The 144,179-nt window shown below is 41.9% G+C and overlaps 1 protein-coding gene and 2 pseudogenes across 1 annotated transcript; 2 read left to right on the top strand and 1 right to left on the bottom strand.

Annotated features, from left to right (window-relative positions):
• Positions 1–61,568: 61,568 nt before the first annotated feature.
• On the bottom strand, positions 61,569–62,706 carry LOC128572591 (ubiquitin carboxyl-terminal hydrolase CYLD-like; annotated as a pseudogene).
• A 346-nt stretch (positions 62,707–63,052) lies between these two features.
• LOC128572590 (ubiquitin carboxyl-terminal hydrolase CYLD-like) lies at positions 63,053–63,824 on the top strand (annotated as a pseudogene).
• Positions 63,825–65,708: 1,884 nt separating this feature from the next.
• Positions 65,709–105,777, top strand: LOC128573039 (zinc finger protein 595-like). Its single transcript, XM_053573256.1, has 3 exons — positions 65,709–65,850; positions 90,403–90,529; positions 102,580–105,777. Exons 1-3 carry the CDS (start codon positions 65,848–65,850, stop codon positions 104,061–104,063), a joined length of 1,614 nt encoding a protein of 537 aa, XP_053429231.1. The 5' UTR covers positions 65,709–65,847; the 3' UTR covers positions 104,064–105,777.
• The last annotated feature ends 38,402 nt before the right edge of the window (positions 105,778–144,179 follow it).

Below are 144,179 nucleotides of genomic sequence, written 5' to 3'. Positions count from 1 at the left end.
ATCATATATTTTCATATAAACATTATGACTGAAGGTATAGCATATACTAATTTGAGAATTGAATTACGTCAATATTTGTTTCTGAAAATTTTCAAATATTATTCAGCATATCCATGGAGCATAGTGTGTCCCTGAAGTCATTAACACATAGGGAAAATGTAGGTAAATATATCTCAATTTACAAAATATTCATTACAACATATTTTCTACATGTTGGCTACCTCTTTACAAAATTTGTTTTGTTTTATTCTGTTTTTTTTTTTTTAGACAGTGTCACTCTGTTGCCCCAGAGGCATCATAGCTCAAGCTCACAGCAACATCAAACTCTTGGGTTCAGGTGATCCTTCTGGCTCAGCCTCCTGAGTAGCTAGGATTACAGATGCCTGCCACAAGACACCCAGCTAATTTTTCTATTTTTAGTAGAGAGGGTGTCTTTCTCTTGCTTGGGTTGGTCTCAAACTCCTGAGTTCCATCAAACCACAGGACTTGGCCTCCAAGACTGGAAGGATTATAGGGGTGAGCCACTGCACTTGGCTCTTGAGAAAATTTAAAACTTAAGTTTTGATTAAATGCTTCTGCTAATTTCTAATATAGGATAAGATCCTCAAATGTATTACATATATAGGGTTTCTGTAGTACAAATTTTTTTACATTGAGTAAAGTGTGAACTATGGTTAGATTTTGTCATATTCCTCACATTTGTAAGAACTGTCTCTATGGGCAGTATCTGTGGCTCAGCGGGTAGGGCACAGGCCCCATATACCAAGGGTGGCAGGTTCAAACCTGGCCTCAGCCAAACTGCAACAAAATATAGCCAAGTGTTGTGGAGGGTGCCTGTGGTCCCAGGTGCTTGGGAGGCTGAGGCAAGAGAATCGCCTAGGCCCAGGAGTTGGAGGTTGCTATGAGCTATGATGCCACGGAACTCTACTGAAGGTGATAAAGTGAGACTCTGTCTCTGAAAAAAAAAAAAAAAGTAAAAACAAAAAAAGAAAAGAACTGTCTCTAGGATAGGCTTGGCCCTCATAGCACAGTCTCTACAGTGCCGATGGTGGCGGGTTTGAACCCAGTGCTGGGCCAACTAGACAACAATGACAGCTGCAACAAAAAACAGCTGGGCATTGTGGCAGGCACCTGTAGTCCCAGCTACTTGGGAGGCTGAAGCAAGAGAATTGCTTAAGAGTGGGAGGTTGCTGTGAACTGTGATGCCACAGCACTCTCAAAAAAAAAAAAAATGAATTGCCTCTAGTATGAATTGGTCAAAATATGTTGCATTCTTTACATTTGTAGAGTTTTTCATTCACTATGAGTTCTCTCATGTTTAATAAGGCTTGAATGACAGCTAAAAGCTTTGCCACACTCTTCACATTTGTAAGGTTTCTCTTCGGTATGAATTCTTTTATGTTCAGTAAGGTATGAAGTTATGTTAAAGACTTTGCCACATTCTTTACATTTGTAGGGTTTCTTGCCAGTATGAATTCTCTTATGCCTAGCAAAATAGGAGTGCCAGGTAAAAACTTTGCCACATTCTTCACATTTGTAGGGTTTCTCTGCTGTATGAATTCTCTCGTGTTCAATCAGGAGTGAGTGTGAGCTAAATGCTTTGCAACATTCTTTACATTTGTAGGTTTTCTCTCCAGTGTGAATTTGCTGATGCTTGCTAAGACTTCCTGACTGGGTAAAGGATATTCCACATTCTTCACATTTGTAGGGTTTCCCCTGCCCCCCCAAGATGAATTCTCCCATGTTTCGTAAGGCTTGCTTAACTGGGTAAAGGATCACATTCCTTACATTTGTATGGTTTCTCACAAGCATGAATTTTCTGATATGGAATAAGGCTTGAACAATACTCAAAGGCTTTGCCACATTCTTCACATTTGTATGGGTTTTCTGCAGGATGAATCCTCTGATGTTGAATAAAGAATAAACTATAGATAAAGGCTTTGCCACATTTTCACATTTGTAAACTTTCTCTCCAGTATGAATTTTCTGATGAGGAATAAGGCATGATCTATGGTTAAAGAATTTGCCATATTTGTCACATTCATAGGGTCCTCCTTTAGGATGAATTCCCTGATGTTAAATATGGTATGAACTATTGTTGAAGGTATTGCCACATTCTTTATGTTTGCAAAGGTTTTCTTTAGTGTGGATTATGTTATGTCTTCTTAGATCGGATGACTGACTAAAGAGTTTCTCACACTTACGTCTGTATGAGATATCATTTAAATAACATGAGATTTCAGTGAGAACAAAGATGAATAACTATTACCACAAAAGAGAGATGGGAGAATATATATAAATCATGAAAGGTAAAGATCAAGATTAAGGGGTTTTAACAAGAAATAGGCAAAATGGAGCAGCACCTGTGGCTCAGTGAGTAGGGCGCTTGTCCCATATACCTAGGGTGGGGGATTTGAACCAGCCCGGGCTAAACTGAAACAAAAAAATAGCCGGGCATTGTGGCTGGTGCCTGTAGTCCCAGCTACTCTGGACGCTGAGGCAAGAGACTCGTCTAAGCTCAAGAGTTGGAGGTTGCTGTGAGCTGTGACACCACAGCTCTCTACTGAGGACGACAAACTGAGACTCCGTCCCCCCCAAAAAAAAATAAATAAAAAAATTAAACCATGATTTCTACAAAAGGCTCGCTTTAGATGTAAGGACATGCACAAACTAAAAATAGAAGAATTGAAAATGATATTTATTTTGTTTTTTTTTCTGTGTCCTTTTGTGACAATTTTTTTGTTTTGTTTTGTTTTGTTTTTTAGAGACAGAGTCTCACCTTGTCACCCTCGGTAGAGTGCTGTGGAATCAGAGCTCACAGCAACCTCCAGCTCTTGGGCTTAGATGATTCTCTTGCCTCAGCCTCCCGAGTAGCTGGGACTATAGGCGCTCGCCACAATGCCTGGCTAGACATATTTTTTAAATTAAATCATAGCTGTGTACATTAATGCAATTATGGGATACAATGTGGTGTTTATTTTTAATTTTTTGTAGAGACAGGGTCTTACTTTATCACCCTCGGTAGAGTGCTGTGGCATCACACAGCTCACAGCAACCTCCAACTGCTGGGCTTAGGCGATTCTGTTGCCTCAGCCTCCCAAGTAGTTGGGACTATAGGCCCCTGCCACAATGCCCAGCTACTTTTTTGTTGCAGTTGTTATTGTTGTTGAGCTGGGCCTGGTCTGGGTTCAATCCTGCCAGCCTCAGCGTATGTGGCTGGCACCATAACCACTGTGCTACGGGTGCTAAACCTGAAAATACTATTGAATGTAATGTCAAATACTCTCACATTTGTGGATGGAAATGGGAACTGAGACAGTGGGGAATGCCTTCTTGATGTGCCTTTACAAAATGAGTTTTACTAAGTTCCAAGTTTTAATGAGATTACATAAACCAAAGTTTAACAATTTTAAGATCTGATTGATTATCACAGGCAGGTAAAGGTCAAAGAAATAGAGAGTGGAGATGTGGATATTAAAGAGAGTATGTACGTGGTTACACCACAATGCTTATCAGGAAAAAGTCTGCTGAACAAGCAGCATCAGAGGCGTAGTAGTGAAGACAAAGAAATGGCCCTTGTGTAAAGGTCACTGAGCACTAACAGAGAGGTTTGGCTAAGGCTGGACATTTCTCTCCGTAGAGTGTGTGCAGGGGTCTGTGAAAGTAAGGAGTAGGGTGCTGGGAACAGTGCAAGCACGAAGATCTCCATAAGAGGCTCGACCTTATGCAACTAAGGTGCCAGCCACATACACCAGAGCTGGCGGGTTCGAATCCAGCCTGGGCCTGCCAAACAACAATGACAACTACAACCAAAAATAGCTGGATGTTGTGGTAGGTGCCTATAGTCCCAGCTACTTGGGAGACTGAGGCAAGAGAATTGCTTAAGCCCAGGAGTTGGAGGTTGCTGTGAGCAGTGACGCCACGGCACTCTACCCAGGGTGGCAGCTTGAGGCTCTGTCTCAAAAAAAAAGAAAAAAAAAAAGATATCCATAAGTGAGAAGCATTCTTTCAGGGAGGTCAGAGGAAAAGGCCTCTCTCTCCAGCCCTCAATTTGATGTGGCCTTAGCCTGTCCGCCCACAAGTTTCCAAGAGACTTACCTGCCTCTGTTGGGAAGCTGTGTGCATGGTCAAACTAGGGTCTACTCTCACATCCTGCTTCTGAGCTTTGTTCCTTATTTCATGAGCTGCATCTGCTTTTTAAGTTTATAAGCAACATACAATGAAAGAGAAGTAATTATAAGAGTTAGTTAATAGGGCCTGGCGTTGTGGCTCACACCTATAATCCCAGCAAATATGAGGCCAAGGCAGGTGGATTGCCTGAGTTCATAAGTTCGAGACTAGCCTGAGCAAGAATGAAATCCCATCTCTTAAAAATAGCCAGGAGTTGTGGCAGGTGCCTGTCATCCCAGCTATATGGGAGGCTGAGGCAAGACAACTGCTTAAGCCCAAGAGTTCAAAGTTGCAGTGATGTAAGTCGCCATGGCACTCTACCAAGAGTGACCAAGTGAGACTCTGTCTCCAAAAAAAAAAAAAAAATTAGTTAAAAAGTAGCTTAGCTGGCAGTGTGTGAACCTCAAGAATGATGACACACTCTGCAAGGTCTGATTTAACTAATCAATTCATTTGCTGATTAAGCGATAATGTATACAATAAAAACAAGAGTCAGCTCAAAATAAAAGGGCCTTTACCAGCCCTCATGTTAGGTGGTGTAAGGTCCCCTGGACCCTTTCTTCTTAAATCTACACTTTGTCTATTGTTTTTTTATTTTGGAGACAGAGTCTTAAGCTGTTGCCCTGGGTAGAGTGCTGTGGTGTCGCAGCTCATAGCAACCTCCAACTCTTGGACTTAACTGATTCTCTTGCCTCAGGCTCCCAAGTAGCTGGGACTACAGGCGCCTGCCACAATGCCCGGCTATTTTTTGATTGTAGTTGTCATTGTTGTTTGGCAGGCCCAGTCTGGATTCGAACCCACCAGCTCTGGCTCGCTAGCCGCTTGAGCTACAGGCACCAAGCCTTGTTTTTATTTTTCATTCTCTCATCACCGCCAAGCACTGAGAAAGAACCATGGTATAGTTTGGGGCTGGTCCCCAACACACATTGGCAAAATATATGTTACACTAGGGGTCCTCAAACTATGGCCTGCGGGCCACATGAGACCGTACGATTGTATTTGTTCCCATTTTGTTTTTACTTCAAAATAAGATACGTGCAGTGTGCATAGGAATTTGTTCATAGTTTTGTTTGTTTGTTTTTTTTTTTTTTGTAGAGACAGAGTCTTACTTTACCACCTTCAGTAGAGTGCCATGATGTCACAGGACTCACAGCAACCTCTAGCTCTTGGGCTTCCGCGATTCTCCTGCCTCAGCCTCCAGAGCAGCTGGGATTACAGGCGCCTGCCACAATGCCCGGCTACATTGTTGTTTTTTTTTAAAACTATAGTCTGGCCCTCCAACAGTCTGAGGGAAAGTGAACTGGCCCCCTGTTTAAAAAGTTTGAGGACCTCTGTGTTGCACCAATAATTATCAAAGGGGGCTCCGCACCCTTAGCATGGTGCCAGCCACATACACAGAGGCTGGCAGGTTTGAACCAGCCTGGGCCAGCTAAACAACAATGACAACTGCAACAAAAAATAGCCAGGCATTGTGATAGGCACCTGTAGTCCCAGCTACTTGGGAGGCTGAGGCAACAGAATTGCTTGAGACCAAGAGGCTGAGTTTGCTGTGAGCTGTGATATCATAGCACTCTACCAAGGGTGACAAAGCGAAACACTGTCTCAAAAAAGAAAAAGGAAACAGAAAACTTAAACAACCCTGTAGATCAATTACACCTAAAAATCTTATACTGCACTCAGTGACAGTAGAATACAAACTATTCTCAAGCACACACAGCACATTATGCCAGATAGGCAACTTGTAAGCCACAAAATAAGCCTTAACAAATATTAGGATGAGCATTCAAAGCTCAGTAGTTAGGGCACTGGCCACATGTTCTGGGGCTCATGAATTCAAACCCAGCCCAGGCCTGCTAAACAAACAAATGAACAAACAAAAACTAGCCAGGCATTGTGGCAGGTGCCTATAGTTCCAGGTACTAGGGAGCGTGAGGCAAGAGAATTGCTTGAGCCCAAGAGTTCGAGGTTTTTATGAGCTATGATGCCACAGCACTTTACCAGGGTGACAAAGTGAGACTCTGCCTCAATTAAAAAAAAAAAAAGTTTAGCACAGGGTTTCACTTTTGCTGAGGTTGGTCCCAAACTCGTGAACTCAGGGAATCCACCTCCATCAGCCTCCCAAATGCTGGGATTACAGGTGTGAACCACCGTGCCCAGTCCCAAAATAATTTTAAGAATCCACAATTTGGCGGTGCCTGTGGCTCAGTGAGTAGGGTGCCAGCCCCATATACTGAGGGTTATGGGTTCAAACCCAGCCCTGGCCAAACTGCAACAAAAAAATAGCTGGGCATTGTGGCAGGCGCCTATAGTCCCAGCTATTCGGGAGGCTGAGGCAAGAGAATCGCCTAAGCCCAGGAGTTGGAGGTTGCTGTGAGCTGTGACATCACAGCGCTCTACCGAGGAGAACAAAGTGAGACTGTCTCCAAAGAAAAAAAAGAATCCGCAGGTTTTTTTTTTTTTTTTTGAGGCACAGTCTAGTGCGCTATGGCTACAGTGCTGTGGCAACATAGCTCACAGCACCCTCAAACTCCTGGGTTCAAGCAATCTTCTGCCTCAACCTCCTAAGTTGCTAGGGGTATAGGCATCTGCCACAACACCCAGCCAATTTTTCCTGTTAGCATCTCTTGCTCTTGTTCGGGCTGGTCTTGAACTCCTGAGCTCAAGTGGTCCTCTTGCCTTGGCCTCCAGCCTAATCTTTTTTGTTTTTTTGTGACAGAGTCTTCCCACTCTATTGTTCCAGGCTAGAGTCCCATGAGCCTAACTCACATCATCTTCAAACTCCTGGGTTCAAGCAACCTCCTACAATAGCTTCCTGAATAATTGTGACTACAGGTGCCCAACAAGTTGCCCAGCTAATTCTTCTTCTTCTATTTTTTTTTTTCTTTGAGACAGTCTCAGTTAGTGATCCTGGGTAGAATGCTATGGCACCATAATAGCTCACAGCATCCTCAAACTTTGGGGCTAAAACGATCCTCTTGCCTCGGCCTCCTGAGTAGCTGGAAAAACAAGCACCCACCATAACACCTGGTTAATTTTTCTATTTTTACTAGAGATGGCGTCTTATTCTTGCTCAGGCTGGTCTCAAACTCTTGAGCTCAAGAGATCTGCCGACCTCAGGCTCTCAGAGTGCTAGGATTACAGGCAAGAAGCACTGTACCCAGCCCAATCTTTTTTTCTTAAACAAGAATCTGAAACTCATTCATACAGAAAATAATCCTAGCACTCTGGGAGGCCGAGGTGAGTTGATTGCCTGAGCTCACAGGTTCGAGATCAGCCTCAGCCAGAGCAAGACCCTGTCTCTAAAAATAGCCAAGTATTGTGTCAGATGCCTGTAGTCCCAGCTACTTGGGAGCTGAGGCAAGAGAATCACTTACGCCCAAGAGTTAGAGTTTGTTGTGAGCTGTGCTACCATGGCACTCTACCCAGGGTGACAGCTTGTGACTCTGTCTCAAAACAAACAAACAAACAAACAAGCAAACAAAAAACCCTGAGGTATATTATAGATATTGGAGGTAAGTTATTGTCACCCACAGAGAGCAGGTGTGTGGAAATCTCTAACATCACATTCTTATACAAATTTTCCTGAGCAGACTCTAAGTACTTCCACTCCCCTGGAGAGAATTCTATGGCTACATCCTTGAATATCAACAGTTCCTGAAATAGAAATAAATAAATAACACATTGTCATGGCCAAAGATCTTAGGGTCTAATTATCTCACTATTCCAAAAAGAATTCTATGGCCACATAACTAAATGTCTAAAGTCCCTAAAAGAATAAAAAAGAAGGCTCAGCGCCCATGCTCAGTACTTGATAGTATTGAAATAGTATTATACAAAATCTCCCAAAAAAGAAAAGCCCCGGACCGGATGGTTTCACACCAGAATTCTATCAAACTTTCAAAGAACTAGTTCCTATCATGCATAAACTTTTGTAAAATGTAGAGAAAGAAGGAATCCTCCCCAACACATTCTATGAAGCAAATATCACCCTGATCCCCAAACCAGGAAAGGACCCAACAAAAAAAGAAAACTATAGACCAATATCATTAATGAATATTGATGTAAAAATATTCAACAACATATTAGCAAACAGAATACAACAACACATTTAAAAGGTTATACACCATGATCAAGTGGGTTTTATCGCAGAGACACAGGATGGTTCAACATACACAAATCTATAAATATAATACACCACATAAATAGAATCAAAAACAAAGACCATATGATTCTTTCAATTGACGCAGAAAAGGCTTTGACAATATCCAGCATACTTTCATGATAAAAATACTCAAGAAAATAGGCTTAGAAGGAACATAACATTCCTTAAGCAGATAGAGGCTATCTACAGCAAACCCACAGCCAATATCACATTGAATATAGTAAACCTGAAAGCATTCCAAATCAAATCTGGAACCAGACAAGTATGCCCACTGTCTCCACTGCTTTTTAACACAGTGTTATAAGTCTTACTTATCGTAATAAGGCAAGAGAAAGAGATAAAAGGAATTCAAATGGGGGCAGAGGAGGTCAAACTCTCCCTCTTCACAGATGATATGATCTTATTACCTGGAAACCCACAGGGACTCAACTACAAAGCTTTTACAAGTGAATCAAGGAATATAGCAGCACCTCAGATTACAAAATCAATACCCACAAATCAGTAGCCTTCATATATGCCAACAATTGTCAAGCTGAGAAGAAAATAAAAGATTCTATTCCTTTTACAATAGCACCAAAGAAGATGAAATACCTGGGAATACATCTAACAAAAGAAGCGAAGGATCTCTATAAAGGGAATTATGAAACTCTGAGAAAGGAAATAGCAGATGTCAACAAATGGAAGAACATACCATGCTCGTGGGTGGGAACAATCAACATCATTGGTGGTGCCCATAGCTCAATGGGTAGGGTGTCGACCACATACACCAAGGCTGGCGGGTTCAAACCCAGCCTGGGCCAGCTAAACAACAATGACAGCTGCAAAAAAAAAAAAAAAATAGCCAGGAGTTGTGGTGGGTGCCTGTCATCCCAGCTACATGGGAAGCTGAGACAAAAGAATCACTTAAGCCTAAGACTTTGAGGTTGCTGTGAGCTGTGATGCAGCAGTACTCTACCCAGGGCCACATAGTGAGACTCTGTCTCAAAAAAAAAAAAAAAAAAACAACATCATTAAAATGTCCATACTACCCAGAGCAATCTATAGATTTAATGCAATCTTCATTAAAGCACCAATGATATACTTTAGAGATCTTGAAATAATAGTACTTTGATTCACATGGAACCAGAAAAAACCCAAATAGCAAATATAGTTCTTAAAAATAAAAACAATTCCCAGCTTGGTGCCTGTATCTCAGTGGTTAGGGTGCAGGCCACGTACACTGGGGCTGGCAGGTTCAAACCCGGCCTGGGCCTGCTAAACAACAATGACAACTGCAACAATAAAAACAGCAGTGCCAGCTACTTGGGAGGCTGAGGCAATAGAATCACTTAAGCGCAAGAGTTTGAAGTTGCTGTGAGCTGTGACACCACAGCACTCTACTGAGGGCGGCATAGTGAGGTTTTTTCTCAAAAAAAAAAAAAAGAAAAGAAAAGAAAAACAATTCTAGAGGCATCACGTTGCCAGACTTTGGGTTATAATACAAGGCTATAGTGATCAAAACAGCATGGTACTGGCACAAAAATAGAAATACAGATCTATGGAATAGGATAGAGAATCTAGAGATGAACCCAGCCACATATCGTCATTTACTTATTTATTTATTTTGAGACAGAGCCTCAAGCTGTCACCCTGGGTAGAGTGCCATGGTATCACACCTCACAGCAACCTCCAACTCCTAGGCTTAAGCAATTCTCTTGCCTCAGCCTCCCAAGTAGCTGGGACTACAGGCGCCTGCCACAATGCCCAGCTATTGTTTGGTTGCAGTTGTCATTGTGGTTTGGCAGGACCAGGCTGGATTCGAACCCACCAGCTCTGGTGTACGTGGCTGGCACCTTAGCCACTTGAGCTATAGGCACTGAGCCAACACATATTGTCATTTAATCTTTGATAAGCCTTACAAAACCATGCAATGGGGAAAAGAATCCTTATTTAACAAATGGTGCTGGGAAAACTGGTTATCTACATGCAGAAGACTGAAACTGGACCCGCACCTCTCACCATAGACAAAAATTGATTCTTGTTGGACAAAAGATTTAAATTTAAGACATGAAACAATAAAAATTCTAGAAGAGAGTGTCGGGAAAACACTTGAAGATATATGCCTGGGAAAAAACTTTATGAGGAAGACTGCCCCCTGGCAATTGCAGCAACACCAAAAACAAATAACTGGAACTTGATCAAGCTAAAAAGGTTTTGCACAGCTAAGAGTATCACAAAGCAAAGAGACAGCCCTCAGAATGGGAGAAGATTTTTGCATGTTATTAATTTGTCAAAGGCCTGACAACTAGAATCTACAGAGAACTCAAATTAAATAATAAGAAAAGTCCAAACAGGCTCGGCGCCTGTAGCTCAAGGCACCAGCCACATACACCTGAGCTGGTGGGTTTGAATCCAGCCCGGGCCCGCCAAACAACAATGATGCCTGCAACCAAAAAATAGCGGGTGTTGTGACAGGCACGTGTGGTCCCAGCCACTTGGGAGGTGGAGGCAGGAGAATCGCTTGAGCCCAGGAATTGGAGGTTGCTGTGAGCTGTGATGTCACAGTACTCTACCCAGGGGGACAGCTTGAGGCTCTGTCTCAAAAAAGAAAAGAAAAGTGCAAACAACCCCCTCTATAAGTGGGCAAATGATTTGAACAGAAATTTCTCTGAGGATGACAGATGAATGGCCAGTAAACACATGAAAAAATGCTCATCATCTTTAACCATCAGAGAAATGCTATTCAAAACCACTCTAAGGGGAGGTGCCTGTGGCTCAAAGGAGTAGGGTGCCGGCCGAATATACCAGAGGTGGCGGGTTCAAACCCAGCCCGGCCGAAAACTGCGCAAAAAAAAAAAAAAAAAATTCTAAGATATTACCTAACCCCAGCAAGATTAGCTGGGGTTAGGTAATATCACAAAGTCCCAAAACACCAGATACTGGCGTGGATATGGAAAGAAGGGATCACTTCTACATTACTGGTGGGATTGCAAACTAAAACAGGAAATTATTAACTTCCTTGAGCATAACAACAATGAAGACACAAGCTACCAAAACCTATGAGATACTGCAAAAGCAGTTTTGAGAGGAAAATTTATCACTTTAGATGCCTACATTCAAAAAACAGAAAGAGAGCACATCAACAATCTCACAAGAGATCTTATGGAATTGGAAAAAGAAGAACAATCTAAGCCTAAACTCAGTAGAAGAAAAGAAATCTCCAAAATCAAATCAGAGATCAATGAAATTGAAAACAAAAGAATCATTCAGAAAATTAATGAAACAAGGAGTTGGTTTTTTGAAAAAATTAATAAAATAGATAAACCATTGGCCAGACTAATGAGGAATAGAAAAGTAAAATCTCTAGTAACCTCAATCAGAAATGATAAAGGAGAAATAACAACTGATCCCACAGAGATACAAGAGATCATCTCTGAATACTACCAGAAACTCTATGCCCAGAAATTGGACAATGTGAAGGAAATGGATCAATATTTGGAATCATATCCTCTCCCTAGACTTAGCCAGGAAGAAATAGAGTTCCTGAACAGACCAATTTCAAGCACTGAGATTAAAGAAACAATAAAAAATCTTCCAACCAAAAAATGCCCTGGTCCAGATGGCTTCACACCAGAATTCTATCAAACCTTCAAGGAAGAGCTTCAGAAAGCTGCAGAAATTATTCTAAAAAATTGAGGAAGAAGGAATCTTCCCCAACAAATTCTATGAAGCAAACATCACCCTGATACCAAAACCAGGAAAAGACCCAACCAAAAAGGAGAATTTCAGACCAATCTCACTCATGAATATAGATGGAAAAATTCTCAACAAAATCCTAACCAACAGATTACAGCTTATCATCAAAAAAGTCATACATCATGATTACTAGGTTTCATCCCAGGGATGCAAGGCTGGTTTGACATATGCAAGTCCATAAACAGTATCCACCATATTAACAGAGGCAAAAATAAAAATCATATGACCCTCTCAATAGATGCAGGAAAAACATTTGATAAAATTCAGCATCCTTTTCTAATTAGAACACTGAAGAGTATAGGCATAGGTGGCACATTTCTAAAACTGATTGAAGCTATCTATGACAAACCCACACCTAATATTTTACTGAATGGAGTAAAACTGAAAGCTTTTCCCCTTAGAACTAGAACCAGACAAGGTTGTCCTCTGTCACCTTTACTATTCAACATAGTGCTGGAAGTTCTAGCCAATACATTTGGGCAAGACAAGGAAATAAAGGGAATCCAAATGGGAGCAGAGGAGGACAAACTCTCCCTCTTTGCTGATGACATGCTCTTATACTTAGAGAATCCCAAAGACTCAACCAGAAGACTCCTAGAAGTCATCAAAAAATACAGTAATGTTTCAGGTTATAAAATCAATGTCCACAAGTCAGTAGCCTTTGTATACACCAATAACAGTGAAGATGAGAAGCTAATTAAGGACACAACTCCCTTCACCATAGTTTTAAAGAAAATGAAATACTTAGGAATATACCTAACGAAGGAGGTGAAGGACCTCTAGAAAGAAAATTATGAAATCCTCAGAAAGGAAATAGACGAGGATTTTAACAATGGAAGAACACACCATGCTCATGGATGGGCAGAATCAACATTGTTAAAATGTCTATACTTCCCAAAGCAATCTGTCTATTCAGTGCCATTCCTATCAAAAATACCAACATTGTACTTTCAAGATTTGGAAAAAATGATTCTGCATTTTGTATGGAACCAGAAAAAACCCCGTATAGCTAAGGCAGTTCTTAGTAATAAAAATAAAGCTGGAGGCATCAGCATACCAGATTTTAGTCTGTACTACAAAGCCATAGTGATCAAGACAGCATGGTACCAGCACAAAAATAGATATAGACACTTGGAAACAAATAGAAAACCAAGAAATGAAACTAACATCTTACAGCCACCTAATCTTCAATAAACCAAATAAGAACATACCTTAGGGGAAAGACTCCCTATTTAATAAATGGTGTTGGGAGAACGGGATATCCACATGTAAAATACTGAAACTGGACCCACACCTTTCCCCACTCACAAAAATTGATTCAAGATGGATAAAGGACTTAAATTTAAGGCATGAAACAATAAAAATTCTCAAAGAAAGCATAGGAAAAACACTGGAAGATATTGGCCTGGGGAAAGACTTCATGAAGAAGACTGCCATGGCAATTGCAACAACAAAAATAAACAAATGGGACTTCATTAAACTGAAAAGCTTCCGTACAGCCAAGGAGACAACAACCAAAGCAAAGAGACAACCTACACAATGGGAAAGGATTTGCATATTTTCAATCAGACAAAAGCTTGATAACTAGAATCTGTAGAGAACTCAAATTAATCCACATGAAAAAAGCCAACAATCCCATATATCAATGGGCAAGAGACCTGAATAGAACCTTCTCTAAAGAAGACAGACAAATGGCTAACAAACATATGAAAAAATGTTCATCATCCCTATATATTAGAGAAATGCAGATCAAAACCACCCTGAGATACCATCTAACCCCATTGAGAATAGCCCACATCACAAAATCTCAAAACTACAGATGCTGGCGTGGATGTGGAGAGAAGGGAACACCTTTACACTGCTGGTGGGACTGCAAACTAGTACAACCTTTCTGGAAGGAAGTATGGAGAAACCTCAAAGCACTCAAGCTAGACCTCCCATTTGATCCTGCAATCCCATTACTGGGCATCTACCCAGAAGGAAAAAAATCCTTTTACTATAAGGGTACTTGTACTAGACTGTTTATTGCAACTCAATTTACAATCGCCAAAATGTAGAAATAGCCTAAATGCCCACCAACCTAGGAATGGATTCACAAGCTGTGGGATATATATACCATGGAATACTATTCAGCTATTAAAAAAAATGGAGACTTTACATCCTTCGTATTAACCTGGATGGAAGTGGAAGACATTATTCTTAGTAAAGCATCACAAGAATGGAGAAGCATGAATCCTATGTACTCAATTTTGATATGAGGACAATTAATGACAATTAAGGTTATGGGGGGGAGGAAAAGCAGAAAGAGGAACGGAGGGAGGGGGGTGGGGCCTTGGTGTGTGTCACACTTTATGGGGCAAGACATGATTGCAAGAGGGACTTTACCTAACAATTGCAATCAGTGTAACCTGGCTTATTGTACCCTCAATGAATCCCCAACAATAAAAATAAATTAATTAATTAATTGAAAAAATAATATAAAAATAGCTGCGTGTTGTGGCAGGCACCTGTACTCCCAGCTATTCAGGAGGCTGAGGCAAGAGAATCACTTGATCCCAAGAGTTTGAGGTTGCTGTGATGCCACGACACTACCAAGGGTAAGAAAGTGAGACTCTGTCTCAAGAAAATAATAAGAATAATATAAAAAATTAATTGATTAAAAAATTATAATATCACCCAGGGCAACAGCTTGAGGCTCTGTCTAAAAAAAAAATCTCCAACTATTATAGTGCAGGAAGATATCAAGTTATTCATATCCATTAGGGTCTGCTTTATGAATTGAGCATTCTGGTAGGGTGCATAAATGTTAATTATGAAAATCTCTTCACGTTGGGTGTTTCCCTTGACAAATATGTAGTGACCTTCCTTATCTTTCTTTATCTTTGTTGATTTAAAGCCAATTGTGTCTGCTACTAAAATTGCAACCCCTGTTTTTTTCTGGTTTCCATTTGCCTGTAATATACAAGTCCATCCCTTCACCCTGAGTGTATTTTTAATCTTTAGGGTAAGGTGAGATTCTTCTATATAGCAGATATCCTCTCTGAGTTTATGTATGCGGTCAGCCAGCCTGTGCCTCCTTAGAGGACAATTTAAACTATTCATATTAATTGAGAGAATTGATAAGCCTGGTTGTATTTTGAGTGTCACGCTTTTCAGATGTGCAGTGGACATTTTTAATCCTTTCACCACTGTGAAAATTGGTTTTCTTCAAAAATTTCTGGGTGAGTTTACATTGGAGGTAGAGAATTGTGCTGGTCATTGTGGAGGATGGGTCTGAGAATATCCTGGATAGCTGGTTTAGTTTTGGCAAATTTCTTCAACTTGTCTATGTCATTAAAGTATTTGATTTCTCCATTACAAGTGAAACTCAGTTTAGCTGGATACAGGATCCTGGGCTGGAAGTTGTTTTGTTTTACAAGATTGAAGGTTGATGACCATCTTCTTCTGGCTTGAAACATTTTAGCTGAGAGATCTGCAGTTATTCTGATATTTCTCCCTTTGTTGGTGATTCTTTCCTTACATCTGGCTGCTTACAGAATTTTCTCCTTCGTCGTACCTTTGACAAAGTTAATTACAATGTGTCTAGTAGATGCTTTATTTGGATTGAGTCTTGCTGGGGTTCTGAATCTCTGTATCTCTTGCAATGCTTGGGAAATTCTCCTCCAAAGTCTCTTGGAGTAGAACATGTGTACTTTTAGGACCATCCTCTTCTCCTTCAGGAATTCCCATAAGACAAATGTTTGATCTTTTGGAGAGATCCCACAACTCTCTCAGGGAATGATCATTTTTTGCTCTCCATTTGTCTGCCTCTTTGAGTGTTTGAGAACATTCAAAAGCTTTGTCTTCAGTTTCAGAGATCCTTTCTTCTGCCTGGTCAACTCTATTACTGAGGGATTCTATTGTGTTTTGGAGCTCCTCAACTAACTTTTTTGTTTCCTTTAGTTCTGTTATCTCTTTTCTCATTATGTTCATATCTTTTTTTTTTTTTTTGTAGAGATGGAGTTTCACTTTATTGCCCTTGGTAGAGTGCCGTGGCATCACACAACTCACAGCAACCTCCAACTCCTGGGCTTAGGAGATTCTCCTGCCTCAGCCTCCCGAGTAGCTGGGACTACAGGCGCCCGCCACAACGCCCGGCTATTTTTTGGTTGCAGTTTGGCCGGGGCTGGGTTTGAAGCCGCCACCCTCGGCATATGGGGCCGGCGCCCTACTCACTGAGCCACAGGCGCCGCCCTATGTTCATATCTTTTGTGACTTGGGCTTTAAATTCATTAATTTCTTGAGACAACTTTAGAACTTCTCTTTGGAATTCAATTTCTATCTTTTCTTCCATTCTATTTATCTTATTTGCAATCCATATTCTGAATTCGATTTCTGACATTGCTGCCATTTGTTTATGCATGGCATCTTCAGTTGTATCTCCTTTGTCATTTCTTGGTGGTGGGGGGGTTGATCTACTCTGGTTATTCATGTTGCCAGAGTTCTTACATTGGTTTTGCACTATGTTTATTTTCCACTGTTTGGTTATTAGAACTGGTAGGGTAAGATTCAATTGAGGTTCCCAGCTAGTAGAGATAGCCCCTTACCAAAGCGCTAGGCTCTGTAAAGGTGGCTTGTCTCCTACAACCTTACGAAGGCCTCTTTCATAGTTTCAGCCAGAGACTCTGAGGACGTACTTGGTGAGATAGTGCAAGCTAGCTCTGTTTGATATCTGCCAACCTCTACCCTATCAAAGAAACCACAGTATTAGGTTTAAATCTCGACTGTGAAGAGATACAAATAGCTGCAGCGCCCAGCCCCCACCCTTCAGTTCTTTTCCGCTACAGAACTTCAAAAGTCAACCTCAGAATGTCCCCAAGTGAGGGCACTGACCCCATATACCGAGGGTGGTGGGTTCAGACCTGGCCCTGGCCAAACTGCAACAGAAAATGGCCGGATGTTGTGGTGGGTGCCTATAGTCCCAACTACTGGGGAGGCTGAGGCAAGAGAATCACCTAGGCCCAGGAGCTGGAGGTTGCTATGAGCTGTGATGCCACGACACTCTACCAAGGGCAATAAAGTGAGACTCTGTCTCTACAAAAATAAATAAATAAATAAGTAAATAAATAAAGAATGTCCCTGAGTGGACAGTCCCAGACACGGGTTCCAACCAAATTGTCTCAGGCTGTGCAAACCTTGCCCAGCAGTGAGGGATTCAAGAGTCTCCAACAGCACAATTGGAGCCAGAAATCCCCACTTCTGCCCGCCAGACTCAGTCCACACTGTTGTCTGCTTCTCTGCTCACAGGGCCAGCTGGAGCTAGGGGCCATGCCCCCACCCACCAGTCTCAGTCCACATCCAATTAGCCTCTGCTTGCCAGACCAGTCGGAGTCAGGGGACCACGCTCCCACCTGCCAGTCTCAGTCCACTGCCTGGCAAGCCTCTGTTCATAGGCTCTGTTAGAGTCAGGGCACCACACTCAGCCTGCAGGTCTCAGTCCTCACCAGCTAAGCCTCTGCTCACCAGCCCCACTGGAGACAGTGGGCCACACCCTAGCCCTCAGGTCTTGGTTCACACCCAGTAAGCCACTGCTCAAGGGTTCCATTGGAATCAGGGGATCACACCCTGGCTCTCAGGTTTTGGTTCACACCCAGTAAGCCACTGTTCAAGGGTTCTGTTGGAATCAGGGGATCATGCCCTGGCTCTCAAGTTGCAGTCCATGCCTATCAAGCCTCTGCTTGGAGGTTCACCAGGGGCTGGGGACCAGCCCTGTCTGCCGAACTCAGTCCACATAGAGCAAACACTCTCCCACTGTGGGTGCCATCAGAGCTGGGGGTTCTGTACCCCATTCCGCCAGACATAGCCTGAAATGAGAGTCAACACTACCACTGGCTGGGCATAGTCATAACCAGGGGACTTCTCCTCTTGCCTAGTGTCCCTTTCTTCCCACACCCTCTTTCTTCCCTGTTAGTCCCAGATTCCATTCTGATGGTTGGCTGTTCACACTCTGCCCTGTTCTCTCTCTGGAACAAGACCAAACACTCTGTGCTCTGCAGGGGGCAGAAGTTCAGACTGCCATGTGAGGGTGAAAGGGTGGTCTGGGAGTTTGGACTTGTGGGGGAAAATATCTGTTCAATTTTATGCCTGGCAGGGTGGTGTCTAGGTTGATAAGTGGGACCTCTGAGGAGAAAGAGACCTGGAGTTTAGTGACTCTCTCCAGCCAGGTAAAATGAGAGGTCTTTTATTCCCTGCTTGTTCACAGATAGCCTGTGGCAGGCCCTGCTTGGGGGAGGGGTCTCCCTGTCCTCTAGTAGATAGGCTTTGTACCTGTAATTTGATTTTTTGAATGCTCTTCCTTGGAGTTACAGCTTGCCGAACTTCTTTCTTGGCTCAGCTCCCTGTCTTTGGCTTCATAGAGTCCGATTCCATCCAGTTTTTCTTCTTCTGCTTAGGTGTCTTTGCCGAGGGTTGCTACCAGTTGGCCATCTTCCCAGAATTCCAGCAAAACTTTTTAATGTAATAAATGTTTGAAAGTCTTCAGAAAATGGTCAAATCTAAATATAAACAAGACAATTCATATTGGAGAGAAAAGTTACAAATATAGATGTAGCAAAGTCTTTAATTCTTGCTCGGGCCTTTCTAATCATAAGGGAATTCATACTGGAGGAAATTCTCCAAAGGTGAAAGTTATGGCAAATGTTTTAACCACAGCTCAAAATTGTCTAACTATAAGAGAATTTATAATGGAGAAACACCCTACAAATGTCAAGAACATGGCAAAGCCTCTTCCTGTTGCTCATACCTTACTAAACATAACAAAATTCATGCTAAAGAGAAACCCTACAAAGGCCAAGAACATGATAAAGCCTTGAACAATAGGGCAACCCTTGCTCAACATCAAATAATTCATCCTGGAGAGAAATCCTACAAATGTCAAGAATATGGCAAAGCCTTTAAGCAGTACATTCATTTGTCTTTCCATACTTGAAAGAATTCATAGTGGAGAAAAACCGTACAGATGTCAGGAATGTGGCAAAGCCTTTAATCAGTCCTCACCCCTTTCTATACATCAAAGAATTCATAGTGGAGAGAAAGCCCACAAATGTCAAGAATGTGGCAAAGGGTTTAACCAGTATTCACAACTTTCTGCACATAAAATAATTTATACTGAAGAGAAACCTCAGAAATGTGAACACTGTGGAAAAGCCTGTAACTCACGTTCATACCTAACTATACATAAAAGAATATATATAGGAGAGAAATCCTCAAATGTAAAAAGTGTGGCACAGCCTTTAACTCACACTCATATCTCACTGTACATAAACGATTTCATGCAGGAAAGAAATCCTACAAATGTGAAGAATGTGCAATGGCCTTCACTACATGCTCAGAAGTTGCAATACATAAGAGAATTCATACTGGAGAGAAACCCCACAAATGTGGAGAATGTGGTAAAGCCTTTAACCGGAGCTCAAACCTTAATTCACATAAGAAAATTCATATTGGAGAAAAATTTTACAAATGTGAAGAATGTGGCAAAGCTTTTAACTGGTCCTCAGCTCTTAGAAAACATAAGAGAGGGCAGCGCCTGTGGCTCAAGGAGTAGGGTGCCGGCCCCACATACCAGATTATTCAAACCCAGCCCCAGGCCCCCCGCCAAAAACTGCAACAACAACAACAACAACAAAAATAAGAGAAATCATACCAAAGAAAAATTGTAACAATGTAAGGGATGTGGCAAAGCCTATGTCAGTAGTCACAGTTTTCTTCTGTACATAATAGAATTCATGTTGAAGAGAAACTCTACAAATGTGAAGATCGTGACAAGCTTTGCCTTGTGCTCAAACCTTTCTACATAAAAAATTCTACATAATAGGGCCGGGCATGGTGGCTTACATCTGTAAGCCTAGCACTCTGGGAGGCCAAGGCAGGTGGATTGCCTGAGTTCACAAGTTCCAGAACAGCCTAAGCAAGACTGAGACCCCACCTGTAAAAATAGCCAGGCCTGTGACAGGCACCTGTAGTCCCAGCTACTCAGGAGGCTGAGGCAAGAGAGTCGTCTAAGCCCAAGAGCTGGAGGTTGCTGTGAGCTATGAAGCCACAGCAATCTACTGAGGGCAACAAAGTGAGACTGCCTCAAAAAAAAAAAAAAATTCATAACAGAATACCTAAACGAATGAGAACAAAGTGGCAAATCCTTTAACCAGTGCTCACACCTTTCAGTTTGTAAAAGAATTCATGGAGAAATTCTACAAATGTGAAAAGTGTGACAAAATATTTAAACGTTACTTTTTTTTTTTTTTTTTTTTTTAAGAGACAGAGTCTCAGGTGCCCGCCACAGTGCTGGCTGTTTTTTTGTTGCATTTTGGCTGTGGCCGGGTTCAAACCTGCCACCTTGGTATATGGGGATGGCGCCCTACTCACTGAGCCACAGGTGCCGCCCAATATTTAAATATTTTTCACACTTTTCCAATAATAATTCATAGAAGAGAAATATTCTCTAAATGTCAATAATGTCTCAAAGCCTTAAATTTGTATTTATCCTGTGCGGTAGGGATAACAAAGACAGGAGCAGATGGTACTAAAATATGCTTTGTCCCTAATAAGAGTAACAAATTGACCAGTGAGAGGCTTCCGAGAAGAAAGATAGCATTTTAAGAAGGCTTCCAAATACTGAACAGGTAAGATGTTCTGCAAAAATGAGTCTCTGTGTTACAGGGGCCAGAAAATGGACGTATAGCTAAGGCTATAAAAGGGGGTCTTTGGAGCATGCATACAAGTAAGGTGACAGTATCCTCAAGTGATCTATTTTCATTAACCATGGTAAAAATTATGCACACCAGTTCTGTGCCACTTTACAAATACCATAACAACCTCTGAAAATTGCCTTACAGAGGTAGAAAAGTGGAAAACACTCTATTCTGGAAATTTTTCCCCTTTCCAGGAAAAATCATGAGTATGTCACCAGCACTCCCCCTTAATGTAGAATTGGGAAATTAACATAAAGGGGGAAATCTTATTAAATCTGGATCTTCTCTACTTCAGGGGTAGAATTATTCCTTCTCTGGAGTTTGAATGCTTTAATAAACTGTGGCATTTTACAGCTTGGCACCCATACCTTAGTGTTTAGGGCGCCGGCCACACACACCGGAACTGATGGGTTCGAATCTGGCCTGGGCCTGCTAACCAATAATGACAACAACAACAAAAAATAGCCGGGTGTTGTGGCAGGTACCTGTAGTCCCAGCTACTTGGGAGGCTGAAGCAAGAGATTACTTAAGCCCAAGAGTTGGAGGTTGCTGTGAGCTGTGATGCCATGGCACTCTACCGAGGGCGATATAATAAGACTCTGTCTCAAAAAAACAAACAATAAAAAAAACTTTTGCATTTTATATACTTGCATCTAGTTGGTCTGCTCATTTGTTCTAATGTCTTGGTTCTAGTAACCATTCTTTCGCCCTTGGAACAAAAAATCAGGGAACACAGGCCTGATATGTGGTCCTCACATGTGACATTTTAGTGCCAAATTCTGGGAGGAAAATATACATCTTCATCAAGATAAGGTAACAGGCCAGGCCCAGTGGCTCAGGACTGTCATCCCAGCACTTGGGAGGCTGAGGTGGGTGATTGCCTGAGTTCACAGGTTTGAGACCGGCCTGAGCCAGAGGAAGACCTTGTCTCTAAAAAATAGCTGGATGTTGTGGCAGGTGCCTGTAGTTGCAGCTACTTGGGAGGCTGAGGCAAGAGAATGCTTTAAGTCCAAGAATGTGAGGTCTCTGTGAGCTGTAACACTCCGGCACTCTACCGAAGGTGACAAAGTTAGACTCTGCCTCAAAAAAAAAAAAAAAAGTTGGGCAGCGCCTGTGGTTCAGTGAGTAGGGCGCCGGCCCCATATACTGAGGGTGGCGGGTTTGGACCCGGCTTCAGCCAAACTGCAACAACAGCAACAAAAATAAAATAGCCAGGTGTTGTGGCACGCACCTGTAGCCCCAGCCACTAGGGAGGCTGAGGCAAGAGATCTCTTAAGCCCAAGAGTTTGAGGTTCCTGTGAGGTGTAACACCATGGCACTCTACTGAGGACGACATAATAAGACTGTCTCAAAAAAAAAAAAAAATTCTGTCCTAAAATAAGTCATGGTTTAAGAAAAATTTGGGACAGAGCACATTAGCATGTCAAAGATGGTTAAGTCATTTAGGAAAAAATTTTGTATGTGAAAAAGTTGGCTAAAATGAAAAGGGAATCTTTAGTTAAAACAGCAAAGTTGCCTGTAATCCCAGCAGTCTGGGAGGCCAAGGCAGGTGGGTCACCTGAGTTCAAGATCAGCCTGAGCAAGAGCAAAACCCCACATCTACTAAAAATAGAAAAACTAGTCTGGCATTGTGGCTGCCTCAGCTCCTCTGGGGGCTGAGGCAAGAGTATAGATCACTTAAGCCCAAGAGTTTGAAGTTTCTGTGAGCAAAGATGCCAGGGAATAGCATGAGACTCTGTCTCAAAAAAACTAAAAGCCAGGCACAGTGGCTCATACCTGTAAGCCTAGCCACCTGGGCGGCCAAGGCTGGTGGATGGTCTGAGATCAGGAATTTGAGACCAGCCTCAGCAAGAGGGAGACCCTGTCTCTATTTAAAAAAAAAAAAAAAAAGACAGCGCGGTGCCTGTGGCTCAGGGGGTAGGGTGCCGGGCCCCATATACAAAGGTGGTGGGTTCAAACCCTGCTCCAGCCAAACTGCAACAAAAAAATGCTGGGTGTTGTGGCGGGCGCCTGTAGTCCCAGCTACTCAGGAAGCTGAGGCAAGAGAATTGCCTAAGCCCAGGAGTTGGAGGTTGCTGTAAGCTGTGTGATGCCACAGCACTCTACCAAGGGCGATTAAGTGAGACTTTGTCTCTATAAAAAACAAACAAACAAACAAAACAACAACAAAAAAAACAACTGGGTGTTGCCTCTGCCCCAGTAGCACAGTGGTTATGGGGCAAGCCACATATACCAAGGCTCGTGGGTTTGAATACGGCTCAGGCCAGCTAAAACAACAAGGACAACTGCAACAAAAAATAGTCCGGTTTTGTGGCAGGCACCTGTAGTCCCAGCTACTGGGAGGCTGAGGCAAGAGAATGGCTTAAACCCAAGAGTTTGAGGTTGCTGTGAGCTGTGACATCACAGCACTTTACCGAGGGCAACATAGTAAGACTGTCTCCAAAAAAAAAGCAACAAAACAAAACAAAACAAACAAACAAAAAAACTGGGTGTTGTATCCCCTGTCTGTAGTCCCAGCTACTCAGGCAGCGGAGATAGGCAGATCACTTGAGCCCAAGAGTTTGAGGTTGCTGTGAGCTATGATGATACCACAGCACTCAACCCCACGGTGACAGGGTTTCAAAAGAAAACAAAGCAAACAAAACACAACATCGAAGTGTTCTTTTCTCTATCATGGGACTTAAATTTGAGACCTCTTTAGACTTCTTGTGTGTATGTTTAAACTAATCAACAAATTACATCAAATATTCCGCATCTATCTGCCACTATAGAGTTAAAATAAAACTGTCTCTCTGTATTTTCTTCTGCCTGCCTGAAGCTGTATTTGCTTCCTTGATGGGTGTTGAGATCATCACTAAGCTGAAAAAAGCAAATCGCTACAAACTGCCAGCGCTACTTAAAGTCATCAGTTACTCCTTTGAAACTGAATTAAAGGAAAAAGAAAAAGCCATTTTAATCCTTTGAAACACCATTCTCTTTTCCTCAATTGCCTGACATTTTCACTCCTTCCTCTGTGTCTTGTATCCACTCCCTACGCCTCTTGGCTTTTGTTGCTAAGGTAAGATGACAGAACATGTATGTTTAACTACTATGGAACTTTTTTTTTTTTTTTTTTTTTTTTTTGTGGTTTTTGGCCAGGGCTGGGTTTGAATCTGCCACCTCCGGCATATGGGACTGGCACCCTACTCCTTGAGCCACAGGCGCCGCCCTAATATGGAACTTTTTTCTTTCATAAGTGTGGCCTTTGGACACACTGCACAATTTCTGGTTGTGGGACAAACTAGGGACTGAATGCCCTTCTTGCTGCCCTTTTTGAGTAAAGACTTTCTTGAGCAAACGAGGGTTTTGCTCTTGATTTATCCATCTTTAGGGATATTGGTGCTCTTTAAAAAAAACCCATGGCCTTGCTCTGCTCTTGGCTTTTAAGCAAGCTCTGGTTGCCCTCAGGCAACAGGAGGCATTTGGGCTGTTTTAAACCTCTTCATAGACTCCTTGAAAAACCCAGGGAAAGAATCCAGACTCCTCTCAGGATGAGTCAATGAGCAGCTTTCACTGTGGTCACTGGTAAAAATCAGGGCATAGTGAGATGTCATCTGGGCAGGACGACTTGGTGAGGAAGAGGCTATAAAGTGGTACTCAGGCACTGGGAAACATCAAACCCAGGAACTGAGGTAGGAGGTGGGGGCACACGATTTATAAATGATGCCTCCTGCCACTGGGATCTGACTTAGTGTTTCTGGGTGGGAAAATGCAGGGAGCAGAGAACTTTGACCACCTGAGATGGGCACAGCATTGTCCATAGGAAATACTTAGTCCATGACAGGGATGTCTTTATGAACAATAATTTTGCCCCATGGTACTAGAGATGCCCCGTCCAGTCGGTAGTCTATTCTCTTTTCTCTCCCCATAGAAAGCCATGAGACATAAAAATTCAGTCTCCACAAATTCACCTTGGGGTGTCTGGTAAGGAGTAGGAGGGCCCTTGGATTTGACAGCCTTCAGAAAAATACTATTTCTTTACAACACAGTCTGGACCCAATACCAGGCATGGAAAAGAGTGTCCTGGCCTTGTGAATGGTAGTCTTAACAATCTTTTTTTTATTTTTTATTTTTGTTAGTCTTAACAATCTTATAGACCTTTTTTGCACAGATGAAGGGAAGTGGATAGATGTCCCCTACATCTACGCCTTTATGTACTTGACAGATAACCCCTGGCACTGTGAGTCTTGTGTTGTGTGGTATAACATAGAAAGGGGAAGGAGTCAGATGGCAGGGAAGGAACTGTGGCTTTACCCTCAGCCGAAACTGAGCATCAGACTCCACCTAAAATTTCTCTTCGCCTCCCATGTGTTTATACTAGAAGGTATTGGGATCAAGTGGCAACCTGAGAGGTTACATGTCCCATTTTTATGGGAGATCTGAAAATTGCAAAGAGAAACTAGGGAGCTTCTCAGCAGTACCCCTGGATGTTCCTAGAGGAATTTAAACACTTAGCATTAGTTCTTGATTTCCTTTGGAAGGATATGTCAGTCCTCTTCTATTGACTTGTTCAATAGATAAAAAGAGTAAAATATGGGTTGCTAGACAAGTGTGTGGACATCAACGTCACACTCTAAATCTGGATTTTCCCCCAGGTGATTGGGCTGTTCCCATAAGGGACTCTGGGTAGAATGATCAATGAGATCAACCTGGGGACTTACTCCAAAACAGCATGATTATGAGTTTAACAGGCAGAATGAAAGCCATGTAGGTAAAGACAGTCAACTTTAATAAATTGGCAGTGGGGTTTCCGGGAAAGGAGAAAAGCCCAGCAGTGTTTAGTGAAAGGCTTACTGAGGCTGTTAGAAAGTATACCAACATGCACCCCAACTCAGTGGAAACTCTAATAGTGATAAATACCATTTTATTAGCCAATATCAATTTTTTTTTTATATCCAAAGGAAACTTCAGAAAGTTAACAATATGCCCCCAAACAGCTACTGTCAGTGGCCCCAACTCTGTACAACCAGATTCTGGAGGTAACACAAAGGGAGCAACAAAAGCCTGAATTGTTGCGGGTGGCAATGGCTGCACATGCTGTCTAGTCACTAGGGAGGGTCTGGGAAGTGTAGTCAAAATCTTGTTAGTGGTGTGGGAAACCTGGCCACTACCACAGTGTGTGTAAAGTTCCCATGAAAAAGATTTGAGGCAGAACAGGGAAAGCTGTGATGCCCAGAATGCTCTGTCCAAAATGAGGCCAATCAGACTATTGGGCATGGAATTGCTTCTTGACTCTCACGGGGTCAGGGCGGATGTGAAGCCTAGATGACCAGGCCTAAAGGTACACAGGTTTTGCAAAGACTCATGCCCATACCATCAGTATCATTCATGAAGAACTTCAGGTAATCTTGATGTGGCCAGTAAGCAAATGCTTTTTTTGGTTGACACAGGAGGCACCTATTCGGTCATGACAACCTTTGGCATACCTCTCTTGTCCTTTTCCTGGGTGGTGGTGGGTAAAGAAGAATGCCCCACTTATACCCCTATCTTAGCATGTAGTTGGGAATGAGATCGTGGCCTGGTGGGCCAGGGGCCCAGCTCCCCCATTCCACTTCCCCAGGAAACAGGGATGGGAGGGGAGGCTGAGCAGGGGACACACAGGATGAGGCCTTGAAGAATACACACAAGATAAGTCTTTGCTGATTTCATGGTATGCACACAGGCAGGATAAGGTCATGCTGACTGCCATTGATGTTAAAAATGTTTTTGTATCTAGCTATTATTTTGCTTAACCAAATAACCACAAGTGCCATACGTGCTGGTTGTGGAGTCCCGTGGCTTGCTTGCTGCATCATCCAACCTATAATAACCTGTGCATTAACTCTGGTCAGTGCTGCTCTCCCCTGATCTCTCAGGGGCTTGTGGAGATAGCCGGCCGGTCTAAATAAAGGCTCCTTATTGGTATTTTGAAGATTATTTGTCTGGTGGTCTTTTCTCGCCCCATAACAGGAAGAGATAGTGTCACTCACCATTTTCTGCTTATCCCTGAAGTTCCAATTTCTTTATTAGGAAGAGACTTCTTTTTTTTTTTTATTTGAGACAGAGTCTCACTTTGTCACCCTCGGTAGAGTACCAAGGCATCACAGCTTACAACAACCTCAAACTCTGCTCAAGCCATTCTCTTGCCTCAGCCTCTCTAGTAGCTGGGACTACAGGTGCTTGCCACAACACCCGGGTATTTGTTTGTTTTGTTTTTTTGTAGTAGGTCCTGGCTGGGTTCAAACCCACCAACCTCAGAGCATGAGGCCAGCCTCCTAACCCCTTAGCTATGGCGGGCAGTGGGAAGAGACTTTTTAATCAGTTTGTTGTCCAATTACAACATCTCCACTCACCACAATATTTTTTTTTTTGTGGGAATGCAAAAATTTTTTTTTTTTTATTAAATCATAGCTGTGTACATTGATATGATCACGGGGCATCATATGCTAGCTTCATAGACCGTTTGACGTATTTTCATCACACTGGTTAACATAGCCTTCCTGGCATTTTCTTAGTTATTGTGCTAAGACATTTACATTCCACATTTATTAAGTTTCCCATACACCCTTGTAAGATGCACCGCAGGTGTAATCCCACCAATGCCCCCTCCCTCAACCAACCTCTACCCTCCCTCCCCTCCCTTTCCCCCTTCCCCCTATTCTTAGGTTGTAAGTGGGTTATAGCTTTCATGTGAAAGCCCTAAATTAGTTTCATAGTAGGGGTGAGTACATTGGGTACTTTCATTCTTGAGATAATTTACTAAGAAGAATATGTTCCAGCTCCATCCATGTAAACATGAAAGAGGTAAAGTCTCTATCTTTTTTTAAGGCTGCATAATATTCCATGGTGTACATATACCACAATGTATGAATCCATTCGTGGATTGACGGACACTTGGGCTTTTTACATGACTTAGCAATTGTGAATAGGGCTGCAGTAAACATTCTGGTACAAATATCTTTGTTATGATGTAATTTTTGGTCTTCTGGGTATATGCCCAGTAGAGGAATTACAGGATTGAATGGCAGATCTATTTTTAGATCTCTAGGTGTTCTTCATATCTCTTTCCAAAAGGAATGTATTAATTTGCATTCCCACCAGCAGTGCAAAAGTGTTCCCTTTTCTCCACATCCTCGCCAACATCTCTGGTCTTGGGATTTTGTGACATAGGCTAGTCTCACTGGAGTTAGATGATATCTCAAAGTAGTTTTGATTTGCATTTCTCTGATGATTAAAGATGATGAGCATTTTTTCATATGTCTGAAAGCCATGCACCTGTCTTCTTCAGAGACATTTCTCTTCAAATCCCTTGCCCAACCTGCGATGGGATCCCTTGTTCTTTTCTTGCTAATGCATTTGAGTTCTCTGTGGATTCTGGTTATTAAACCTTTGTTGGAGACATAACCTGCAAATATCTTTTCCCATTCTGAGGGCTGTTTGCTTGCTTTACTTACTGTGTTCTTGGCTGTGCAGAAGCTTTTTAGTTTGATCAAGTTCCAGTAGTGTATTTTTGAAGCTGCTTCAATTGCCCGGGGGGTCCTCCTCATAAAATACTCGCCCAGACCAATTTCCTCAAGGGTTTTCCCTGCACTCTCTAGTATTTTTATAGTTTCATGTCTTTTTTTTTTTTTTTTTTTTTGGCCGGGGCTGGGTTTGAACCCGCCACCTCTGGCATATGGGACCAGTGCCCTACTCCTTGAGCCACAGGCGCCGCCCATAGTTTCATGTCTTAAGTTTAAATCTTTAATCCAGTGAGAGTCTATCTTAGTTAATGGTAAAAGGTGTGGGTCCAGTTTCAGTCTTCTGCAGGTGTCCAGCCAGTTCACCCAGCACCATTTGTTAAATAGGGAATATTTTCCCCACTGAATGTTTTTAATTGGCTTCTCGAAGATTAAATAATGGTAAGTAGCTGGATTCATCTCTTGGTTCTCTATTCTGTTCCAGACATCTACTTCTCTGTTTTTGTGCCAATACCGTGCTGTTTTGATCACTATCAATTTGTAGTATAGTCTGAGGTCTGGTAAGTGTGATTCCTCCTGCTTTGTTTTTATTTCTGAGTAATGTCTTAGCTATTCGAGGTTTTTTCTGATTCCATATAAAACGAAGTATTGTTTTTTCAAGATCTTTAAAGTATGACAGTGGAGCTTTAATGGGGATTGCGTTGAAATTATATATTGCTTTTGGGTAGTATGGACATTTTAATAATGTTGATTCTTCCCAGCCATGAGCATGGTATGTTTTTCCATTTGTTAACATTTTCAGCTATTTCTTTTCTTAGATGTTCATAGTTGTCTTTATAGAGATCTTTCACATCCTTTGTTAGATAAATTCCCAAATATTTCATCTTTGGTGCTACTGTGAATGGGATAGAGTCCTTAACTATTTTTTCAACTTGACTATTGTTGGTATATATAAAGGCTACCGATTTATGAATGTTGAATTTGTAACCTGAGGCACTGCTGTATTCCTTGATCACTTCTAAGAGTTTTGTAGTAGAGTCCCTAGTGTTTTCCAGATATACAATCATATCATCTGCAAAGAGCGAAAGTTTGATCTCTTCTGACCCTATATGGATACCCTTGATCACCTTTTTTTCCCTAATTGCAATGGCTAAAACTGCCATTACAATGTTAAAAAGCAATGGAGACGGGGCGGCGCCTGTGGCTCAGTCAGTAAGGTGCTGGCCCCATATACCAAGGGTGGCAGGTTCAAACCCGGCCCTGGCCAAGTTGCAACCAAAAAAAAAAAAAAATAGCCGGACGTTGTGGCGGGCTCCTGTAGTCTCAGCTACTCGGGAGGCTGAGGCAAGAGAATTGCTTGGGCCCAGGAGTTGGAGGGTGCTGTGAGCTGTGTGAGGCCACGGCACTCTACCGAGGGCCATAAAGTGAGACTCTGTCTCTACAAAAAAAAAAAAAAAAAAAGCAATGGAGACAATGGACAGCCTTGTCTGGTTCCTGATTTGAGTGGAAATGATTCAAATTTAACTCCATTCAATATGATATTGGCTGTGGATTTGCTGTAGATGGTCTCTATCAGTTTAAGAAATGTCCCTTCTATATCAATTTTCTTAAGTGTTCTGATTATGAAGGGATGCTGGATATTATCAAAAGCTATTTCTGCATCCATTGAGAGAATGATATGGTCTTTGTTTTTTATTTATTTATTTTTTTTATTAAATCATAACTGTATACAATGATATGATTATGGGGCATCATACACTCACTTCATAAACCATTTGACACATTTTTATCACACTGGTTAACATAGCCTTTCCGGCGTTATCTCAGTTACTGTGCCAAAACATTTACATTCTACATTTACCAAGTTTCGCAAATACCCCTGTAATATGCACCACAGGTGTGATCCCACCGATTCCCCCCACCCTTTCCCACTTCCCCCTATTGTTAAGTTGTAGCTGGGTTATAGCTTTCATGTGAGAGTCCCAAATTAGTTTCATAGTAGGGCTGTGTACATTGGGTATTTTTTCTTCCATTCTTGGGATACTTTACTAAGAAGAATATGTTCCAGCTCCATCCATGTAAACATGAAAGAGGTAAAGTCTCCATCTTTCTTTAAGGCTGCATAGTATTCCATGGTATACATATACCACAATTTATTAATCCATTCGTGGATCGATGGGCACTTGGTCTTTTTCCATGACTTAGCTATTATGAATTGGGCTGCAATAAAAATTCTGGTACAAATATCTTTGTTATGGTGTGATTTTGGTCTTCTGGGTATATGCCCAGCAGAGGAATTACAGGATTGAATGGCAGATCTATTTTTAGATCTCTGAAGTGTTCTCCATATATCTTTCCAAAAGGAATGTATTAATTTGCATTCCCACCAGCAGTGCAGAAGTGTTCCCTTTTCTCCGCATCCACGCCAACATCTCTGGTCTTGAGATTTTGTGATATAGGCTAGTCTCATTGGAGTTAGCTGATATCTCAAAGTAGTTTTGATTTGCATTTCTCTGATGATTAAAGATGATGAGCATTTTTTCATATGTCTGAAGGCCGTGCGCCTGTCTTCTTCAGAGAAGTTTCTCTTCAAATCCCTTGCCCAGCCTGCGATGGGATCCCTTGATTTTTTCTTGCTGATGCGTTTGAGTTCTCTGTGGATTCTGGTTATTAAACCTTTGTCAGAGATATACCCTGCAAATATCTTCTCCCATTCTGAGGGCTGTCTGCTTGCTCTGCTTACTGTGTTCTTAGCTGTGCAGAAGCTTTTTAGTTTGATCAAGTCCCAGTAGTGTATTTTTGAAGCTGCTTCAATTGCCCGGGGGGGTTCTCCTCATGCAATACTCACCCAGACCAATTTCTTCAAGGGTTTTCCCCTCCCCCCCCCTCCCCCTGCATTCTCCTCTAGTATTTTTATAGTTTCATGTCTTAAGTTTAAATCTTTGATCCAATGAGAGTCTATCTTAGTTAATGGTGAAAGGTGTGGGTCCAATTTCAGTCTTCTGCAGGTTGCCAGCCAGTTCACCCAGCACCATTTATTAAATAGGGAATCTTTTCCCCACTGAATGTTTTTAATTGGCTTGTCAAAAATCAAATAGCGGTAAGTAGCTGAATTCATCTCTTGGTTCTCTATTCTGTTCCAGATATCTACTTCTCTGTTTTTGTGCCAATACCATGCTGTTTTGATCACTATCGATTTGTAGTAAAGTCTGAGGTCTGGTAGTGTGATTCCTCCTGTTTTGTTTTTATTTCTGAGTAATGTCTTGGCTATTCGAGTTTTTGTCTGATTCCATATAAAACGAAGTAATGTTTTTTCAAGATCTTTAAAATATGACAGTGGAGCTTTAATAGGGAGTGCGTTGAAATTATATATTGCTTTGGGTAGTATAGACATTTTGATAATGTTGATTCTTCCTAGCCATGAGCATGGTATGTTTTTCCATTTGTTAACATTTTCAGCTATTTCTTTTCTTAGAGTTTCATAGTTCTCTTTATAGAGATCTTTCACGTCTTTTGTTAGGTAAATTCCCAAATATTTCATCTTCTTTGGCACTACTGTGAATGGGATAGAGTCCTTAACTGCTTTTTCAATTTGACTGTTGTTGGTGTATATAAAGGCTACCGATTTATGAATGTTGATTTTGTAACCTGAGACGCTGCTGTATTCCTTGATCACTTCTAGGAGTTTTGTAGTAGAGTCCCTAGTGTTTTCCAGATACACAATCATATCATCTGCGAAGAGCGAGAGTTTGATTTCTTCTGACCCTATATGGATACCCTTGATCGCCTTTTCTTCCCTAATTGTGGTGGCTAAAACTTCCATTACAATGTTGAAAAGCAATGGAGACAATGGGCAGCCTTGTCTGGTTCCTGATCTGAGTGGAAATGATTCCAATTTAACTCCATTCAATATGATATTGGCTGTGGGTTTGCTGTAGATAGCCTCTATCAGTTTAAGAAAAGTCCCTTCTAGACCAATTTTCTTGAGTGTTCTGATCATGAAGGGATGCTGGATATTATCAAAAGCTTTTTCTGCATCAATTGAGAGAATCATATGGTCTTTGTTTTTTAATTTGTTTATGTGCTGAATTACATTTATAGATTTACGTATATTGAACCAGCCTTGAGACCCTGGGATAAAACCAACTTGGTCATGATGTATAATTTGTTTGATGTGTTGCTGGATTCTGTTTGTTAGGATCTTGTTGAATATTTTTGCATCTATATTCATTAGTGATATTGGTCTATAATTTTCTTTTCTTGTTGGGTCTTTTCCTGGTTTGGGGATCAGGGTGATGTTTGCTTAATAGAACGTGTTGGGTAGTCTTCCTTCTTTTTCTACATTTTGGAACAGGTTGAGTAATATAGGTACTAATTCCTCTTTAAAGGTTTGGTAGAATTCTGACGTGAAACCATCTGGTCCCGGGCTTTTCTTTTTAGGGAGGTTTTGTATAGTTGATGCTATTTCTGAACTTGATATGGGTCTGTTCAACATTTCCACTTGATTCTGGTTAAGTCTTGGAAGGTGGCGTGCTTCCAAGTATCGGTCTATTTCCTTCAGATTTTCATATTTCTGAGAATAAAGTTTCTTGTAATATTCATTAAGGATTTTTTGGATTTCTGATGAGTCTGTGGTTATTTCATCTTTGTTGTTTCTGATTGATGATATTAGAGATTTTACTCTTTTTTTCCTGATTAGGTTGGCCAGAGGTTTATCTATTTTATTGACCTTTTCAAAAAACCAGCTTTTTGATTTATTGATCTGTTGTATTATTCTTTTGTTTTCAATTTCATTTAATTCTGCTCTAATTTTGGTTATTTCTTTTCTTCTACTGAGTTTGGGGTTGGAATGTTTTTCCTTTTCCAGTTGCGTGAGATGTCCCATTAAGTTGTTAACTTCCTCTCTTTCCGTTCTCTTGAGGAAGGCTTGCAGTGCTACAAATTTCCCTCTTAGAACTGCCTTTGCAGTGTCCCAGAGGTTCTGATAGTTTGTGTCTTCATTGTCGTTTTGTTCCAAAAAATTGGTGATTTCTTTCTTAATCTCATCTCTGACCCAGCTATCATTCAGCATAAGGTTATTTAACTTCCATGTTTTTGTATGGGTATGCAGATTCCTGTTGTTACTCAATTCAAGTTTTATTCCATGATGGTCCGAGAAGATGCATGGAATAATTTCTATTGCTTTAAATTTACTGAGGTTAGACTTGTGACCTAAAATGTGATCAATTTTGGAGTAAGTTCCGTGGGCTGATGAGAAGTATGTGTATTCAGTTTTGTTGGGATGAAATGTTCTGTAGATGTCTGCTAAATCTAAATATTGGATGGTTAGGTTTAAATCTAAGATTTCTTTGCTCAGCTTCTTTCTGGAGGATCGATCCAACACTGCCAAGGGAGTGTTGAAATCTCCAATGATTATGGAGCTGGAGGAAATCAAGTTACTCATGTCTGTTAGAGTTTCTCTTATAAATTGAGGTGCATTCTGGTTGGGTGCATAGATATTAATAATTGAGATCTCGTCATATTGAGTATTACCCTTAACAAATATGAAGTGACCATTCTTGTCCTTCCTTACTTTTGATGGTTTAAAGCCTACTGTATCTGCAAATAAAATTGCAACACCTGCTTTTTTCTGATTACCATTTGCCTGAAATATGGATGACCATCCTTTCACCCTGAGTCTGTATTTGTCTTTTAAGTTGAGATGTGACTCTTGTATGCAACAAATATCTGGCTTGAGTTTTTGTATCCAGTCAGCTAATCTATGCCTCTTTAGAGGACAGTTTAAGCCATTCACATTGATGGAGAGTATTGATAAGTCTGGTGGAATTTTGGGTATCGAGTTTTTCAAAGGTCCAGTGGACATTTTTAATCCTTTCACCAGTGTGGAAGTTGGAGTTTGATCCGAAGTTTCTGAGTGAGTTTACTTTTGTGGTATAGGATTGGGTTGGTCATTGTGGAGGATAGGTCTGAGAACATCCTGAAGAGGTGGTTTACTTATGGGAAATTTTTTCAACATATGAATGTCATTGAAGTATTTAATTTCTCCATCATAGATGAAACTCAGTTTAGCTGGATACAAGATCCTGGGTTGAAAGTTTTTTTGCTTTAGGAGATTAAAAGTTGATGACCAGCCTCTTCTTGCTTGAAAAGTTTCAGCAGAGAGATCTGCAGTTATTCTAATATTCTTACCTTTGTACGTTATAGTTTTCTTTCGCCGGGCTGCTTTGAGAATCTTCTCTTTCATGTTAACTTTAGTGAAGCTAATTATGATATGTCTGGGAGATGGCTTATTGGGGTTGAATCATGCTGGGGTTCTGAAGCTGTCTGCTATCTGAATTTCAGATTCTCTAGGCATGTCTGGAAAATTTTCTTTCATAATTTCATGTAGAAGGGCCTCTGTGCCCTTGGCAGCCACTTCATCGTTCTCCAAAATTCCTATAACCCTTATGTTGTTTTTTTTCGAATTATCTGAGAGTTCTCTGAGTGAGTGATCCGTTTTTGCTCTCCATTTCTCTTCCTCTTTGAGAGATTGGGAGCGTTCGAAGACTTTATCTTCAATGTCAGAAATCCTTTCTTCTGCTTGCTCCATTCTGTTACTGAGGGATTCTACTGTATTTTTCATATCTTTGAGGGCTGTAAGTTCTTGTTTCAGTGTGTCTAAGTCTTTGGTGGTTTTGTCTTTAAATTCATTAAATTCTTGAGACAATTTTTGAATTTCTCCTCGAATTCCTAATTCCATTTTATTAATCTTGTCTGCAAACCAAATTCTGAATTCGACTTCTGACATCTCAGCCAGTTGTTTATGAATGGGATCTTCAATCACATCTGCCGTATCTTTTCTTGGGGGGGTTAATCTATTCTGGTTATTCATGTTACCAGAGTTTTTCCGCTGATTCCGCCCCATGGTTTACTCCCTTTGGTTTTTCCCCTGGGGTTTTATCGAGGGCCCGTACAGTGTTGTGGCCTGAGAAACTGGGGCCCTGTCTGGTGTGGTGGAGCAAAGTGGTTCTGTCTTGCTTTCAGCTGGTTTCTGTTTGATCCTATTGCAACTTCTACTCTGGCTTGAAGTCTCAGCTGTGTGGAAAAATTAGCAATTAAGTCACCCCGCCTGCCCACCTCTGGCCCCAGTTGGAAAAGGAGAATCAAACCTTCCTACAATCGCACACCCAGGGCACCGCCTGAAAAGTCCTCAGTCTATTAGCCCAGTTCAAAAGGTCCGGATCAACTGTCTCAATCGGCACTTGTCTCGGGTGAAAGGGTTCAAGAGGTCTCTGGGAACTGGATCACAGGGGCCTGGTGACTCCTCTGACACAGCTCACCCCAGTGCAGCGTGGAGTCAGGAGGAGCCACCCAGCAAACAGAGCAGTCTGGGAAGGTTGACGTCTCCTTCCCCACTTTGCCCCTCCTTCGGACCCAGTCACTGGTATCTCTGCAGATGGCTAACCCAGTTGCCTGCAGTGAAAAGACACTCCAGGGGTTTGCACCTGCCTGAATCGCAAGGAAGTCTGCCAGGCCCCCGCAGACTGCCGCTATCTAGTAGGAGGAGATGGGGCCTGACATCTTTGAGTGTTTGATGCAGGTGATGGGAAGGAGGTGTTCACTCAGGCTTAGCCCCGTCCCTGATGGATGCTGCTAACAGAACAGAACAGAACAGACAACTTTGTGAGGTTCTGTCTCTGTTCCTGTCGAAATCGCCTACAGAAGACAGGCTGTTTTGAGTTCAAACATCTTTGCTGCTGGAGAATTGCGTCTGAACACCTCTCTGGGTTGGCCCTGCCTGGAAGCTTCCCAGGTTTGTGAGCCGTGTCACCGGTGGCCTCCTCTGGTTGCCCAGGGAGACAGGGGGTGTGGCCTCAGAATATCCAGAAGTGAGCGTTCTGCCGTTAAAGAAAAAAACGGCTGTTGATCTAACCTCCAGGGGAACTGCTGCTCTGGTGTGGGCACTCAGGCGACCCTTTTCTCCTCTGTCCCGCGTCCCAGAGTCAGCACTGAGCGGCCGCAGTTTGTGCTGGGTCCACACCCCTTAAGAGATCCCCCAAGAATCAGAACTCTTGGGGGATGGGGCCCCCAAGACCCCTATTGGGAGTGGGAGGGGGGAAGCTAGAGTTTCATTCAGTTTTACGCAATACTACGGTCCGGGGAGGGCTCCTGCACTGCACCGCAGGGAAGTGCCACCAAAGGCTTGATTTCCCTCTCAGCAGAGTGCCCTCTCCTCGCTCACATATCCCAGAGTCAGCGCTGACCTGACGCAGCTCAGGCACTGTGCACTCCCCTCGAGAAATCACCCAAGGAGCCGAACTCCTGGGGGATAGGCCCCTCAGACCCCGAGTGAGAGTAGGGGTTCTCAGCTCTCAGTGGGGAGGCCAGAGTCTTATTCAGTCTTGGGCCCCGTATGCCCGGGGAGGGTTGCTGCACTGCACCGCAGGGAAGAGCCACGAGGCGTGACTCCCCCTCAGGCCCGGTGCCCTCTCCTCACTTGCGTGCCTCAGAGTCAATGCTGACCAGTCGCAACTCGGGGACTGTCCACTCCCCCTTGAGAAATCACCTCAAGGATCCGAAGTCCTGGGGAACAGGCCTCCAGACCTCAGTGGGGCGGGAGGGGAGCGCCGGGGATTCAGGGTTGCCGGCAAAGGATTTCCAAAGTTTTATTCAGCCCTATGTCCGGCAGGAGAACGCCACAGCACCCCAGTAGGGGAGGTAGGTCCAGTTTTTAGAAGGTCTCTCCCGTGGAGTGTAGTGGGAGGGCCTTTAATTTCTGCCCACTTGTTTAATTGTGGGGCTCTTGAGCCGGTCTCATGGGGGAGGGGGACTCCCGTCTGCTTGGTGGTGGATTTTGTACCTTTTGTTTGCGTCCTTGTGATCACAACTTGCCTCAGCGGTGTTGATGTGCGTTCTTCAGCCTTCTGTCTTGGTGAGGCTGAAGTCCACCAGGATACTTACTAAATTCCTGTCCCTTAACTCTCCTTCTGGACAGGAGCCTTTGTTGAAAGCTGGCTTCAGTCCGCCATCTTGTCCTGCAGGCTTTTATGGTCTTTGTTTTTTAATTTGTTTATGTGCTGAATTACATTTATAGATTTACGTATATTGAACCAGCCTTGAGACCCTGGGATAAAACCGACTTGTTCATGATGTATTGTTTGTTTGATGTGTTGCTGGATTCTGTTTGTTAGGATCTTGTTGAATATGTTTGCATCTATATTCATTAGTGATATTGGTCTATAATTTTCTTGTCTTGTTGGGTCTTTTCCTGGTTTGGGGATCAGGGTGATGTTTGCTTCATAGAATGTGTTGGGTAGTCTTCCTTCTTTTTCTACCTTTTGGAACATGTTGAGTAATATAGGTACTAATTCCTCTTTAAAGGTTTGGTAGAATTCTGACCTGAAACCATCTGGTCCTGGGCTTTTCTTTTTAGGGAGGTTTTCTATGGTTGATGCTATTTCTGAACTTGATATGGGCCTGTTCAACATTTCCACTTGATTCTGGCTAAGTCTTGGAAGGTGATGTGCTTCCAAGTATGGGTCAATTTCCTTCAGATTTTCATATTTCTGAGAATAAAGTTTCTTGTAATATTCATTAAGGATTTTTTGGATTTCTGAGGAGTCTGTTGTTATTTCATCTTTGTTGTTTCTGATTGATGAGATTAGAGATTTTACTCTTTTTTCCCTGATTAGGTTGTCCAAAGGTTTATCTATTTTATTGACCTTTTCAAAAAACCAGCTTTTTGATTTATTGATCTGTTGTATTATTCTTTTGTTTTCAATTTCATTTAATTCTGCTCTAATTTTGGTTATTTCTTTTCTTCTACTGGGTTTGGGGTTGGAATGTTCTTCCTTTTCCAGTTGCTTGAGATGTCCCATTAAGTTGTTAACTTCCTCTTTCCGTTCTCTTGAAGAAGGCTTGGAGTGCTATAAATTTCCCTCTTAGAACTGCCTGTGCGGTGTCCCAGAGGTTCTGATAATTCGTGTCTTCATTGTTGTTTTGTTCCAAAAAATTGGCAATTTCTTCTTAATCTTATCTCTGACCCAGCTATCATTCAGCATAAGGTTATTTAACTCCCATGTTTTTGTATGAGTATGCAGATTCCTGTTGTTACTCAGCTCAAGTTTTATCCCAGGGTGGTCCGAGAAGATGCATGGAATAATTTCTTTTCTTTTTTTTTTTTTTAAATTTTTTTTTTTTTTTTTGTAGAGACAGAGTCTCACTGTACCACCCTCGGGTAGAGTGCCGTGGCGTCACACAGCTCACAGCAACCTCCAGCTCTTGGGCTTACGCGATTGTCCTGCCTCAGCCTCCCGAGGAGCTGGAACTACAGGCACCCGCCACAACGCCCGGCTATTTTTTTGTTGCAGTTTGGCCGGGGCTGGGTCCAAACCCGCCACCCTCGGCATATGGGGCCAGCGCCCTACTCAATGAGCCACAGGCGCCGCCCCGCATGGAATAATTTCTATTCCTTTAAATTTTCTGAGGTTAGACATGTGACTTAAGATGTGATCGATTTTGGAGTAAGTTCCATGGGCTGATGAGAAGTATGTGTATTCAGTTTTGTTGGGATGAAATGTTCTGTAGATGTCTGCTAAATCCAAATGGTGGGTGGTTAGGTTTAAATCTAAAATTTCTTTGCTCAGCTTCTTGTTGGAGGATCGACCAACACTGCCAAAGAAGTGTTGAAATCTCCGACTATTATGGAGCTGGAGGAAATCAAATTGCTTATGTCTGGTAGAGTTTCTCTTATAAATTGAGGTGCATTCTGGTTGGGTGCATAGATATTAATAATTGAAATCTCATCATATTGCGTATTACCCTTAACAAATAAGAAGTGACCATTCTTGTCCTTTTTACTTTTGTTGGTTTAAAGCCTATTGTATCTGCAAATAAAATTGTGACCCCTACTTTTTTCTGATTACCATTTGCCTAAAACTTTCACCCTGAGTCTGTATTTGTCTTTTAAATTAAGATGTGACTCTTGTATGCAAGAAATATCTGGCCTGAGTTTTTGTATCCAGTCAGCTAACCTGTGCCTCTTTAGAGGATAGTTTAAGCCATTCACATTAATGGAGAATATTGATAATTCTGGTGAAATTTTGGGTATCGAGTTTTTCAAAAGTCCAGTGGACATGTATAGTCCTTTCGCCAATGTGGAAGTTGGAGTGTGATCTGAAGTTTCTGAGTGAGTTTACTTTTGTCGTATAGGATTGGGTTGGTCATTATGGAGGATAGGTCTGAGAATATCCTGAAAAGCTGGTTTGGTTATGGCAAATTTCTTCAACATATGAATGTCATTAAAGTATTTAATTTCTCCATCATAAATGAAGCTCATTTTAGCTGGACAAGATCCAGGGTTGAAAGTTGTTTTGCTTTAGGAGATTAAATGTCGATGACCACCCTCTTCTGGCTTGAAAAGTTTCAGCAGGGAGATCTGCAGTCATTCTAATATTATTCCCTTTGTATGTAATGGCTTTCTTTCGCCTGGCAGCTTTAAGAATTTTCTCCTTCACATTAACTTTAGTGAAGTTAATTATGATATGCCTGGGGGTGTCTTATTGGGGTTGAGTCGTGCTGGTGTTCTGAAGCTGTCCACTATCTGAATTTCAGAATCTGTAGGCCTGTCTGGAATGTTCTTTTTCATAATTTCATGCAGAAGGGCCTCTGTGCCCAGTGAGGCAACTTCATCAGTTTCAGGAATTCCAATTATTCGAATATTGCCCTTCTTCGAATTATCCCAGAGCTCTCTGAGAGAATGATCCATTTTTGCTCTCCATTTCTCTTCCTCTTTGAGAGTTTGGGAGCGTTCAAAGGCTTTATCTTCGATGCCAGAAATCCTTTCTTCTGCTTGCTCCATTCTGTTGCTGAGGGATTCTACTGTATGTTTCATATCTTTGAGGGCTGCAAATTGCTTCAGTGTATCTAAGTCTTTGGTGGTTTTGTCTTTAAATTCGTTAAATTATTGAGACGACTTTTGAATTTCTCCTCAAATTCCTAATTCCATTTTATTAATCTTGTCTGCAATCCAAATTCTGAATTCAATTTCTGATATCTCAGCCAGTTGTTTATGAATGGGATCTTCAATTACCTCTGCCATATCTTTCCTTGGGAGGGGGGTTGATCTATTCTGGTTATTCATGTTACCAGAATTTTTCCACTGATTCTGCCCCATGGTTGTTTTATTCCCTTTGATTTTTCCCCTGGGGCTTTGTCCAGGGCCCATACAGTGTTGTGGCCTGAGAAACTGGGGCCCTGTCTGGTGTGGTGGGGCTAGGTGGTTCTGTCTTATTTTTAGCTGGTTTCTGTTTGACCCTAGTGAAACATTTACTCTGGGTTGAAGTCTCGGCTGTGGAGAAAAACCAGCAATTAATTTACCCCACCCCCCACTGGCAACAATTGGAAAAGGAAAATCAAACCTTCCTACAACCGCACACCCAGGGAACCACCTGAAAAGTCCTCGGTCTATTGGTTTAGTTGAAAAGGTCCAAATCAATTGTCTCAGTTGGCAGCTGTCTTGGGTGGGAGAGTTCAAAATGTCTCTGGGAAGTGGATCACAGGGGTCTGGTGACTACTCTGATATGGCTCCAGTACTGTGTGGAGTCAGGAGGAGCCACCCAGCAAATAGATCAGTCTGGGAAGGTTGATGCCTCCTTCCCCACCTTGCCCCTCTGTCGGACCCAGTCACTGATATCCCTGCAGATGGCTGACCCAGTTGCCTGTAGTGAACAGATACTCCAGGGGTTTGCACCTGCCTGAATTGCAAGGAAATCTGTCAGGCCTCTGCACTCTGCTGCTATCTAGCAGGAGGAGGTGAGGCCTGACATCTTCAGGCACTTGATGAAGGTCGGGGTGTGTTCACTCAGGCCAAGCCCCACCCCTGATTGATGCTACTGACAGAACAGAAGAAAACAGAACAGAACAGAGCAGAACAACTTTGCGGGATTCTGTCTCTGTTCCTGCTAAATTCGCCTGCAGAAGAGAAGCTGTTCTGAGTTCCAATGTCCTGTCTTTGCTGCTGGAGGTTTGTGTTCAGTTACCTCTCTGAGTCGGCCCCACCCTGGAAGCTTCCTGGGTTTGTGAGTCACCTTAGGCAAATCCTTTACTCACGGGTGGCCTCTAATGGTTGCCCAGGGAGACAAGGGGTGTGGCTTCAGAATATCCAGGAGTGAGCCATTTTGCAGCCGCAGTTCAGGCACTGCCCACACCCCTCAAGAGATCACCCAAAAAACTGGACTCCTGGCGGACAGACCTCCAGATCTCAGAGTGAGGGTGGAGTAGAATGCTTGGAGCCCAGAGCTGTAGGCAGCAAGCACACACAGTTCCACACAGTTTTATGCCTGGCCGCACCACTGCCAGAAGACAGCTGGTGCTCCGCGTCCCAGGGAACTGCCGCTCTGGAGCAGTTCCCTCCCAGCCTACCATCCTCTCCTAGCTCCCGCGCCCCAGAGTCAATGCAGCTCAGGCACTGTCCACACCCCACAAGAAATCACCCAAGAAACCAGACTCCTGGGGACAAGGTCTCCAGATCTCAGAGTGAGGATGGAGTAGAGTGCTGGGAGCCCAGAGCTGCAGGTAGCAAGCACACACAGTTCCACACAGTTTTATGCCTGGCTGCACCACTGCCAGAAGACAGCCGCTGCTCTACATCCCAGGGAACTGTAGCTCTGGAGCAGTTCCCTCCTTGCCCACTGTCTTCTCCTAGCTCCCATGCCCCAGAGTCAGTGCAGCTCAGGCACTGTCCACACCCCATGAGAAATCACCCAAGAATCTGGACTCCTTGGGGGACAGGCCTCCAGACCCCAGAGTGAGAGTGGAGGGGAGTGCTGGGAGCTCAGCGTTGCAAGCGGGGAAGATACACAGTTTCACACAGTTTTATGCCTGGCCGTATTGCTGCCCAAGTAGGGCTGCTGCACTACACCTCAGGGAAGTGCCGCCCTGGCGTGGCTCCCTGTCAGCCGACTGTCTCTCCTCGCTCCCGTGCCCCAGAGTCAGCACTGACCAGCCGCATCTCGGGCACTGTCCACACCCCTCGAGAAATCACCCAAGGATCCGAACTCCTGGGGGACAGGACTCCAGACCTCAGTGTGAGTGGAGGGGAGTGCTGGGGAGTCCTGGGAGTTCAGAGTTGCAGGCAAAGGATATTTACAGTTTTATGCCTGGCAGGAGAACGCCATGGCACCCTAGTAGGGGAGGTAGGTCCAGTTTTTAGAAGGTCTCTCCTGTGGAGTGTAGTGGGAGGGCCTTTGATTTCTGCCCGTTTGTTTGTTTGTGGGGCTCTTGAGCCAGTCTCATGGGGGAGGGGGGAACTCCCATCCACTTGGTGATGGATTTTGTACTTTTTGTTTGTGTCCTTGTGGTCGCAGCTCACCTCAGCGAGGTTGATGTGTGTTCTTCAACCTTCTCTCTTGGTGCAGCTCAAATCCACCAGGTTACTTGCTAAATTTTCATCCCTTAACTCTCCTTCTGGACGGGAGCCTCTGCGGAAAGCTGGCTTCAGTCCACCATCTTGTCTCTGCCCCCTCACCACAATATTATGTGGATGGACAACACTCAACATAACTTTAGTGAGGTTGCCGTGAGCTGTGAAGCCACAGCACTCTACTGAAGGTGACATAGTGAGACTGTCTCAAAAAAAATATATATATGTACATATATATGTATATATAAATTGTTAATATTTGTTTCCATGAGTAGAAAATATGTATTTACTGTGTGTGTATACATAAACACATATGTATATGTATATAATTAAAATTGATAAAAGGATATAATTTAAATCCAGGGCTAACTATAAATATCCCTCAGTCAGAGCTGCATGGCAGAGAAGGCACAAAGCCCTGTGTAAGAAGAGCTATGAGTTTGTTAGGTAAAGTCCACATTGTAGTTGTACCATGTACCTCTATGTCGTTCCTGTGAGTTGGGAGCTTAAATACTGCCTCCTGCATGAAGCCTTCTGCAATGCCAACCCCCTCATTGGAGACTAGATGCATAATTTCACCAGTCTCTGAATGGCCTCAGCCTTTGCTTATAATTCCCAATGTCCTTCAGCTGTCTATCAGGTTACTATGTTCTTCATTTGTTATTGTTGTTGGAGACAGAGTCTCACTTTGTAGTCCTTGGTAGAGTGTTGTGCTGTCATACTTCACAGCAACCTCAAACTTAAGCGATTCTCTTACCTCAGCCTCCCAAGTAGCTGGGACTACTGGCTTCTGTCACCAGGCCCAGCTATTTTTAGAGTCGAGGCCTTGCTCTGGCTCAGGTTGGTCTTTTTTTTTTCAGACAGAGTCTCAAGCTGTCACCCTGGGTAGAGTGCAGTGGCATCACAGCTCACAGCAACCTCAAATTCTTGGGCTTAAGGGCTTCTGTTGCCTCAGCCTCCCAAGTAGCTGGGACTACAGGCACCTGCCACAATGCCTGGCTATTTTTTGGTTGTAGTTATCACTGTTGTTTGGCAGGCCCGGGCTGGATTTGAACCGGCCAGCTCTGGTGTATGTGGCTGGTGCCTTAGCCACTTGAGCTACAGGCGTGGAGCCTCAGAGTGGTCTTGAACCTGTGAGCACAGGCAATCCATCAGCCTTGGCCTCCCAAGTGCTGAGATTGCAGGTGTGAGCCACTGCCCCCCGCCGAGTTACAAAATTCATTAAGTGCATGTTTTTATCTAGACATAGTGATATATATGAAAGGGTGGCACTAGACCAGCAGAGATCTCACAGACCACCAAGGCTTGTACAAAAGGTCTTTACTGGTAAGGGAGGGATGCTGCAGAGCAGCACCAAGGAGGAGAGAAAAGAGAGAGAGAGAAGAGAGAGGGAGAGAGAAGAGAAAAGAAAAGTACACCTTTATATAAGTTCGTTTAGGGGAAGTCTTAGAATGGTGACGGATTGTAGAATAGCCAATAAGGAGTTACTGTTCTGGGGAAGAGCCATTAAGGGCAGGCCATAAGTTTGAAATTTTTGGTGGGTAATTGGGACAGGGAGATAAGCAGGAAGGGGCTTTCTGGGGCAATTACCTAAAAATGTATGTTTTTTTTTCTTTTTTAGAGACAGAGTCTCACTTTGTTGCCCTCAGTAGAGTGCCCTGCATCACAGCTGACAGCAACCTCCAGCTCTTGTGCTTAGGCGATTCTCTTGGCTCAGCCTCCTGAGTAGCTGGGACTACAGGCGCCTGACACAACGCCGGCTACTTCCTGATAGATATTGAAAACGCCTTAAAAGCAGAGTCTAATTCCTATTTAAATAATATATCATAAAGCCTAGGACAGACTGAAGACTCAGGAAATAGATTTTCATTCCTTTAGTCAAAATTTGTTAAACACCTACTCTATGGCAAGCTCAGTGGCTCTGGAATATCGAGATGTATAAAATCAAGGTCCCTGCCCTTAATTAGAAAAAAAGAAAAAGAGGGGCGGCGCCTGTGGCTCAGTCGGTAGGGTGCCGGCCCCATATACCGAGGGTGGTGGGTTCAAACCCGGCCCGGCCAAACGGCAACCAAAAAATAGCCGGGCGTTGTGGCGGGCACCTGTAGTCCCAGCTACTCGGGAGGCTGAGGCAAGAGAATCGCTTAAGCCCAGGAGTCGGAGGTTGCTGTGAGCTGTGTGAGGCCACGGCACTCTACCGAGGGCCATAAAGTGAGACTCTGTCTCTACAAAAAAAATAAATAAATAAATAAATAAAAAGAAAAAAAGAGCTGCAGTCAAGAAAATTAACGTTCAGGCCTCCTTCAGCCTCCTGGCTGACTTCATTTCTGTCACTCAAGGTCAGAGAGGTGGGGCCTGAGGACCTATCCAATCAGGGATGACATAATATGAACTGTCCAATCATATGCACAGCCAGAGAGGAGGGGGCTGGGGCAACCTGAGCGCTCTCCTCTGTTGGCTCTGGCCACTGAGCTGCGGTCCCTTCTTCCGCTGTTGAATGTCCTGGAGGATCCAGGTGTGTCTGCTGCAGCCTCTGTCACCCTGTGACCTGTAGGTACTCTGAGATCTGTAGAGAGGACACCGGGACATTCTGGAAGCTGGGAAATGGTGAGTGTAGGAGACTGGGAGTCCTGAGAGTGGGAGGGGCGTGGTTGCGGCCATAAGTGGCTGTGGCCTGACCAGGCAATTTCACTTCAGTTTCAGAGACTTCAGAGCATAGTTTGGCACTGGCGCCCCTTGGCTCTTAGACACCTGTGGGCAAAAGGTGGCATGGGGAGGAGGTTGGGACTCTTTTCTCTGGCCCTTTCCTGGAGCGGTTACTTGGACCAGGGCCCAGAGCTTTCTTTGAGCAGCTGTGTGCCTGCAGCGCATGGTGTCCCTCCCACGTGGTGACAATGGAAAGGTCCTCAGGGAAGAATCGTGACGGAGTGTGTGGGGCTTGTTCCTGGAAGGAGCTGTAGTCGGTGGGGCCCCAGTCCCTGCATTCTCCTGTTGAAGGTAAACTTAGGGCCAGGCGCGGTGGCTCACGGTGTTGGTGAACAGAAAGAGGCTCTGTTGTCTCTCGTTGTAGTTAAACACGGAGACAGGGAGATGATTTGTGGAAAGACTTTACTATCGGGAAGACTAGTAATTCCGGAGTCACGGTCAGTAGAACATCTTCTGGACTAGTCTACTTTTCCTTCAGCTGTTTTTCTCCAACCCATCTTTCCATGGTTGGCCTGGACTTGGTTACCAGGATAAAAGGGATGTAAATTTTCTATAGGGGTTGACTGGGGTTTGGGAAGAGAGAACTTGTGAATAAGATATAACACTTGCTGCAGTTTTTATTTATTTGTTTGTTTGGGTTTTTTTTGAGACAGAGTGTCACTTTGTCGCCCTCGGCGATGTCATAGCTGTGACGTCATAGCTCACAGCAACCTTCAGCTCTTGGGCTCCAGCCATTCTCTCGCCTCAGCCTCCCTTGTAGCTGGAACTACAGGCACCGGCCACAATGCCCAGCTTATTGATTTTTTTTGTTGCTGTTGTTTGTTTGTTTGTTCAGCAAGCTGGGGCTGGGTTTGAACCCACCAGCCCCGGTGCACGTGGCCGGCACCCTAACCACTGACCTATGGGCGCTGAGCCTATAACTAACTTTCTAAAGATTTAATTTGAGCCTGCCTTTAGGGACTATTTTTATTCACAGTAATGGATGGGGCAATACCTGGTTTTAATATAAATGGATCTCTTGGCATAGTTTGGCAGTGTTATTTTTAGTGTGTGATTTTTCCTTTTCTTTTGCTGAGGATTGAGGTCTCTAGGCTATGTGCAATTTCTAGTGAATTTTCAAAAATTTGCTTACCTGCTGTGTAACTTCTGCCATAAAAGATGGACATCTTGAGATTGCTGTGAGCTGTGACACCATGGCACTCTACCAAGGGTTACAAACTGAGACTCTGTCTCAAAAAAAAAAAAAAAAAAAGCAGTGTGACTCAGTGACAATCTATAACATTTACAATTCAAAAGTTAGTTTCCAGAGCCAGGCCCTATAGCTCAGGCCTGTAATCCCAGCACTTTGGGAGGCCTAGGCTGGTGGATCTCCTGAGCTCAGGAGTTTGAGACCAGCCTGAGAAAGAGCCAGACCCTGTCTCTAAAAAATGGATGGGCATTGTGGCAAGCATCTGTAGTCCTACCTCCTGGGAGGTGACAGAGGCAAGAGGATCACTTGAGGCCAAGAGTTTGATGTTGCTGTGAGCTCTGATGCCAGGGCACTCTACCCAACTAAGTGAGACTCTTATCTCCCAAAACACAAAACAAAAGTTAATTTCCCAAATGATTCAAGATGAGCTTCTTTAAGGTGGGAGCTAAATTTACAAAAAACAATAAGGAGAGAGAGGTGGTGGAAAGGTCACCTGGGATCTAAAACCACCCGACCAGCAGTGTCCTGTAGGCCCTGGCCCGACATGTGAAAAAGCTCAAGTTACTTGGTTCCTGCACATAGGGTGAGAAAAGAATTTCTTTAGGGGCTTGGCACCTGTGGCTTAAGCGGCTAAGGCACCAGCCACATACACCTGAGCTGGCGGGTTTGAATCCAGCCTGGGCCCGCCAAAACAACAATGATGGCTGCAACCAAAAAATAGCTGGATGTTGTGGCAGGTGCCTATAGTCCCAGCTACTTGGGAGGCAGAGGCAGGAGAATCGCTTGAGCCCTGGGGTTGGAGGTTGCTGTGAGCTGTAATGCCACAGCACTCTACCCAGGGTGACAGCTTGAGCCTCTGTCTCAAAAAAAAAAAGAAAAAGAATTTCTTTAGGTCAAAATTAGGATATAAAAGTTTGTAAGTTTATTTTATATTAGATAGTGGGAGGAGAGGTCAAATGGGTAGCTGAATTTAAGGGGAGAGGGAAGTAATTGCAGGTGAATTCACAAGGTATTGTAAATGTGAATGGTGTGTCCATTTTTCCTCTGAAAATGTGAGAAGTATTGAATTTCTAGGTGTTCCCAATCCTTAGCCCTGATTATTTATACTGTGTTGTTCCACATGGGACTTTCACAGAATTACTGGATGCTTAAAAGAAATATATTCAAAAGACAAAATATCCAAGGAAATGTAAAGAGAAATAATTTACATTTTCTTTTGGTTTGTTGGTTTGTTTTTGTTTTTATTATTAGTATTTTTTTTTTTTTAGAGACAGAGTCTCACTTTGTCACCCTCAGTAGAGTGCTGTGGCATCACAGCTCACAGCAACCTCCAGCTCTTGGGCTGAGGTGATTCTCTTGCCTTAGCCTCTCGAGTAGCTGGGACTACAGGTGCCCACCACAACACCCAGAAATTTTTTTGTTTTAGTTTGGCCAGGGCCGGGTTTGAACCCACCATCCTCTGTCTATGGGGCCAGCGCCCTGCTCTCTGAGCCACAGGTGCCACCCAGTTTGTTGGTTTTTTAATGGTTTATAAAAATAGAAATCCACAGGGGTGAGGGAGTAGGAGCCAAGAGAAAGGGGTCAGGCTGAGAGATTTTAGTCCTTACTGAAAAACTATGAATTTATGTGTGTGTGTGTATTTATATATATTTTTTATTTTTATTATTATTTTTTTTTGAGAATTGAAAATGATGGTTTAATGTATTCAAAGAGTCCAAGTGCCAAGGCTCATGCCTACAATCCTAGCATATTGGGAGGCTGAGGTGGGTGGATTGCTTGAGCTCAGGAGTTGGAGATCAGCCTGAGCAAGAGCAAGATCCTGTCTCTACTGAGAATGGAAAAATTAGCAAGGGATTGTGGTGGTGTTGGGGTGGGCCTGTAGTCCCAGCTACTTGGGAGGCTGAAGGATGAGGATTGCTTGAGCCCAGGAGTTTGAGGTTGCTGTGAGCTATGACATTTCTGCACTCTAACCTGGGGCAATAGAGTAAGATACTGTCTCTAAAATATATATTAATTAATTTTTTTTTTTTCTGTAGAGACAGAGTCTCACTTTATGGCCCTCGGTAGAGTGCCGTGGCCTCACACAGCTCACAGCAACTTCCAACTCCTGGTCTTCAGCGATTCTCTTGCCTCAGCCTCCCGAGTAGCTGGGACTACAGGTGCCCGCCACAACGCCCGGCTATTTTTTGGTTGCATTTCAGCCGGGGCTGGGCTTGAACCCGCTACCCTCAGTATATGGGGCCAGCGCCTTACCGACTGAGCCACAGGTGCCGCCCTTTTTTTCTGTTTTGAGACAAGAGTCTTAAGCTGTCGCCTTCTGTAGAGTTCTGTAGGGTCACAGCTCACAGCAACCTCAAAGTCTTGGGCTTAAGCAATTCTCTTGCCTCAGCTTCCCAAGTAGCTGGGACTACAGGCACCCTCCCACAGTGCCCGGCTATTTTTTGTTGTTGTTTCAGTTGTCATTGTTGTTTAGCTGGTCCTGGCCAGGTTTGAACCTGTCAGCCTCCGTGTATGTGGCTTGCCCCGTAACCATTGTGCTACAGGTGCCGTGCCAAATATATATGTATATATTTAAACAATGAAAATACTTAAAAGTTGGTGGCACCTGTAGCTCAGTGGGTAGGGCACTGGCCACATACACCGAGGCTGGCGGTCTTAACCCGGCCCAAGCCAGCTAAAAAACAACAATGACAACTGTAATAACAATAACAAATAGCCAGGCATTGTGGTGTGTGCCTCTAGTCCCAGCTACTTGGGAGACTGAGGCAAGAGAATCACTTGAGCCCGAGTTGGAGGTTGCTGTGAGCTATGAAAATTGCAACAAAAGAAAAGGCTGGATATTGTGGCGGGTGCCTGTAGTCCCAGCTACTTGTGAGGCTGAGGCAAGAGAATCACTTAAGCCCAAGAGTTTGGGATTGCTGTGAGCTGCGATGCTATGACACTCTACCGGGGAGACAAAGTGAGACTCTATCTCAAAAAAAAAAGTTGTTTTTAACCTGTTTTTATTTGAGTGAGTGTTGTAAGGTTTTGAGATATGTTATTGTTCAAGGGTGATTTTAAATGGACACTCAGAGCTTAGCTTTGCAATGATACTACAAAGAAGAAAGAGACAGAGTGTGGATTGCTTTATGGTTGCATAAAAATGAATCCATTTCCACATGAAAGTGTGGTTGGTAAATTGGTGGATTGTTTCCTTTTTCCATGAAGTGGAGAATCTGTGACAGTAGGTAACTTTGTTCTGTTTTCTACCATCTGGAAGTTGGAGTTTAATGCTAAATGCTATGGAAGGGGACTTGCAAACTTCCAAAGATGTTCTCCTGTGATTGTTTACTAAATGATTTGTTTTCATGAAATTGATAATTAAATGACTTCCCTGTTGTCTCACAAAATAGATAATTTTGCTTTTCATGTTGACATAAGAAATGTAAAATGTCTTACAATTTCCACCTATCATATAAACATCAACACTGAGTTTGCAGAATGTTGCTGGATCTCTCAAATACTTGATATTTACTCATCTAAAAGTGAATGAATAACCTTGACTGGGAACCAAAGGTCTCAATCTAGTGAGTAAGACAAGGTCAACATTGGTCCTCTAACAGATGGTCATTGAGGGCCCAGGAATCCTTTCCTGCAGGTTTTTATCCTGTTCACACCAGCTTTGGGAAGAGCCCTTTATGTGGACAGAAGGTGTAGAGCCCTGGAAAGCTGGGGACACACAGGTAGATGTTGTTGATGGAAGTGGACGGTGATGAGACCCCCTTCCCGAGGGTATAATTGCCATTGTTCTGGGGTTATTTCTGGATATTGGTCCAATAGAATAAATTTGGAATTCTATGGTTTTTTTTTTTTTTTTAAGACAGAGCCTCAAGCTATCGCCCTAGGGAGACTGCCATGGCACAACTCACAGCAACCTCCAACTCCTGGCTTTAAGCGATTCTCTTGCTGCAGCCTCCCAAGTAGCTGGGACTACAGGCACCCGCCACAATGCCTGGCTATTTTTTGGTTGTAGTTGTCATTGTTGTTTGGCAGCCCCAGGCTGGATTCGAACCTGCCAGCTCTGGTGTATGTGGCGGGCGCCTTAGCTGCTTGAGGTACAGGCACCAAGCGTGGAATTCCATCTGATTGTTCAATAAAATGAATTCGTCATTATTGTAGGAAGTATTGTTTGGGGAAAGCATGAAGTATATGATGTGCAAATCACACACACCAATTTCTTTCATAGAGAGCGGCACACAAGTGTAGAAACAAGGTGGGAGATGAGCACAGAATGGAAGGTGGAGAAATAATCTGCCAGGTCAGGAGATGTTTCGTCCTGCAGTCAGACAGCAAAATTTGATGAAGTATTTTGCAGTTTTTGGCTGGGGCTGGGCTTGAACCCACTACCTCCGGCATAGGGGGTCAGTGCCCTACTCTGTTGAGCTACAGGTGCCACTGGCGTGATGAAGTATTTTGTTTTGACTACTAAAAAAAGAACTGTTCAGGTAATTGTTTATGAGCAAGAAATGGGAATTTGCAGAGCCTGTGTCTGGCCTTATCATAGGTAAAATAGGGAGTATCACCTAAGTCAGTATGGGAAGGTTTGTTTTTTTGCAGTGAGCTGCTCTTGAGAACAGAGAGCATGGGCAATTTTTATAATCAGAGCTCCTTCCCAGGATGAATTACACACCCCAACATATCCCACTACTATCTTCTTGCCCTGTACATGTCTTCTTTCTGGCTTTTTTTTTTTGAGACAGAGTTTCACTTTGTTATCCTCGGTAGAGTGCTATGGCATCATAGCTCACAGCAACCTCGAACTCTTGGGCTGAAGGGATTCTCTTGCCTCAGCCTCCTGAGTAGCTGGGATTATAGGCACCCTCCACAACACCCTGATATGTATAGAGACGAGGTTTTCATTTTGCTCAGGCTGGTCTTGTACTCTTGAGCTCAGGCAATCCTCTGCCTTGGCATCCCAGAGTGCTAGGATTACAGGTGTGAGCTACCACAAGGCCCTAAAAGTCTTCTTGTAAGTAGTGTTAGATGTTGGACAACATGGTAGAGATCTGTACCTTCACCTTCAAAAAAAACTTTTTTTTAAACTAGTTTTTATCAGATTATTATTAAGTAATTTGGGGACAGTATTAATAATGTGCATAACCCAAAACATTTATAAAAGTAGCACCCCCTTAACCAGGCGTTGTGGCTGGCGCCTGTAGTCCTAGCTGCTTGGGAGGCTGAGGCAAGAGAATCGCGTAAGCCCAAGAGTTAGAGGTTGCTGTGAGCCGTGTGACGTCAGGGCACTCTACCCGAGAGCGGTACCGTGAGACTCTGTCTCTACAAAAAAAAAAAAAAAAAAAAGTACCACCCCCTTCTTCTTAGAGTCTCTTTTTATATCTGAAATGGAAAAATAAATGCTGTCATTTATTGTTTACTGGGTCATAATTTAACTGGGATAAATCTGGCCTCTATCACTTATTGCATGTGTGGCAAAACATCATCATGGGGCAGAAGCATTGCCGTCCCTGTTGAGCTTGTTGAAAAATCAGAAATAAAGCTTAACCCTGTATCTTCTGAGTAAAAAATCTGCATTTGGACAAGACCTCTAGTTCATTGTATGCATGTTAAAATTTTTTTTGTCACCCTCAGTAGAGTACTGTGATGTCACAGCTCACAGCAACCTCCAGCTCTTGGGCTTAGGCAATTCTCTTGCCTCAGCCTCTTGAGTAGCTGGGACTATAGGTGCCCGCCACAATGCCCGGATATTTTTCTTTTTGTTGTTGCAGTTTGTCCTGGGGCTGGGTTTGTTTGAACCTGCCACCCTCGGTATATGGGGCTGGCACCCTACTCATTGAGCCACAGGCACCGCCCCTGGCTGTTTTTTTGTTGTAGTTGTAGTTGTTTGGCAGGCCCAGGCTGGGTTCAAACCTGCCAGCCCCGGTGTATGTGGCTGGTGCCCTAGCTGCTGAGCTACAGGGGCCAAGCTTCAATTGAGGGAATGTATCTCTTGTACTTATTACCATGTAATTCCATTCAGTCATATAAGTCAAAAACAGTTGTCACCCACTCATTTAAGTAAAAATGAAATTAAAACCCCATGGTTTCATGTTCTTGGGAAATATGTTTTTTTGTTTGTTTTTTTTCAGGGACTGTTGACATTCACAGATGTGTCTGTAGAATTCTCTATGGATGAATGGGCCTGCCTAGATCCTGCTGAGCAGAATTTGTATCAGGACGTCATGTTAGAGAACTACAGACACCTGGCCTTCCTAGGTGAGAATAACTTCAATACAGTTCCTCATTTATACTAAGCATTTCATATTGTTTCTTTGTGGAGTTTCTTCTTTGTAGACAGGTTTGGCATGAGTTTCAGATTCTTGTTTCTAAGAAAAACTTAATTTGTTGATACAGAAAAGAAAATATTTAAGATGTTTACCTAGGCATTAATCTTACCCTTTTTTGAGCTGATATATATTCTTCACTACATTGATGGTAATTTCAAAAATATAGAGGCATAAAATTGTTGCCCATACCTTTAAGTCTAAATTCTAGCACCAAATTTTGTTTCAGTAGTACTGGGTAGTGGATTTTAGAATCCTCAAATTCTAAATATTTTAAAGATTCTAAAGTTTCTGTAAGGAACCTCTATTTTTATATTATTCTTTCCAGATCTTCTAAAATGTTCTTTAGCAAGGTGATAGCTTGCCACTTGAAGAATCCCAACAAGTGTCGTGTTCCTTTTTTCTAATAAAACAGGGCTTGCTGTCTCTAAGCCAGACCTCATCGCCCATCTGGAGCAAAGCAAGGAACCCTGGAAGGTGAAGACACATCAGACAGTGGTCAATCACCCAGGTAGGTTGGAGGGAATGCAGCAGATAACACTGGTTAGAGGTCCAAAGTTCAAGGAGGAAACTACACAATAAAATGTAATTAGGGAAGCTCAGCTTAATTGGAAATGACTTATGAGAAGCCTGGGTTTCATTCTCTTGTGCTTACATAAGGGCATCTGTGTTCTTGTTTTCATTTCTTATGTTTGTTTTCTCACTGAGACAAAGTCTCATTGTATTGCCTTCAGACTAGTGTGGCCATGGCATTAGCCTGGCATGGAGTGACCTTAAACGTCTTGGTTCAAGTTATTTTTCAGTCTCAGCCTCCCAAGTAGTTGGGATTATGGGTTTCTCCACAAGGCCTGGCTAATGTTTTTACTCTTTTTAGTGGAATCATAGTCTTTTTTTTTTTTTTTTTTTGAGACAGAGTCTCAAGCTGTCGCCCTAGGTAGAGTGCTGTGATGTCACAGCTCACAGCAACCTCAAATTCTTGGGCTTAAGCGATTCTCTTGCCTCCCACGTAGCTGAGACTACAGACACCCACCACAACGCCTGGCTAGTTTTTGTTGCAGTTGTCATTGTTGTTTTAGCTGACCTGGGCCAGGTTTGAACCCACCAGCCTGGGTATACACCGGTGCTCTACCCATTGAGCCATGTGAACCGCCTGGAATCAGAGTCTTGCTGTTGCTCAGGCTTGTCTCAAACTCTGGCACTAAAGTAAACCTGTCACCTCAGCCTGTCAAAGTGCTAGGCTTACATGTGTCAGCTACCATGCCTGGCCCAATTCTTGTTTCTATTTTTTAGAAGGAATTTAGTTTTCAGTGATATTCTTTCTAGTTTACAGTGAGAATCAAGAAGTTTCTTTCTTTATTTTATTTTATTTTTTTGTAAGACAGGGTTTCACTTTGTCACACTTGGTAGAGTGCTATTGTATCACAGATCACAGCAACCTCAAACTCTTGGGCTTAAGCAATTGCCACAGCCTTCCAAGTAGCTGGGACTATAGGCTCCCGCCACAACACCTGGCTATTTTTTGGGTGCAGTTGTCATTGTTGTTTGGTAGGCCTGGGCTGGATTCGAACTCGCCAGCTCAGGTGTATTGGCTGATGCCCTAGCCGCTGAGCTACAGGCACCAAGCCAGAATCAAGAACTTTCTATAGCTTACATAGGACTGCTAAATCTGACAGCTATTTCATTGCTTTTGAGGATGTAAACATATTTGTTTATTTTTGAGGATCTCTGAAACCTTTTTTTATCAATTTTCTTTAAGCCATGCATGGTGGCTCACTTCTACAGTCCTTGCACTCTGGGAGAGTGAAGTGGATGGATCACTTGAGCTGAGGAGTATGAGACCAACCCGAACAAGAGTGAGACCCGGCGGTGCCCATGGCTCAGTGGGTAGGGTGCTCGCCACATACACAAAGGGTGGTGGGTTCGAACCCAGCCTAGGCCAGCTAAAACAACAATGACAACTCCAACAACAACAACAAAAATACCAGATATTGTAGTGAGCTCCTGTAGTCCCAGCTACTTGGGACTCTGAGGCAAGACAATCATTTAAGTTCAAGAGTTGGAGGTTGCTGTGAGCTGTGATGCCATAGCACTCTATTAAGTAAGGGTGACAAAGTGAAAGTCTGTCTCAAAAAAAAAAAAGAAAAAAGGGGGCGGCGCCTGTGGCTCAGTGAGTAGGGCGCCGGCCCCATATGCTGAGGGTGGCGGGTTCAAACCCAGCCCTGGCCAAACTGCAACAAAAAAATAGCCGGGTGTTGTGGCGGGCGCCTGTAGTCCCAGCTGCTTGGGAGACTGAGGCAAGAGAATCGCGTGAGCCCAAGAGTTAGAGGTTTCTGTGAGCCGTGTGACGCCACGGCACTCTACCCGAGGGTGGTACAGTGAGACTCTGTCTCTACAAAAAAAAAAAAAAAAAATTTCTAATAAAAGAAAAAAGGAATGAGACCCTTTCTTTACTAAAACTAAAGAAAAAATTAGCTATGCATTATGATAGTTGTCTGTAGTCCCGGCTACTTAAGAGGCTTAGGCAGGAGGATCACTTCAGTGAGTTAGGTTGATGCCATGACCCTTTAGCCTGGGCAATAGAATGAAAATGCCTGAAAAAAATTTCTTTTTCTTTAGTAGCCTATTCAAAATGTGTGAGTGAGCTCTTGATAATAAAATTTGGTTCAGGAATCCTGGGACACTTCAAATAGATGGTATATGTTCTCTGCTTTATAGGGTTTTTTTTTTTTTTTTTTTGGAGACAGTGTCACTATGTCACCCTTGGTAGAGTGCCATGGCATCACAACTGACAGCAATTTCAAACTCTGGGGCTTAAGCAATTCTCTTGCCTCAGCCTCCCAAGAAGCTGAGACTACAGGGACCTGCCACAACACCAAGTTACTGCTTTTTTTTTTTGGTTGTGGTTGTCATTGTTGTTTGGCAGTCCCGTTGTTTAGCAACCCGAACCCTAACCCTCGAACCCTCCATCTCCAGTGTGTGTGGCTGGCGCCCTAGCTGCTGAGCTAAGGCGCCAACCCCTGGCTATTTTTTTGTTGCAGTTGTCTTTGTTGTTTAGCTGGCCCAGGCCGGGTTTGAACCCGCTAGCCTGGGTGTATTAGGCCGGCACCCTAACCACTGAGCTACAGGCCCCGCCCTTTATAGTTTTAATTCTATTAATGTTTCAAATAACATTCTGTAGAATGTATAGTCCATCATTTTGTCAGAACACTAAGAATCTCCCCTAAATATAAGAATATATCCTGTTATTTAACTTCAACATTTTGTTTTTATATGAACTGTGATAAATAGTTTAATTTCTATATGCTCTAATTTCTCAACTTGAATGTACTTAAAGGTATTTACTCCATACATTGCTTAAGTATACTATGTCATTGGGGAGTTAACAGTATTCCTGAGCATATATTAATTTCTCTCCTTTTTCAAAATCACTGGGGTTGAGGGCAGTGGCATCATAGCTCACAGCAACCTCAAACTCTTGTGTTTAATCACTCCTCTCTTTTCAGCCTTCCCAGTAGCTGGGACTACAAGCACCCATCACAATGGCTGTCTAGATTTTCTGTTTTTAGTAGAGAAGGGGTCTTGCTGTTGCTCAGGCTGGTCTCAACTCCTGAGCTTGGGTGATCCACCTGTCTTGGCCTCCTAAAGTGCTAGGATTATAGGTGAGAGCAACTGTGCCTAGTCCGAATAACTCTTATTTTATAATTATCTCTTAGGATATGCTTATCAGGACTATATCATTCACATGCATACACACACACAGTAGAACTCAGTTGATCAGTCAAGGGACTGTAAGAAATTTGTCAACATACAGAGGTGGTTGGCATTAGCAACTAGGCCTAGTGTACTGATAAGTACATGTGCTGCATGTCTGCTTTATGAAAATTAGATTGAGGAGGTGGTCAATGTAAGGATGTGATCAACTATAGTGCTTCTACTGTGTGTATTAATGTATGTGTACACAGAGATATATAAACATAGACACACATAAAAGTACCAAAGTTTGCAGGCCTATATCCATGGTCATGAGTGAGCATCTCCCTCCAGGTCTCTGGATGGAGACCTAGATCATGACTGGGAGAAGTTGGAAAGGCCCACGTAGTCACTTCAGAATTCTCAGTGGGACAAACATTTTTGAGTGTTCAATTTGAGTTTGATGTAGTATTTCATTGTGATTTTGCTTTGCATTTCTTCAATACTTAGTAATTTTGAGCACCCTTTCAAATTCTTGTTGGCCATTTATATATCTTCTTTGAAAAATGTCAGTTCAGTTCTTGGTCTATTTTTAAATCAAGGTATTCATTATTTGCTGTTGTGTTATAGGAGTTATTGATATACATGTATTACCTATACACATATATATTCTGAGTATTATCTCCTCTCATACATCTGCTACAGAAACAGTTTCACCCTTTTTGTTTTTAAGAGACAGAGTCTTACTTTATCACCCTTGGTAGAGTGCTGTGGCATCATAGCTCATAGCTACCTCCAGCTCCTGGGGTTAGGCAATTCTCTTGCCTCAGCCTCCCAAGTAGCTGGGACTACAGGCACCCGCCACAACGCCTGGCTATTTTTTTATTGCAGTTTGGCCAGGGCTGGATTCGAACCCGCCACCCTCAGTATATGGGGCCAGCATCCTACTCACTGAGCCACAGGTGCCACCCAAATACGCAGTTTTCTTTTTTTCTTTTTTTTTTTGTAGAGACAGAGTCTCACTTTATGGCCCTTGGTAGAGTGCCATGGCATCACACAGCTCACAGCAACCTCCAACTCCTGGGCTTAAGCGATTCTCTTGCCTCAGCCTCCTGAGTAGCTGGGACTACAGGTGCCCGCCACAACACCCAGCTATTTTTTGGTTGCAGTTCAGCCGAGGCCGGGTTTGAACCCACCACCCTCGGTAGATGGGGCCGGCGCCTTACCAACTGAGCCACAGGCGCCGCCCCTAAATACGCAGTTTTCAACATCATTTTTTGAAGAAGCTTTTTTCTCCATTGTGTGTTCTGACCACCATATGAAAGATCATGTGATCATATCCATAAAAATTTATTTGTGGTTACCCTATAATTTTCCATCATCTACTCATCTGTCTTTGTGCCAGTACCATATTGCTTTCATTTTTGTAGCTTTGTTTTTTCTGAGTTTTTTGAATAGCTTTTTGAGTTTTGTTGAAATCTTACATAAATAAGAAATTAGAAATACAATCACATCAAAGAACAAATTGTCATGGCTTTTACGTTTAAGCCAAACAAACTTTGTAGGGTAGATTTTAAGAAGCTGTGAAGTTATAACAATTTAAAAACACAGTTAACCTACTTCTAAGAATGCAAAACAAAGATTCATAGGTTATTTTCAATACAAGAAAACTTAAATTTGTTTGCTTTAATTTCTTAAAACTACTAAGACAAAGCACTAGCTTGTATTTTTATTTAAAGCATACTCCATACTCCTATGTAATCTATCCCAAATATCCCCCATCCCAAAAAAAGAAAGAAAAGAAAAAAACTGTCCAAAACAAAAGATACTGCAAAATCATGATTTTAAAAGTGTGCTTAGCCCATTTTTGTAGCTTTGTAATACTTTTTTTTTTTTTCTTTTTTTGGCGACAGAGTTTTACTTTGTCATCCTGGGTTAGAGTGCAGTAACATCATAGCTCACAGCAACCTCAATCTCCTGGGCTTAAGATATTCTCTTTCCTCAGCCTCCCAAGTAGCTGGGACTACAGGTGCCCACTACAACACCTGGCTGTTTTTATTTTATTTTATTTTATTTTTGAGACTGAGTCTCTCTATGTTGCCCTTGGTAGAGTGGTGCGGCATCACACCTTGCCGCAACCTCAAACTCTTGGGCTTAAACGATTATCTTGCCTCAGCTTCCCAGTAGCTGGGATTACAGGAGCCCACCACAATGCCCAGCTATTTCTTTATTTATTTTATTTATTTTATTTATTTTATTTTTTTATTGTTGGGGATTCACTGAGGGTACAATAAGCCAGGTTACACTGATTGCAATTGTTAGATAAAGTCCCTCTTGCAATCATGTCTTGCCCCCATAAAGTGTGACACACACCAAGGCCCCACCCCCCCGTCCCTCTTTCTGCTTCCCCCCCCATAACCTTAATTGTCATTAATTGTCCTCATATCAAAATTGAGTACATAGGATTCATGCTTCTCCATTCTTGTGATGCTTTACTAAGAATAATGTCTTCCACTTCCATCCAGGTTAATACGAAGGATGTAAAGTCTCCATTTTTTTTAACAGCTGAATAGTATTCCATGGTATACATATACCACAGCTTGTTAATCCATCCCTGGGTTGGTGGGCATTTAGGCTGTTTCCACATTTTGGCGATTGTAAATTGAGCTGCAATAAACAGTCTAGTACAAGTGTCCTTATGATAGAAGGATTTTTTTCCTTCTGTAGATGCCCAGTAATGGGATTGCAGGATCAAATGGGAGGTCTAGCTTGAGTGCTTTGAGGTTTCTCCATACTTCCTTCCAGAAAGGTTGTACTAGTTTGCAGTCCCACCGGCAGTGTAAAAGTGTTCCCTTCTCTCCACATCCATGCCAGCATCTGCAGTTTTTTTTTTTTTTTGTAGAGACAGAGTCTCACTTTATGGCCCTCGGTAGAGTGCCGTGGCCTCACACAGCTCACAGCAACCTCCAGCTCCTGGGCTTAAGCAATTCTCTTGCCTCAGCCTCCTGAGTAGCTGGGACTACAGGCGCCTGCCACAACGCCCGGCAATTTTTTGGTTGCAGTTTGGCCGGGGCCAGGTTTGAACCTACCACCCTCGGTATATGGGGCTGGCGCCTTACTGACTGAGCCACAGGCGCCGCCCAGCATCTGCAGTTTTGAGATTTTGTGATGTGGGCCATTCTCACTGGGGTTAGATGATATCTCAGGGTTGTTTTGATTTGCATTTCTCTAATATATAGAGATGATAAACATTTTTTCATATTGTAATAGTAAAGTTTTAGGTTTGTCACCAGATCTGAGTTTGAGGTAAATAAACTTACAATTGCAGGTAAATAAACAGCAGACAGTTTGGCATTCAAATTGGGAAGAGAACACTCTAAATGTCCCTCCAAGTGTGGACAGTGATGTTACCAAAAATATTTGTGCAAGTTTGTCTCTGGGTAGTACTGTGAAATGTCATTCTTACCTCCATGACAGCAATATATTTTCCTGACAATCTGTGAGTTAGACCAGTGAGTCTTCTACAGTTAAAGTAGATGAACCCCTGTGACATGTCAGGCACACACCCAGGTGCTGAGTCATGCCTAAGTGCAGGGCTAGCCCAGTCTTTACCTGCCACTTCTGTCTGCCCATCCCTGGTTACCCAGCTCAGATCCTAGGTGTCTGCTGCTTGGTGCAGGCCACAGGATGAAGAGGAGAAGCTGGTGCTGTGCTCACCTGTATTGTTTTTGGTAACCAAGGCCTAGCAATTTGGATTAATTAGCAGGTTCACTAATCCCTGGAGTTTGTGGATGTACTTATCTGACTTCTGGTATGTCTCAGAAGCTGAGATGTCACACTCAGCCTGCTCTGTCCAGTCATGATAATCACGTGTTGTGTATATCCCATGCTTTGTAGTGTATTTGGAGTTATGTAACCAAAATATTAAGGTTTCTTCTTGGGGAAAGTGTATGATTTCTGTTCAGTGTATGATTTCCTGAAGACAAATAGGCATCCACCCAGCGGTGCGTGAAGTGTGTGTCTATTGGTAGACACTTTTGCTCGCAGCCCCCTGCTCACTCTTTGGGCACTATCTCTGCCACCCTTGGACCTGAGGAAAGATGATGATACAGAGTAGAATGTTCCCTTACTTCTGACAACAAAACAATGTGGTTCAGGCCGGTCACTTCCCTGAGGTCAGATTCAGAGCCCATATAGCTACATTTCAGTGTGACAGCACCTGGCCACATGCTGTTCTGAATAGCACTGTGCTCTACACTTGACAAATGGAATGAATTCTAAAGAAACATAACCCAAGTAATTCATTAGTATCTTTTTATTGATCAGTTATGAAAATAAAGTTAACATATTTTTGGATATGTTAGGTTAAATAAACAATAACAATCAATTTAACCTATTTCCTTTTCTTTCTTCTTCTTCTTCTTTTTTTTTTTTAAGAGACAGAGTTTTTGTTGCCCTCGGTAGAGTGCTGTGGCATCACAGCTCATAACAACCTCCAGCTCTTGGGCTTAGGCGATTCTCTTGCCTCAGCCTCCCAGGTAGCTGGAACTATAGGCGCCTGCCATAACACCTGGCAATTTTTGTTGCGGTTTGGCTGGGGCCAGGTTCAAACCCCCCACCCTCGGTATATGGTGCCAGTGCCCTACTCACTGAGCCACAGGCGCTGCCCAATTTAACCTATTTCTTTATCGTTTCTTTTATGTGGCTAGTAGAAAATTTGAAGCAACATACTTGGCTCTCATTTTATTTCTATTGGACAGGCTGACTTTATTTCTATTGGACAGGCCTCTCCTTTCAAAGCTCAGGCTGCCCCTCAAAAGACCAGAGTTCAGGAAAATTAAAAAAATCCCAAACTTTAAAATGATTGCTGGTTTTCAGAAGATGGGGCCCAAGGTGAAGAAGGAAGCTCCTGCCCTTCCCAAAGCCAAAGCCAAAGCCAAAGTAAAACCATTGAAAGCCAAAGGCAACCACAGACACACAAAAAAGAATATTTAACAAGAATTATAATGACCCTGGATACCTTTCTTCTTTCTAATCATTATCTCCAAACCTTCTTTTTCCATTTTTGGTGGAGTATTTTCTTCTACTACTTCACTTAAGTAGCCTCCAAATGCTAAAGAGTTACAGCGTTCGATCTGATTGGAAACCGGCTGCAGTGATGCAAACCTAGAATCCGGCCTGCAGCTCTTCAGTTTAACAAACAGAGCCTTCTTCAGGGCACAGGTGAAATACTGACTGCCCTTGAAGGTTCCATCTGTATAGCCTGCACATTCATCTTCCAGTTCCAATCCAGCTAGCACTTCATTGAGTCCTGGCGGCTGACCAATCCAATGGATCACCCCATAGAAAGGGGGATTCTCTTTCACTTCAGCCAGTGAGCCCACTTCTAGACCATATGAGTTGCCAGAAGACATGGCTAAGGGGGGACTCTCCGGGACAGGTGCACTGTTCAGTTCCCCCATCACAGACTGAGCTGACAGAGAAAGTGGGCTGTGGCCAATACTGCCATTGGTATTGGGCATCTTTGTCAGACTGAATGGCAAAGAGTGAAATCTGTCTCGCTGGACAATGAGTTCACAGAAGGAGGTTGTAGTGGTGGTGAAGAATGGCCAAAATCAGGAGATATATCTGTAAGTGACTTCGCAGGGTCTTCTGCAACTTCATCAATGTACCATGTATTTTTTGATTTGGATTGTGATTGTGAGTCAACAGAAGACCCATTTAAGGTATAAAATAATTCAGATCTGTTTCTGTTTCCAGGGTCTGAGGTAGATCCTGTGGCCTTTGGTTTGTTATGACTGGACGAACCTTTGTCCCCAACACCTCTTGACATAAAGGCCAGTTTGGGAGGCTTCCTTTCCTGTGTCACGCTATCTGGGATAATGTCATTGATGTGCAACAGAATTTTATTCTCAACACTAGACTCAACCTTATTCTGTTTATTTGCTTTTAGTTCTGTTCTGGACACTGTGTTACTTAGACCCAAAGAAAAGAATGATGTAGAATATTACAGTGAAACTCAAGAGCTACTGAGGACAGAAATTGTTAATCCTCTTAGAATATATGGATATGTGTGTGCCACAAAAATTATGAAACTGAGGAAGATACTTGAAAAAGTAGAGGCTGCATCAGGATTTACCTCTGAAGAAAAAGATCCTGAAGAATTCTTGAATATCTTATTTTATCATATATATTTTTTCTTTTTGTAGAGACAGAGTCTCCCTTTACTGCCCTCGGTAGAGTGCTGTGGCGTCACACAGCTCACAGCTCGCAGCAACCTCCAGCTCTTGGGCTTACGTGATTCTCTTGCCTCAGCCTCCCGAGCAGCTGGGACTACAAGTGCCCGCCACAAAGCCTGGCTATTTTTTTGTTGCAGTTTGGCGGGGGCTGGGTTTGAACCCACCACCCTCGGTATATGGGGCCGGCGCCCTACTCACTGAGCCACAGGCGCTGCCCTATTTCATCATATTTTAAAGTAGAACCATTACTAAAAATAAGATCAGCAGGTCAAAAAGTACAAGATTGTTACTTCTATCAAATTTTTATGGAGAAAAATGAGAAAGTTGGAGTTCCTACAATTCAGCAGTTGTTAGAATGGTCTTTTATCAATAGTAACCTGAAATTTGCAGAGGTACCATCGTGTCTCATTATTCGGATGCCTCGTTTTGGAAAAGACTTTATTTAAAAAAATTTTCCCATCTCTGGAATTAAATATAACAGATTTACTTGAAGACACTCCCAGGCAGTGCCGGATATGTGGAGGGCTTGCAGTGTATGAGTGCAGAGAATGCTATGATGATCCGGACATCTCAGCGGGGAAGATCAAGCAGTTTTGTAAAACCTGCAACTCTCAAGTCCACCTTCATCACAAGAGGTCCAATCATAAATATAACCCAGTGTCACTTCCCAAAGATTTACCTGACTGGGACTGGAGACACGGCTGCCAGAAGATGGAGTTATTTGCTGTTCTCTGCATAGAAAGGAGCCACTATGTTGCTTTTGTGAAGTACGGGAAGGACGACTCTGCCTGGCTCTTCTTTGACAGCATGGCTGACCATGATGGTGGTCAGAACGGCTTCAACATTCCTCAAGTGACCCCATGCCCAGAAGTAGGAGAATACTTGAAGATGTCTCTGGAAGACCTGCATTCCCTGGACTCGAGAAGAATCCAGGGCTGTGCACGCAGACTGCTGTGTGATGCATACACATGCATGTACCAGAGCCCAACGATGAGTCTGTACAAGTGACGGGGGTCGCCGAGAGGAGTGAAGACCTCGAAGGAGAAGTTTTAATGTCGTGTTTGGCTTGAGCTGGCAGTTTGTTCAACGTCCATTGCCGGCAATGGATGTCTATGGGTGACCATCCTTCAGAAAGGATTCCTATGTTTAAAAAATTGCTTTTGTGTTACTGAAGTATTTAATAAGAAGCATTTTGCACTCTAGAAAAAAAAAAAGAATATTTATACATCACCCACATTTCAGAGGCTGAAGGCACTATGGCTCTTTCAGAAGCAGCCCAATTATGCCAGGAAGAGCTCCCCCAGAGGAGATAAGCTTGTCCACTGTGCCATCATCCAGTTCTCCCTGACCACTGAGTCCAACTTGAAGAAGAGAGAAGAAGACAGCATACTTGTGTTCATCGAGGATGTCAAAGCCAACAAGCACCAGGTCAAATAGGCTGTGCAGAAGCTCTATGACATTGCTATGGCCAAGGTCAACACCTGACCAAGCCTAATGGAGAGAAGAAGGCATATGTGCCACTGGCTCCTGATTATGATGCTTTAAATGTTGCCCCCAAAATTGGGATCATGTAAACCAAGTCCAGCTGGCTAATTCTAAATATAAGATGGACATAAAGTTCATGTGCAATTTAAATAGTAAAGTGCTTTAAAATTAAATTTAAATAGTAAACAATTTAAATTTAAATGGTGAAATTTTAGATTTAAATAGTAAACTGTTTAATATTGCACACGAACTTGGGCAGCGAGTGAGTAGGGCGCCGGCCCCATATACTGAGGGTGGTGGGGCCAAACCCAGCTCCGGCCAAACTGCAACAAAAAAATAGCTGGGGACGTTGTGGGGGGCGCTTGTAGCGCCAGCTACTTGGGAGGCTGAGGCAAGAGAATTGCCTAAGCCCAAGAGCTGGAGGTTGCTGTGACCTGTGATGCCACGGAAATCTACTGAGGGCAACAAAGTGAGACTCTGTCTCTAAAAAAAAAAAAAAAAAATTGTACGCAAACTTTATGTCCACCCTGCATATAACTTTTAACCAAAAAGAAATATATAGAATTGTTAATATGTTGTTTCCGTGAGTGGAAAACATGTATTTACTGTGTATTTACGAACACATATGTATGTATATATTGTTAAAATTAGTAAAAGAATATAATTTATATTTAGGGCTAACTACAGATATCCTAGCTGCATCCCAGAGAAGGCACCAAGCCCTGTGTAAATAGAGTTACAGAGTTTGTTAGGTAAAGCCCATGTTGTAGCTGAGTCCTTCATCCGGGAGGTGCACCATGTACCCCTACGCTGTGCCTGTTAGTTGGGAGCTCAAATACCACCTCCTGCATGAAGCCTCCTGCAATGCCAGCCCCCTCAGTGGAGACTAGACCTAATTTCACCCTTCTCTGAACTGCCATAGCCATTGTTTGGAACTCCCAATGCTGTTCATCTGTCGATCAGGTGACTAAGTTATTTTTATGCATGTTTTTAGCTAGACTTCATGATGTGCATTCAAAATGCCTTCAAAGCAGAGTCTCACTCCTATTTAAATAGGTGCCCAAGCCTAGCACAACTGAACACTCAATGAACAGACTTTCATTCCTTTAGTCGAAATTTGTAAAACAGACACTCTTTGGCAAAAGTATATCCAGTCCCTGGAATATCAAGATGAATAAAGTCATGGTCCCTGCCCTTAATCAATAAAAGGAAAAGGGGAAAAAAAAAGTGCTGTGGTCAAGAAGCTGTTTGCATTCTGGCCTCAGACTTTTGTCGGATGGCAGTGCTGTCACTCAAGGACAGAGAGGTGGGGCCTGAGACCTTATCCAATCAGGAATGCTCTAACATGAACCGTCCAATGAGAGACACAGCCTGAAGGAAGGAGGCAGGCCTTGTGATCCAGAACAGTCCTTGTCTCTGGAACCGAACGCTGAGGTTGCTATTCTAGGACCATCTGGGTGTCTCTGCAGCACCCTCTGTCACCCCGTGACCTGCAAGTACTCAGAGATCTGTAGGGAGGACACCGGGACATCCCGGAATCTGGGAAATGGTGAGTCTAGGAGACTGGGTGTCCTGAGAGGGGGAGGGGCGTTGTTGAAGCCGGAAGTGGCTGTGGCGGGACCCGTCAATTTCACTTCAGTTTTACATCTTCAGAGTGAAGTTTGCTATTGGTACTCCTTGGCCCTCATACTCTTGTGAGCAAAGAGTGGAGTGGGGCAGGCAGCGGGGACTGTGTTGCACCGGTCCCTTCCTAGAGTGGTTACTTGAACCTGAGCCCAGAGCTCTCTGTGAGCTGCTGTGAGTCTCTCCCTCGTGGGGACAACAGGAAGGTCCTCAGGGAAGAATCCCAGCTGGCTGTGTGGGGCTTGTTCACGGGAGGGGCTGTAGTCTGTAGAGCCCCCAATCCCTCCATTCTCCCAGTAAAGGTTAACTTAGGGCCGGGCTCGGAGTCTCACGGTGTAGCTGAACGGAAGGTGGCTCCGTTGCCTGTCGTTGTGTTAGACAGGGAGACGATTGTGGGGAGGCTTTACTCTCGGAAAGGCTGGTAATTCTGGAGAACAGCGACAGTAATTTTTTAAATGTTTTGTCTATGGAGCAAATTTTTATAATTTATATAGGGGATAATTTCAAAAGTATACTAAAAATATATTATACTTATCTGATTAACAACATGTAGGCAAGTTAAATATATATAACAATTGAAAAAGCTAATGAAACAAAATCATCAAAAAAACCCATTAAACATGCTATTAACTTGTTCTGTAGTGCCGGATGACTTGCTCGGTTTTTTAAAAGATTATCTTTATTGCCTATTTGTGGTTTGGCCTGTTTGACTGACTTACTGTTCCTATTTTTTTAATTTTTTAAAAATTTTAATTTATTTCATTTTCTTTTTGAGACAGTCTCAAGCTGTGGCTCGGGGTAGAGTGTTATGGCTTCATAGCTCACAGCAACTTCCAACTCTTGAGCTCAAGACATCTTCTTGTCTCCGCTTTTCTATTTTTAGTAGAGACCGGGGTGGGGAGGTGGGGGAGGGTGTCTCATTTTTTTTTGCTCAGGTTGGTCTTAAATCCTTGGGCTCAAGTAATCCACCCCTTCTCGGTCTCCCAGAGTGCTAGGATTACAGGCAAGAGCCGCCGCACTCGGCTGGCCCTTTTACCTGTATTTTAAAGTGCATTCTAAGTTCACAGATAGCTAAGAAAGGATGTGAGGGTGTCTGTGTCTACCACAGTTCTCCACTTTTATTTATTTTATTTTTCTATCTGTGAAATTGATTTCAAATGGAAGTAATTGTTATGGGTAGTTAAATCAACATGTAGGCTGTGCTGTTTAATTTTGTTTTTTGAAACTTGTGAAACAGCAGGTGCATATGAATGGAATACATTGTGTTTTGTAACATATTAAGAAGCTTATAATATATAACATAAGAATAACTATTAAGGTTTGGATTTAGGTAATTATGACAATAGGTTACATAGGAAGTGTTGGATATTCTGCAAAATCTTGTTCATTGTATTGTTTGAAGTATGTGTTTTATACATTTAACTTTTTTTATTTTTTTTGAGACAGAATCTCACTATGTCACCCTCGGTAGAGTGCTGTGGCATCACAACTCACAGCAACCTCAAATTCTTGGGCTCCAGTGATTCTCTTGCCTCAGCCTCCCAAGTAGCTGGGACTACATTCATCCACCACAATGACCAGCTATTTGTTGTTGTTGTTGTTATTGTTGTTTAGCAGGCCCTGACTGGGTTTGAACCTGGTTACATATGGCCAGTGCCCTAACCACTGAGCTATGGGCGCCAAGACCATTTAACTTGTTTTTGATGAATTAGAAACTGTTAGATTGGGCAGCGCCTGTGGCTCAAGGAATAGGGCGCCGGTCCCATATGCCGGAGGTGGCAGGTTCAAACCCAGCCCCGGCCAAAAACCACAGAAAAAAAAAAAAAAAAGAAACTGTTAGATAAACTGAAGCAGTATATATTTTTGAATATTTTACATCTATGATTGTGTTTTAATAAGTAATTAATGGCTGCTTGATTTTTCTAGTATAGCTTCTTCTTGTTTTAATTTTAAAGTGCTCAGAGCATTTATGGCTTGAGAAGTTGTGTTAAGGGCCTTGACAATGGCACAGGCCAATGGATTAATTTTCAGATTGAGTCCAAAGCTAGTGTTAGTATGACACAAATGGCTCAAGTGGTGTATTTAGCAGGGTTAAAAAGGTGTAGTTGGTTATGATAGTTTTCAGGGAGGTTAATATCTTAAGTTACTTTAGACTGCTTGGACTTACAGTTTTGTACCCAGGGTAGAAAAGGGGTTAATCTTTTTTTTTTTTTTTTTTTTTTTTTTTTTTTTTTAACATTTAACATCATTACCTTTATTTCTTCAATATTTCACCACATATCTCTTTTTTTTTTTTTTGTTTTTTTTTTTTTTCCTTTTTTTTTATTGTTGGGGATTCATTGAGGGTACAATAAGCCAGTTACACTGATTGCAATTGTTAGGTAAAGTCCCTCTTGCAATCATGTCTTGCCCCCATAAAGTGTGACACACACTAAGGCCCCACCCTCCTCCCTCCATCCCTCTTTCTGCTTCCCCCCCCATAAACTTAATTGTCATTAATTGTCCTCATATCAAGATTGAGTACATAGGATTCATGCTTCTCCATTCTTGTGATGCTTTACTAAGAATAATGTCTTCCACTTCCATCCAGGTTAATACGAAGGATGTAAAGTCTCCATTTTTTTTAATAGCTGAATAGTATTCCATGGTATACATATACCACAGCTTGTTAATCCATTCCTGGGTTGGTGGGCATTTAGGCTGTTTCCACATTTTGGCAATGGTAAATTGAGCTGCCATAAACAGTCTAGTACAAGTGTCCTTATGATAAAAGGATAAGGGGTTAATCTTAGTGAACAAGGTTTCCCTGTGTCGTAGTAGGGAAAGGCCTGATGCCATATAATAAGAACTACCTTCATATAATAAGAACTATCTTTGGGGTAGCTTCGGGGTACCTATTGGCATAAGGTACCAAGGCCATTAAGTTACATTTAAGTAAGGAATTTTTTTTTTTTTTTTTTTTTTGAGACAGAGTCTCACTGTTACCCTCCGTAGAGTTCTGTTGCATCACAGCTCACAGCAACCTCAAACTCTTGGGCTTAAGCGATTCTCTTGCCTCAGCCTCCCAAGTAAGCCGGGACTACAGGCGCCCACCTAACGCCCAGCTAACTTTTTGTTGCAGTTGTCATTGTTGTTTATCTGGCCCGGTCTGGGTTCAAACCCGCCAGCGTTGGTGTATGTGTCCAGCCCCGTAAGCATTGTGCTATGGGCACCGAGCCTAAGTAAGGAATCATTCAGGTTAGTGTATCAGAATGGTCACCTTTTAAACTTAATATATTTATGACTAGTAGTTACAGTTTTCAGTTGTCAGACAAATATATCCTTTCTTCACAGTAGTTGTCTTTTAAGTATAAATAATCTGAGTATGTGATAACCTTGTGGATATATGGGAAAAGTGTGAAATATCTGATGAGTTCTAGCTGGTGCACAACTCCATTAGGCATAAAGTAAATAGCTGTTCTGCATAAGGACTTGTAGTAAGAGAAATCAGACATATTTGTGACATTTTGGGCTAAATCAATCTCTACATTTTTATTTCATCAAAATTGGACAAGGTCGTGGGGTGAGCACACAGCCATGTGTAGTCTCAAGAGGAAGATGACAGGGGATTGTGTTTTTTCAGTCTCATCTTGGTGCTTCCTCCAGGAGAGGCCGTCTAGTTTTTGCGGGCCTCAGCTGCTTCTGGAGTGAGATATAGCTTAAGGAGAGTGGTGGGCCTAGGCTTCCAGTCCTGCGAGTTTCACTGCTGTGGTGTCCTCAGCAGAACATCTTCTGGACTAGTCTACTTATACGTCAGCTGTTTTTCTCAGGCCGATCTTTCCAGGCTTTGAGCTGGACTTTGTTACCAGGATAAAAGAGATATAAATTTTCTGTAGGGGTTGACCGGAGTCTGGGAAAAGAGAAGTTGTGAATAAGGGACACCACTTGCTGCATTTGTTGTACATACTTTTTTACTTCAAGATTATATTTGGCCTGCCTGGACATTTGAATTGAGACTGCCTGGAAGGGTTTCTTATAAATAACTTTGTAAAGATTTAATTTGAGCCAGCTTTTAGGGGCTATGTTCATTCACAGTAATTGAAGGGGCAATACCTGTTTTTTTTTTTTTTTGGAGACAGAGTCTCATTTTGTCGCCCTCTGTAGAGTGTTCTGGTATCATAACTCACAGCAACCTCCAATTCTTAGGCTTAGGCGATTCTCTTGCCTCAGCCTTCCAAGTAGTTGGGACTACAGGCGCCCTCCACAACACCCGGGTATTTTTTTGTTGCAGTTGTCATTATTGTTTAGGTGGCCTGTTCCAGGTTTGAACCCATCACCCTCAGTATATGTGGCCAGTGCTGTAACCACTGTGCTACAAGCACTGAGCCAGTCAAGAGTGTTTTTTAGATCTGTTTGTTTGGGGGTTGGTTCTTGTACAAAGCAATACTTGTATGTATGGTATGTATTGGTGTCACAGCTCACAGCAACCCCCAGCTCTTGGGCTTAGGCTATTCTCTTGCCTCAGCCTCCAGAGTAGCTGGGACTACAGGTGCTCACCACACCTGGCTACTTTTTTGCTACAATTTGGCCAGGGCTGGGTTTGAACCCGCCACCCTCGGTATATGGGGCCGTTGCCCTACTCACTGAGCTACAGGCACTGCCCAACTCTAGTATTTATTTTTGATTATCTCCGTGAGTTGCCTGTGTACAACTTATGGAGAAAGGAACTCAGTTAATGCTTTTTTTTTGCAGGAATGTGTCATCTAATGGAGTCGTTTAATTACCTGAAGTGTTAGAATTCTGGGTAGCATGATCCATCCTTGGCTGTTGATGAGTCAACCTTTTTTTTTGAACTTTTGGTCAGGGCCAGGCTTGAACCCTACTCCTTGAGCCATAGGCGTCACCTGAGTCAACCTTTTTTATTTCTTTTCTTATAGAGGATTGAAATCAGATCGATTTAGAGGCTGCATTGAGGTGGTCTTTACTGTCAGTAGTTGCCCTTTGGTTTCCTGTTGCACAGATTAAGTCTTTTGTGGTGTCCTGGGATGTGCATGACTGCCACGGGAAGCAAGACAGCTTTTAATAGTTGTAAAACTTCTGAACTCTTTTTAATATCTTTTTTTTTCTGTTGGTAGTAATCTCTTTTTTTCAATATGGCATTTCAAGTAGGAAGAATTAGGTAAGAAAATTTGGACTCTATGTAAATGTTTACTGTTTTTCTTTTTGACATTTTTAACATCCTGGTTAGGACAATTAGTGCAGCTTTGGGGGCCGGAGTCCCTGGTGGAAGGGCTTTCATTTCTACTGGCCTTTCTGCAGTCACTGCTGTGTAACTTGCCCTTCGTGTTCCTTTTTCAATGTAACTGCTTCCATCTGTACACGGAGTCCAGTTTACCTCTTCAGAAGGGTTGTCTGACAGGTCTCCTTGGCTAGAAATGAATTATTCAATGACCTCTAGACATTGCTGTTCTTGATTAAGATTAGGAAGCAGAATTGGCTGGGTTCATCCAGCTATCACTTCTAACAGTATTTCAGGGTTATTAAGTAATTTAATTTGATATCTTATCCCACCTAAGTGACCTAGAAGTTTCTTTTTTGCTAAAGTAGGGACCAGACATGATGAGGGACATAAACTGTACTTGGTTGTATCAACCGAATTTTTCGGTTGTAACAATCGAATTTTTCGGTTTCTTTTAAAAGATCAGAAGTTGCCACCCAATAGCTGTAAAGTCTAATAGTTCAGACAAATATGTGACTGGTCTGGGAATAGTGCCATTTTTTTGTGTCATTACTCCAAGGCCAAACTCCTGTCCCCTGTTTTTCATGCACATATAGGAATAAATTAGGCAGGCCAAGAGCAGAGGCTTTAGAGAGACTTCAAGTTTCTGCAGGACCTTGTCACACTTCTTAGTTTAATACAAAGGTGCATTTTCCTGTAGTTTCAAGGCCTCATACAAGGGTTTAAGAATTAAGCTATAGTTAGGAATCCACTTGGCAGAACCTTGCTGTATGTAGAAGTCCCGGAAGCTGTTTGGAGGGGTTGGAAAATATAATATTATTATTTTTCTTTTTTTGAGACAGTGTCTCATTATGTTGCCCTCGGTAGAGTGTGGTGGCATTGTGGCTCACAGCAACCTCCATCTTGGGTTCAAGCGATTCTCTTGCCTCAGCCTCCGAAGTAGCTGGGTACAGACGCCCACCACAGCATCTGGCTATTTTTTTGTTGCAGTTGTCATTTATTATTATTATTTATTTTATTTTTTTTGCAGTTTTTGGCCGGGGCTGGGTTTGAACCTGCCACCTCCGGCATATGGGGCTGGTGCCCTATCCCTTTGAGCCACAGACGCCGCCTGCAGTTGTCATTGTTTAGCTGGCCTGGGTTGGGCTCGAAACTGCCAGCCTGGGCGCATGTGGCGGGCACTGAAACCTCTGTACTACAGCGCTAAGTCTTTTTTTTCTGTTTTTTAATAGGCTACCTTGTCTAGGCTCTAGCTGAAAACTAAGAAATTTCACTTTCTGCATATACATTTGAGTTTTTTACTTTGATAGCCAATAACCCTATTTACCTAAATGGTTCAGTGTTATGTTATGTTGTTTAGGCATTGCTGAACATCAGGACCAGTAACAATTCATTTACACGTTTTCAATTGCATTCTAAGTTCACAAATAGCTAAAAAGATTGTGAGGGTGTCTGTCTCTACCACAATACCTGTAATCCTAGCACTCTGGGAGGCTGAGATGGGTGGATTGCTTGGGCTCAGAAGTTGGAGACCAGCCTGAGCAAGAGGAACACCCATCTCTAGTTAAGAGTAGAAAAATTAGTGGGAGGTCATGGAGGACACCTGTAATCCCAGCTACTTGGGAGGCTAAGAGAGGAGAATTGCTTGAACTCAGGAGTTTGAAATTGCTAGGAGCTATGACGCCCATGGCACTCCAGCTTGGGGCAACAGAGTGACATTCTGTCCCTCCCCTCCCCAAATAAAAATAAACTCAGGTACTATTAAAAGGTTAAAGAGTTTAATTTATTGGAAATAATTGTAAAAATTAATAATTGTTAAAACAAATAGCTTAGGCATGCTGAGTGCTTTTGGAAATGGAAAGTTTTTTGGGAATCATAGTCCAGAAGAAACCATAATTAAACCAGAAATACTTTTACAGCTCTCAACACATGCTGATGAAAATCAAGATTACTTTTCTGGAAGTGGTTCTTCATATATTATGGGAAGTGATGAAGAAATAAGCAATGATAATTGAATTTCTTTTCTTCTGACAGAGTCTCAAGCTGTTGCCCTGGGTAGAGTGCTGTGGCATCATAGCTCACAGCAACCTCCAACTCTTAGGCTCAAGTGATCCTCTTGCCTCAGTTTTTCTGTTTTCAGTAGAGACAGGGTCTTGCCTTTGCAAGTTTGAGAACATCTCCCTGTCTCTGCATACTGGCTAACAGTGACAGTCAGCCAGACCCTGTTCCTCCAATAACAGTCTCTCTCTCTAATGCAGAGGCCAAGGGAAAACCTTCCGCTTAATTCTTTAAAGGTTTTCTGGATACCAACTAATAACTAATACTAACCAAATTAATAAGAGAAAAGGCACACAAACTTATTAATGTACTACATGTGTGGGGAAATCATAGATTACCCCAGCCTCACACTGGGGCTGGTCTCCAACTCCTGAGCTCAAGCAATGCACTCACCTTCGCCTCTCAGAGCGCTAGGATTACAGGCATGAGCAGCTGCGCCTGGCCGATGAAGTTTCTAATAAAAATGACAAATAATGATGCAGAAGTCATTTATTTTTCTTCTCTTTCAAACAGTACCCATTGATTTCTTTTAGAATCGCCATTCTAAGTCCATTAAATTCCAGTTAATAAAGATGAACCAAAGCCTGAATATTAAGTCTCTTAAAACCTCTTCTTGCTCCCCTCACCACAGGAGTAGAGGTGGACTCTCTAAAATGTCTATATAACAAACAAATAGCAATTCATGGATTCTCAGCCATGAGTTGTAGTTTGGAGATTCCAGAGTAGGTTGGGTTGGGGGGTGATTGAAGGAAAAGCTTTCAAAAGGTACATAAGAAAGCAAACTTGGCCAGGCATGGTGGCTCAGGCCTGTAATCCCAGCATTCTGGAAGGCTGGGTTGGGTGGATCACTTCAGCTCAGGAATTGGAGACCAGCCTGAATCAGAGGGAGACCCGGTCTCTTAAAAAAAAAAAAAAAGACAACAAAGAAAATACCCGGGCATAGTGGCAGTGGCAGGCGCTTGTAGTCCCATTGACCTGGGAGACTGAGTCAAGAGGATCCCATGAGTCCAAGAGTTTGAGGTTGCTGTGAACTGTGACACCATGATACTGTATTGAGGGTGACAACGTGAGACTCTGTCTCAAAAAAACAAAAAAAGGTGAACTGAAACCAAATTCAAGAACTGGTTGGTTACAATTATGCATTGACCTTATTTGGACTATCTAGGTGAAACTCTCCTGGTTTAGTAATCAGGAGAGAATTGGCAGTTTGTGATGGGTTAAGCCTAAATTTTGTTTCCTGCTAAGTTAATGTTGGGGAGCAGAAAATAATTCTTCCAAAAATGGTAGTTTAGTCATGCTGAGTGCTTTTGAAAATGGAAAGCTTTTTGGAAGTAAGCCTGACTATTATCTCCCTTATAACCTAGTCTTGCTCCTCTCACAAGAGGAGGGATTGAGAGGTTAGGGACCTGAAGATGAAAGATTATCCTGAGTTGTGAGATGAAAGGAAAGCAGAGGCCCAGTTTATGTTGTCAATGTGGCTTTCATTCCACCTGGATGCAGGTGGGGTGAAATCAGGAAAGGAATTCCACATGTGGGTTATGGCAATGGGGATTTAAAGCGTCAGGGGGCCAGCAATTGGCAGCATTCCTACTTCCTGGGATGGACGTGAGTCTGACCCTGCCTGGGCGGGTCTGTTTGGGCGGGTACACCTGATTCTATCAGGGATGGACTCTCTAAAATGTCCTTATGTAACAAAGAAAGCGTCTTTCCAAAATAAAAACAGTTGCCTTCTATTGTTTTTCTGTTGCCTCCTTATCAGCTACAATTAGAAAATCTAACTACTCTTGGAGAATGGCTTTTTCCTCAACATAATTTTTTTGAGTCAGAGTTTCACTATTTTGCCCTCGGAAGAGTGAAGTGGTGTAGCAGCTCACAGTAACCACAAACTCTTGGGCTTAAGCGATTCTCTTTCCTCAGCTTCCCAAGTAGCTGGGACTACAGGCTCCCGTACAATGCCCAGCTATTTGGTTGCAGTTGTCATTGTTAATTTTAGCTGGCCCAGCGAAGTTTGAACCCGCCAGCTTCGGTGTTGTGGACGATGCCCTACCCACTGAGCTATGGACGCCGCCTCAACATGATTTCTACCTCTTAAGTTCACTCAGATTCCTAAAAGAATCATGTACAGATGGTTTCTTTCTCCCTGTTCCCTTCATTCTGTCTAATCATTTCTTGTCTTTCAAGAGAATAGTCTACTTTCTCATGTCTTTCTTCTTTTATGAAAGAGTATTTAAGCTTCTGTACCCCTGTGGGAGGTTGGAGTAATCTCTCTATGATTTCCTAACATATGTAGTACATTAATAAGTTCGTATGCCTTTTCTCTTACTAATTGTCCATGTGTGAGTTGGTATCCAGGAAACCCTCAAAGAATTAAGTGGAAGGTTTTCCCTTGGCCTCTGCATTAGTGAGAGAGACTGTTACTGGAGGAAGAGAGTCTGGCTGCCTGTCACTGTCAGCCAATATGCAGAGACAGGGAGAGGTTCTCCAACTTTGTCAGAAGGCCAGTGATTCTGGAGAACAGTGAGAGTAGCCTCTCCAAGACTATTCTCTTCTAATATTTCCCAAAGTAGAGATTTATGCATAATGGTTCACAGCAGAGGGCACATTAACTAACTTTCAATAATAAACAGCACAACTCAGTGACAATCTCTGACATTTCCAGTTCAAAAGTTAATTTCCCAAAGATTCAAGATGGGCATCTTGAATGGAAGCTAAATTTCCAAAACAATAAGCATGGGAGACAGGTGTGAAGGTCTTGTAGGACCTAAACCACCAGACCAGCTGTGTCCTGTAGGCTCTGTCCTGGTTGACTCCATCTTCTTCTCACTACATGTGATTTCAAGTGGTGTGAAAAAGCTCAGTTGCTCAGTTGGTCCTGCACATAGTGTGAGAAAAGACTTTCTTTAGGTCCAGATTAGAATGTAAATGTGTAAGTTTATTTTATATTAGTGTCAGTGGAAGCCATCAGAGAGAGCAGAGAGCAGGTGGTGAATGAAAGGAAGATAGTGATAGAAAGAGAGAAAGCTTAGTATCCCAAAGAAAGAAAGGAAGAATACCCAGGCTGAAGTCCAATGGGTAGCTGGATTTAAGGAGAGTAGGGAGTCATTGCATCCTAATTCACAAATTATTGTGATTGTGAATGTTGGGTTCATTTTTTCTCAGCAAAGTTTGAAGACAAACATTTTTCTGGGTGTTTTCAATCCTTTGGCATTGTTGCAGGAACGAGGCCCAAGGGAGAGAAATAACATCCAAACACTATGTTTATAAGAGGCAAGGCTTTATTTACAGGTTGGGATCTTACAGCATGGAAGAATTTCAAATGGCTGCGCTCCCGGACTGGCTTGGTCTTTCTCTTTTTATCGACAGTCAAAAAGTTCCAACCCACAGGTACCCCTCTCAGTGCCAGTTTGAATCAAGAGGGAGATGCTATTACAGCCCCCTCAGAACTATAGGATTTAATGGAACTTGGAAATTCCAGGAAGTTTAAGTTTACAAGTTCCCGAGAACTGAGTCACTGTGGAGAGGACCCCCGCAGGTGTATCGTTGTGGTCTCCTGGAGAAGACCTGTTCTCCTAGACCTCAACCTTCTCGGGTATCCTCTGTCAGCATGATTGTTGAAACTCTCCTGTTTCATGTGGGACTCTCAGGAGTCACTAGAGGCTTACAGGAACAAATACTGAAAGAGAAAATATCTCAGGAAATGTAAAGAAAAAGAATTTACACTTTCTTTTGGTTGATTTGTTAGGTTTTTTAATGGTTTGCATAAAGAGAAATCTACTGAGCTGAGGGAGCTGGAGGCAGGCTGAGAGATTTTAATCTTTACTGAAAAACTATGAATTTATATGCATATATGTCTCTCTATATATACATACACACTTTTGGAGAATTGAAAATGATAATATATATTCAAAGAGGCCGAGTGCCAAGGCTCATGTCTACCATCCCTGCACTCTGGGAGGCTGAGGTGGGTGGATTGCTTGAGCTCAGGAGTTGGAGATCAGCCTGAGTAAGAGCAAGATCCTGTCTCTACTAAGAATAGATAAATTGGCATGGTATTGTGGTGGTGTTGGGGCAGGCCTGTAGTCCCAGCCATTGGGAGGCTGAGGCATGAGGATTGCTTGAGCCCAGGAGTTTGAGGTTGCTGTGAGCTATGACATTCCTGCACTCTATCCTGGGCTAATGGAGTGAGACAGTGGCTTCAAAATGTATATTTAAACAATAAAAATATTATCATCATTTTATTTTTGCATCTCTACTTTTGTTGTAAATTTCAGATTACTATAAGGGTAGAAATGATTATCTTACATTGTTTGTGTTTGTGTGGTGAATTCTCCTTTGTAGTGTTTTGCCATGAGCCTCTCAAAGACCACACTGCCAGACAAGTTGAATTTAAAGAGGAGTCCCTTTTATTGAAGAGCTGGCCAGCGACTGCCTCAGTGTCCCAGCATGGAGTTTCTTTTTCTTTTTCTTTTTTTATTAAATCATAGCTGCGTACATTGATATGATCATGGGGCATCATTCACTAGCTTCACAGACCGTTTGACACACTTTCATCACACTGGTTAACATAGCCTTCCTGGCCTTCTCTCAGTCACTGTGCCAAGACACTTACATTCCACATTTACCAAGTTTCACATATACCCTTGTAAAATGCACTGCTGGTGTAATCAATCCCCCAGCATGGAGTTTCTAAGAGTAGCCCCGAGTTGCCTGTGGCTTTGGTTTGTATAGGGCAAAACTTTTCCAGGGGGCAAGTAAATGTTATTACAGAAGTGAAAACAGCAGTTAAAGGGGTAGGGGGGATCATGAGGATAAGACGGTTAGTCATTTTACACAATACTATGATCACGAGAGCAATGAGTGATTTTTTTTCTTCCTTACAAAACACAATACTATGATCACGAGAGCGATGAGTGATTTTTTTCTTCCTTACAAAACAGATATAGGGGGAATGGTTATAGGTAAGGGTTATAAAAGGGCTGATCATAAAAAGTATAATCACAGCTCGGCACCCATAGCACAGTGGTTACAGCACCAGCCATATACACTGAGGCTGGCGGGTTTGAATCCAGCCCAGGCCAGCTAAGCAGCAATGACAGCTGAAACAGATAAATAGCCTGGGAAAGCAAGCCTGATTCCATTATGTTTTATTGTATTTTATTGTTTTAGAAAAACCGATTCCACTTGCCTCCCTGCCCATTGCATGATATTTTATCACGAGTTCTGGTTAGAGCTGTTAGAATTATTACTATTGTGTGGAAAGTCACTTAACTACCCTTGTGACAATAACCATCATGATTATGTTAAGGTGGTCTTCATACCATCCACATATGATATGGAAATGTAAAAAGAGTAACTATTTACTCCCTTTTACCTTCAAAACTGATTTCCCTGGGCGGTGCCTGTGGCTCAAAGGAGTAGAGCGCTGGCCCCATACGTTGGAGTTGGTGGGTTCAAATCCAGCCCTGGCCAAAACCTAAAAAATAAATAAATAAATAAAAGTTTGGTGCAGGGAAAATTTATTTAAAAAAACTGGTTCCCCTTGTTTGCCCTCCCCATTGTAACTGTAAATGCCTTTAGCTAAAATTGTTAGTGATCTAAGTTACTAACCACGTAGCCCTCGTGATTATAGCTTTTTTTGTTGTTGTTGAGGCAAAGTCTCACTATGTCACCCTGGGTAGAGTGCTGTGGCATCACAGCTCACAGCAACCTCCAACTCCTGGGCTCAAGGGATTCTCCTGCCTCCACTTCCCAAGTAGCTGGGACTACTAGCCCCTGCCACACAGCCTGGCTATTTTTTGGATGCAACTGTCATTGATGTTTGGCTGGCCTAGGCTGGATTCGAACCCGCTAGCTCAGGTGTATGTGGCTGGCTCCTTAGCTGCTTGAGCCACAGGTGCCGAGGCTGCAATTAGTAATTTATAACAATAAATTTGAGTTGGATTTTGGTTTCCTAACTTAGGAATTAAAAGCTCTAGAGCCCTTTAGCCCCATTGCCTCCTGTATATTTTAACATTCTACAGGGAGACTTTCATTTTCCCCACATTTTCCAAAAGTATGGCACACTGAATCTAAATGTATGACTCTTGTTTCCTCAGCCTAACTTCTCTAGGTTGTTAGGCCTAGACTAAGGAGGAAAAATACCAGTTAACTCCTGGCAAACTTCTGGACCATAAGCCCTCAACAAATGGAGTAAGTCTGGTTCACTGCCAAGATAGATGGGAAAGTACTCACTGACTTCTTCCTTGACTAACTCCCTGAGAAATGGACCAGGAGGAACCAACTGTCCCCAGACTGACCTTTAAGAAATACCAGGTGGGGGCTCAGTGCCTGTGGCTCAGTGCCTGTAGCTCAAGCGGCTAGGGTGCCAGCCACATACACCAGAGCTGCCTAGCAGGTTCAAATCCAGCCCAGGCTCGCCAAACAACAATGACAACTACAACCAAAAAATAGCCGGACGTTGTAGCGAGCGCCTGTTGTCCCAGCTACTTGGGAAGCTGAGGCAAGAAAATCACTTAAGTCCAAGAATTGGAGGTTGCTGTGAGCTGTGACTGCATGACACTCTAACCAGGACAATAGCTTGAGACTCTGTCTCAAAAAAAAAAAAAAAAGAAATACCAGGTGGGGAAAGTACTGAAACAAAGAAGTATGACTAACCACAAAATTCTGCTTTTGTACAATGCTTGCAAACGTACCTGAATGTACCTGGGCAGCTTGTGTGCTAACCAGGATGCAGACCAAGCCTTAAAAACCCGACCCCTTAAGCACTCAGGGCTGCTCTCTGAACCCCTGTGTTGGGCACAAGGCAGTCGCTTTTAGGCTCTTCAATAAAGGCCAGCTTTTCACTCTGCTGTGAATTTGGCTTCTTTGGCAGTGTGGTCTTTGTGGAACTCCTGGGCACAACAAGGTCTTGCAGTAAAATTCTAAATTTGTGCTTTCTTTCTCTTTTTTCCAAATGCCAACTTTCCATCCAACTTACATTATCAATTGTTTTCTTTTTCTTTATTTCTCTTTTTTTTTCTTTTTGAGACAGAGCCTCAAGTTTTTGCCCTGGGTAGAGTGCTGTGGCATCACAGCTCATAGTAACTTCCAACTCCTGGGCTCAAGCGATTCTCATGCCTCCACCTCCCAAGTAGCTGGGACTACAGGCGCCCACCACAATGCCTGGCTATTTTTTTTTTTTTTGGTTGCAGCTGTCATTGTTGTTTGCTGGGCCCAGGCTGGATTCGAACCCACCACCTCAGGTGTATGTGGCTGGTGCCTTAGCCACTTGAGCCACAGGCGCCGAGCCTATTTCTCTTTTCAAAGAGATGCAGTATTTTTGTTATTTGTTGTTTCTGTATATAACAGTGAGTGATTGTTTTCTAAATTTTTGTTTTTGTAAGTTTCTGAATATGTCTCATTAAAAGAAAGCAGACAATAATCCCAGGATAGTCTGTGGTCAAAATCTTTGTGCCTTTGCCTAGGCACGTACTCCTTGCCAGAATGTCTTTGCGTTCAGATTCCCCATTGATAATGTTGCAGGAAGACGAGACCCAATGGAGAGAAAGAGCACCCAAACACTGTGTTTAAGAGGAAAAAGGCTTTCAGCTGGAGGAGCTTACGGAGAAGAATTCAAATGGCCGCACTCCAACTTGTTTTGTATTTCCCTTTTTATCTCCAGGAGGACAGTTGAACCTGGAGGAACCAACTGTCCCTGGACTGACCTTTAAGAAATACCAGCTGGGGAAAGTACTGAAACAAAGATGTATGACTAACTAACTGCAAAATTCTGCTCTGTACAATGCTTGCTAACCTACCTGGATGCACATGGGCATCCTGTGTGGCAACCAGGATGCAGACCAAGCCTTAAAAACCTGACCCCTTCAGCACTCGAGGCTGGTCTCTGAACTCCTGTCTCAAAAGTTCAGTCAAAAAGTTCCAACCCTTGGTTCGGCGCCTGTAGCTCAGTGTCTAGTGTGCTAGCCACATACACCAAAGCTGGAGGGTTTGAACCCAGCCTGGGCCGGCCAAAAACAATGACAACTGCAACCAAAAGATAGCTGGGTGTTGTGGCAGGCACCTGTAGTCCCAGCTACTTGGGAGGCAGAGGCAAGAGAATTGCTTTAGCCTAAGAGTTTGAAGTGGCTGTGAGCTGTGATGCTATGGCATTCTACCAAGGGTGACACAGTGAGACTCTGTCTCAAAAAAATAAAAAGTTCCAACCAACAGGTACCTTTCTCATTGGTCACTTTGAATCAAGTGAGAGATGCGGTTCCAACCCCCACAGAACTACAGGATTTCACAGAATGGACATTTCCAGGTCCCAGGAAGTTAAGTCTACAAATTCCTTACAGCTGAGTCACCATGAAGAGGACCCTGCAGGTGTATCCTTGTGGTCTCCTTGAGAAGACCTGTTCTCCTAGACATCACCCTTCCTGGATATCCTCTCTTGGTAACTGTACAGGGTAATGTGTCCTCAGCCACCCTTCTGTCATTACACTTGTCTGAGGATGACCCAAGATGCCCATGGCATCCATGTTTACTGGAGTGTTCACAAATACCAATTCCTGGGACATACCTGTCCAGTGGTTAGCCTGAGGTATGGGGATGGAGCCTCTCTTGGGAGTATATGAATGCCTTTTAGTTTGAGAGCAGTCTCTTAGTATACTTTTCATATAAACAGCTAACACTTTGGGACTTTAATTTTTTTTATACCAGCCTCAGCTTTCATTTCTGGGACACATTATTGTTAGTCAATGAGGTACTGGTATTCGGGGAAAATGCACAAATTCTTTCTACCTTCTGGATTCTCAGATATTTCAAAGGAGGAAAATTATCTCAAAAGATAAGGTTAACCAATCCCCAGCAAGGTGTTTTGAAAACCTGCAACACAGGCTTTGCGTCTGTAGCTCATTGGTTAGGGAACCTGCCACATGCTCCGGGGCTGGTGGGTTCAAACTGGAACCGGGCCTGCTAAACAAAAAGTAGCCGGGCATTTGCTTGGTGCCTTTAGTCCCAACTATTAGAGAGGCTGAAGCAAGAGAATTGCTTGAACCCAAGAGTTTGAGGTTGGTGTGAGCTATGAAGCCAGTGCACTCTATCAAGGATAACAAAGTAAGACTCTGTCTCAACCAAAAAAAAAACAAACAAAAAACAAAACCAAAAACCTGCAACACAGTTCATACTTCCTATGCATTGAAAGCTAGAGTGCAGTTTCTCCTGGGAGGGTGGCCATTGAGCAATTCTGTGAGCAGGCTGAGGGTGGGAGGATGTCTCATGGGATAGATAGGGTGACCTTACTTGAGTGAGGCAAGTCTCTATTTCAGTCACCAGTGAACCTTGAAAAGCTTTGTTTCTTTATTGCAGCTGCAGTGTTTCATCAAGTATAAAATGCAGTGTACTAATAGAACTTAAAGAATAAGAAAATTTTCCTGAAAATGCCAGACTGAACTAGAGTTCAGGAAAGGGAATTAAATATGTAGTGATATATGCCATTTCATTAAACAAATTGTTTTTGTCTTTTTTGTTTGAGTGAGTGTAGTGAAGGAGCTAAGCTTGTTTCACCCCAAAATATGATTCCTTGGTATAAAGAATTTTTTTCAGTGAAAAGGTCATTTTTGATAAGAAAGCACAGGCCTCTCCTGTATAAAACCTGAGTAACCTGATTTAGAATCAAAAAAGGGGCTGCTGGACTCCTTATCACATAGACCTGGCCCTGAGGCCATCTGAAGCTCAAGACCTGTCTCTCAGGTTAATCTGCAAATCAGTGTTTCCACCCATCAACACTCATTCCCCCTAGCAACCAAATGCTGCCCCTATACTTTCCCCCACTCTTCCCCCTCCCTTCTAAAAGGCATCTTTAAAAGCCACTGACTATCACTGAGACTTTGGGAAATCATTCTTGTGGTTCCCCCCATGGGCATGGTATTTGGAAATAAACCATTCTCTTATTAATCTGTGGTAACCATGCGTTGATCTTTTTAGCGACCCAACCTAAGGGAAAAGGGCAAGTTTCACCATGATCCCTTCTATAGTAACATTTTGAGATATGTTACTGTCTGAGGATGATTTCAGATGGGAGCCCAGGGCTTAGCTTTGCAATGACACCAAGAAGAAAGAGACAAAGTGTGGATTGCTTCATGGCTGCATATAAATGCATACATTTCCATGTGAAAGTGTGGTAGATCAACTGGTGAATTGTGAATATTCCCAAATATCAGTTTCCGTCTTCCACAGACTAGAGAATTTGTAACAGTAGGTAACTTTGTTCCGTTTTGTATCTTCTGGAAGTTGGAATTTAATGCTAAATGCTATGGAAGGGGACTCGAAAACTTGCAGAGATGGTCTCCGATGATTGTTTACTAAATGATTTGTTTTCATGGAATTAATAATTAAATGACATCACAATTGTCTCACAAAATAGGTAATTTTGCTTTTCTTCTTCTTTTTTTTTGTCACCCTGGGAAGAGTGCTGTGACATCACAGCTCACAGCAACCTCCACCTCCTGGGCTCAAGTGATTCTCCTGCTTCCACCTCCCAAGCAGCTGGGACTACAGGTGCCTGCCACAACACTCGGCTATTTTTTTTTTTTTTTTTTATTGCAGCTGTTGTTGTTGTTTGGCAGGCTCCTGGCTGGATTTGAACCTGCCAGCTCAGGTGTATGGGTCTGGTGCCTTAGCTGCTTGAGTCACAGGTGCCGAGCCTGCTTTTCCTGTTCACATAAGAAATGAAAAGTGTCTTACAATTTCCTTCTATCGTATAAACATCTACACTGAGTTTGCAGAATTTTGGTGGATTTCTCAAACACTTGATATTTTCTTGTCTATGAGTAAGTGAACAAACTTGACTGGGAACCAGAGGTCTGAGTCTAGTTACTAAGACAAGGTCAATCTTGGTGCTCCACAAGATGATCATTGAGGGCCCAGGAATTCTTCCCTGCAGGTTTTCAGCCTGTTCACAGCAGCTATGGAAGAGCCCTTTATAGGGACAGATGTGTAGAGCCCTGAAAGCTGGGGACCCACAAGCTGATGTGGTTGATGGGAGTGGAGGGTGATGATACGTGCTTCCTGAGGTGTAATTGGTATTGTTCTAGTGGTGTTTCTAGACATTGTCCAATAGAATAAAATTGAAATTCCGTCTTATTCTCTAATAAAATGAATTCTTCATTATTGTAGGAAGTATTGCTTGGGGGAAAGCATGAAGTATAAGATCTGCAAGTATCACACACAAGGGCTTTTGACAGAGAGGAGTACACAAGGGTAGAAACAAGGTGGGTGATGAGGGCAGAATGGAGGGTGGAGAAATAATCTGCTTGGTCAGGAGATGTTTCGTCCTGCAGTCAGACAGTTCTTAGGAGGGCCATAAAGAAGGGGTAGATATTGAAGTCAGACTGAGAATTGGCCAAAGTTCAGGGTCCTGGGGGAAGAACAGTAACTTCAGCAAAATTTGATGAAGAAGTATTTTGTTGTGAGTGGTGAAGAAAGAACTGTTCAGGTAATTGATTACGAGCAAGAACTGGGAATTTGCAGAGCCTGTGCCTGGCCTTGTCATAGGTAAAATAGGGAGTATCACCTAAGTCACCATGGAAAGTTTTATTTTTTGCAGTGAGCTGCTCTTGAGAACACAGACCCTGGGAAATTTTTGTAATCATAGCTCCTTCCCAGGTTGAATTACACACCCCAGTCTCTCTCACCATTATCCCCTGTCACCCTGGGTTTTACTATTTTAAGTTGCACACAAACTTTATGGACACCCTATATAACCAATGATGCTGTCAGGTCTTATTGAGGACTATTTATGGTGATTAAATTCATCTTTGCAATCTCTTAGGTTGTTTGAGATGAGCATCACATTCTGGTTTAATATGACATTTCTTTTTCTGTCTACAATTGTGGTGGGTTCTTCTGGCGTTCGAAATGACTCTGCTTTTAATTATATAGTATTTTTGCACACCATCCAGAATTACCAGATATGACATAAACATAGATGATGCCGAGGCAGGCACCGTGGCTCATGCCTGTAAGCCGAGCCAGAACTCATGGGTTCAAGACCAGCCTCAGCCAGAGCGAGGCCCCATCTCCAAAAATAGTCACTCATTGTGGCAGGCACCTATAGTCCCAGCTACTTGGGAGACAGGCAAGAGAATCGCTTTGAGCCCAAGAGTTTGAGGTTGCTGTGAGCTATGAAGCCACAAAACTCTACTGAGGGTGACAAAGTAAGATTCTCTCAAAAGAAAAAAAACAAACAAACAAAGATATATACAGATGATAGCCACTGAGTGTGACTCCAGAGGATGCTTTCCATCTCAATCTTCCAGTCACAAAGCAAAGTGCATTTTGTCCCAAATAATGAAGCTGCAAAGGTCTCTGCCAATTTCCAATCTCCCTTCATGGGGAGTTACAGTACATGGTGTCCCTACAGTCACCATACACAGGGAAAAAGGGAAATCGTAGCTCTGTGTAATTTTATTTACAACAAAAGTATTATTATTATTATTATTTTTGAGACAGAGTCTCAAGCTATCGCCCTGGGTAGAGTACTCTGGCATTACAGCTCACAGCAACCTGCAACTCTTGGGCTTAAGTGATTCTCTTGCCTCAGCTTTTCAAGTAGATGGGACTACAGGCATCCACCACAATGCCCGGATATTTTTTGGTTGCAATTGTTCATCATTGCTCAGCAGATCCCGGGCTGGGTTCAAACTGCCACCCTAGGTGTATTGTGACCGGCGCCCTTGCCAACTGAGCTACAGGTGCCACCTCCAACAAAATCTTATAAAACATTTACAAACTATTCTCTATGCATTGCCATCTCTTTGTAAAAGTCTGTAATGAGCATTTAGTAAAGGTATAATTAGTTACAGTTTTCCAATTTTCCTATGTATGGTGACTTTGGGGATAATCTGTAGAGTTATAGAAACTACTTTTATTTGGCAGCAATCAGCCATTCTGTCTCTGTCTTTTTTTTTTTGTAGAGACAGAGTCTCACTTTATGGCCCTCGGTAGAGTGCCGTGGCCTCACACAGCTCACAGCAACCTCCAACTCCTGGGCTTAAGCGATTCTCTTGCCTCAGCCTCCCGAGTAGCTGGGACTACAGGCGCCCACCACAACGCCTGGCTATTTTTTGGTTGCAGTTTGGCCGGGGCCGGGTTTGAACCCGCCACCCTCGGTATATGGGGCTGGCGCCTTAGACTGAGCCACAGGCGCCACCCCTGTCTCTGTCTTTCAATTATCCTGATATCTTTAGACCTAAAACTGTCCCAGAGACTCTGAGGCCAGAAGCTCAACCTGGGTGACAGATGTACATTGAGTATACCTGAGACTGTCCTTATTCCTATTTTTCTGTTTCTGTAATTCTCATGCATGTACACAGGGCACTGGCTGCATCCCTGGATGTGCCAGGCCCAAATCTGCAGGTCCAAATTCTGAGTCCAGGTCCTTAGACACGGCTGCTTTCTCTCACCTTTGGAGAATTTAAAGTGCCAGCAAACTATGCCATGCATCAAGATTGTGATTGGTGGTCTTCTTTGCACCAGAGATGTTTGTGTTGTTACAAAGTGTTGAGCAGAGGGCACTCTGTGCTGTGTTTGCTTTCTCCACCTGAGTGCTGCTATAGTCTAAAATGAGGAACAGCAGCAACAGGGGGAATTGTTAAACAAGCCACTTCATAGACTCACTCAAAACCTGCAAATTTTAACTGAACCCAAGATTGACTATTCCTTCCTTAAACGTGAAAGTCACAATGCAAGAGTTGGTGGAAGAAAAAGCAGTTTATTCAAAAGCAACAAGAGGAGATGGCTGACTAATGTTGGAAAGACCACCTGATGTTCCTCAGCTGACCAGAAGGTGGTGAAAGGGGGAAAGAGCTTGGGAAACGATGTGTGGGAGCTTTGTATGTGCAGGTCTAGATGTCTCATAGAAACGGTTTCTTGCCACCTGGCAGTCTGGCTGGTTGAGTTAGACCAAAACTGAAATAGGGGTTAACTGTTCACTATTTTCCTTCCTTAATTCCTATGCGGGGTGGGGGGCCTCAGCACCTGTAGCACTGTGGTTATAGCATCAGCCACATGTACTGAGGCTGGCGGGTTTGAACCCAGCTGGGGCCAGAAAGGCAACAATCACAACTGCAACAAAAAATAGCCGGGCATTGTGGCAGTGACCTGTAGTCCCAGCTACTTGGGAGGCTGAGGCAAGAGCATCGCTTAAGCCCAAGAGTTGGAGGTTACTGTGACCTGTGATGCCACAACACTCTTCCAAGGGTGACATCATGAGACTCCATCTCAAAAAAAAAAAAAAAGAAAAGAAAAAACAAAAAACATTCTTATGGCGATTCTGCAATCTTCAATCTTTAGTTAATGGCTCAAAACAATTGGTGAAGTTTTGTTTCTTTTTTTGAGACAGAGTCTCACTTTGTCACCCTCCATAGCATGGTGTGGCAACACAGCTCACAGCAACCTCAAACTCTGGGCTCAAGTCAACTATTTGCCTCAGCCTCATGAGTAGCTGATAATAGAGGTGCCCACCAAAACACCTGCTTATTTTTAGAGACAGGGTCTCACTCTTGCTCAGGCAGGTCTGGAACTCCTGAGCGCTGGGACGATAGGTGTGAGCCATGGGCCCAGCCTTCTTCCTGAAATTTGTAAGCAAGGACATAAATAGGCATCGTGTATATAAAGTGAGTATTTGCTTGGAAGTAGAGTCGGTGCTGCTGTTGCAGAATCGGGTACTTAGAGTGAGCATAATGGGAAATAACTCGTATGCATATTAAACCTTGAGAGGTAATGCTTAACTAAGTGGTCCTCAGCCCAGGCTTCCAGTCAGGATTTCATGGCCAGAAGAAGCACCTCATCTATGACTCTGCCTTCCCACAGATTCTATGAGTCTGGGTTGTGTTATCCTGTGGTTTTCATTAAGTGTCCACATGTGCTGCTAAGTTTAGATTAGTATCAAGCATGAGGGTTTCCAGATACATTTAAGTCAGTGGAGTTTATTTATTTTTTTCCAGAAAGTGGTCACAGGGCCCATATTTTCATTCCCATAACAGAAATTGCTGGCAGGGGAGGGCACTGGAGGCCAAGAAATAAGAAACGTATACTTTGGTCTTTATGTGGAATCTCCTTCTCCCTGACTCCTGTGATAAAGAACAGGAAAGGGTGAAATTTTTTGAGGTCCCTCTGCCTGTGGATATGGTTGGTGGTAGTAGTGAAGGGGTTAGGGTGATACCTTTAAATGCATATTATCAAGCTGCAGGATTAATATATCCAGATAATCTCCCCTGAGAAGGAAGTCAAGGCAAGGAGGAGAAAGAGAAAGAAATGATTGCTCCTCGGGTAAATGTGTCCAAGGTCCAGTGCTGTGCCCCCTTTTTTTCCTACAGTGTCACCTTAGGGCGGCACCTGTGGCTCAGTGAGTAGGGCACCGGCCCTTATGCCAAGGGTGGCGGGTTCAAACCCAGCCCCGGCCAAACTGCAACAACAGAAAAATAGCCGGGTGTTGTGGCGGGCGCCTGTAGTCCCAGTTGCTTGGGAGGCTGAGGCAAGAGAATCACATAAGCCCAAGAGCTGGAGGTTGCTGTGAGCCATGTGACGCCACGGCACTCTACTGAGGGCAGTAAAGTGAGACTCTGTCTCTACAAAAAAAAAAAAAAAAGAATTTGCAAACCTTTATGTCTCTTGTGATGTTCCTGCCTAATGAGTTTGTTTCAAATGCAGGTTTATTTCTTACAATAGCCAAAAATCCAAATAGTCCAAAAATCCTTCTCCTCTACATATATGGCAGAGTCTTCTTTCTGTTCTCTTCACCCAAGCTTCTCATACGCTCTAAAAAATTCTACGTTAAATGTATATCCTGAAATGGTGAACATGTTCCCTTTCTCTCTGCTGAAAATGGGAAAATGTGGATGCCCAAGATTCCCATTGTGGATGAGTTCGGGTCATTGGATATTAGCAAAGAAGGGGAATGTGTGCAGTTTAGCTTCCACCTGGAAGTTCCATCAGTTCTACATAGAATAAGATGAAGCACATGCACTTGTACAGAAGACGGCATTAACTGCCTAAAGTAACTCAATGTTCTGGGCACCAGAATTATTAGAAAAGCCTGGCTTTCCAGAATGCTAAAAAGGACATATTTAAAGACATGATTAGAGACTAGAAAATGTGCCAGGTATCTGTACCATGAACTTTGCCAAAAACTAGTTGTTTTTTTTTAAACTGGTTTTTTATTGGATTATGATTTACTTTTCTGCCCTATCACAGCAGTGATATTTTTGGCACTTGTGAATGTGTGTCATCCTTGTTTATTCAGAAATCAACTGGGATAAATCTAGTGTCTACAGTTCACTGCATGTTTGACAAAATATCATGGGACAGAATCATTAGCATTCCTGTTGAGCTTGTTGGAAATTTAGAAAGTAAATATTCACCCCATGTCTTCTGAATAAATTTCTACATTTTTTCAAGGTCTCCAGTTCTTTATTGCACACGTTTAAACTTTTGAGGAATCACTTAACTCACCATGACTTTTGTTTTTTTGAGACAGAGTCTCACAATGATGCCCCAGTAGAGTGCTGTGACATCACAGCTCACAGCAACCTCAAACTCTTGGGCACAAGCCACTCTCTTGCCTCAGTCTCCCAAGTAGCCGAGACTACAGGTATCTGCCACAATGCCTGGCTATTTTTTGTTGCAGTTATCATTGTTATTTAGCTGGCCTGGGCCTGGTTTGAACCCACCAGCCTCAGTGTATGTAGCTGGCGCCGTAACCACTGTGCTATGGTTGAGTCCCGGCTATTTTTCTTGTAGTTGTCATTGTTGTTTGGCAGACCTGGCCCAGGTTTGAACCCTCCAGCCCCTGTGTATGTGGCCGGCATCCTAACCGCTGAGCTACAGGTCCTGAGCCTTACAATGACATTTTCATATGAAAAAGTATACAACTTATACTGTATGAGGTAAATAAGGCACAAAAGTATACATGCCAGTATTGGTGGCCTTTCATTTCTATTGTGTCAACCAAAAAAGTGTAGTGTGTCCACTGGTTTGGTGGGTGTTATGCCATCCCCTTTCATCCGTGTTAGACAACACCTGAGGGAATATGTCTCTTCTATACTTACCTTATTAGGTGACTCCAGTCTTTCAGATAAGTCAGAATAAGTTCTCTTCACTCATTCAACTACAAGTGTAATTCAGCCTCCCCCTGGCCTCTTGGTAAATATGTTTGTTTTTCAGGAACTGTTGACATTCAAGGACGTGTCTATAGAGTTCTCTACGGATGAGTGGGCCTGCCTGGACCCTGCTCAGCAAACTTTGTATCGGGACGTCATGTTGGAGAATTACAGACACCTGGTCTTCCTAGGTGAGGATAACTGAAATACATAGTTCCTGGTCTACACTACACAATTCATATTCTCTCTTTGTAGGTTTTTATTGAGTTTCTTCTTTGGCTGCATGAGTATCAGTTTCTTGGGTTTTTGGGGGTTTTTTATTTTGCAGTTTTGGCTGGGGCCGGGCTTGAACCTGCCACCCCTGGTATGTGGGGCTGGCGTTCTACTCCTTGAGCCATAGGTGCTACCCCAGTTTCTTGTTTTTTTTTTTTTTTTTTTTTTGAGACAGAGCCTCAAGCTGTCGCCCTGGGTGTAGTGCCGTGACATCATAACTCATAGCAACCTCCTACTTCTGGTCTCAAAAGATTCTCCTGCCTCCGCCTCCCAAGTAGCTGGGACTACAGGCACCCGCCACTACGCCTGGCTATTTTTTGGTCGCAGCTGTCATTGTTATTTGGTGGGCCCCAGGCTGGATTCGAACCCGCCAGCTCAGGTGTATGTGGCTGGCGCCTTAGCCACTTGAGCCACAGGCACTGAGCCCAGTTTCTTGTTCTTAAGGAAAATTTACGTATATCATGGTATAGAAAAGAAAATATCAAAGATGGCTTATAGTGACATTAATCTTATCCTTTTTCTGGCCGATTTATATTCTTGACTAGATTAATGGTAATTTCAGAAATTTTCTGGCATAGATTGTTAACCCACACCTTTAAATCTGATTTCTAGCGCCAAATTTTATTTCAGTAGTACTGGGTGGTGGAATTAAAAATCCTCCAACTTAAATACTTTTTAAAGATTCTAAAATTTCTGTAAGGAATGTGTATTTGGTGATTATTCTTTCAGGATGTTCTTTCAGGATGTTCTTTTTTCTGCTTTAGCAAGGTGACAGATAACCACTGAAGAATTTCAACAAGAGTTATGTTCCTTTTCTCTGATAAAACAAGTCTTACTCTGTCTAAGCCCAACCTCATCACCTGTCTGGAATAAAGCAAAGAACCCTGGAAGGTGAAGACACACCAGGCAGTAGTCAAGCCCCCAGTTAGGTTGGAGTGAATGCAGCAGATAACAGTGGTCGGAGGTCCAAAGTTCAAGGAGGAAAACACACTATATAATATGATTAGGGAAGCTCAGATTGATTGGGAATGATTTCTGGGAATCCTGGGTTTCTTTCTCTTGTTCTTACATAAGGGCACTTCTATACTGGTTTTTATAACCTGTCACCCTGGGTATATGTGGCTGGCACCCTACTCAGTGAGCCATAGGCACAGCCTATTTTATTTTTGAGACAGCGTCTCACTTTGTCAGCCTTGGTATTTTGCTGTGGCATCATAGCTCACAGCAACCTCAGTTTCTTGGGCTCAAGCAATCCTCTTCCTCAGCCTCCCAAGTAGCTGGGACTAGGCACCCATCACAACACCTGGCTATTTTTAGAGACAGTGTCTCGCTCTTGCTTAGGCCGATCTTGAATTCCTGAGCTCACACAATCCACCAGATTCAGCCTCCTAGAGTGGTAGGATTAGAAGCATGTACCACTGTGCCTAGCCTTTCCTTATTTTATATAATTTTATTCAAATGTATCTGTTTTGGGGGAGAATCTGTATTATTTCATTTATCATAATGTGAAGATTTACCTTTATTAGAGATGTTAGAAGATTTCCTGATTGTTAGAAGCTGAGTAATACTCTATTATTTATCTATCCTAAATTATATTTATCCATTTATATTTTGAGGCAGGTATGGATTTCTTTCACCTAATAAATTATGTGAGGAATGCTGCAATAAATATATGTGCAAATAGTTTTTCATTTGACTGTGTACATGAGGGTTGTAAATTTGTCCTACATTTTACTTCATTATGTATTTTACAAATATGCAAAATACTAAATTTTTCTTTTTTTTCCAGTTTTTGGCTGGGGCTGGGTTTGAACCCGCCACCTCAGGCATATGGGGCTGGCGACCTACTCCTTTGAGCCACAGGTGCCACTGTATATGCAAAATATTAAAAAAAAATTATATTCTTCTAACAAATAAGCCCTTAATTATTATTTTGCATTCTTTACCTTTTTTGGAAATTTTGAATATTTTATGAAATAAGACAGGTTTTGCCTCAAAATATATTGTGCCCTGGCTGGGCACAGGGACATATGTCTATACTGACAGCAATCTGGGAGGCTGAGATGAGAGGATGTCTTAACCTAAGGAGTTAGAGACCATCCTAGAAAGCAACACCCCATCTCTACTAAAAATAGAAGATAAAGTTAGCTGACTATCATTACAGACACCATTAGTCCCTGCTTCTCAGAAGGCTGATTCAGGAGGATTGCTTGAACCCAGGAGTTTCAGGTTGCTTTGACGTAGTCTGATACCATGGCCCTGTATCCTGGGCAACAGAGTGAGACTCTGTCTCAACACATGTGTGTATATATACACATACAGACACACACACATATAAGTACTTATACAAATACATATACATATCTTATTATTATAATCTCCCTTGCTCTCATTTGATGAATATTTCAATTAAATATCTTTCTGTGCTGTAATGTTCTTTTCCTTTTGAAACAGTCTCAGTATGTTTCCCTCGGTAGAGTGCTATGGCATCACAGCTCACAGCAACCTCAAACTCTTGGGCTTAAGCGATTCTCTTGCCTCAGCCTCACAATTAGTTGGGACTACAGGCGCCTGCCACAGCTCCTGGCTATTTTTTTGTTGTAGTTGTCATTGTTGTTTGGCAGGCCCCTGGCCAGGTTTGAACCCGCCAGCCCCCGTGTATGTGACTATCTTCTTAGCCACTGAGCTATTGGCGCTGAGAATCTGTCCTGCAATTTTTATTCCATTTTTATTATTATGTTTAAGATGAGTATCATTTAGATACTATATAGTTAGATGTTGATTTTTTATTTTTTCATTTTTTGAATCCCTATCTTTGTTTAGTGTCTGTAATTTGATTGTGATGTTTAGTCCATTAATATTTACATAATTTTTGAGAGAGAGGACTTACTGTTGACAATTTATTAACTGTTTTCTTTGATTCTTGCATCTGTTTTCCCCCTTCTGTCTTCATTTGTGTGCCATTGATTTGTATAGTAACACGCTTTGCTTTTTTTATTATTTGAGTGTGTGATTATAGTTATTTTTATTATAGTTGCCATGGCAATTACACATTTTCAAAATATGTTTTAAACTGGTAACAACAGTTACTGGTTTTTATTTTTAAATGTTTTTTTTTTTTTTTACATCTGTACTGAAATATTTTATTGATCTCAGCAATTACATCTTGTTAAATTGTACATGTAGACCCATTAGCAGAGCTTTAGTGCTACCTTTCTATTTTTGTCTTTGAACCCTCAAGTATGATTAAAGTCTTTCATGCGCCATCATTACAACAATACAGAATTTACATGGAGGTGTACTAACTTATCTTCCCCAGAGTTATTTGTTTTTACATCATTTAGTATTGTTGTCTAGCATCATTTCATTGTCAATGAAAGGGCCTTTCGTTGACATTTCTTATGTGGCAGCTTTTAGCATCTGTTTATCATGATAAATATTTATTTTTTCTTTGTTGAGAATGGCAGTTTTGCCGAATACTGTATATGCGCTTTGAAGTTTTTGTTCTTTCAGTACTTTGACTGTATCACCCAACTTGTTTTTGACATGGAAGGTTTGTGTTGATTACTCCACTAGTAATCTCACAGGAGCATGCTTAGAGATGACGTGTCTGTTTTCTCTTGGTGCTTTCGAGATTCTCTTGTGTGTGACTTTCAATCCTTGATCTTCATCTGTCTGTTACGGGACTCTCTCTGTTTCTCCCTGCTAGAGTATGGTGAGCTTCATGATATTTTCTATCTTTTTTCTTACATTTGAGACTTCTTGGTCATTTTCATTGTGTTCTTCATGTTCAGAATTTCTTTTTATTTATGCCTTTATTTCCTTTGATATCTTCATTTTTGTGATGTAAATTAGTTGTCTGTATCATTCCCATTTGACCCATTTAACATTATTCATATAATGTTAAGATAATTTTAACATCTTTATATATTATGGTTGATTCCAGATAATTTCTTTTGTTTCCTTGAGTTATATCACCCTAAAATTTTGTACATGTTATAGTCCTTCACTGATTTTTGATGAGAAAAGCCACCTTTCACAACCTTTGTGATATGGTTTCATCTTGTAAGATTCTGACACGTTGTACTAAGACAGCAAGGACCATGACATTCTGACAGTGCAGACAGTGTGTGGTTATTTTTCAGTTGACGCATTTTTCCACATTTCCTCTTAAGAGCTTATGATCACTTGCTAGACCTAAATCTGTCTGTTGTCTTGGAGTCTCTCTGCTGCTCTAACAATATGTTACCTTTGGTTTTAGCACCTCCAGTTACTCTTTCTTTTTTTTTTTTTTTTTTTGATTGTTGGGGATTCATTGAGGGTACAATAAGCCAGGTTACACTGATTGCATTTGTTAGGTAAAGTCCCTCTTGCAATCATGTCTTGCCCCCAGATGGTGTGGCACACAACAAGGCCCCACCCCCCTCCCTCCTTCCCTCTCTCTGCTTTTCCTTCCTCCCACCATGACCTTAATTGTCGTTAATTGTCCTCATATGAAAATTGAGTACATAGGATTCATGCTTCTCCATTCTTGTGATGCTTTACTAAGAATAATGTCTTCTACTTCCATCCAGATTAATACGAAGGATGTGAAGTCTCCATTTTTTTTAATAGCTGAATAGTATTACATGGTATACATATACCACAGCTTGTTAATCCATTCCTAGGTTGGTGGGCATTTAGGCTGTTTCCACATTTTGGCGATTGTAAATTGAGCTGCAATAAACAGTCTAGTACAAGTGTCCTTAAGATAAAAGGATTTTTTCCTTCTGGGTAGATGCCCAGTAATGGGATTGCAGGATCAAATGGGAGGTCTAGCTTGAGTGCTTTGAGGTTTTGCCATACTTCCTTCCAGAAAGGTTGTACTAGTTTGCAGTCCCACCAGCAGTGTAAAAGTGTTCCCTTCTCTGCACATCCACGCCAGCATCTGCAGTTTTGAGATTTTGAGATGTGGGCCATTCTCACTGGGGTTAGATGGTATCTCAGGGTGGTTTTGATTTGCATTTCTCTAATATATAGGTGTGTGATGAACATTTTTTCATATGTTTGTTAGCCATTCGTCTGTCTTCTTTAGAGAAAGTTCTATTCATGTCTCTTGCCCATTGATATATGGGATTGTTGGCTTTTTTCATGTGGATTAATTTGAGTTCTCTATAGATCCTAGTTATCAAGCTTTTGTCTGATTGAAAATATGCAAATATCCTTTCCCATTGTGTAGGTTGTCTCTTTGCTTTGGTTGTTGTCTCCTTGGCTGTACAGAAGCTTTTCAGTTTAACAAAGTCCCATTTGTTTATTTTTGTTGTTGTTGCAATTGCCATGGCAGTCTTCTTCATGAAGTCTTTCCGCAGGCCAGTATCTTCCAGTGTTTTTCCTATGCTTTCTTTGAGGATTTTTATTGTTTCATGCCTTAAATTTAAGTCCTTTATCCATCTTGAATCAATTTTTGTGAGTAGGGAAAAGTGTGGGTCCACTTTCAGTCTTTTACATGTGGCTGTCCAGTTCTCCCAACACCATTTATTGAATAGGGAGTCTTTCCCCCAAGGTATGTTCTTGTTTGGTTTATCGAAGATTAGGTGGTTGTAAGATGTTAGTTTCATTTCTTGGTTTTCTATTCGATTCCAAGTGTCTATGTCTCTATTTTTGTGCCAGTACCATGCTGTCTTGACCACTATGGCTTTGTAGTACAGAGTAAAATCTGGTGTGCTGATGCCCCCAGCTTTATTGTTATAACTAACAACTGTCTTAGCTATACATGGTTTTTTCTGGTTCCACACAAAGTGCAGAATCATTTTTTCCAAATCTTGAAAGTACAATGTTGGTATTTTGATAGGAATGGCATTGAATACATAGATTGCTTTGGGAAGTATAGACATTTTAACAATGTTGATTCTGCCCATCCATGAGCATGGTATGTTCTTCCATTTGTTAATATCCTTGTCTATTTCCTTTCTGAGGATTTCATAATTTTCTTTATAGAGGTCCTTCACCTCCTGCGTTACGTATATTCCTAGGTATTTCATTTTCTTTGAAACTATGGTGAAGGGAGTTGTGTCCTTAATTAGCTTCTCATCTTCACTGTTATTGGCGTATACAAAGGCTACTGACTTGTGGACATTGATTTTATATCCGGAAACATTACTGTATTTTTTGATGACTTCTAGGTGTCTTCAGGTTGAGTCTTTGGAATTCTCCTAGTATAAGATCATGTCATCAGCAAAGGGGGAAAGTTTGACCTCCTCTGCTCCCATTTGGATTCCCTTTATTTCTTTGTCTTGCCTAATTGTATTGGCTAGAACTTTCAGCACTGTGTTGAAAAGTAAAGGTGACAGAGGACAACCTTTTCTGGTTCCAGTTCTAAGAGGAAAAGGTTCAGTTTTACTCCATTCAGTAAAATATTAGGTGTGGGTTTGTCATAGATAGCTTCAATCAGTTTTAGAAATGTGCCACCTATGCCTATACTCTTCAGAGTTCTAATTAGAAAAGGCTGCTGGTGCCGGTCCCATATGCCAGAGGTGGCGGGTTCAAACCCATCCCTGGCCAAAAAAAAAAAAAGAAAAGAATGCTGGATTTTATCAAATGCTTTTTCTGCATCTATTGAGAGGATCGTATGGTCTTTATTTTGCCTCTGTTAATATCGTGGATACCGTTTATGGACTTGCAGATGTTAAACCAGCCTTGCATCCCCGGGATGAAACCTCCTTGATCATGATGTATGACTTTTTTGATGATAAGTTTTAATCTGTTGGCTAGGATTTTGTTGAGAATTTTTGCATCTATATTCATGAGTGAGATTGGTCTGAAATTCTCCTTTTTGGTTGGGTCTTTTCCTGGTTTTGGTATCAGGGTGATGTTTGCTTAATAGAATATGTTGGGGAAGATTCCTTCTTCCTTGATTTTTTGGAATACTTTCTGCAATACAGGAATAAGGTCTTCCTTGAAGGTTTGATAGAATTCTGGTGTGAAGCCATCTGGACCAGGGCATTTTTTGGTTGGAAGATTTTTTATTGTTTCTTTAATTTCAGAGCTTGACATTGTTCTGTTCAGGAGCTCTATTTCTTCCAGGCTACGTCTAGGGAGGGGATGTGGTGCCAAATATTGATCGATTTCCTTCACATTGTCAAATTTCTGGGCTTAGAGTTTCTGGTAGTATTCAGAGATGATCTCTTGTATCTCTGTGGGATCAGTTGTTATTTCCCCTTTATCATTTCTGATTGAGGTTACTAGAGATTTTACTTTTCTATTTCTTGTTAGTCTGGCCAATGGTTTATCTATTTTATTAATTTTTTCAAAAAACCAACTCCTTGTTTCATTAATTTTCTGAATGATTCTTTCGTATTCAATTTCATTGATCTCTGATTTAATTTTGGAGATTTCTTTTCTTCTACTGACATTAGGCTTAGATTGTTCTTTTTCCAACTCTATAAGATGGCTTGTGAGTTTGTTGATGCGCTCTCTTTCTGTTTTTCGAATGTAGGCATGTAAAGCGATAAATTTTCCTCTCAAAACTGCTTTTGCAGTATCCCACAGGTTTTGGTAGGTTGTGTCTTCATTGTTGTTATGCTCAAGGAAGTTAATGATTTCCTGTTTTGTTTGTTCCTGCACCCATCTGTTATTCAACAGAAGATTGTTTAATTTCTATATCTTTGTGTGGGGTCGAACATTTTTGTTAGAGTTGAGTTCCATCCTTAGTGCCTTATGGTCTGAGAAGATACAAGGTAAGATTTCAATTGTTTTGATTCTGTTGATATTTGTTTTGTGTCCCAGGATATGATCAATTTTGGAGAATGTTCCATGGGGTGATCAGAAGAATGTATATTCTTTGTCGTTGGGATGGAGTGCTCTACATGCGTCTATCAAGCACAGTTGTTCTAGGGTCTCATTTAAATCTCTTATATCTTTGTTTAATTTCTGTTTAGAGGATCTGTCCAGCTCTGTAAGAGGAGTGTTAAGGTCCCCTGTTATTATGGTATTATGAGATATCATATTGCTCAGACTGAGTAAGGTCTGTTTCAAGAATCTGGGAGCATTTACATTGGGTGCATAAATATTTAGAATTGAAATGTCTTCTTGTTGTATTTTTCCCTTGACCAATATAAAGTGACCATCTTTGTCTTTTTTGACTTTAGTTGCTTTAAATCCACATGTATCTGAAAATAAGATCACAACTCCTCTTTTCTTCTGAATTCCATTTGCCTGAAAAATTGTCTTCCAGCCCTTGACTCGGAGCTTTGTCTTTTGAAGCCAGGTGTGTTTCTTGCAGACAGCAAATGAATGGCTTGTGTTCTATTCATCTTACGTTGTGAGAGTCCAATGCTTAGTTTTATCTTTTGCATCAGTGTGGAGGTTAGGTTTTGTCCTTTAATTTCTGAGTTTTTACTTTGCTGCTGATCCATTGTGATGGTCATTGTGTAGAACAGGTTGAAGTATTTCCTGACTTCAGTTGCTTTAAGTTCACATGTATCTGAAAATAAGATACATGGTCTTATTGTGGCGAATTTCCTCAATGTTTGTATATCCGTAAATGATTTGATTTCTCCATCAATTTTAAAGCTTAGCTTAGTAGGGTACAAAATTCTGGGCTGGAAATTGTTCTGTTTAAGTAGATTAAAGGTAGATGACCATTGTCTTCTTGCTTGGAAAGTTTCATTAGAGAAGTCTGCAGTCACTCTGATGGATTTTTCCCTGTAGGTCAACTGGTGCTTACTTCTGGCAGCTTGCAGAATCTTTTCTTTTGTCTTGACTTTGGATAGGTTCATCACAATGTGTCTCAGAGAAGCTTGGTTAGAGTTGAGGCGACCTGGGGTCCCATAACCCTCTGAAATCAGTGTGTCAGAATCTTTGGTGATATTTGGGAAATTTTCTTTTATCTCTAGTATGGCTTCCATTCCTCTGGGGCATTCTTCTTCCCCTGCTGGATTCCTATAACTCATATGTTGGAACGCTTCATAAAATCCCATAATTCTGACAGTGAACGTTCTGCTTTCTCTCTCTTCTTTTCTGCCTCTTTTACTATCTGAGTTATCTCAAGGACTTTGTCTTCTACCTCTGAAATTCTTTCTTCTGTATGGTCTAACCTGTTGCTGATACTTTCCATTGCATCTTTAAGTTCCCTAATTGACTGTTTCAGTTCTTTCAGCTGTGCTATATTCTTTCTATTATATTCTTCATATTGCTCATCTTATTTGATTCTGTTTTTGGATTTCCTTTTGGTTATTTTCCACTTTATTTGCAGTTTCCTTCATTGTTTCCATCATTTCTTTCATTGTTTTCATCATGTGTATTCTAATTCCCTTTCTGTCATTCCTAACATTTCTTTATTGGTGGAATCCTCTGCAGTAGCTACCTCCTGGTCTCTTGGAGGGGTTGTTCTAGACTGGTTCTTCATGTTGCCAGGAGTTTTCTGATGATTCTTCCTCATGAGTGATTTATTTTGTCTGTTTCCTTGCCCTAATTTTCCTTTCACTTCCTCTTGCTCTTTAAGTTCCTGTGCCTGTGGACTACGGTTTCGATGAGTCCTTTTGGTATAGAACCAGAAGGATGAGAAGGTTGAAGAGCAAGAAGGGATGAAAGAAAGAAGGAAAGAATGCAAGGAAAATAGAGAAAGGAGAGGAGGTGGGTAAAAGGAATATTAACAAAAAGAAGAGAGGCACAGAAAGAGGGAGACAGAGCAATATAGTTGCACAGTAGGATACTTTGACACAACCTTAAACAACCTCTGGGGGTGCCTGGTTGGGGTGGTTCCCTTGAGGTCAGCAACTCTTTGCTAACCTGATCAGACACAGTACCCCACCTCCAGCAAGTAGAGAGGAAAGACAAAAATGCAGCAAATCAAACCAAAACAAGCAAACAGAAAACTACAGGATAAAATTGGGGGAAAAACCAAATAATAGGTGTAGAAACACTAGCAAAAATGAAGTTCTAATTGTTGGAAAAGGCAGCAATGGGAAATTGTACTTATACTAGAAAACTGGAGAAAGAAAAGGAGAAACCTGTACGGAAGAGGTTGAAATTAAAAAACAAAACAAGAACAGCAACATCAAAATAAACAAAAGACAAACAAACAAAAAAACAAAATAAAGAACATCCAAAAACAAAGCAGTATATATATCTTGTTGAATATTGTCTGGGCAACAGGTGGTCTTCTTGGGTATGAGATGTTAATTACAATGTTGATATGACTGGAGGCCTCTGCTGATTTCTCCAACCCGACAGGGTAGACACCCTAAGTCTCTCTTCAGCCCTCTTAAAAGGCACTTTAAGCTTCTAAACTTGCTAAGCAGAAGTTTTCCCAGGAAAGTGTTTGTCGCTAGAATCACTGCTGACGTGGCTATCCACTTACCGAGTGTGCCAAAAGCGGTCTCAGTCTGCCCCTGAGGGTTAGCGTTGTAAGGCAGCTCAGACCCCGCTTTTAGGCGTCTCAGTTACTAGGTTACTAGGCCCCACCCAATCCTTGCTCTGCAACCCCTTGGGCGGACCTTGTTGGGGCAGTTTTCTCACAATGGCTCCCTGCAGCCCTCAGCCAAACACTATTAGCTCCGTCTGGCTCGGCGGCTCAGTCTGGGGTCCCAGACAACGCCAAAAATTGTCCACATGCCCGCTCAAGCTCTCCCCAAGGCAGTTCAACTGAGTGCCAAGTCCCAAAACACTAAACAGTTCACAGGTAAGGCCTTTCTGGTTTGCAGTCTTGCTGCTACTGCACTTAAAGCTGTCGGTGGGATTAGACCGTTTGAACACACGTGATTACTTGCCAGTTTTCCACTGTTTTTGTCCTTCGGGTCCAGAACTGTCTTGCTGATTCCCTGTATTCTCAAAGGGATGATTATAGGCCAATCCCAACAGCCAGAGATGCCTAGAGTCTTATCTCCCCAGACTCACAGTCCCCAGATGCAAGGAAGCTGTTACTCGGCTGCCATCTTGCTCTCCACTCCCCCCTCTACTTACTCTTATAGATTATAACTCCACTCCTTTCAGCACCCTCGATCATAGGAGACAGCAACTTTTCCCTGTAAAGGCCCAGAAAACAAGAAGGATTAACACTGGTGTCACTCTTTTTCTTTTGATAAAGCTGGGATTTGGGACTTTTACTTCCATTTTCACCATGCTCTATTATGATGGGGTATAAAGTCTGTGTTGGGTAAATATTGAAAAACTTCTTTATATTCTCTTTGTCTCTTTTTATTATTTATATATATTATATTTATATATTATTTATATAAATATATATATATATTTTTTTTTTAGAGACAGAGTGTCACTTTGTCCCCCCTTGGTAGAGTGCCGTGGTGTTACAACTCACAGCAATCTCCAACTTCTAGGCTCCAACTCTTGCCTCAGCCTCCCGAGTAGCTGGGACTACAGGTGCCCACCACAACATCTGGCTATGTTATTATTAGTGTTTGCTATCTTTTCCTTTTTTATAGTTTATATTATGCATGTACACACACAAATTTATTCATCTGTCTACTTGTTTATTATTTGGAACTGAGTTTCTGTCACAATGGGTGGAGTGCTGTGTTGTCTTCACTCACAGCATCCTCAATATTCTGAGCTCAAGAGATCTTCTTGCCTCAGCGTTATGAATTGCTGGGATTACAGGCATGTGCCACCATGCCTGACTACTGTTTATGGGAGAAATGGGGAAGAGTGTAACCACTCTTGCTTAGGTTGATCTTGAAAACCTGTGCTCTGTTGATCCATTCAGCTCAGTCTCCCAGAGTTCTAGGATTATTAACATGAGCCAATGCCCCCAGGCTCTGTGGTGTCTCTACAACTTCTGTTCACCTGCTGTGCTGCAAGTTCCTACATGCAATATTTATTTAACTTTAAGATAATTCGTGCCTGTGTACTGTATTATGCTATCTTCCTAATGTTCTTGGCATGATTTTGCAGATAAAATGTGTAATGTGTATTTACTCAATTCTGATAAAAAGTCAGTGCCTAAAATTGCTATTGTTTCAATTTCTTTCAGCCATATCTAACCATCCTGAGGAAGACCATTTGCAAGATCTGGACACAAATATTTTATTTCCAGAGATAATCCTTAGGAGATATCGAATCTGTGCACCTGACAATTTAAGCTCAACAAAAGAGTCTTGGGCGAGTATGTCTGCGTGTAAGCAGCAGAAAGTATGTGACAGTGGACTTGACCGCTGTTTAACGGCTACCCATACCAAAATCTTCCAGTGTAGCAAATGTTTGAAAGTCTTCACAAAATTGTCAAATATAACTAGACATAAGATGATATATACCATAGGGAAAACGTTTCACTATATAAAGTATGAGAAAGCCTCTAACCCATGCTCACATGTTACTAAACATGAGATAATTCATATTGGAGACAAACAGTACAAATGTAAAGAAGGTAGCAAAGTCTTCAGATCTTGCTCAAGCCTGTCTAAGCATAAGAGACATCATACTGGAGAGAAACTTTACAAGAGTGAAAATGAGGGCAAATGTCTTAGCTGCAGATCAAAATATTGTACCCATAAGAGTATTGATAGTGGAGGAAAACCCTACAACTATGAAGACTGTGACACACTTATCAAACAATACTCACATTTTTCTGGACATCAAAGAATTCATTCTGAAGAGAAGCACTGCAAATGTCAAGAATGTGGCCAAGTCTTTAACTGGCACACAAACCATTTTAGACATCAAAGAATCCATTCTGGAGTGAAACCCTACAAATGCCAACAGTGTGGCAAAGCCTTTACCCGGTACTCACACCTTTCTGAACATCAAAGAATTCATTCTGGAGAGAAACATTACAGATGCCAAGAATGCGGCAAAACCTTTAACTGGCATGCAAACCTTTCTAGACATCTAAGAATCCATTCTGGAGTGAAGCCCTACAAATGTCAACAATGTGGCAAAGCCTTTAACCAGTACTCAAACCTTTCTGTACATCAAGGAATTCATTCTGGAGAGAAACCCTACAAGTGTCAACAATGTGGCAAAGCCTTTAACCGGTACTCAAACCTTTCTGTACATCAAAGAATTCATTCTGAAGAGAAACCCTACAAATGTCAAGAATGTGGCAAAGCCTTTAGGTTGTACTCAACCCTGTCTGTACATCAAAGAATTCATTCTGGAGAGAAATCCTTCAAATGCAAAGAATGTGGCAAAGCCTTTACTTTTAGGTCATCCCTTACTAAACATGAAAGAATTCATTCTGGACAGAAACCCTTCAGATGTCAAGAATGTGGCAAAGCCTTTCACCATAACTCATACCTTTCTGTACATCAAAGAATTCATTCTGGAGAGAAACCCTACAAGTGTCAACAATGTGGCAAAGCCTTTAACCGGTACTCAAATCTTTCTAGACATCAAAGAATTCATTCTGGAGAGAAACCCTTCAAATGTCAAGAATGTGGGAAAGCCTTTAATGATAATTCAGCCCTTATTAAACATAAAAGAATTCATTCCAGAGAGAAACCCTACAAGTGTCAATGATGTGGCAAAGTCTTTAACCAGTACTCAGGCCTTTCTGTACATAAAAGAATTCATTGTGGAGAGAATCCCTACATATGTCAACAATGAGGCAAAGCCTTTCATGTTAATTCAACTCTTACTGGACATCAAAAAATGCATTCTGGAAGGAAACCCTAGAAATGTCAAGAATGTGCCAAATCCTTTCCCCAGTACTTGAGCCTTTCTCAAAATCAAAGAATTCATTCTGGAGAGAAACCATACAAATGTCAACAATGTGGCAAACCCTTTAGTACTCAAACCTTTCTGTACATGAAGTAATTGTTTCTTGAGAAAAAACTTACAAATGCCAAGAATGTGGCAAAGACTTTAACCAATACTCAGGCATTTCTTGTACGTGAAATATTCATTCTGGAGAGAAAGCATATAAATAACAATGTGGCAAAGCCTTTAATCAGTATATGAACCTTTCTGTACATAAAATAATTCATTCTGGAGAGAAACTTCATAAATCTGAACAGTGTGGCAAACTCACTCACATTCAAACCTCACTGTACATAAAATCAATCATACAGGAGAGAAATCCTCAGAATATGAAGATGTTATAGTACTTTTACTTGGTGTTGAAACTTTCTAGGTATAAAAGAATTCACACTGGTAAGAAATCCCACAACTGTGAACAGTGTGGCAATACCCTTAACTGGAATTCAAACCTTACTGCACATAAGAAAATTCATACTGTAGAGAAATCTTACAGATGTGAATAATGTGACAAAGGTTTCTCCTGGTCTTCAGCCCTTATTAAACATAAGAGAAATCATCCCATAGAAAAAATGTAACAACATGAAGACGTGGTAAAGCCTAATGCCAGTACTCAAGTTTTCTGTACACAATAGAATTCATGTGGAAGAGAAACTCTACAAATGTGAAGAACTTGACAGATGTTTAACTTGTGCTTAAACCATTGTATAAATGAAAACGTTATAACAGAGAAATCCCCTACAAATGTGAAGAAAGTTTTGAATCCTATATTCACTACTCACACATTTCAGTCCATAGCAGAATTCATAGAGAAATTGTATATATGTGACAATGTCTAAATGTTTCTCATGCTTTTCTAATCACAATTCATATGAATGAAATACTCTACAAATGTCAATCATGTCTCAAAGCCTTAAAGTTCTGTTTGTCCTGTTAGGTAGGGCTGAGGAGAGACAGAGTCAGATGATACTGGAAGATCCTTTGTCCATCATAACAGGAAAAAAAAAGACCAGAGTGGGCTTCCATGAAAGATAAGCTGGCATTTTATGAAGGCTTCCAAAAAGTGAACTGATGTTTGCTTTACAAAAATGAGTCTCAGAGGTTGAGAGGCCACAATGTGGACATATAGCCAAGGCCACAAAAAGGGATGTTTGGATCATGGGTTCAAGTGATGTGACTATAAGCTCAAGTGACCTATTTTCATTAACATAGTACGATTTGCACCAGTTCTATCACACTACACTAATCCAATGATAACTTCTGGAAATTGCCTTACAGGGATAGGAAATGGGAAGATACTCCTTTCTGGAAGTTTTCCCCCTTTCCAGGAAAGATCATGAATATTTACCCCCACACCACTTAACATAGAATTGGAAAATCTATGTAAAGGGAAAGCATCTTCCTAAACCCAGAGCCTTCTCCACTTGAAAGATGTGTTCGTTCTCTGGAGTGTACGGTTCTCTAATAAAGTTTGATCTTTTGCATACACATATCTACTTATTCTGCTCATTTATTCCACTGTCTTGGTACCAGTAACTATTCTTTGGCCCCTGGAACAAAAAAACAGGGAACATAAACCTGATACCCGGTCCCCATATGTGACTTTTTGGTACCAAAATTTGGGAGGAAAATACACATCTTCTGCAAGGTAAGTTAATAGAACAATGAACATTGTTAATTCACTCTGCCTGCTCATATGACTTATTACACCTACAGGTCTCACACTGCTTTCCAAGTGATGTAGCTCCTTACCTACCCCTGTTTCATCTCTTTTTTTCTTCATCTCCTCAATGCACTTCATCCCCCAGTTAGGGGGGATGTTGCCTCAGACTCCACAACCAGAATGTTCAACGAGATTTTTAAGGTCTTGGTAACCAGAGTGGGGAGGAAGAGTCACTGAGAGAAAGCCAGGCCAGCAGCAGGCCCCAAGAGCAGAAGGAAGTTTTGAAATGGTTGCCACCACTAGGGAAGAAGGTTGTCAGGGACATAGTTCCTCTAGAGGCTCAGGTGAGAAGACACCAGGCCTAAGCCCTCCCTTACTATGTGGGTTTCTGGGGCAAGAAATGGCTCAGGAAGGGGACTGCTGGGACCATGCCCTCTCCTTGCATTTGTCATTGATTCAGCCTGAGAGTTGGAGTTTCCTCTAGAGAGATGCACTAGGTAGTGACATTGCCCTTTCCTGGGAACAAGGGATCACCCTCTTCATCCAGACCCTGTGAAATCCCGAACCAGCATTTACCATCTGGAGCTCTTTCAGTCTGATGGATATGCTCTAGCTTCAGTACAGGTCTGCTTTCTGATTCTGGGGTGGCTGATTGTTGGGGAGCTGTCTGCCTCTGTCACAGTAAATGAAGCGATGTTCATAACATTAGAGCCACTACTGCTCTCCCTGGATACTCAGGGCCTCTGTGTCCCTCTCCTATGTCTGTTATAAGAACAGAAGGTAAAATACAACCTCCTTGTGTGCTCTAAAGTCCATCACTGGCTGATGATGTTTCTGTTTATACCTCTTAGTGCTTTCCACCTGCCCTACCCCATTGTTTGGATGAAGTCTTAACTTTAGGTTAGAGATCTAAATTCTTTAAATCCATAGGCCTCCTGTTTTAGGCCTTTAGAAAGAAAAGACTTAAGTGGGATAGAATTTTCTGTCAAAAGAGAAAAAACAAGGCAAGAAGGAACCAATATGTACGATAGAGATATGAAGAAAAATGAACATGAAGAAACACAGGTGGTGAAGAACAGTAAGAGGAGAGAGAATGATTTTGTGTAGGACAAAACCTAATGTAAGGATTATTTGTCCTAAAGTAAGTCATGGTTTAAGAAGACGAATTTGGGACAAACATAGGGCTTCAGTTATATCTAATGTAGTCATAGATTACATAACATGCAAAGGTGAATGTATAAACATTTTGCATGTGAACAGGTTGGCCTGACTGAAAGGGAATCTGTAATTAAAACAACAAAGTCTTCTTTTTATTATCAGACTTTGGTTTTTTTTTTTTTTGAGAAAGAGTCTCACCCTATTAACCCCCGGAGAGTGCCATGGTGTCAGCTCACAGCAACCTCCAATTTCTGAGCTTAGGCGATTCTCTTGTCTCACCTCCAGAGTAGCTGGAACTACAGGCACCTACCACAAGGCCCAGCTATTTTTTTGTTGCAGTTTGGCCATGGACAGGTTTGAACCTGCCACCCTCCGTATATATGGCCGGCACCCTACCCCCTGAGCCCCAGGCGCTGCCCCAGACTTTGTTTAAAGCTTCTACAGATTACTTGTATATTTGTTATAATATTCCACATCAATCTGCCACTATAGGGTTAAATAAAAAACTAGCTCTGTATTTTCTTCTGCCTGCCTGAAGCTGCATCTGCTTAGTTACGGGTATTGACATCAAGATTATTAAACTGTTATCACCACTCAAGGTCATCAGTTATTCTCTTGACACTGAAGTAGAGAGAAAAAGGAGCCAACTTTGTCCTTTAAAACACCAGTCTCGCCTTGGTGCCTGTAGCACAGTGGGTAGGGTGCTGTAACTCAGACCTGTAACCCATGCATGCAGTTAAATTGAATTTTATTGGATAAAATTCACAATTATCTAAAATTTAAAATGCTCTAAACCATTAACGTTTATCTCATGGTCTATGATATGAAAATATTTGCCAAAGTACAAAAGAAAACCAAGTACTATTATTTTTCCTACATAAAAATTCAGTACATTTATATGATGAAATATTTCATGATCCCAGTGTAAAATGTCAGTAACAATATGTAAATGAAATAAAACTAATGTGGCCACTCATGGTGGCTGGTCCATATAATCTTAGCTCTATGGGAGCCTGAGGCAGGTGGATTCCTTCAGCCTAGGAGTTCAAGACCAGGTAGAGTAAAAGCCAAACCCTTTCTCTACTAAAAACAGAAAAATTACCCAAGGGTGGTGGTGGTGCTCCCCTGTTGTCACAGATACTCAGGAGGCCGAAGCAAGAGGATTGCTCTAGCGCAACCACGTGAGCTTACTGAGAGCTATGATGCCACAGCCTTCTAGCCAGGCTGACAGAGACTCTATCTCCAAAAAATATATGACAATGTCTCAGAGATAGCAATACTTGTGTTAGATTTAATATCCTACAATAAAATGAGATCAATCAAAATAAAAGAAATTTGAAAAATTAGGCAAAAATATTAACCAGGCAGAGAATATTTTTTCTTTTTGTTAGGGATCAATATTAAAATTATAGAGGGAATACATATTATCAATAATCATTTAATATACTTTGAAATTTTTTTTTTTTTGTAGAGACAGAGTCTCACTGTACCGCCCTGGGGTAGAGTGCCGTGGCGTCACATGGCTCACAGCAACCTCTAACTCTTGGGCTTACACAATTCTCTTGCCTCAGCCTCCCAAGCAGCTGGGACTACAGGTGCCCGCCACAAAGCCCGGCTATTTTTTTGTTGTTGCAGTTTGGCTGGGGCTGGGTTTGAACCCTCCACCCTCGGCATATGGGGCCGGCGCCCTACTCACTGAGCCACAGGTGCCACCCATACTTTGAAATTTTACACAAAGAAAATGTAAATGACAATAACATTATTTCTCTGCAAATTCTTTTTTTAATTTTTATTTATTTATTATTATTTTTGTTTTAGAAACAGACTCTCAGTCACCCATGGTAGAGTGCCATGGTGTCAAGGCTCACAGCAACCTCCAGGTCTTTGGCTTAGACGATTCTCTTGCCTTAGCCTCCCGAGTAGCTGGGAAGATAGGTGCCTACCACAATGCCCGGCTATTTTTTTCCTGCAGTTTGGCCAGGGCCAGGTTGAAACTGCCACCCTTGGTATATGGGGCCGGCGCCCTACGAATGGAGCCACAGGCACTGCTTTTACCACGAATTCTTAAGACAGAAATAAAAATTTAAACATTTTTCCCAAAAAAGTGCTACAAAGGTTAGTGGATAACGGTCCATGTACTGAGAGTAGAGAAGTGAAAATCTTTATCTTTTTTTTTAATTAAAGAACAAGGTTAACAACATGCATTTACTTTGTTGCTTCTTATAATAATATACAGAAATGCATGAATAATGAAACCCTCATGTTTTTAATTAGAAAGGATGGCATGAGTGTCACAAAACATCCAAAAGACTAACTGTGTTACATGAATATAACATTTGTCACTCATCATAGCTCTCAAGGAAACTCAGGGTTCAACTTTGTGATTATAGTGTTCCAATTCTTTCACTAAGGTCTCCACTACTTTTGTCATTCTTTTATTTATTTATTTTTTGAGACAGTCTCAAGCTGTTGCCCTTGGTAGGGTGCCATGGCATCACAGCTCACAGTAATCTCCAACTCTTGGGCTTAAGTGATTCTCTTGCCTCAACCTCCCAAGTAGCTAGGATTACAAGTACCCACCACAACGCCTAGCTATTTTTTGGATGTAGTTGTTGTTGTTTGGTGGGCCTGGGCCAGATTCGAACCCACCAGCTCTGGTGCATGTGGCTGGCACCTGAGCCACTTGTGCTACAGGTGCCACTTCTGTCATTCCTAAATATGTGTCCAAAATTGTGCAGCTGATCATCGGAAAATGTGAGAAGAAGAAGGTCTTTGACTTTGCACCCAGAGCTGCATCTTCTGCTGAAGAGGGTCCGGGAGCCCCCAGGTCAAGTCTCATCTGATTCACTGACAGGCTGTGACCTGTCCAGGGATAGAGTGTGCCCATGTCCTTCCTAGGAGAAGATGTATAGGGGAACAGCCCTCAGCAGAGAAGGCAAAGTCCACGCAGGTGTCCATATCATAGATCTGCAGGCCCCTGCAGCCAGGTGAGCTCAGAGAGCTGCTCCCAGATTAGGAGAAAATGTATCTGCTGTGACCATACCCAGGCTATGTCTTGATAAATTGCCTCAGACATAGCATTGAGGGAGGTCACCAGGATATTTTGTCAGCATAGCAGGTGACCTTTTGGAAACTGCATTCTAGGCCATTTAGAACTGAAATCTGGGCCACTTGCTAAACACAGTGTGGGTCCATAGGGTACCCTGCCACAGACTGCATAGGCCTTCTCCATGTCACCTCTGTGTATAATGTCAGAGACCTTTGGTTTCTCTTCCACAGTCAAGCTGTTCTCCTCTTATAGACGCTACTCTGTGTAGGAATCATGTGAGTGAGACACTCCACCATAACAGTTTTTCCAAGGTTGCTCATTCGGTAACCTTCCCATGCACCTTCAGGTGAACCACACTTGTCTGTCTTCCTCCTTTCTGACCCCCTCATTCTTGAGAAGTCTGATCCCTGCCAATGCTCTCGGAGTGCAGGATCCTAAAATCCTCTCACCACTGAGGAACACACTTTCTGCCAAAGCCCTGTGTCAGCTAATTGTCTGTTTTTGAAGCCAAAGAAGCAAAATTTTACCTGCTGCTTTATCTTGGAAGCTACCGATGGAAATAATTTTCTTTTTTCTGGAATTCCCCCATCTGAGCTGAAATCAGATTCTGTGGATACAATGAGTGTTTGAGTGAGCACCTCTAAGGGAAGTTCTAGTCCATCCTGGATAATAAGGAGCTGCACTGGTCAACAAAAGGTGATTCTTCCTTTTCCAGAGTCCAGAGTCTGAGAGGTCCTGGCTGTCAAAGAGCTCCCAGTTCCCTTGCCAGGGTTTACTGTGTTAATCCCTCCCCTGTGACCTCTCACATGGAAGAATCAAAATTTAATGGAGTCTAGCTGGTTTTGGCTTTGGGCTTATATTTTTTTAATTTTCTTTGTCGTGTGCATTGTCCTCTGATCCTGGTGCAAAAGCAAGATTAGAAGACTACCCTGTCATGAAGCCCCAAGCCCCATAGTCTACATCGGGGGCATATTTGTGGGTTATTCTCTCAACTGAATCTGTTCAGCTGTATCAAAGTAAACAGGAAGAATACTCATGCAGGGGATCACTGCTGCATTCCTCAAATCCCCCTGATGGCTGTAGGTCATTTCCCATTTGCAATCTCAAAATGAAACACTATGAAAGACACATACCCAGTATCCCTGACTCCCACCCTCCTTCCAGGCTCCATATGAAGAGTCCAAGCCCTTATCTTGCCTTTGGATGTGGTTCTTACTGGAATAATTATAGTTGTCATGGACCAGCCACGACATGCTGTGGGTTTATTTCCTAGTGGCCTGGTGGTGTCAGGAGACCGGAGAATCATTAGTAGGAGTTATAGAATATTAATATAGAGAAATAATAGACACAGACAAAGAGATAGTTTTAAGAGCGGAGAGTCTTGGGAGGCAGCACACACTTCACGAGGCTTTCAGTATGCCATCCCGAGTATCAGGCTAGCTCTGTATTTATTTAATACATCAGAGTTACAGTCATAAATCTCAGGAAGGGCAGGGAAACAATCCCACCAAGGTTCTTGCTGTGTTTGCATTCCTACTAAATAGACTAACTCTACAGCTGATAATGTTAATTGCATGGATTTACTTGTTCCTTTTTAGTGCTTCAAAGTATAATGGTCTTAATGTAACCAAAGTCTTGATAAGAAAGCCAATCAGAGGGCGACTCAAGGATCAAATCCCAGCCGACCCACAGTCACACACCACAGATGTGATGTTTTCATACTCTGACAGCCTTGTGTCCAAACAGACTCCTCTGGACCAATCAAAGTGACAGAAGAAAATAAATCTTTCTTCTCCTTATCTGGTCTGGAGCAAGTCACATTCTTAACTCCCCAAAACCACTACCTCAGAGCACACAGCCTTGCCCTGGCAGAAAGCAGCTTCAAAGCCTCCAGGCAGCTGCTGCCTGCAGCTGTGAGGGGAAGGGGGATATACAAACACGGCAGGCTACAGAAATATTAAAGGGATAGGATCTCACACTTTGTGTTCAGAGGCAGTAACATCAGTCTGAATTGAAGTCCCCATAACTGTCTCCCTTTGTCTAGACTTTGTTCCCTATTCCTAATAATATTTCTAATCTACTAATAATTAATAATTGAGTATTAGTTTAAAACATAAAATCATTATTACTAGCAATGCAAGCACATCAAGATACGACTCCTTCCTTAGGTCTTCACACATGCACGCTTCAATAGTATCTTACTGATTGTGTTTATCTGGGCTTTCTTCTGCAAAGTGGGTCTGCTAAAAAGGGTCAGTGGGGCATTGCATACAGCAGCAGTAGGGATCTGGATCTTCACCTCCCAATTTCATGTAGAAGCTCAAGTAAAACATCCTCACTTTTACTCATCTGGATTTAGGGTGTGTGAAGCTCTGCTGGTTTGGTCTTTAATAAGGAGATCTTGGGCGGCAACCCTAACTCAGTGGGTAGGGCACCAGCCACACACACCAAGGCTGGTGGGTTTGAATCCCACCCTGGACAGGTAAAAAACCAACAACAGCAACAACAACAATAACAAAATAGCCAGGTGTTGTGGCAGGCACCTGTAGTCACAGCTACTTGGGAGGCTGAGGCAAAAGAATCACTTAAACCCAAGAGTTTGAGGTTGCTGTGAGCTGTGATGCCACGGGAAGCTAGTGAGGGTGATATAGTGAGACTCAAAAAAAAAAAAAAAAAAGCAGGTATGTTTGAGACATTATTCCTTTCCTTTACTCACCATAACACAATAAAAACAATTAAAAAATGTTTCCGACTGTGATTGCAGTGGGGACTTAATGTAAAGGGGTGGTTTTTTTGTGGGGTCTTGTTACAGTGTTATAAAGCAGGGCATGAAAGCCACCAGACACGGGAAAAATTCTGTGGATTTATTCCCATCAGATTGCTGGCTCAGTTCTCCATAGAAGTATTTAAGAACTTGCCCAGATTTCAAGATGCAGAATTAAGCAGCCTATCTATTGACACATGCATATACATTGCATGTGAAAAAAATATTTAGTGTTAAAAGTTGTCTAGACAAGCTAGGCACAGTGGCTCATGCCCGAAATCCTAGCACTCTGGGAGGTCGAGGCTGGTACATTGCTTGAGTTCAGAGTTTTGAGACCAGTATGAGCAAGAGCAAGACCTCATCTCTAGTAAAAATAGAAAATCTGAGGCAAGAGGGCTGCTTGAGCCTAAGAGTTGGAGATTGTTGTGAGCTATGATGACATCATGGTAGTCTACCCAGGATGACAGCTGAGCTTCTGTCTAAAAGAAAAAAAAGTTGTTTACATAGCTGTTGTAATTTTCAAATGCTTGCAATGAAAAATATTAAATTATATTGGATATGCACATATGTGGGAAAATAAATATAAAGCAAAAAAATAAAAACAAAATAAAATGTCTTTACCCATCTAGAAACCAACAGAGATGATTAGATCATATGATATTGCTTTGACTTGATTAGAACCAATGCAAACCATAGTGACTGCTGAGTCTAGAGGCAGGAAAATGTTCAGCTGTAGAGGCTGGACTTCCCCCAGTCATCCTGAGAGCTCCACTGTGTTCTGTAGAATTTATCCACCATACGCAATCTCAGCAGATAAATTCATCTAGTTTATTATCATCATTCTTATACCTTTTGATAATTTTTTCTTGTATTTTCATTTAAAATGTATTTTGGATAAAAGTATTCATCATGAGTTTCCAGTCATGAAATGAGCCACAAATGAGCCACTTGCCTTTGTGTAGCCAAATAATAAAATCATCATCATAATAAAAATACCAAATTTAAAACACAACCTGTTCTATCATGAATTTTCTGAAGCTGCCAGTGCTTGATACAGATTCACTGACCTCCTTCCTTTGAACTCAGAAGAAATGTGGAAGAACGGTAAGGTGAAGATCAGAAGGTGCCCACTCAAGTGTTTGGAAGACCCTGTCCCACAGGTGGGTTCAAATAATGGGAAGAAACAGAATATGCAACCAAAGAAGTCCTGGCAACTTCTGACTCCAGGGCTTTATAGCAAAACTGAAAGAAGGAAGAAAGGTAAAGATGACAGATCTCAAGGGTTGAAGCCATGATTGGACATTAAAATTTCAGCATCTCCCAATTTCTCTGTGTCTACAGCTTTCTCCAAGCATAGATGGAGGAACAAAATGGAAGTACACAGAGGGTGCAGTAGACATCAGAGTTCCTCACTCAGGGGCTCATGCTACTCCTGGAGAATGATTTGGGGGAGGTATGTGGGGTTATCTCTAAACTGTAAATGGCAAGTAGAGTAACAATGAAGCCTAAGTGAAAGTATCTTGATTGTACATCAGAAACTGAAGAGCTACATGCATTTGGAAGGTGGATACTCCAGTAGGGTATGAGAAGCCTTGGAAAAATTTGCAAGATCTTCAGTGCCTTCTTCATTCCAAAATATACTCCGTGACTCTCTCCTTGTTTCCCATCCCCCAAGTGAAACAGCAAGTTGAGACAGGTCTAGATATTTAACATAGATTGTTTGTCAGGCAGAAAGAGCTGCAGAAAAGAGAAAGATGCTACTGCAGAAGATTGCCAGGGGACCTCAACTGTGGCACCAGCAGACAGAAGGAAAGTGGACTCTTGATCTTTATTTTTCTCTTATTTATTTTTATTTCTCAGAACTTCTTTGGTGGGGTGGGGGTGGGGGATTATCCTAAAAACACAAGATGACCAAAAATATTTCTCACACATACATGCATGTGTTTTGTTCTTTTGCTTCTTCCTTTTGCTCAGTTCCTTTTCCCCTTCTCCTTCCCCTTCCTCCTACTCTGCCTTCTCCTTCCTCTTCTTCTTCTCCTTCTTTGCTGTTGTTCACATATCCACCAAAAGGATGCCAGTGTGGGCATTCACTTCAAGTGTTTCTATCACGTGCCTTTATAAAGGTAGAATCCTATATACAAGATCACGCAACTTTCAAGTCTTGATATATATTTCTCAAATATTCTTCAAGAGTTCCTTGGCCATTTACACTCTGTGCAAGAATGTACAAACTAGTGACCATAAAAAGTGACAAAATTAGGCAGTGTTCAATTTTCAACATATCTATCTAACCCAGGGGTCCTCAAACTATGGTCCGTGGGCCACATGCGGCCCGCCAAGGATATTTATCCGGCCCGCTGGGTGTTTTTGCCACAGCTGCCTGTCCTGCTTAGTAGCCAACTTGTCCCGGGCCACAGTGCACATGTGTGGAATCCTCCAACTCCGTTCCTTCTCTCTGTCTCTCCTCACTGGGTGTTATTGCCATCCTGCTTAGCAACCCACTGTCCAGGCCACATTGCACATGTGTGGAATGTGCCCCACACTCTCCAATTCCCCTCCTTCTCTCCGACTCCACTCCTTTTCTCTGTCTCTCCTCATCCCTCCTTCTCTCTGTCTCTCAACTCCTCATCTCAGTCCCTGGTGTAATTGTAGTAGTCACTAGGTTGCCTGTGCAGAGCCTGCTGCTGCCTAAGGACCGAGGTAAGAAGAAGTTAAGATTTTTCTTTTCTTTTTTGAAGTTAGGAGGTCTTTTTTTTTTTTTTATCTTGTAGTTAGTAGGGCCTTTTTTTTTTTTTGCAGTTAAGGGGGGCCTTTTTTCTGAAGTTAGGAGCTCTTTTTTTTTTTCTGCAGATAGGCGGCACCTTTTCTTGAAGTTAGAAGAGCCTTGTTTTTGAAGTTAGGAAAGCCTTTTTTTTTTTAAGTTGGTTAGTTGGTTGGGGGTAGTTTTTAGAAGGTTGCATCACAGTGATAACGCAAATAGTCAGCGCTCAATGCTAATGCAAATTGTCAGTGCTCAGAGGTAATGCAAATGGTCAGAGCTCAGAGGTAATGCAAATAGTCAGTGTTCAGTGATTATAATTGTAAGTGCTCAGTGTTAATGCAAATTGTTAGCACTCAGTATTAATGCAAATTGTCAGCAGTCAGTGTTATCCCAAATGGTCAGTGGTCAGTGTTTATGCAAATGGTCAGTGCTCAGTGTTATCACATGGGGGCTCCAAACTGGTAATCTGCCTGGGCCCCATGGAAACTTAATCCGGCTCTGCAGACAGCCGAGGAGAAGGAAACCCAATTTAATTGCCAGTAAGTGCATTTATATTCTGATTGCTATTCAATTGTGTATGATGTTGTATGTTGTGTGCTGTGTAAGCCTGGTTCACACTGTTGCAATCTCTGAGCAGTGCAAGTTCAGCCATATGCTTGTATGCCTGAACTTGCATTAGATTCAGAAGAAAAAAGGCATACGTGCCTTCTTTTTTCCTGCAGTGGAATCTGATCGCATGGGTCTTCTCACCCATGTGATCAGATTCCTGTGCAAGTTCACAGATTGCAGTATGGTTTGCACAGGGTAGTGTGAACTGGAAAGGTGGTGGAGGAACCGGCTCTGTAATCACGCCTGTTCCTGCACCACACCAGTGTGAGCCTGAGGTAAAAGCTGAGTTCCACCATATGGGCACTGGCGAGGCTGAAATGATGTGGACTGGCAAGGCTGCATTGATGGACACTGATCAGACTGCATTGATGGGCAGTGCAGTCTATATGTCTTGGTGTGGGCAAAGTTATTGCTGGTATATTGTTTTTGGAGCACTGTATATATATATATGTATATATATTGGTATTTTACTAATAGCAATTTGGAATCCCTAGGAAACAATGATATCAAGAAAGAGAAAAATTGACTCTGAGTGTAGGATATTCAAAGAACAGTGGACTTATGATTACTTTTTCATGCAGTACAAGGAAAGAGCTGTGTGTTTGATATGCCAGAATATAGCATCTGTGTTCAAAGAATACAATTTGCATCGACATTATCAAACTCAATATAAAGATAAATATGATAGTTTGGTTGGAGAAGTGAGAAAAGATAAAATATTAAAACTGAAATATACATTGACAACTCAAAAAAATACTTTGGTGAAGCAGAAACAGCTAAATACTTCATCACTGTGAGCAAGTTTTCAAGTTGCCAAGATAACAGCGTGCACTGGCAGACCATTCGTGGAGGGAGAATTTGTCAAAGAATGCCTTCTTTCTGTTGCCAAAGAGATGTGCCCAGAGAAGGCCGATTTATTTAGTACAGTGAGAATTTCAGGACCCTCAATTACACGAAGGATTGAAGAAATGGGAGACAATTTGCACCAGCATTTGCAAAACTTTACAAAAAACCTTTCATATTTTTCCTTGGCACTTGACGAAAGTAATGATGTTCATGATTCTGCACAACTTCTAATTTTTATTCGTGGTAGGGATGACTATTTCAAAGTCACAGAAGAGCTTGCTGCACTGCAAAGCATCAAAGGAACAACTACAGGAGAGGATATTGATGAAAAGGTTTGCCAAACTGTGAATAGTTTGGAGCTAGACTGGGCAAAACTAGTCAGTGTGACAAATGATGGTGCTCCTAGCATGGTGGGGTCTAAGAAAGGAGTAATTGCTTGCATTAACCAAGAGATGGACAAACATAACCATTCTATCCAATAGCCATACACTGCCTCATCTACCAACAAGCGCTGTGTAGTAAATCACTGAAGTGGGACTCTGTTATGAAAACTGTGGTATCTTGTGTTAACTTCATTAGAGGTATACACTAAACCACAGACAATTTCAAGAATTTCTGTTGGAGCTAAATGTCGCCAGTGAAGATGTTCTGTACCACACAGAAGTCCATTGGCTGAGATGAGGGAGAATTTTGAAACATTTCTATAACCTACTTCATCAGATTACAGCTTTTCTGCTTTCAAAAAACAAGTACCAGAGCTCAATGATGCAGAATGGAAATGGCACTTTGCCTTTCTGACAGATATAACAGAGCTACTCAACAGTTTCAATGTGCAACTTCAAGGAAAGGGGAAGCTCATCTGTGATATGCAATCACATGTGAAAGCAATTGAAGTAAAATTAGGCTTCCTCATCAAACAAGTGAAGGAGGAAAATTTCTGCCCTCTCCCCACAACTCACAGTCTGTTAGCAGAAACTCCATTGGTTGCATTCCCAAATAAAACATGTGTGGATTCACTGGAAAAGTTGCAAAAGGAGTTCCAATTTAGATTTAAAGAGCTTCATCTCCATGAACAGAATATACAGATTTTCCGTAACTCATTTTCAATTAACATTGAAAATGTGGATACAATTTACCAAATGGAACAGGCTGAACTGCAGAATTGTGACTCTCTGAAAGATGCATTCAAGTCAAGCAACCTTCCTAATTTCTATGGATCTCACCCCTCTGAGACATATTCTAACCTCAGGAGCCATGCACTCAAAATGGCAACCATCTTTGGGAGCACTTATGTCTGTGAACAGACTTTTTCCAGAATGAAACATCTGAAATCTCCAACCAGATCTAGACAAACTGATGCACACTTGCAACACTTGTTACGACTAGCAGTGACAAATATGGAACCGAACATTGACCATCTCATTAGCCAAAAGTAGGCCCATATTTCCCATTGAAATATTACTTGTTCTTCATTTTAAATATTGTATTTGTTCCCATTTTGTTTTTTTACTTCAAAATAAGATATGTGCAGTGTGCACAGGAATTTGTTCATAGTTTTTTTTTTTAAACTATAATCCGGCCCCCCAACGGTCTGAGGGACAGTGAACTTGCCCCCTGTTTAAAAAGTTTGAGGACCCCTGATCTAACCTGTTTTTGTGTGTACATATAGATATTGTAGATCCTGGGTAGATGGGCCCTTTTTATCATTATGTAATTTCAGTATTTTTCTATTGGTTATTTTGACCTAACGTATAATTTGTTTAATATAATTATAGCTACTTTACTCACTTTTAGTTACTTTTTCAATGACATACAGATTTTTTTTCTTTTTACTTTTAGCCTATTTAAGTCCTTAAAGCTACAAGCAGTATTCTGTAGACCTACTGTTGTAGAAACTCACTCATTCTAAATTGATCCAGCCATATTATCTTTTTAGATTAAGGAGTTTAACTCATTTATATTTAATGTAATTAATTTACTATTCCTTTTTTCTTCTACATCTGTAATCTCCCATTTCTTCTCCTGTTACCTCCATTTCTGTTCTATGGATTTTTGTAGTTACTTCCTTTGATTACTTCCTCAGTTTCTTTCATGTAAATTGTATAGATATTTACCCTCTGAACGTCTTGAAAAATGGAAATTATAAAAACATCTTAAAGTTATAAGAATATAATTCACTCTCATAACCAGCAAACTTCAATTGAACACAAAACACGTAACACTTTACATTTCCCATTTTCTTATTAACATGATAAATTACATCATTTTATATTGTGCATGTATTCATTGAGACATTTCAGAAGTTCTAGGACACACAGGTTTTTTTTGTTGTTGTTGCAGTTTGGCTAGGGCTGGGTTTGAACCCACCACCATTGGTATATGGGGCCAGCACCCTGCTCACTGAGCCACAGGCACCACCCGACATTTCAGAAGTTCTAAAGTAACATGCTTGAATGTATATATTTTGTAAAAACTGAATTAGATAATTAGTATGTACCCCACATTTATTAAAATGATTGGTTTTGTATGTTTTCACTTATTGCAAGCAAATAGTAGATTTCCATTCACTATTATCAAACTTAAACTGAATGAGAATACAATTTATTTCTAATTGTTCATTTTATGTATCAATTACATAGAATCTATTACAATATCCATGTCTTGCTGTATTTAGAAATGAAGGCTTTTCTTTAATTCTGAAAGCTGAATTACAGCCTTTCTCTTTGGTATAAGGAGATCACCAGTATATCAATAACATTAAAACAAAGTTTTTCTAGTGTCATTTAAGTCCTTAGTCCTTAATATTTTCTTATCAAAGGTTTTCATCAGATTTTCATGTATTTTTGTAAAGTGTTATTGCCCTAACTGTATACGAAAGATTCAGAATTTGTGCTTCTCATGGATGTACAGTTATCCTTGAAAGTGGCAGTTACAGGCTGGGTGTGGTGGCTCATGATTGTAATCCTAGCACTCTGGAAGTGGAGGTGTGTGAATAGCATGAGCTCAGGAATTCCAGACCAGCATTAGCAAGAGTGAGACATCACTGGATATAGTAGCTGGGTGTCATAATACAAGCCTATAGTCCCAGCCACTTGGGATGCTTGGGGAAAAGGATCTCCTAAGCTCATAATTTTGAGGTTATTGTGGGCCGTAATGGCACAGTATTCTATCCTGGGGCAACAGAGTGTGACTATGTCTTAAAAATAAAGAAAAGAAAAGAAAAGAAAAACATGACTGTTATCTAGAATACTTTAGTAATGTACTATTTTTTTCTAGAACTGTAGAAGTGAAAATTTCTTTTAATTTTCTTTTGTAATTTGAGATAATTCTTTTTACATTTTCAAAGTAGGTCAATTTTCCTATAGTCCCAGCTGCTTGGGAGGCTGATGCAAGAGAATTGATTAGGCCCGAGAATTGGAGGTTGCTGTGAGCTGTGATAAATATATTAAGTTTAAAAGGTGTCCATTCTGATACACTAACCTTAAAACTCCTTATTTAAAAGTAACTTAATTGCCTTTGTACCTTATGGCAATAGACATACCAAGCTACCCCAAAGATAGCGCTTAACTATATGGCACCCAGGCTTTTTGTATCCCTGCTACAACACAGGGAAACCTTGTTTGCTAAGATTAACCCCTTTTCTACCCTGGGCACAAAACTGTAAGTCCAACCCATCTAAAGTAACTTAAGATATTAACCTTCTTGAAAACTATCATAGCCAACTACACCTTTTTAACCCTGTAAATACACCACTTTAGCCATTGGTGTTGTACCAACACTAGCTATTGGACTCAATCTGAAAATTAGTCCATTGGTCTGTGCCATTGTCAAGGCCCTTATGTGGGGTGACAGAGCTCCCCACATGAAGCACATGAAGTGAGCCTGGTAAGGGTTAATTGGCTTTTGCTAACACAGAAGCAGCTTTTGCAAACAGCAAAAAGGCTGGACAGAGAACTGGGCTTGCCTGAGCAAACAGAACTTGTTAACATGGAAATGAAAAATTCCAGGAACAAATGGCTCTGAAGTTATGCATTCCGTCAGACCTGGGGCTTACAGGTGTTACAGCCTCACTCCTAGAGTCATGTATCCGAGATTGACAAATGTGAAAACATTATGTCATAAGAAGCCTATAGGTCTCTATGCTGTGGAAAAACAAGGCCATAAATCTAAACCCGGTGAATTGAAATACTTATGAGGAGTTTCACTTCCTCATTTCCCTTGCAGTTTTTGTGTTATGTTTAATCAGGTTTGTAGTTAGAGTTGCCGCATGTCTGAGAGGAATGTAAAAAACAGAAGAGATTGTGTTAATGTGGAGATTTGATATTTACCCACAAGTTAATTTTAGATAGAGTAAGTTAGGTAAGATTTAGGTAATAGTAAAGTTTACAGATTAAGTTTCTACATGACCGCCAATGTATATAAGGTGGCACAAAATAAAGTCTCTTTGCTACACGCCATCTCTTGTGTGTGTAGTCAGTCATTCCTGGGCCCATCAACATTTCAGGAGTGAGGTCAAACCTATGGCAAAGATGCTGACTCTCGCGTCTCCAATCACGAAACACCCTTAATACAACTTCTTAAGCCATAAACGCTCTGAGCATTGAATTAAAATGAGTATGAGAAGCAAAAAATCAAGCAGCCATTATTATTTATTATTAAAACACAATCATAGATGTAAAATATTCAAAAATATATACTGCTTCAGTTTATTTAACAGTTCCCAATTCATCAAAAACAATTTAAATGGGCTTGGTGCCCATAGCTCAGTGGTTAAGTTGCTGGCCACAAGTACCTGGGCTGTTGGGTTCGAACCCGGCCAAGGCCTGCTAAACAATAATAGCCAGGCATTGTGGCAGGTGCCATAGTCCCAGCTACTTGGGAAGCTGAGGAAAAAAGAATCACTTAAGCCAGAGTTTGAGGTTGATTTGATGTGAGCTGTGACACCATGGCACTCTACTGAGGGTGATATAGTGAGACTCTTTCTCAAAAAAAAAAAAAAAAAAAAAGTTAAATATATAAAACATGTACTCTAAATAATACAAAGAAAATTTTGCAGAATATCCAACACTTCCTATGTAACATATTGTCATAATTACCTAAATCCATACTTTAATAGTTATTCTTATGTTATATATTATAAGCTTATTAATATGTTACAAAATACAACGTATTCCAGCTCAAGCAGTTAAGGCGCCAGCCACATACACCTGAGCTGGCGGGTTCCAATCCAGCTCCAGCTGCCGAACAACAATGATGGCTGCCACCAAAAAATAGCTAGGTGATGTGGCAAGGTGCCTGTGGTCCCAGCTACTTGGGAGGCAGAGACAGGAGAATTGCTTGAGCCCAAGAGTTGGAGGTTGCTGTGAGTTGTGAAGGCACGACACTCTACCCAGGGCGACATCTTAAGGCTCTGTCTCAAAAAAAAAAAATAAATAAAATAAAATAATAATAATAATGAACATCACAGCCTCCATAAACATAACAATTATTTCCATTTGAAATCAATGTCATAGATAGGAAAATAAAGTAAGTAAAAGTGGAGAAATGTGGGTAGACACAGACACTCTCGCAACCTTTCTTAACTATTTCTGAACATAGAATGTACTTTAAAATATAGGAACAAGGGTCGGAAGGGGTGGCTCACACCTGCAATCCTAACTCTGGGAGGCTGAGGTGGGTCCATAGCTTGAGCTCAGGAATTCAGTACAGCCTAAGCAAAAAGCCAGATCTCGTCTCTACTAAAAATAGAAAAACGGAGACAAGAGAATGGTTTGAGCTAAAAGGTGGAGGTTGCTGTGAGGTATGAAGCCAGGGCACTCTACCCCAGGCCACAGCTTGAGACTCTGTCTCAAAAAAAATAAATAAAATGAAATGAAAATAAATAAAATTTTTTTTTAAAGTTTAAAAAAATAGTAAGGAACAGTAAATCAGTCAAACAGGCTAAACCAGAAATAAGTAATAAAGTTAATGATCTTTTTAAAAAATGAGGAAGTGGGCAGCACCTGTGCCTCAAAGGAGTAGGGCGCCAGCCACATATGCTGGAGGTGGCGGGTTCAAACCCAGCTCAGCCAAAAAGCAAGAAACAACAACAACCAAAACCCAGGAAGTAATCAGGCACTATAGAACAAGTTAATAGCATGTTGACTGATTTTTTGGATGACGGTTTTGTTTCATTAGTTTTTTCAATTGTTATATTTATTTAACTTCCCTACGTGTTGTTAATCAGATAAGTATAATATATTTTAGTATACTTTTGAAATTATCCCCTATATAAATTATTAAAATTTGCACCATAGACAAAACAACATTTACAAAATGTCGCAGTTCTCCGGAATTACTAGCCTGTCCAATAATAAAGCCTTCCTACAATCATCTCCCTTTCTCCGTGTTTTACTACAGTGACAGGTAACCGAGCCACTTTCTGTTCACCAACACTGTGAGCCACCGCGCTCAGCCCTAAGTTTACGTTTAACAGGAGAATGGAGGGACTGGGGGCCCCACCGACTACAGCCCCTCCTTTGAACAAGCCCCACACACCCAGTTGGGATTCCTCCTGACACCTTCCTGTTGTCACCATGAGGGAGAGACGCCGGGCGCTGCAGACACACAGCTGCTCAAAGACAGCTCTAGGCCTTGGTCCAAGTAACAGCTCCAGGAAGGGGCCACAGCAACAGAAGCCCCGGTCCCTGCTTCACTCCACCCTTTGCTCACAGGAGTGTGAGGACCAATGGCTGCCAGTGGCAAACTTCGCTCTGAAGACTCTAAAACTGAAGGGAAATTGCCTAGTCCTGCCACACCCACTTCCGGCTCCAACCACGCCCTACCCCCTCTCAGGACACCCAGTCTCCTAGACTATTTCCCAGATTCCAGGATGTCCCAGTACCTGCAGGTCAGAGAGTGACAGAGGGTGTGGCAGACACCTGGATGGTCCTGGAGTACCAACAGTTGAAGAGGGAAACCCAGATCAGCGCCCAGCTCAAGAGGCAAGCGCTGTTCTAGATCTCAGGAGCTGCCTCCTTTTCCCGTGGTGCATCTCATTGGACGGTTCATATTGGAGCATCTCTGATTGGATAAGGCCTCAGGCCCCACCTCTCTGTCCTTGAGTGACAGCACTGCCCTCGGAGAAAAGTCTGAATGAGGCCAGAAGGCTGACAGTTTCTTGACCACAAGCACTTTTTATTTTTTCCCCTTTCCTTTTATTGATTAAGGGCAGGGACCAGGACTTTGTTCATGTCGATATTCCAGGTCCACTGGATATACTCTTGCCAAAGAGTGTATGTTTCATAGATTTCGACTAAAGGAATGAAAATCTGTTAACTGAGTGTTAGTTGTGCTAGGCTTGGACACCTATTTAAATAGAAGTTAGACTCTGCTTTGAAGGCATTTTGAATGTATATCATGAAGTCTAGCTAAAAACATGCACAGAAATAACTTAGTCACCTGATAGACAGATGAACAGCATTGGGAGTTCCAGGCAAAGGCCATGGCAGTTCAGAGAAGGGTGAAATTAGGTCAGGTCTCCAGTGAGGGGTTGGCATTGCAGGAGGCTTCATGCCGGAGGTGGTATTTAAGTTCCCAACTAACAGGCTCAATGTAGGGGTACACGGTGCCACCTCCCCGATGAAGGACTCAGCTACAACATGGGCTTTACCTAACAATCTCTGTAGCTCTTTTACACATGACTTCGTGCCCTCTCTGGGATACAGCTCTGCCTGAGGATTATTTGTAGTTAGCCATTGAATACAAATTACATATTTTCATTAATTTTAACAATACATACATATATATGTGTTCATAAATACACACACAGTAAATACATGTTTTCCACTCAGGGAAACACCATATTAACAATTATATATATATTTCTTTTTGGTGAAAAGTTACATGCAGGGTGGACATCAAGTTCGTGTGCAATTTTAAATAGTTTGCTATTTAAACTTAAAATGTCACCATTTAAATTTAAATTGTTTCCTATTGGCTAGTTGCCATCACATTGAAATGTAGCTGTGTGAGCTCTGAATCTAACCTCAGAGATGTGACTGGCCTGAATTACACTTTTTTGTTGTCAGAAGTAAGGGAACATTCTACTCCATATCATCATCTCTCCTGAGGTCCAAGGGTGGGAGAGACAGTGCCCCAAGAGTGAGCAGGGGGCTGCGAACAGGGGGCTGCATGCAAGAAGTGTCTACTGGTAGACATACGCTTCATACATTGCTGGGTGGATGCCTATCTATCTTCCAGAAATCATATAATGAACAAAAATTAGGGGGGCCCCAAGAGGAAACTTTAATATTATAGTTAAACATTAAATATTCCAAATACACTACAAAGCGTGGGATATACACATAACACATGTGATTATCATGACTGGACAGAGCAGCCTGAGTGTGACATCTTGGCTTCTGGGACATACCAGAAGTCAGATCAGTATATCCACAAACTCCAGGGATTAGCGAACCCCACTAATGAATCCAAACTGCTAGGCCATGAAGCTCCAAAAACAACACAGGTGAGCACAACAACAGCTGCTTCTCCTCCTGCTGTGGATGGCACCAAGCAGCAGACACCTGGGGGCTGAGCTGGGTAACCAGGGCTGTGAAGCCAGGAGAAGTGGCAGGTAAAGGCTGGGCTGGCTCAGCACCTGGGCAGGACTCAGCACCTGGGTGGGGGCCTGGCAGATCACAGGGCTCCTTCCACTTTAACGTCTGTAAGACACACTGCTGTAACTCAGGGATTGTTAGGAAAATATAATAGTGTCATGAAGGTAAGAATGCCATGTCTCGGTACCACTGACAGAGACAATTTTGCACAAGTATTTTTAGTAACTTCACTTTCACATTTGGTGGGACATTTAGATTGATCTCTTTTCAATTCTAATGTCAAACTATCTGCTACTCATTTACCTGCAATTGTCACACCCAGATGTAGTGCAAACCTCAAAATTTACTATTACAATGTGCAGAACTAAAATTTTTCATGAAAAAGGGACGATGAGCAATATGTTACACAGTTTTGTTTGTTTGTTTGTTTTTATTGAGACAGTCTCACCTTGTTGCTCCCTGTAGCGCACCCTAACATTATAGCTCACAGTGACCTTCAGCTCTTGGGCTAAAGTGATTCTCCTGCCTCAGCCTGTCTAGTAGCTGGGACTTCAGGTGCCCACCACAATGCCTGGCTATTTTAATTTAGCAGGCCTGGGTTGGGTTCGAACTCAGCAGCCCCAGTTGCAAGTGGCTAGTGCCATAAACACTGAGCTACAGGCACCCAGCCAAGTTAAATAGTTTTATGAAAATAATTTTTTTCATTATTTAAGGTTTATGATAGCTGTGCACACATTTGCACAATAGTGGAAATATTTATATAATAAAACTCATCACAAATACTACCAATCAAGATGATTTCAAAATTTTTATCATCTTGCCTTTACTTGGAAAAACCAACTTCAGTCACCCTCATCACATGTTATAAAGTAAATATAACGCATCATACACTAACTACATCTAATAATTTCAAATATTCTTTTTCTTTTTTTTTAGAAGAGACAGAGTCTCACTTTACCACTCTTGGTAGAGTGCTGTGGCGTCACACAGCTCACAGCAACCTCCGTCTCCTGGGCTTAAGCAATTCTCTTGCCTCAGCCTCCCAAGTAGCTGGGACTATAGGTGCTCCACCACAACGCCCAGCTGTTTTTTTGTTGTAGTTTGGCTGGGGCCAGATTTGAACCCACCACCTTCAGTATACGGGGCTGGCGCCCTAGTCACTGAGCCAAAGGTGCTGCCCAATTTCAAAAATTCTTATGGAAAACAATGTTATCAAACCTAACAAAAATAAATAATTTCTTTGTTTTTTGAGAGAGAGAGAGAGACTTACTCTGTCACCCTGCATAGAGTGTTGTGGTTTCATTGCTCACAGCAACCTCAAATTCCTGGCCTCAAGCTATCCTCCTACCTCAGTCTCCCCAGTAGCTGTGACTATAGGTGTACACCACTATTCATGACAAGTATTTCTATTTTTAGCTGAGATTGGGTCTCCCTTCTGCTTAGGCTGGCTTGAAGTTCTAAGCTCATGCAATTCATCACCTTTAACTTCCCGGAGTGATCAGATTACAGGCATCAACCACTGTGGTCAGCCTACATAATTTATTTATGTGAAATAAAAATATTTTTCTTAATTTTTATGACTGAAATTCAACACGTATACAACAACCTTAGAATTTACATGCTCCACCTATTGCATTTCATAAAAACAATATTTAGCATAGAAATTTCAAGTGACGAAATTATAGATATTTATTGCAGATAAAAGTTCATAGACCATAATTATTTGTAAAAATACCACAGGAGTCTTGGTTCCTGTAGCTCATTGAATAGGGCACCGGCCACATACACCAGTGCTGGCAGGTTTGAACCCATCCTGGGCCTGCCACACATCAATGACAACTGTAACAAAAATAGCCAGGCATTGTGGAAGGTGCTTGTAGTCCCAGCTACTTGGGAGGCTGAGGCAAGAGAATCACTTAAGCCCAAGAGTTTGAGGTTCTTGTGAGCTCCAAAGCATGCTATCAAGGACAAGATAATGGCACTCTGTCTCAAAAAAAATTAAATACATAAATAAATAAATAAAATAAAAATAGAAATAAAAATTCCATAGGAATACACAGATACTCCAAAGCACTTTATTCTAAAACTGTAAGATAGGGAAAAATACATAGAATTGAAATAAATGCATATAACAGGGCAATAATAATTTTACTCAGTTTTCAAAGGAAGACTAAGAGAATATGATCTCCAGCTAAAATTTTAGCTCTACTATATAGACAATTAATAAATAATTAAAAAGGGGTGGTACCTGTGGCTCATTGGCTAGGGTGCCAGCCACATATGTTGCACGAGGGATCGTGGAGTGGCTGTCATCACATGTTTAGGCCCGCTACTGAAATGGTATGAAAGCAGGAAACGGCTACAAGCTCATAGTGGCAAGTTGCAATATTTTTTATTTCCAGCCAGCTTAAATAGCCAGCTAGTCACGTACACACTGTTGATTATAATCACAGAGTACTTTACATATTGTAAAACTTGATTAACATTTTCTTGGTGCTTGCTAATCTACTGATCAACTGATATACATTTTTCTAACCCAAAAATAATTATCAGATGAGACGTATGTCAGCTGCTTTGCTTGTGAGCCGATAGGTCACAAGACCACGATAAAGAAAGAGTAGACTGGGCGGCGCCTGTGGCTCAGTCGGTAAGGCCCCGGCCCCATATACCGAGGGTGGCGGGTTCAAACCCGGCCCCTGCTGAACTGCAACCAAAAAATAGCCAGGCGTTGTGGCAAGTGCCTGTGGTCCCAGCTACTTGGGAGGCTGAGGCAGGAGAATCGCTGAAGCCCAGGAGTTGGAGGTTGCTGTGAGCTGTGTGATGCCACGGCACTCTACCAAGGGCCATAAAGTGAGACTCTGTCTCTACAAAAAAAAAAAAAAAAGAGTAGACTGTTCCTTTAAATCTCTGGAAACCCATAATGACCTGAGGGGCAGAAGCTTAGTATCTTGCTTAACCATGGTCCGGAGGCCATTCAGCTTATTGATTACATGACTTGCATGCATCAGCCTCTGGTGTGTATGTCTGGGAGTGGAATCTTCTGCTCCAAAGCCCTCAGGCTTGACAGTCACATACCGAGGTAGCCAGGCCTACAAGGAAACCTTTTTTTTTTTTTTTATTTATTGTTGGGGATTCATTGAGGGTACAATAAGCCAGGTTACACTGATTGCAATTGTTAGGTAAAGTCCCTCTTGCAATCATGTCTTGCCCCCATAAAGTGTGACACACACCAAGGCCCCACCCCCTCCCTCCGTTCCTCTTTCTGCTTTTCCCCCCCCCATAACCTTAATTGTCATTAATTGTCCTCATATCAAAATTGAGTACATAGGATTCATGCTTCTCCATTCTTGTGATGCTTTACTAAGAATAATGTCTTCCACTTCTATCCAGGTTAATACAAAGGATGTAAAGTCTCCATTTTTTTTAACAGCTGAATAGTATTCCATGGTATACATATACCACAGCTTGTTAATCCAATTCCTGGGTTGGTGGGCATTTAGGCTGTTTCCACATTTTGGCGATTGTAAATTGAGCTGCAATAAACAGTCTAGTACAAGTGTCCTTATGATAAAAGGATTTTTTTCCTTCTGGGTAGATGCCCAGTAATGGGATTGCAGGATCAAATGGGAGGTCTAGCTTGATGCTTTTGAGGTTTCTCCATACTTCCTTCCAGAAAGGTTGTACTAGTTTGCAGTCCCACCAGCAGTGTAAGAGTGTTCCCTTCTCTCCACATCCACGCCAGCATCTGCAGTTTTGAGATTTTGTGATGTGGGCCATTCTCACTGGGGTTAGATGATATCTCAGGGTTATTTTGATTTGCATTTCTCTAATATATAGAGATGATGAACATTTTTTCATGTGCTTGTTAGCCATTCGTCTGTCATCTTTAGAGAAGATTCTATTCATGTCTCTTGCCCATTGATATATGGGATTGTTGGCTTTTTTCATGTGGATTAATTTGAGTTCTCTATAGATCCTACTTATCAAGCTTTTGTCTGATTGAAAATATGCAAATATCCTTTCCCATTGTGTAGGTTGTCTCTTTGCTTTGGTTGTTGTCTCCTTGGCTGTACAGAAGCTTTTCAGTTTAACGAAGTCCCCTTTGTTTATTTTTGTTGTTGTTGCAATTGCCATGGCAGTCTTCTTCATGAAGTCTTTTCCCAGATATTGGCCTGGGGAAAGACTTCATGAAGAAGACTACAAGGAAACCTTTTTGTCATCCAGAAATGGAAACTGCTTTTCTCAGGCAGTGTGGACACAGAGCATATAGGCTTTTAGCCTATACACATGCACTGGGGCTGACAGGCTTGAACCCGTCCAGGGCCTGCCACTCAACAATGACAATTGAAACAAAATATAGCCAGGCATTGTGGCAGGCACCTGTAGTCCCAGCTACTCAGGAGACTGAGGCAAGAGAATCGCTTAAACCTGAGAGTTTGAGGTTGCTGTGAGCTGTGATGCCACAGCACTCTACCGAGTGTGACGTAGTGAGACTCTGTGTTTCAAAAAACAAAATATATATATATATATAAAAAGGAGATCTCCCCTGTGATGTGAAATCCCTTCAGAGACAAAATCTTCCAATTTTAAAATGTTAGAAAGAAGACAACACCTAATAGAGGACATAGAAATGAACAAAGCATTTGAAGAAGGCTGTCTTTTCATATAAATCAGAACTCATTATACAACGTGGAAATAACATTTCTTTATGGGTTTTTGTTTTTGTTGAGACAGAGTCTCACACTGTTGCCCTGGGGTTGAGTGCTATGGCATTATCATAGGTCAGAGCAACCTGAAATTCTTCGACTCAAGTGATCCTCCAGACTCAACTTTTTCTGTATCTGGGAATACAAGTGGATGCTACACAATACCTGGCTACCTTTCTTTTCTTTTCTTTCTTTTTTTTTCTATCTTTGAGAAAGAGTCTGTCTGTACCCCTGAGAGACTGCCATGGTGTCATAGGTCAGAGCAACCTCAAATTCCTGAGCTCAAGTGATTCTCTTGAATTCTTGAATTGCTTGTCTCAGCCTCCCAAGCAGCTGGGACTACAGGTGCCAGTGTTAAGGCCTGGACATTTTTAGATACAATGTATCACTCTTGCTCAGGCTGGTGTCCAACTCTTGAGGTCAGGCAATACACCTGCCTTGGCCTCCCTGAGTTCTGGGATTACAGGCATGAGCCACCATGGCCAGACTCTGGCTAATTCTCTTATTTTTTTTTAGTAGAGATGATGTCTCCCTTTTACTTAGGCTGTTTTCAAACTCCTGAGCTCAAGCAATACATCCTTATTGGCCTCTCAGAGTGCTAGGATTTCAACTGGGATTTCACATCACCTGGTCAAACATCTTCTCAAATGTGGGGTGATGACATAAGGGGTAGTGAATCATGTAAATTTAGAAAAACAAATTAGTAGAAGCCCAGCCAGGAGGCTGATGCAGGTATCACTGTGGCAAACATGGTGGCCCAGAGCAGGGAGGACCCAGTGGTAATAGTTAGAAGTGGTCCCAGGTTCTGTACATTCTTAAGTACTTGTTCTTAGTATAACCAGCTTTATAACTAAAATTGTTATAGTTGTCAAGTGTCTTCATACCCTCATATTCCAAAGAAGTTTTCAGTGCTCATGTTATGACTGAAGCAAGCAACTAAGTGGCCTTGACTAGACAGGACTGAGATAGTGAGTGTTATCTCAGCCTCATAGCCCAGCAACTGCAGCCTTACAGAAAGGAGAAAAGAGACAGAGAGCTCTCAGAACAAATTGCTGAGTAGAACTGTGTAACTTTCTGTCCACTGATGAAATTCTTTTCTTTTTTTTTAAAGACAGAGTCTCACTTTATTGCCTTTGGTAGAGTGCTATAGCATCACACAGCTCACAGCAATATCCAAATCTTGGGCTTAGGCGATTCTGTTGCCTCAGCCACCTCAGTAGCTGGGCCCCCCACAACGCCCGGCTATTTTTTATTGCAGTTTGGCTGAGGCCGGGTTTGAACCTGCCACCCTCGGTATATGGGGCCGGTGCCACACAACTGATGAAATTCTTTTGAGTTTCTTCCCAGGAACATGAGAACCTCCTTGCAGCACTGAGATAACTGCAGAGCTTTGCTCTACCTGATTTTCCAGAGAACGACAAGATGAGTGATACACCAGCAAAGACTGCTCATGAGCCACTGACCATGCACACAGGGGTAAAAGGATGAACAGTATGAAGCCCTAGCTCGTTATAACACTAAAAGTCCCATTCTGGGGAGGGATGTGTCCACCATATTTTGTTCATGGGATGTATGTGCTAGCATGATTCCTCACTGTCATTGCGTGCCCTGCACTCCACCCCAAACATGAAATGGGGTTTGCTCCCCTTCTGCATTACTCATTTTCACCTCCATGAAAAACCCTCGACACTGCTAATCAGAGAGGTAGATTTGAGATGGTCTGTGCCTCCCCCTCACAGTTAACATGTCTTCCGAAATAAATCATTTTTGCATTGGCAATTCTCCTTGTCTCAGTAATTGGCTATTTGTGGGGAGAGCAACATGGAACCCTTCTTGTGTGATTGTTAACATTAGGTTGGTTGTACAATTCAAATTAAGATAATAGTCCAAGATTAATCAAGTTATTTGTTTTGCACTAGTTAGTGTTAACTTGTTGGTGTGGGTTGAATAAAGATTAAGGCATGACTAATATTAAAAATGTTTGATTGTCAGATTGTAATTAGTATAAGAAAGAAAAAGTGAATTGGAAGCTTCAATATTTAGAAGACATAATTAAAGTTAAATGGGGTCATGATGATGAAACTCTAATCCTATAGGACCAATTGTTGCAAGAAGGGTAAATTACATAGACATGCATGTGCAGATATAGGTCAGGGGAAAATGGATGGGCATGGGGGGTCATACCTGTAATCCTAGTATTCTGAGAGACTATGCTAAAAGGATTGCATGAGCTCATCTGTTAAAGACACAAGCTTCAGTGGGAGTAAAATTCAAGCTCTACTAAAAATAGAAAAAACTACCTCTGTGTTGTGGAACACACCTCTATTTTCATATACTTTGCAGGCTGAGGTAGCAGAATTGTTTGAGTCCAGAATTTTGAGGTTGCTGTGAGCTAGGCTGATGCCATGGCACTCTAGTCTGGGTAAGATGAGCCTCTGCTTCATAAGGAAAAAAAAAAGTAAAAGAAAAGAAAACCTGGAGAGGAGATAAGTTGTGAATTGTGGTATTAGGCCTAGACTAAGGTAGAAAATACCAGTTAACTCTTGCCAAATTTCTGGGCTGCAAGCCCTCAAAAAATGGAGTAAGTCTGGTTCACTCCCAAGATAGATGGGAACGTACTCACTAACTTCTTGCTTGACTAACTCACTGAGAAATGGACTAGGAGGTACCAACTGTCCCAGGACTGACCTTTAAGAAATACCAGGTGGGGAAAGTACTGAAACAAAGATGTATGACTAACCACAAAATTCTGCTTCTGTACAGTGCTTGCTAACCTTCCCAGATGCACCAGGGCAGCCTGCGTGCCAACCAGGATGCAGACCAAGCCTTAAAAATCCAACCCCGTAAGCACTCAGGGCTGCTCTCACAAACACCACATTGGGACACTGAGGCAGTCACCAGCAGCTCTTCAATAAAGGGACTCTTCTATGAATTCAGCTTTTTTGGCAGTGTACTCTTTGGGGAACTCCTGGGCACAACAGTGGGGATGTTTTTTAATAAGGGTCCATATGTCAAATCATTTCTAATTAGTCTTGTTATACATTTTGGAGGTTTTCTTAGAAAGAGTCTTACTTTGTTGACCTGGGTAGAGTGCAATGGTGTCATAGCTCACAGCAACATCGAACTTTTGGTTTTAAGCAATCCTTCTGGCCTCAGTTACCCAAGTAGCAGAGATTATAGTTGCCCACTGAAATTCACAGTTCTTTTTCTATTTTTTTTTTTCTTTCTTTAGTAGAGACTGGGTCTCACTTGCTTAAAAACACAGCTTGTTTTAAATTCTTGACTGCAAGCAATCCGCCCACCTCAGGCCTCCCAGAATGCTAGAATTACATGCATGAGCCACCACACACAACCCAAATGATACATTTGAAATGTATACAGTTGATTGTGTGTTAAATATAACAAAATACAAATGCAGGAAAAACATAGGGGGTGTATCTTCCCTGTATTCAATGTCAATTATTAATAAAACTGAAGTTAATTATTCCAACAAAGAAATATTCTGTATTCATTCTAACATTTATTATTTATTTATTTGTGAGACAGAATCTCAAGTTGTGACCCTGGGTAGAGGGCTGTGGCATCATAGCTCACAGCAACCTCCAACTTTTGGGCTCAAGCGATCCTGTTGACTCAGGTTTTCTATTTTTAGTAGAGATGGGGCTCTCGCTCAGGCTGCTCTTGATTTTGTGAGCTCAAGTTATCCACCCGCCTCAACCTCCCAGAGTGCTTCAATTACAGGCATGAGCAAACACACCCAGCCTGATTCTAACATTTGGGAAGAAGTGTCATCAAATAATATACAATCAAAGGTTCAACCTGGGTGGCACCTGTGGCTCAGTGGGTAGGGCGCCGGCCGGGTATACCTAGGGTGGTGAGTTCAAACCCAGCCCCAGCCGAATTTCAACAACAACAACAACAACAACAACAAAAACAAAGCTGGGTGTTGTGGCGGGGCACCTGTAGTCCCAGCTACTCGGGAGGCTGAGGCAAGAGAATTGCCTAAGCCCAGTAATTGGAGGTTGCTGTGAGCTGTGTGACACCACAGCACTCTACCAAGGGCAATGAAGTGAGACTGTCTGTACGAAAAAAATAAATAAATAAAAGGTTCAACATATTGTTTTCTGGCTCTCACAAAGAGTTATGCTACCAAACATGTCCAACAGTTATAAAGTAGTCTTGAGACCTAGACTTCTATTCTTTGGTAGGCTGAATATCAACTCCACCAAAGTCACATTCCAAATAATTACTTTATTTTATTTTATTTATTTATTAAATCATAGCTGTGTACATTAGTATGATCATGGGGCACCATACACTTGGTTCATAGACCGTTTGACACATTTTCATCACACTAGTTAACATAGCTTTCGTGGCATTTTCTTAGTTATTTTGCTAAGACCTTTACATTCCACATTTACTAGGATTCACATATTCCCTTGTAAGATGCACCGCAGGTGTAATCCCATTAATCGCCCTCCCTCCACCGACCTCCCCCCTCCCTCCCCTCCCTTTCCCCCTTCCCCCTATTCTTAGGTTGTAACTGGGTTATAGCTTTCATGTGAAGGGCCTACATTAGTTTCATAATAAGGGTGAGTACATTGGGTACTTTTTCTTCCATTCTTGAGACACTTTACTAAGAAGAATATGTTCCAGCTCCATCCATGTAAACATGAAAGAGGTAAAGTCTCCATCTTTTTTTAAGGCTGCATAATATTCCATGGCGTACATATACCACAATTTATTAATCCATTTGTGGATAGATGGGCACTTGGGCTTTTTCCATGACTTAGCAATTATGAATAGGGCTACGATAAATATTCTGATACAAATATCTTTGTTATGATGTGATTTTTGGTCTTCTGGGTATGTGCCCAGTAGAGGGATTACAGGATTGAATGGCAGATCTATTTTTAGATCTCTAAGTGTTCTCCATATCTCTTTCCAAAAGGAATATATTAATTTGCATTCCCACCAGCAGTGCAAAAGTGTTCCCTTTTCTCCACATCCATGCCAACATCTCTGGTCTTGGGATTTTGTGATGTAGGCTAATTTCACTGGAGTTAGATGATATCTCAAAGTAGTTTGATTTGCATTTCCCTGATGATTAAAGATGATGAGCATTTTTTCATATGTCTGAAGGCCATGCGCCTGTCTTCTTCAGAGAAGTTTCTCTTCAAGTCCTTTGCCCAGCCTACGATGGGATCCCTTGTTCTTTTCTCGCTAATGCATTTGAGTTCTCTGTGGATTCTGGTTATTAAACCTTTGTCGGAGACATGACCTGCAAATATCTTTTCCCATTCTGAGAGCTGTTTGCTTGCTTTACTTACTGTGTTCTTGGCTGTGCAGAAGCTTTTTAGTTTGATCAAGTCCCAATAGTGTATTTTTGAAACAGCTTCAATTGCCCGGGGGGTCCTTCTTATGAAAAACTCGCCCAACCCAATTTCTTCAAGGGGTTTCCGTGCACTCTCTTCTAGTATTTTTATAGTTTCATGTCTTAAGTTTAAATCTTTAATCCAGTGAGAGTCTATCTTGGTTAATGGTGAGAGGTGTGGGTCCAGTTTCAGTCTTCTACAGGTTGCCAGCCAGTTCACCCAGCACCATTTGTTAAATAGGGAATCTTTTCCCCACTGAATGTTTTTAATTGGCTTGTCAAAGATTAAATAACAGTAATTAGCTGGATTCATCTCTTGTTTCTCTATTCTGTTCCAGACATCTACTTCTCTGTTTTTGTGCCAGTACCATGCTGTTTTGATCACTATCGATTTGTAGTATAGTCTGAGGTCTGGTAGCGTGATTCCTCCTGCTTTGTTTTTATTTTTGAGTAATATCTTGGCTATTCGAGGTTTTTTCTGATTCCATATAAAACGAAGTATTGTTTTTTCAAGATCTTTAAAGTATGACAGTGGAGCTTTAATGGGGATTGCATTGAAATTATATATTGCTTTGGGTAGTATGGACATTTTAACAATGTTGATTCTTCCCAACCATGAGCATGGTATTTTTCCATTTGTTAACATTCTCAGCTATCTCTTTTCTTAGAGTTTCATAGTTCTCTTTATATAGATCTTTCACGTCCTTTGTTAGATAAACTCCCAAGTATTTCATCTTCTTTGGCACTACTGTGAATGGGATAGAGTCCTTAATTGTTTTTTCAACTTGACTATTGTTGGTATATATAAAGGCTACCGATTTATGAATGTTGATTTTGTAACCTGAGATGCTGCTGTATTCCTTGATCACTTCTAAGAGTTTTGTAGTAGAGTTCCTAGTGTTTTCCAGATATACAATCATATCATCTGCGAAGAGCGAAAGTTTGATCTCTTCTGACCCTATGTGGATACCCTTGACTGCTTTTTCTTCCCTAATCGCGGTGGCTAAAACTTCCATTACAATGTTAAAGACCAATGGAGACAATGGGCAGCCTTGTCTGGTTCCTGATCTGAGTGGAAATGATTCCAATTTAACTCCATGCAATATGATAGTGGCTGTGGGTTTGCTGTAGATGGTCTCTATCAGTTTAAGAAATGTACCTTCTATATCAATTTTCTTAAGTGTTTTGATCATGAAGGGATGTTGGACGTTATCAAAAGCTTTTTCTGCATCGATCGAGAGAATCATATGGTCTTTGTTTTTTAATTTGTTTATGTGCTGAATTACATTTATAGATTTACGTATATTGAACCAGCCTTTAGACCCTGGGATAAAACTGACTTGGTCATGATGTATGATTTGTTTGATATGTTGCTGGATTCTGTTTGTTAGAATCTTGTTGAATATTTTTGCAACTATGTTCATTAGTGATATTGGTTTATAATTTTCTTTTCTTGTTGGGTCTTTTCCTGGTTTGGGGATCAGGGCGATGTTTGCTGCATAGAACGTGTTGGGTAGTCTTCCTTCTTTTTCTACCTTTTGGAACAGGTTGAGTAATATAGGTACTAATTCCTCTTTAAAGGTTTGGTAGAATTCTGACGTAAAACCATCTGGTCCCGGGCTTTTCTTTTTGGGGAGATTTTTTATGGTTGATGTTATTTCCAAACTTGATAAGGGCCTGTTCAACATTTCCACTTGATTTTGGTTAAGTCCTGGAAGGTGACGTGCTTCCAAGTAACGGTCAATTTCCTTCAGCTTTTCGTATTTCTGAGAATAAAGTTTCTTGTAATATTCATTAAGGATTTTTTGGATTTCTGAGGAGTCTGTTGTTATTTTGTCTTTGTTGTTTCTGATTGATGAGATTAGAGATTTTACTCTTTTTTTCCTGATTAGGTTGGCCAAAGGTTTATCTATTTTGTTGACCTTTTCAAAAAACCAGCTTTTTGATTTATTGATCTGTTGTATTATTCTTTCGTTTTCAATTTCATTTAGTTCTGCTCTGATTTTGGTTATTTCTTTTCTTCTACTGGATTTGGGGTTGGAGTGTTCTTCCATTTCCAGTCTCTTGAGATGTCCCATTAAGTTGCTTACTTCTTCTCTTTCCGTTCTCCTGAGGAAGGCTTGCAGTGCTATAAATTTCCCTCTTAGAACTGCCTTTGCGGTATCCCAGAGGTTCTGATAGTTCGTGTCTTCATTGTCGTTTTGTTCCAGAAATTTAGCAATTTCCTTCTTGATCTCATCTCTGACCCAGCTATCATTTAGCATAATGTTATTTAACTTCCATGTTTTTGTATGAGTATGCAGATTCCTGTTGTTACTCATCTCAAGTTTTATTCCATGATGGTCTGAGAAGATGCGTGGAATAATTTCTATTCCTTTAAATTTACCGAGGTTAGACTTGTCACCTAAGATGTGATCTATTTTGGAGTAAGTTCCATGGGCTGAGGAGAAGTATGTGTATTCAGTTTTGTTGGGATGAAATGTTCTGTAGATGTCTGGTAAATCTAAATGCTGGATGGTTAGATTTAAATCTAGAATTTCTTTTTTTGTTGTTGCAGTTTGGCCGGGGCTGGGTTTGAACTGGCCACCCTCGGCATATGGGGCTGGTGCCCTACTCACTTTGCCACAGGCGCCGCCCTAAATCTAGAATTTCTTTACTCAGCTTTTTGTTGGAGGATCGATCCATCTCTGCCAAAGGAGTGTTAAAACCTCCGACTGTTATAGGGTTGGAGGAAATCAAGTTGCTCATGTCTGTTAGAGTTTCTCTTATAAATTGAGGTGCATTCGGGTTGGGTGCATAGATATTAATAATTGAAATCTCATCATATTGAGTCTTACCCTTAACAAATATGAAGTGACCATTTTTGTCCTTCCTTAATTTTGTTGCTTTAAAGCCTATTGTATCCACAGATAAAATTGCAACACCCGCTTTTTTCTGGTTAACATTTGCCTGAAATATGGATGACCATCCTTTCACCCTGAGTCTGTATTTGCCTTTTAAGTTAAGATGTGACTCTTGTATGCAACAAGTGTCTGGCCTGAGTTTTTGTATCCAGTCAGCTAACCTATGTCTCTATAGAGGGCAGTTTAAGCCATTCACATTAATGGAGAGTTTTGATAAGTTTGGTGAAATTTTGGGTATTGAGTTTTTCGAAAGTGCAGTGGGCATTTTTAATCCTTTTGCCATTGTGGAAGTTGGAGTTTGATCAGAAGTTTCTGAGTGAGTTTACTTTTGTAGTAAAGGATTGGGTTGGTTGTTATGGAGGATAGGTCTGAGAATATCCTGAAGAGCTGGCTTGGTTATGGCAAATTTCTTTATCATATGAGTGTCATTAAAGTATTTAATTTCTCCATCATAAATGAAACTCAGTTTAGCTGGGTACCAGATCTGGGATTGAAAGTTATTTTGCTTGAGGAGATTAAACGTTGATGACCACCCTCTTCTGGCTTGAGAAGTTTCAGCAGAGAGATCTGCAGTCATTCTAATGTTCTTCCCTTTGAAGGTAATAGTTTTCTTTCGCCTGGCTGCTTTGAGAATTTTCTCCTTCATATTAACTTTAGTGAAGTTAATTATGATATGGATGGGGGATATCTTATTGGGGTTGAGTTGTGCTGGGGTTCTGAAGCTATCTGCTATCTGAATTTCAGGTTCTCTAAGCATGTCTGGAAAATTCTCTTTCATAATTTCATGCAGAAGGGCCTCTGCGCCCAGTGAGGCCACTTCATCTGTTTCAGGAATTCCTATGAGTCAGATATTTGCCTTCTTCAAGTTATCCCAGAGCTCTCTGAGAGAGTGATCCATTTTTGCTCTCCATTTCTCTTCCTCTTTGAGAGTTTGGAAGCATTCAAAGGCTTTATCTTCGATGTCGGAGAGCCTTTCTTCTGCTTGGTCCATTCTGTTGCTAAGGGATTCTACTGTATTTTTCATATCTTTGAGGGCTGCAAATTCTTGCTTCAGTGTGTCTAAGTCTTTGGTGGTTTTGTCTTTAAATTCGTTAAATTCTTGAGACAGCTTTTGAATTTCTCCACAAATTCCTAGTTCCATTTTTTAAATCTTGTTTGCCATCCAAATTCTGAATTCTATTTCTGACATCTCAGCCAGTTGTTTGTGAATGGGATCTTCAATTACATCTGCCGTATCTTTCCTTGGGGGGGGGGGTTGATCTATTCTGGTTATTCATGTTACCAGAGTTTTTCTGCTGATTCCGCCCCATGATTGTTTTACTCCCTTTGATTTCTCCCCTGGTGTTTTGTCGAGGACCTGTACAGTGCTGTGGCCTGAGAAACTGGGGCCCTGTTTGGTGTAGAGGGGCTAAGTGGTTCTGTCTTGTTTTCAGCTGGTTTCTATTTGACCCTAGTGAAACAGTTACTCTGGGTTGAAGTCTCAGCTCTGGAGAAATACCAGCAATTAAGTCACCCCACCCACCACAGGCAACAAACGGAAAAGGAAAATCAAACCTTCCTACAACCACACGCCTAGGGCACCACCTGGATAGTCCCCAGGTGAGTGGCTCAGTTCAAAAAGTCCAAATCAATTGTCTCAGTCAGCAGCTTCCTCGGGTGGGAGCGTTCAAGATGTCCCTAGGAACTGGATCACAGGGGTCTGGTGGTGACTGCTCTAATATGGCTTGCTACAGTGCTGCGTGGAGTCAGGAAGAGCCACCCAGTAAATAGATCAGTCTGGGAAGATTGATGCCTCCTTCCCCACCTTGCAGCTCTGTCACACCCAGTCGCTGCTAGCCCCACAGGGCTGTGACCCAGTCAGTTGCCTGCAGTAAGCAGATACTCCAGGGGTTTGCACCTGCCTAAGTCACAGGGTAGTCTGTGTCTGCTCGTCTAGGCCACTACTCTCTGTCTTTATCCAGCAGGGGGTGGTGTGGCCTGTCAACCTTGGGCACTTGATGGAGGCTGGAGGTGTTCACTCAGTTCCAGCCCCACCCTTAGTTTATATTACTGGGTGAACAGAACAACCCTGTGGGAGTTTGTTTCTGACCCTGCTAGATTCTTCTGCAGAGGAGAGGCTGATTTGAGTTCCCAGAACCTGTGCCGCAGGCCCTGTCTTTAGTCCTGTGGGTTTGTATTTGCAGCACGATCAATTGTCGGCTTCAGCCTCTTGGCCTCCTTTGTCTATAGGCTGGTGATCCCCTGAAGGCCAGGTGCATCTTAGGCTCAGTCAAGCAGTCCTCTGGATCAGCCCCACCTTGGCAGTTTCCTGGCTCTGCGGGTGTGTTTTCTAGTCCCCGTGTTCCACCCAGGTCAGTGCCTCCTCAGGCAAACTCTTTACTCATGGGGCCTGTGTTTCAGTCCCAGGTCTGTTCCCTGGTGGTTGCCATCTGAGAAGATGTTCAGCCTCATCTGGTTGCCCAGGAAGATAGGAGGTGAGGCTATGTGATATCTGGGGGTGGGCCTTGTTATTGCTGAAGATGGCTGTTGCTCTGCACCTCGGGGCACCACCACTCCAGTGTAATTCCCTCTTAGCCGACCATTGTCTTCTCGCTCCTTTGCTACAGAGTCAGCACTGGCCAGCTGCAGTCCAGGTCCTGTCTGCACCTCTCAAGAGTTCACCCAAGAATCTGGACTCCTGGTGGGGCAGGTCTCCAGATCACGGAGTGAGAGTGGAGGGGAGTGTTAGGAGCTCAGAGTTGCAGGTCATAACACCAAGCTCATTGAGACCAAATGAACTAATAAACAGATACAAAGGTTACCAGGCACACGGGCCCATAGATTCAGAGACAGACGGAAACACATAGACATACAGGTAACAGCCACAACAACAGCAATATAAGAACAACTGCAATAAAAATAGTGATAATCGTAAAATAATTGAAAGAAAGGAAAAAATAGAGAGAAAAAAGTGGTGTTATTAGGAATGTTAAATGAGAAGAAGAAATTAAAATTAGAAGACATAGAAATAAAAAATATATTTCTATAAAAAGTAATAATAAAAAATTATCGAAATCAAGACATGATTGCAAGAGGGACTTTACCTAACAATTGCAATCAGTATAACCTGGCTTATTGTACCCTCAATGAAACCCCAACAATAAAATAAAAAAAAAAAAATTATCGAAATCTCCTCTAAGAAAATGGTGAGGAAAAAACAGACAAAAACAGAACAAACAAACAAAAAACCCCACTAAAACAAACAAACAAAAAGCCACCAACTACAAAAATATTCTTGCATGTAGAAATATACCTATATTTATCTATGTCTGCTGTAGGGATCAACTTTCGTAGGAATATATTCATACTGCAATATACTTTCTTGACACCAGGTGGTGCTGTGAGTGGTTCCGAGGCTTATATCTGATTTACAGTTTATACTGTTACCAGGGTAACCACCTTCCATGGCCAATCGCCATTTTGGAATTTCTGCAAAAGTTTGTCACCTAAGAATTGTGTAACCTCAGCTGTTCTTTTCCAGACAGCACTTCTGACCGACCTTCCCACTCAGGGCAGGTGTGTCCACGCTTCTCAAGTCTTTCCACTCTGTTCCCAGGTTCTCCTGCAAACTGGCGACTGCAATCGGCTGTAGGGGCAGTGGTGCTGAGTTTGCCCGGTTGTTGGCGGGCTTGCGGTTTTATCTGCTGTAGCTGGCTCCCGGGGCTGAAGCCAAGTTCACGGCCTCAGCAGCTAAAGCCAGGTCCACAGCTTCAGTAGCTTCCTGGCTTTAGCAGCCAAAGCCAGGTCCGCAGCTTCAAGCTGGGTCCCGTGGTTGGAGCGTTCGGGGGACTTATTCTGGGTTTTATGGTTCAGAGTTTCCCTTTTGGATCGGTGCCTGCCAGTTCGCTGCGCAGCCTAAACCGCCAGCCCCCTCCAACGCCTGGGGGAAAGGTGCCCGCCCTTTTGGGTAGTTCAAAATGTCTGTTTCCCCAGCAGGATCCCTTCCCTTCAATTGTCCAACAGTTTGCCCAGCTCCCTGTGGTTTTGAGTGGCTCTCCTTTTGGATGCCTCCCTCAGTTCAGGAATAATTATTTGTCAATTGGGTTTTGTCAGCATTTACAAGCTGCTGACCTCCGTGGGGGAGGGGCCTGCTGGCCGGCACAGCCAAGCAGGGAAGAATCTCTACAATAGAGTCTATGATTTTAAATTACCCCTCATATATAGCAATCTGCCAGTTTGCTGGGCGTCTCCAGCTGTCTGTCCACTCCAATAATCCACACACAGGGAAGGTCCAGACCCCCTTTCCTCTCACCTGATGGCTTGGGAGAGGTGGGCTACACATCCGTCCTGTCCGCCATCATGCTCTGCCCCAAATAATTACTTTAGTATTACACAGGAGCCCTGGTGTAAACAAGATAGCAAAAAAAGCAAGCCATTACTCATTCTCTAAGAAAAGGCTTCTGTTCCCCACAACATAGTAGATATGTGTATTTAATGGATATTTTGGAATGAAGAAAGTAAGAATTCCAGAATTGATGCCTTGCTTCCTTTATAACTAGAAAGAACAATAATGCAGACAACAGTTAATATGGCAGAAAGAAACTATGGCAAAAATCCATAGTTAAAATTCTACCTGACATTGTGTATTATAACGTGAAAACAGAGACATGTGGAACATGATAAAAAAAAAATAGAGAAAATAATTTTGAGAAAAACATCCAAACCTCAGTGCAGTTTCAAATGCAAAAAATAATACACATAGACTCGGTGCCTGTAGCGCTGTGGTTACGATGCCAGCCACATACACAGAGGTTGACGGGTTTGAAACTGGCCTGGGCCAGCTAGACAACAATGACAACTGCAACAAAAAAATAGCTGGGCATTGTGGCAGGCAACTGTGGACCCAGCTACTTGGGAGGCTGAGCCAAGAGAATCGCTTAAGCCCAAGAGTTGGAGGTTGCTGTGAGCTGTGATGCCACAGCACTCTACCAAGGGTGAAAAAGTGAGATTCTGTCTCATAATAATAATAATAATAATAATAATAATGATAATAATCCACATAATTACTTCCTCCTAATAATTTAACATTCTTTAAACATATTTTTGTAAATTTTTATGTAATTACTATGGACAACTTAAAGGCTCTCATTCTTACATGTCCACATATGTGTAGACTCTGTAAGAGTTGTTCTGTTACAGACTTCATTTCATTTTATACTATATCTAATAAGGAGGGGAGTGGAGCATATTTCCAAATTTTCACTCATAGTAATATTTTCCTCGTATTACAGCAACACTACTATTCCTGGCATCACAGTGATTCAATATTCAATGATTGCCCTTTCACTAGCAATATTTATGGAACACTTAAGCGACAAGTGCTATCCTAGGTAATGAAGACTCCCTAGTAACCAAAAATGACACACTCCACCACCAATGAATTTACAATCAGGAGAATAGCTGAACA

Source organism: Nycticebus coucang, chromosome 20 (genome assembly GCF_027406575.1).
Source record: "Nycticebus coucang isolate mNycCou1 chromosome 20, mNycCou1.pri, whole genome shotgun sequence".
In the NCBI taxonomy this organism is placed as follows: Eukaryota; Metazoa; Chordata; class Mammalia; order Primates; family Lorisidae; genus Nycticebus; species Nycticebus coucang.
Note: the sequence above shows the minus strand (reverse complement) of the source record. Positions and strands in the feature narration are given on the sequence as shown.

Bases quoted from the DNA above. Each gene is read 5' to 3' on its own strand.
- LOC128573039 (XM_053573256.1), top strand. The intron at 90,530-102,579 runs GTGAGGATAACT...AATTTCTTTCAG, and splicing joins CAGACACCTGGTCTTCCTAG to CCATATCTAACCATCCTGAG.